This window comes from Podarcis muralis, chromosome 7 (assembly GCF_964188315.1).
Source record: "Podarcis muralis chromosome 7, rPodMur119.hap1.1, whole genome shotgun sequence".
In the NCBI taxonomy this organism is placed as follows: domain Eukaryota; kingdom Metazoa; phylum Chordata; class Lepidosauria; order Squamata; family Lacertidae; genus Podarcis; species Podarcis muralis.
Window position 1 is genome coordinate 18979451 of NC_135661.1, and position 122260 is coordinate 19101710.

Genomic DNA, 122260 nt, shown 5'->3' on the forward strand with positions numbered 1-122260 from the left:
TCAGCCACTGCCAGTCAGAGGAGACAAAGCTGAGCTAGGTGAACCAAAAGATCTGTCTCCACAGGCAATTTCCTAGGAGGAGAGTTGGAGTCCAACATTAGTCAGCAGAGCAGGAGGCTCTTAATCTCAGGCATGTGGGTTTTTGCCCCAGGCTGGGCAAAAGATTCCTGCATTGCATGAAGTTGGACTATTAGGTGACCCTGGTTCTCCCATCCAACTCTACAATTCTATGATCTGGAGGGCTGTAGGTGCAGTTTGCCTGGCAAGTGCTGTAGTCCTTAGAGCAGTGTTTCCCAACCTTGGGCCTCCAGCTGTTTTTGGACTACAACTCCCATCATCCCTAGCTAGCAAGACCAGTGGTCAGGGATGATGGGAATTGTAGTTCAGAAACAGCTGGAGGCCCAAGGTTGGGAAACACTGCCTTAGAGTATCTGAGTAGGACTTGGGAGGCCAAGGTTCAAATACCCATTCTGCCATGAATGAAGCCCACAGGATAACCCCAGGCCAGTCACGATCTCTGAGTCACAGGGTGAAGATAAAATGGAGAGAGGGAGAACCATGTATGCCACCTTTAATTCCTTGGAGAAAATGGTGGGGTATACATGCAACAATAAATAAATAAAAGTTATACAGTGGTACCTCAGGTTAAGTACTTAATTCGTTCCGGAGGTCTGTTCTTAACCTGAAACTGTTCTTAACCTGAAGCACCACTTTAGCTAATGGGGCCTCCTGCTGCCGCCGCGCCACCAGAGCACGATTTCTGTTCTCATCCTGAAGCAAAGTTCTTAACCCGAGGTACTATTTCTGGGTTAGCGGAGTCTGTAACCTGAAGCATATGTAACCTGAAGCATATGTAACCTGAGGTACCACTGTACCTGCTGAAATTTCCCCTTCTGCACAGCTATTTAAGGTGCGGGTGTAACCATTTAAAGTGTCCACTTTTGGCATTTCCCATCACACTTTGCTCTCTGCTGCCCTTCCTTTAAACTGGCCATGTTCCTTTTATAATAGACAATGAACAGCACCATCCCATATTTGTCTATGCTCAAAAGTAAATGCCGTTAAATTACGTGACATTTTATTTATATACTCCTTTGTGGACCAGTACATGAATACAAAGGAAATATGCAATAAAAGTACAAGAGATTAAGTCAGTCAAAATGTTCTTGTCCATCCAGAACCACATTGCCTCTGCTGTCACTCACTTGCCAGAGTTGTGGGTCACTATGACTTTTCTTCAAGTTAGTGCAACAGCCCACACACATAATTCAGCATTTCTATATTGTTTTGCTGTTTTACCAGCTTATAAAATTGCATTTTGATATTGTGTACTGACTTTTCGCTTGTGATCTTATAATTGTCATTGGCTTAGAGATTTTGTTTTATTAAGCAGTACACACTGTAAGTTATTGAAATGAAATGAAATCAGTATACAACCATCAAATCACAAAAACCCATCTCATTGGAGGTATGTTGGGTGGCCATCTGTCAGGGATTATTTAGCTATGATTTGCTGCATTGGAGGAGGTTGGGCTAGATGGCCCTTGTGTTCCCTTCCAACACTACAATTCTATGATTCTATGGATATGTGCCAGGATTAAAGCTTCAGCAAAGCTTCAGTCCTCTTCTAGATGGAATTAGATTTGTCAGAAGAAGATCAGTCCTTCTCCCAACCTCCACCTGCCACAGATAAGCCTTGTTCATTGTGAAACTACAGTTATCCAGCAAGACAGGTTTGTGGGTTTTTTGCTCCTGAAAACTGGTGGTGGTATTTAAAGAGTACTGCTTACCAGGGAGAGCATGCAATTGCTCTTTTTGAGGGGTGGCAAGATCAGCACATGCAAATGAACCTCCCCCCCCCCTAGACCAAGGGTTGTGTTAGCTTCCATGCAAGCTTCTGGGGGACACATGCCAGTTGTGCGGGGGCCAGAGGCAACAGCAGGAGGACCAACTGGTGTAAATTAACCTTCGTACAGTAGGCTAGAAGGACGTGGGTGGCACTGTGGGTTAAACCACAGAGACTAGGACTTGCCAATCAGAAGGTTGGCGGTTCGAATCCCCGTGACGGGGTGAGCTCCCGTTGCTTGGTCCTTGCTCCTGCCAACCTAGCAGTTCAAAAGCATGTCAAAGTGCAATTAGATAAATAGGTACCGCTCCGGCGGGAAGGTAAACGGCGTTTCCGTGCGCTGCTCTGGTTTGCCAGAAGCGGCTTAGTCATGCTGGCCACACGACCCAGAAGCTGTACATCGGCTCCCTCGGCCAATAAAGCGAGATGAGTGCCGCAACCCCAAAGTCGGTCACGACTGGACCTAATGGTCAGGGGTCCCTTTACCTTTTTACAGTAGGCTAGGCCGGGCACTCAAACAACTCCCCTGTTTCCTCCATCCAGATATGGAGGAGGCATTTTCAGTATTTAAGGCCGCATTCCAGCCAGGCAAAAACATGGGATGGCGGTAAGAAGCAGAGCCTTTGTGGGGCGGGGGGTGGCTTGTAGAGAGTTCTAAGGGCCAGACTGATAGGACTAGAGGGCCGCTTTCAGTACCCAAGCCTGATGTTCCCCACCCCTTGCAGCAGAGGGTGGGGTTTGTGGTGTGCCTCATGCTTAAAGCTGGGAGTGGAGGAGTTGCCTTGTCTGCCTGCCTATGCCATGATACTTATTTTTAGTTTCTGATCGCTCGTATTTAAATAGACCCTAGTGGAAAAGAGGATGCAAGATGACAAGCCCCGCAGAAGTCTTGAGTTGGATAATCTCTCAAAATGCTCTTCTCAGAGATGTAAATCTGTTCCTTTAATCCAGGGAAAGATATGTTAAACGCCATTCCCACCCCCCACCCCCACCCCGACAATCCACTCCCTTGCAAAGCCCCAGCAACACAGCCAACTATGGGCTTTCTGAAGGGGTGGGTGGGATACTCGCTCCCTAACACTGCCGCTTAGTTTCTAGAGCAGTCGCCCAGTTAAATAATTCTTTGCGGATGAATCCTATGACTGTGAATCGATGTTAATGGAAATGTATTAAGTTGGGGCTCGGAAGCCCAGGCCCAAGAATTCTCGCAAGCCACACCCCTCTTCTCAGGCCACACCCCTCACTGGCCTTTCTTCACACCTTGGTTGAGTGATTTTGCCTAACTAGGATGTATCCTTGAGCTGTGATGATGTCCCTTGTTTATCTGGAGGGAGAATAGGGAAGGGTGTGTGTGTGTCTAGAAACTAGGTAAAATTAATGCCTGTTGCTCCATCCATGTTTGCATCTGGCCATGCCCACTGCTAGCATATGGCCCCTGGAAGATTGTCAAAAAAGGAATGTGGGGTGGGGTTTTCACCCCTTGGGGTGAAAAACACTCTCGTACAAAAAGAACTTTAGTGTAAATAAAATGACAACTATGAAGGGGGCAGGGAATGCCTGAATTATAAACTCAAAGCAGACGTCATCTTCAGAAAGGCATACCCTCCCTATTCTAAAGGCGGATGCTGCTTCTAAGATGGGCAGTTTTTATTAGTATGTAGATTAAAAATAATTTGCATTCCTTCCCCCACACACAATGTAACGGTCAATTTAATCAGGGGAACCTATTTGGTTGATTGGTTGCATTCATCAATCAAAAACATTTCAATCAGTCAGCTAAACATTGCACCCTTATTTATTTTTAAAATGAAATTAATCAGGAGTTGTCACACAAAAGGTCCTAGGTTCAAACCCCTGGGTAGGACTGGCAAAGAGGTTGAGTCACAACCAATCAGCACAGGCTGTCCTAAGCTACATGGACCATTAGCTGATTCAGTATAAGGCAACTTCCTGTGGATTAGGAAAATGGCCACAGCTCAGTAGTGGAGCATCTGTTTTGCATGCAGAAGGTTCCAGGTTCAATACCTGATATCTTTTAGTAGGTTGGAATATCCCTTGCCTGAAACCCTGGACAGTGACTGCCAGTCAGTGCAGACATGGACAAATGATCTTATTCAGTATAAGGCAACTTATTACACTTTTTCAGAAACACGCTTTTTCAGAGTTTACAAACTACTAATTCCCAGGAGAGTATGCCCCTTGTATTTCGGTATAAATCGGTGATTTGGGCATATCTATTCTATTGGAAGGAGACAACCCAAGTGCCAAGACTCATGCAGAGACATAGAAGTCAACTCCTAGGGGCCAAGGTCCCTTCACCGCCACCCCCTAAAATATTTGAGAGGGCCAGCCCCCGCAGTTGATCAACATTGCCATTCAAATGGTGTGGATGCACCACATCATGTGATCAGTTATGTAGGGTGGGGCTTTATTCAAATTGGCACTCCTGTGCAGAGATGCAACAGGAAGGCTCCTCTGAGGTCAGCTCATTCTCTAGGGGGAGGCTGACTGGAAGAAGGCAGTCCAGAACAGTGACTCTTCCTGAGGTGTGGTGGGCAGCCTTTCCTGAAGGCAGCTCATCTCAGTGCTGGGGTTGTTTCACATGCGTAATGAAGATATTAAATAACCCACAGTGGAGGCTGACTGAAAGGAGGCAAGCTGAGATTGGTACAGTGGTACCTCAGGTTAAGTACTTAATTCGTTCTGGAGGTCCGATCTTAACCTGAAACTGTTCTTAACCTGAAGCACTACTTTAGCTAATGGGGCCTCCTGCTGCCACCACGCCGCCGGAGCCCAATTTCTGTTCTTATCCTGAAGCAAAGTTCTTAACCCGAGGTACTATTTCTGGGTTAGCAGAGTCTGTAACCTGAAGCGTATGTAACCTGAAGCATATGTAACCCGAGGTACCACTGTATATCATACAGAGAAGCATCTTCAGATGTGCATATTCACATGTACAGATTGCTTTGTGTGTGATGAGCAGAAGCTGCTCTGTAACAGATTATATGTAATAAAAGTCAGAGGTGTTGTACAGAAGAGGGAATTTTGACAAATGCCACTTCTCCTGTTACAATTTTGCAGCAGTGAGGAAAAGTGTGCCTGCTAAGGACCTTGCGGGAACATTTGGGAATTCAGCTCAGCGCAGATGTGAGCTTGCAAGAGTAAAGAAATTCATAAGGAAGATGAATTGCATCTGCCAGAAGCTGGAAGTTGTTTGTTTATCCCGGGTGTCTTTTTTGTTTCAGCCAAGTAAACAGAAGTCACACCTCATAAGTCACTTTGTTGGGTCTGGAGCAAAATGTGTTTCAGTTCCTTCTGTTTGAAATCTGTTTTCTTGTAGGAAGATTCTCTTGTCACCTTTTGGGACCAACTTTTGCAAAATACAGGCAGATGGAGTCTGGGGTGTTCTCCTAAGGATGCTGCAGGGCAGGGTTGAGGAACCTCAGACCTAGGTCCCAAATACAGCCTTCCAGGCCTCTCTCCCTAGCCCTTGTGACTCTCTGCAACCACATCCCTTCCCAAGGGCCACTTCCCTCACTGGCCCTGCGTCTCAGTCTCCCTGAGTGTTTTTGCGTGGTTGGGAATGTTATGAGTTTGTGAGTGCCAGACCCAGTCTAACCTCTGGACCCAACAACTGTTAAAATATAAGCCAGGCTAGCTTCCTGTGTTCGGGTAATCACCTGGGTGATGGGCCATTAAGAGAACAAAGGAAAAGTGGCTCTGTGCTGGATAGCAATGGGGTGGGGCCCCTTCTCCAGATATTAGATAGTTAGAGGAACAAAGGCAGAGTCTGAGGGCAAAGTTTTGCTGTGATGTGATCTAGTGGAAACAGCTTCAGGCTGGAAAGGCAGAGAGAAAGTGCCATGGCTTATTTCTGCTTGACTTCAAGGCTATGCCTATAGAAGAAACAAGACTCTTTTGGGGTGTTGATGCTGTGAACCCTGCCAGCATAGGCTCAGTTTGTATATAAGTGTAAATAAACCATATATCATAAAGACACCACTGTCTCTGCTGTGTCACATTCCAACACGCACCTGAAGCCCCTGGAATCTTGCACTGCTCAAAGGTTGGGGTGGAATGTGCTCTTGAACTCTGATAATGCCTTTTGTTTGCCTTGATGGAGAAGAGATGTGCAAGCAAAGGTAAATTTTACATTCATTGCTTCACCCACTTTAGCCTGTTGCCCCACCCACCACTACCATGTGGAATAATTGGTATATTGTGTTTATATTTATGTTTTAAATGTTTTGTAAATCACTCGGAGACCTTCAAATAACAAGCGTCTAATGGGCAACAACAACTAATTGACCCCAGGTACTGATAGGATCATGACCAGCATGGCTGATGTCCATTGGGAATGGTAGCATAGAAGACAGGGAGGCCAATGGAAGGCGGAGTCTGTTTTATCCCCATCCTCCTCTCTGCAAAACTAAGGAAGGGGGGTTCTAATAGCCAGGGTCACTCCCTGGGCTAGCTATAAGTAAATAAGTAAGAAGGCAGGCAGATGGGAGTTGGCTGAGAGCAGACTGAGACTGGCATAATGGACCAGCTTGTTTTCAGGACCTTAGAGCTACAACCTGATCCTTTAATTCTCTGTAAGAGAGCAACATCTTCAAGGGAATGAGGGTGATTTGTGTGCTTTGTTTAGTTGGATCAGTATATTTTTCATCATCATTATTATTATTATTATTATTATTATTATTATTATTATTATTATTATTATTATTCTTTTCAAAAGTTGCACCTGCATTGTTTCAGGTTTTTCTCATGGATCACTTTCAAAGAATGACAGGTGGCTTCATAGCCACCTGTCAGCTGAGCACCGCTAATTGCCTCGTGCAATTTCCAGAGGCAATAAATAAATCAAGTCCATCCCGTCTCCCCTCCCCAAATTCACTACATCCACAATTAGTTTCGCTCTCTCCCACAAGCTCTGCATGAACACCTAAGGAAAGGCGGTTATGTGGCAGCCTCTCCAAACATCTCTGAATATATAATTGCACACTTGTCCCTGTCTTTACAAGCGGAGCTGGAGATATCAATAACAATCTCGCCACAGGAATATTTAGATCTCTTCTGAGTGAGTTTGCCCAGGGATTGCTTCCAGTTCTACAGCTGGTGGGACGAGCACTTGAACAATAGTATATATCACACCCTATACTACTGAACGCAGGTAGTGTGTGCCAACAGGATTGTAGCTAAAACAGGGCCACTGAGAAATGAAGGATGCTCAGCAGGCTCAGTGGGGAGACTCCTGAGGTTTGCAGAAGTACAAAAGAGACTTTAAACAACAAAAACCATAAGCCAGCCACATAACAAAACAAACCCAAAACAGCCCAATGAGAATTGACCATGCTGAATAGCCACTAAGGTAAAGGTAAAGGTACCCCTGCCCGTACGGGCCAGTCTTGCCAGACTCTAGGGTTGTGCGCTCATCTCACTCTATAGGCCGGGAGCCAGCGCTGTCCGCAGACACTTCCGGGTCACGTGGCCAGCGTGACAAGCTGCATCTGGCGAGCCAGCGCAGCACACGGAACGCTGTTTACCTTCCCGCTGGTAAGCGGTCCCTATTTATCTACTTGCACCCGGGGGTGCTTTCGAACTGCTAGGTTGGCAGGCGCTGGGACCGAACGACGGGAGCGCACCCCGCTGCGGGGATTCGAACCGCCGACCATGTGATCGGCAAGTCCTAGGCGCTGAGGTTTTACCCACAGCGCCACCCGCGTCCCAATAGCCACTAGGGACAGGCAAATGTGTCCATTTCTGATTCTCTCGAGTTCCCTGTTTTTGTTTTACCGTAAGTTCAGTTCTCCACATTTCCACATCAGTTTGTAATATTTTTTTTTATTTAAAGTCCTCATGAAAAATTTTCAGCATCTTTGTGCAGATTTCTCTTAATCTACACATATTTGTATGCAATATTGCCTACTATACACCACCTTCCGCTGGCGAGCCTTTGCCCACAGAGGAGGCACCTGGTGACAAATCTGGATTCAAGCTGGAAATCTGCACTGGTCGCCTGTTTGCTACTGGGACAAATTCAAGGTGCTATTATTAGTATATAATGCCCTTTGCTTCATTAGCCATGGCACAAGTTCTTTCCTCATGTTAATTCAGAGGAACAGCCTCTAAATTCTGGTTTTCCAGGTAAACATGCAGAAAGCTAGATAACTAAATTAACTCTTTCTCTATATACAATGGTATTAAGCTGCATTGCACATTTTGTTATATCTTAGTTTCCCCTCCCCTTCTCTTATTTTTCATCTTCTTATGTTTTAGTATCATCGCTCCTGCTGTATTCAGCATTTGCATACATTTGTAACACATTTCTTACGAAAAAATGACAAGAAAGGTCTTTTCTTAAGAGAGAGAGAAAGAGAAGTGGAGATAACATAAAATTTCCCTCTCTGTAAGACAGATAATCAAATTGGCCTACCTCAGAGGGTTGTTCTGAGTGTGATAAAGATCTCAAGCACACTTAAAAATTTAAAAATGCCACATGATAGATATACACTGGAATGAAATACAATAAAGTACAGGGCACTCCTTCTGTGTGATATATATGGTATTGCTGTTTATGGATATAGGTTCGCTTTTCCTTTCCTGCGTTTCCAAGGTGACAGCTACTCATATAAGCTAAAAATTCCCATCACTGCCAGAAAGGAGGGGGTGCAATAAAGAGTCATGTCATCTTTTTTTGCCCCCGGGCTGGGTAATAATAGCAGAGGACAACTTCCTTTGCCATTCACTGTGCAACAGGGCAAAATTGTCTTGAAAACTTTATATTGCTATGGAGTGTGGTCCAGGGAGTTAGGAGACCCAGAGCAGAAAGCAGGGCCTTAAAAAGAAGAAAGCTTGATGTCTTCTTCTTCTTTACTAATTTCTTACAAAAGAGACACATTAGGTGTAGTATTAAGTGTTCCAGTGTGGTTTGCAATTTCAGGAGAGAAAACATATGGATGGATGGATGGATGCATCCTTGTTATAAGACATCGTCCTATATTCCAGTGATGCACACATGGTCACCCTAAGACTGAGCTTCTCCAGTTACAATTGCTTGTAATCTACAAACATTATGCACCTTGTCTCAGGAGGCAGAAAACAACCTTGATAGAGTTTCAATTATTTTCTTTCCACCCCAGCACCAGAATTGCTTTTAATAGTTCCTACACACTTTTAAAGCTCATGGGAAATCTAATACCCTTAAATTCCAACAATAGACCCACAGACTCTTTAAATTTCCCTGTCCTCATGCCAGGTTGTTTACTTGTTTATCATTAGCATTTCACCAGGCAGGGGAGAGTCTGTTTTATTATAAGTGGGGATGCAGGATAAATTTGCCCTAATTTACCCTTTCCAAAATGATATGCATACTGAAAACAGAGCTATCCTTTGAAATTTGCACAACAGTATGTACAGTATATGCGGGGAAAGGGTGTGTAAAAATGCATATCTTAGTGAAAATAATAGTGTTCATCTCAGTACTGCTAATCTATTTTTAATTGTATGTCGTTCATGGAAAACATGTTAAAATGTTTCAGAACAAACCCTCCCTATTTATTTTATTGGTAATATAAGACGTCAAATGTACGGTTGAATATGTCCAAGAGTGGGTGTTTGCAAATCTAGCTGTGTTAATCTTTCCATCCTTCCCACACTCAATTCTGAAATGGCACCTCCGTTGCTATCTTGTCCCTAAGCCAGCTGAACAGAGCTGGGTCAACAGAAAGTACTGTAGTTGATTAATCATCATACAAAACTCATGCTGGAATTTTTGGAACAGCTAGAGAATTAGTTTGGGGTTTGGAAATGGCTACGTTGATGATTCTCAGCTGTGTTTTTGTGTTTGTGAACAATAATAATAATCTATATCCTGCCTTTCCTCCGAAAACCGGGAATCAAGGCAGCTTACACAAATTAAAACAAATGTTACAGGGAGAATACAATGGATGACCCCACAGCTTGCATTTTCTGTGCCATCCTGTGTACACACACTGGGAGTGAAGTCACACTGAACTCTGTGGGACTTACTTCTGCAGGTGGCAGAGCTTCAAGCTCTGGTGGAGGGGGGAGAGCAGGTGTGGGCATGGCTGGCACGCGTCCCAGGGGCATGGTGCGTGTCCTGGGGGTGTGGCACACCGCCTGTGGGGGGGCAGCTGTGATGGCACCCCACTGGGATCGTGCTGCTGGGGGCGGTGCGCTCCCCCCGCACCCCTGTTCCTCCTCCAGTGCTTCTGCATAGATATCTGTTTAGGAGACCCCTATTCCACTAACAGGCCTACAATTCCCAGAACTTCTTGGGAACAGGAATTGATTGTTAACCATTATAGAAATATTATGTTTATTGCATTTATAGCCCACCGTGTCCCAAAGGTGCTCAAGGGTTGCATGTAGTTTTCTCTCCCCTCTTCATCTTAATCCCCTGTGAGTTAGGATAGATTGAGAGGCTGTGACTGGCTCAAGGTCATTCAGTGAGCTTCATGGCTAAGTCAGGATTTGAATCCTGGCTTCCCCTGTCCTAGTCCGACACTAAGCACTATACCACACTGGCTCAGTGTAACTCTGTGAGGGGAACTGAGGTCTTCTAACAACTCTCAGCATCCTTAACAAACTACAGTTCCTAGGGGGAAGCTGTTGACTGTTTAAAGTGGTATGACACTGCTTTCAATATACAGTGCAATGGGGCCTTAGCTGGATGCAACCTATAGCTCAGTATAGGAAAGAGGGAAAATAGCTATACATGCTATTTCTACAACAGTAGCCTTTATGGGGGAGGGCAGTGGGAAGATGAAATACAAATTAAAAATGGTAACAGAGAAGTTGTCACTCAGATGTAGCAGGAGATTTCATTTTATAAGAATTTATGTTCTATCTGCCAGTTCTTAAAAAAGAACAGAGAGAAAAGGAGCCAGAAAGGGCTGGCTTGGAGATATGTATATACAGGAAAACTGGAGAACTCTAAATAAGGATTTAGCTGATTATTTTTGAAATCAATTGTTTTTCCTGTCAGTTGGCAGACAGTTTTTTATTCACAGCCAGTTGGCAAACTCAGTCACTGAGCAGTGTCAGTTTAGTTCAGGAAAACGTATCCGGAGATTAAGTGGTGATCTGGAAGGGACCTGCCACATTGAACATATTTTGCCAGGTTTAAAATATCTCCAGTGGCTTCCAGTTTGTCTTTGGGTGCAATTCAAAGTTATGGTTCTGATCTTGCAAGCAGCCTGGTATTGATTACTAGTGTAGGTGAATAGCTGTCATCTTGCAGGCCTAGGGTCCAAATGTGGCCCTTCAGATCTCACTAACTGGCCCTTAGGACTCTCTATAGGCTACACCCCTCACTGGCCCTGCTCTACAATCCCCTTGAGTGTCTTTGCTTGACTAGAATATTTCCTGGACCTTTGATCATGCTTCCTTGTACAGAAAGGTATGTGAGAGAGTGTGTAGAAACTACCCTACTACACGAGTTAAAAAAGTCATTGTTGTTGCTCTGTCCCCTGTCCACCGCAGAGGTGGCCCAGCAGAGAATGTGGTCCTTGGGCAAAAAATGGTTTCCATCACTAGTGTAGCGGTTAATTAACCAATTAATTAATTAATCAATCTGGGAGAAACAGGTTCAAATCCTCATGAAGAATCTCAGTAGATGTTCTCAGGCCAGGCACACCCTCACAGCCTAACTCTGGACCAGCTTCCTGGTAAAAAAGAATTTCTCTTCACTGCCCAGTAAGGACACTAATGGAGCCCAGTTAGTTTTGCCACAGCCTGATGGCTTGTGGGAACACGTAGTGGAACTTTCCCCCCACGGGTGGCACCAGTGTTCATAGAATCATAGCATTAGAAGGGACTCTGAGAGTAGGTAACCTAGTCCAACCCTCCTGCAATGCAGGAATCTCAACAAGGTCCTACATGACAGATGGCCATCCAACCTATGCTTAAAAACCTCCAAGGAAGTAGCGACTCTTGTGGGAGTCTGTTCTCCCGCTGAAAAATAAAGCATTCATACAATTCATAGAATTGTAGAGTTGCAGGGGACCCCCTAGGATCATCTAGTCCAACCCCTGGAAAGCTGGAATCTTTTTGCCCAGCGGGGCTTGGACCCATGACCCTAAGATTACAAGTCTCATGCTCTACAACTGACTGAGCTGTTCCTTTGACCTGAACTTGTAATAGTATTAACTATCATCATCATCATCATCATTAAAACAAAAAAAATTCCTTCCAGTAGCACCTTAAAGACCAACTAAGTTAGTTCTTGGTATGAGCTTTCGTGTGCATGCACACTTCTTCAGATACACATCATCACTATTATTATATTATTATATTATTTATTATTAAAAATATGTTTCACTTGTTAGGCTTGATTGTAATGCTATCAATGTTTTCACTGGGCGCTACATTTCGTTGAGTTTTGATCGATTCCCATTTTGCCAGTATTGAGGCAGCTGAGGTAATAAGTGTTTGTGCGCGCGCGCGTTTGGCTTCGGCGAGTATACGTTTGTAATTCGTGTTTTCCCAAGAAACAGAATGTCTAGAAAGCGAAGTGGAAAGAATTAGGCTCCTGGGTTTTTAAGATTTAAAACAGAAGTGGGGGGCGGGGGCGGGGGGCACCATTAGGTCAGACGCCACTTCTCCTGCTGTGCCCTCAACAGCTTTTTAAAAAGCTGCCCTTCTGCGCAAGCTTTAAAAGGTGACAGAGCTCACCTAGCCAGCCTAGGCGCTGTTGGGATGTACCATCCCCTCAACTCGAGGCAGGGGAACATTACGCCCACCCGCCTTTGCCTCAGTTCTTTACCAATGGCCAAAAAAAAGAAAAGTATTTTCCGTTAGAGAACGTGCGGGAAAGCGCCATATTTCTCCCCTTTTAATAATAATAATAAAGCAAAACTATGGTCTCCCACCCCCTTTTTTATAACTTGGTTCGCTCCGTTGCCTTAGAAGCCACCCCAAACTTGACGAGTGGTAAGCGCTCCGGAGGTAAGGCGGTCGTGTTCCCTTTTGCGTCCTTCCTTTGGGGCAAGTTCATTTAAAACTCGAGGCGGTTGGGCGATACCAATAGCGGGAAGGGGAGAGATTGAAGGGTGGGGGAAGTTTCCATTGCGGCGCTGTTTCAGATGTAAAAGACGTCCAAAGTTAGTAGAGATTGGTTTGCTACACTTATCTGTCAATCTTAAGTCACTTGCGCTGATAACAATTTTACTCAACAGCGATAAATCCAACAGGGGGTGAAGGAAAGTTGATATTCTGCAGCTGCTACAGGTGTACACAATTAAAACTGTTGGAAGATTGTACCCAGTGCTCGTCCTGCTCAGAGTAGACCCCTTGAAATGAATGGTGACGACTAACTTAGAGACATGGGGGTTGTATCGAACAAAAGTCCTACTCAAGAGTAGACTCATTGCTCCTAGTGGACATAAGTTGGCCATGCTCATTAATGTCACTGTGTCTACTCTGAGTAGGACTAGCGTTGGATACAGGCCACATATTTCAGTGAGTCTACTCTGAATAAAACTTAGTTGGCTGCAACCTTGGGTTGTTTTTAAGCACCCCAGATTTATTTCAGCAGCTTTGAGCATTTTAATAGGAAGGCAGGCTATGCTAAAACGTTTTTTTAAGTATACACTCTTGCGTCAACCTCTAATATACAACTGTTATGTTTTTATTTATTACATGGCAGACCCCAAAGATTGTGGACCTCCAGAAGAGTAGACAGCTTTTGTGCTAGGTTTCGCCTCTGGGTCTAGTTAAAACAGCTGGCCTTTGCTTCCAGATCAAGCCCACCAGTACTAGAATTTTTGTTTTCCTAGAGTTGGGCTGGAATAGGCTATAGGTTTACCTCATTATCTTTTTCTTTATGAAAAAAAGAAAAAAGAAAATTACATTTCTAGGGTGAAGAGTACACACAATATGATGAGTGGGTCTTTCCCTTCATCTCCTGTACTTGTTTTTGTGGTGATCTTGCTCCAAATGCACATTTGAAGGTATCTTTAAGTACTCGTGTCTGAGTTAACTTTCCCCCATGCTCCCTTTTTCCTTGTGTGTCCTGCCTTTTAGACTATAAGCCATGAACCAGGGGCTGTCTTCTTACTGTTTTTTTGTAAATGGTTCTGGGAAGTTTTCTCAGCTATGAAAAGCAGGGTATAAAATTGTTTAAATAAAGAAATGACAGATTTGATGGGTGACATTTAGCAGGAAAATGGCCTGGGTGGGATGGCCATTGTCCCAGTCTGGACTGAGCCTCCCTTCCCTCCCACCCCTGGTCTTCGGTTTCTCTGTTTTTGAAATCAAGCCCAAGAAAGTTTTGTTGTGCTAGGGTGGCAGGGCGCTATAATCCACTTGCACACCCTTATGTTTTTGGTATGAGTGTGAATTCCTCCTGCAAAATACAGTCCGAAAGTGACCTACATATACCTGTTTGCTGGAAAGAAGGGGAAGTTTAAGCACTCCATGTGAAGCTTCCAATAATGTTTTTTCATGAGCTACTGACTCCAGGTTTAGATAATGATTTTTACATAATAAAAGCTTTGATTCAGATTAATTTCTTTTCTTCAGTCATAAGCCAATACAAAAAATAACGAGCATAAAAACGAAGAAGAAAGGACGAATGGTACAAAATGTTCAGCACATTGAAAAGCGACAGGTGTTCTCATACTTGTCCAATAATAATAATAAAATATACAGAGTTTTTACCAGAATTTTTAAAAATTCTCCTAAATTTGTTAGGGAGTAGACTTCTTCTCAAGAATTGCCAGATAAGACCTGCATTGATTCAGCTTACAGTCAAATACAGGGCTAAGAACAAATTAATTTTGACTGGTTTGTTTTTTTAAAAAAAACACACCACTTTTCATATAATTTCTAAGGAAAACATCAAGGGTTGTATCCAATGCTAATCCTACCATTGGATGATTAGGTGAAGGGCCATAGCCCATTGGTAAGGCATCTGCCTTGCATGCAGAAGGTCCTGGATTCAATCCTTTGCATCTACAGGTAGGTAGGTAAAGGTAAAGGACCCATGGATGGTTAAGTCCAGTCAAAGGTGACTATGGGATGTGGCGCTCATCTCAATTTTCAGGCTGAGGGAGCCAGTGTTTGTCCGCAGACAGCTTTCCAGGTCATGTGGCCAGCAGGACTAAACTGCTACTGGTGCACAGAAGACCATGACAAGTGCTAAAGCACACATAAACGCCATTTGCCTTCCGGCCACAGCAGTATCTATTTATCCACTTGCACCGGTTTGCTTTTGAACTGCTAGGTTGGCAGAAGCTGGGACAGAGCAATGAGAATTCACCCCGTTGCATGGATTCAAACTGCTGACCTTCCGATCAGCAAGCCAAGCAGCTCAGTTCTTTAGACCCATGTCCTTTTAGGCATCTCCAAATAGGGCTGGGGTAGAACTCTGTCAAAAGCTCTAGAGAGTCATTGCCAATCAGAGCTAGGTAGACCAATGGTCTATCACAGTTTCCTATGTACTCAAAGTAGACACACAGAAGTTAAATAGTATGACCAGCTTAGGCCTAGAGTAACTTAGTTGGATATAATCTTTTTAAATATTGGACCTATAGTATTTTGGCCACAGAACAGGAAGATATTTATTTAGTACTATTTGTTTTAAATTACATGCTTTGTTTTGGTTGAAAACAGTTTTTGTGCTAACATTTATTGTTTTCTTTGGCAGCTAAGCTCTGTTTGAAAGGAAAAAGATGGACCAAATAAATGACATGGAATCCACTGGCATTTCAGAAGAGAACCTCAGGCCTGAAGAGAATGAAGAGAATGAAGATAATGAAGAAGATGAGATGATATCTGACCAACTTGTGCAAGAGGAGGAAAGCTGTAAAGGTTCATATATAAAATGATGGTGTATATTTTATTGCACTTGTGAGGCTTCTGACACCAATTGGTCAAGCTGAGTGTGAGGACATGGAATATTTGTGAACATTTCAATTGCTCAGGGAAGGACACTGCAAGAATACTTGAAGTCCAGATTCAGTGGGGGAAGGGAGCCGCCAGTTTGGTCAGGAATTTAGAGTTGAGCTGGAAGTGGGAGGGTGGGAATTAGTTACAGAAAAAAATTGTGTCTCCTTAGAAGTACAATTTTCACCATGTCCGTGCATGTGCATTGCAGTGACCCAGAAATGGCTGGAAAAGGAGACAGAATGGGGTCAGAGCAGGCTTTTGCATGGTCTGCTGTTGCATGTGATGACCCGGAAAGCAACCTCCAAGCAAATCAGGGGGAGTCTGTACTCACTTTTCTGGAGAATAGGGACAAATTGTGTCTCTGGTGCCAAGAAACCCAGGATTGCACAGCTCAGTTGCCTTGGCAGTGAGGAAATTTCCTCACCCCTTGCTAATTTAAACCACGGGTGTGATGCTGTGGCATTGGCAGATTCCTTATATGATCCCTGAATGGTCAGGATCACTTGGGAAAGAAGAAGCCTAGGCAAAAAAAAAAAAAAGGCAAATGCTAGAGAAAAGTGTGTTTTTCATGCTCTTCCCATAGCTCCCCTTTTTGTATTTAAATAAACAAAAGGAAACCTTTAGCACATTGCTAATTAAAAATGCACACAGGTCATAGGGGCAGGATTAGCTTTGTGGCGCAGAGTGGTGAGGAAGCCATGTATCATGAAGCCCACAAGCAAAGCAGCTGAAGGAAGCACGAAACACATAGGCAATGAGCTGAGGAAGAGGAACATCAGGGAATGGTAGATATATAACAAAGCGGTGGTCTGCCCCTACCTTAGAGACGTCAGTGTCCTCATAAGAGCAAACCTTCTACTCTGTCTATGAGCTATACTCTGGGTCATCAGAGCTTTGCAACTACAGCAGCTCTGATTTGAAAGGAAGATAATTTTATTCAGGCTAATAACAATACAGGCTCAACAGCATGCATGGAGTTCTGAATGGTAGCATTGAAGTTGTCCCAACAGTTGCTGAATCTTAAAAACAAATTATCCTAGGTAAGGTCTGCCCATCAGAGAGGCAATGTTGCAACTGTCTGAAAATAGAGATTATATGTGACTTTCCCCGTCCACACCCTGGCTGCTGCATTCTGCACTAGGTGCAAATTCTGTATTTCCTTCAAGGTCAGCCCCACATAAAGTGTGTTACAGTAGTCTTTCCTGGTGGTTACTAAAGTCTGGATAACTGTAGCCACCTATCCCTGTGCAGAAAAAGCTCTAGTTAATACATCACCTGACACTGGGCATAAACACCTGGGCTTCAAGTGACAGTGATAGTTCCAGGAGTACTCCCAAACTACCTACCAGGCAGCAATGCTTCTGAATACCAGTTGCTGGAAACTGCAAGAGGGGAGAGTCATCTTGTGTTCTTGTGGTTTTCCTACAGGCATCTAGTTGGCCATTGTTTGAACAGGATGTTGGACTAGATGGGTTATTGGCCTAATCCAGCAGTCTCTTATGTCCTCATGTCCTTCAAGGTGGGCTACCACCCTGTCCAGAACAGTCTGTCCCAGCCAATCTTGGACCTGGGAAGCACAGAAGCTTCACATTGTCTGGATTCAGCTTCAATTTATGGGTCCATATTTATGGGTTCAATTTATTTCCTGCCATTCCTCGTGAAAGGAGCCCAGAGTAGCAACCCCGTCCATTACCACCTCCAGGCACTGACTCAGGACCTTCATTGCGTCTCCTGATAGCAACGGAGCATAGATGTGGAGCTTATGGAAATGGTGGAGACGTATGAACAGAATGCTCAAACAAATGCGTTTTCCTCTGCTGTCTGCTACAGCCTGTCATTGAACTGTAAATTCCATTTTCCCATTTGGCTATTACAGAGTTCCTTTGTGCAGCACTTAGGAAAGATGGCTTGTGACAGCTCTGTCGCCAAGGTGGAGAGCATTTGCCTGCGTTAAGTCCCTGAGTGTAAAATTGTCTTTGTATATATTTTGTGACAAGATCCCCCCCATTATACACAGTAGTAAAGCTTTTAGCTTGTCATCTGTGCAGCCTCTTGTCTTGTGTCGACTTGTCAAGGAAGGGTATCGAAGTCGCAAAGAGCAAAAGTTTCCTTCCTTTCCATCAGGACCTGAACTTGAAGACGATTATGAGGAGGAGGCCCGCACAGACAGTAACGATGCTTTGGAAGGAGGTGAAGAGGAAGGAGAGAAAGGAGAGGATTTGGTTTCTATTGGGTGAGTGCTTTGGCATGAGAAGATACTCTTTTCACTTCAGAATTCAGATAGAGTACCCATAAGAACATAATGTTCTTGCTTGGGGAACGGCCATAGCTCAGTGGTGGAGCATCTGCTTTGCATGCAGAATGTCCCTGGTTCAATCCCTGGTATCTCCAGGCAGAACAGAGGATGCTCCCTGCCTGAAACCCTGGAAAGCCACTGCCAGTCAGGGTGGACAGTACACAGCTAGATGCACCATTGGTTTGACTTGATATAAGGCAGCATCTTGTGTCCCTTGATTTGATGAAGGTCTCTTCTAGGAATGGGGAACCACTGACCCTCCAGATCTGGTTGAACTCCAACCCCCATGAGCACCAGCATGTTGGAAGTTCTAATCCAACAGCTCTACAGTGGGAGTAGGGATTTTTTTCTCGCCAAAGGGCTACATTTCCTCATGGGCCACATGCCAGTGGTGGGTGTGAGAGATGTGGGTGCAGATAGACACACACCACTCTCCCATTCTCCAGTAAGTATTTTCACACTTATGTTCCAGCCAGGTAAATAAATCAGAGCCACTGAGGGGAGTGACTTGGGCAGAATGCTGAGGGCCAGATGGAGACACAGGGAGGGATGCCGTCAGCCCCCACCCTTGATCTAGGGAGGGGCACAGGAAATCCTCAACCTGATTTCATGCAGCATCCCTGTCTTCAGTGCTGGGTGACACTATACCAGACAGAAAGCCCTCAAGAAAAGCAGAAACATGACAACTTTCTTCTTGTTGCTTGTCTCCATCTTTGACACCTTGTAGGGGCAAAGATGTGGAACAGAAATAATTCTAAGATGTTAATTAAATATATAAGTAAACCAAGTAAATATATAAGGCCTATAAGGCCTCTGTTTTTTTATGGCTTTTTGATCTTAAGATCTATGGAAATAGAAATCTATTCTCTCTCCACGCCCAGCCAACCAAGCAGGGAAGGCTCAGAACAACCGAAGACACAGAGAATAAAAAAAACAATGAACTACGCAGACAGAGTTCGTGTTCTCAACTTGCGCAGGAACCTGAACCAACTTGACAATCTAGCCAAGGAAAAGGAGATGATTATTAGGAAAACCAGGTCAGTTCTCCATCCACCCTCCCCACTACACACACATAAGCATTTTTCGCTGTTTCCACAATGTATGGAGTAAAAGTTGTTTTTAGGGTTTAGCCTGTGCTTAAAGACTTGATTTCTCATTATGCTGAAAGGGTCTGTCTGCTGCCATTATTTTAAAGAAAATGTTCTTGCTTAAAATACCCTTGGGTTCCTGGAAGTAGGAGTAAGCAGGCAGGGGAGGAAATGGAGGAACTGAGTAGCATAATATAGTGTCAAGCGACTGAAGGCTGAGCTAGGCAATAGTTAGCTATGTGTCAGTGCCCTTAAGTGCAGGGGTGTGCTTTATATGCAGATTGCTAGCATTCTGGGATCCTAGCACGGTGGGTAAGGGGTCTTTAATGCTTCTCCTATGGGCATAAAAAGGCAGTAATTTCTGCTCTGATCTGTATTCATCATAATCAGTGCTGTTTCTGTTTCACTGCAGTTCACTTTCTGCCAAATATTTCAAGACTTGTCTCACTATTCACTGTTTAACATAGATTATGGAGCTATTTACATAACTTACATTCATTGCAATGTAAAGGAAACGTCAAAACAATGTTTTAAAAAATAGTCATTGATTATGGATCATTTGAGGACTTAAAAAATCAAGAAGGGTAGGAACAAACATGTGAATCGCATGAGTGCAAACATGTGAATTGCAGCAATTTCCACCTCATTTTTTTTGTTTTCATCAGAATTCTCTGACAATCCTATTGCCTGCCCCCTGCTATGGTCTTGATTGGGGTCATGGAAACAAACCTGCAATTTGCATGGAGGGCTGGGGAAAAGAGCTCCCCTTGAATTAGAGGTTGTTTTGCAGCACAAATTGCACACTGTCCAAAAGGGTTTATGCCTCCCTACCCCTCATGCTAGAGCCCTAATACAGATTGCTGCTGTTTCCTTCTTGAGAAATTTATGACATTTTATGTGGTTAAGAGCACAGGTAAGCTTTGGCTACAAACTCAGTTCAAACCTCTCCCTTCCCATGAACTCACTCAGCTGCCCTAAGCAAGCATCCATCTCCCCAACCCTCAACATCTGTATCATTGATTTTAAATAAATGCATATAAATTTCTCAACCATTGATGCTTGCTTTTGATGAACCTGCTTCTGTAATTGTGACGTTTTTACTGTTTCACTGTTGTTGTTTATTTGTTTGTTTGTTTTGTTTATTTATTTATTCAGTTTATATCCTGATCATCCTTTCAAAGAAGCCTATAAACATAAATTAATATTTTTTTATTATTTTTTTCACTATATTTTTTTTATATACTGCTTCAGTATTTATTTATAAATGAAAAGTGGTTTAGAAATTCTTTTCGTAAAAAAATAAATACGAAGGATGGTATTAGCTAAATTTTACTCATAGTAGACCCATTGAAATTACTGGACCTAACTTAGGGCTTGTCCACACTTCTGCTAGTTCTGTGGCTAGAAAGCAAGTGTCCAAGTGGTTTTCCACTTGTCCCACACTTTCTAGGCACTGGCCTGAGTGGTTTTCCCCCTGCCCTGTTCCTTTCCCAGGGAAAACTGCTCTTTAGTGCTAAATTGGAGCAAATCTCAGTTCGGAGAAAACATTAATGCCATTTGCTCCGACTGAGTACTAAAGAGTGGTTTTCCCCAGGTGAAAGCAGCGGGACAAGAGGAAGTGTGGATAAGCCTTCAGTCATCTTCATTAATTCTTGAGGTTCTACTCAGAATAAGTTGAACACTAAGTATTGCTATGGATTGTAGCCAACTAAGTCTTACTCAGAGTAGAGCCACTGGAATTGATGAACATCTGTTGTAAACAACTAAGTCCTATTTGAAGTGCACCTATTAAAATTAATAGATTGAAGTTAGTCAATTAATTTCAGTGGACCCACTTTGAGTAGGGCTAACATTGGATATAACCTGGCATTCTTGGGTTTTTTTTTAATTACAGTATTAAAATATACAGTATTTATAATCTTATAATCATTAATTTGTACACAGATGAATTTTTGACTGTTAATTCTGTGCTGAAATCTGCAGCTTAGTTGCCAGAAATGTCAAAGAAAGAGAAGGGTCTTGAGATTTAGGAAGACCCCCCTCCCTGCCCCCAGTGATTTGTGCCTGCTTTTTTTCAGGGAGGAACTGGATGCCTGTCATTCCCATATCGACAGCCTAACAAACCAACAAAGGGTTGTAGAGAGCGAAATTGAGAGAGAGAAGGAGGCTGGGAACAGGTACGTAGCTGTACCTGCATGTCATAGATTGCTACCCTTTTCAGTGTTCACATGGCTCATTCTGAACTTTGATTACTCTCTCTGGTCTCTTGCTGTTGCTGGAAGTGCTTGAAAGTCCCCATCCGCCACCTCTCCTGATTCTCTTTGTTGAATGGTTCTTAATGAGTCAGTGATTAAAATGTTTGATAAACACAAATGCAGTTATCTCTGAGGACCACAGTGTGCGGTAGGAAACATTAACCTTTTGTTGTGTGCTGGGAAGCAGATGGAGCACTTTGCCTCCTTGCTGATGCCATCTCTCTGTATGTCACACACTGTTCATACCCAGTGGGTGCCTACTACTCAGCAGAGTTAGGTGCATGTAGCAGCTTTGGAAATGCTTGATCTTTTTCTTCTCCACATTCAAGGAGGCGGTAAGATTACAGTCGGGCAATTGTTCACACATGCAAGGCGCCTAATAGCAGATTACTGAACTTTCTTTGTGGCTGAACCATGCAGTGAAGAAAGAAAATGATCAAAGATCATTTGATCTTATCACACAAGACGAGGTGATTGTGGGAGGGGGGATGCACAGGGGAATCAGGCTCAAGCTAAGCCTTCTGTCTTCTCATAATGGAAATGCTTCGTTTCTCATGAACTGATATAGCATAGAGCAGGCTTCCTCAAACGGCCCTCCAGATGTTTTGAGACTACAATTCCCATCATCCCTGACCACTGGTCCTGCTGGCTAGGGATCATGGGAATTGTAGGCCAAAAACATCTGGAGGGCTGAGTTTGGGGAAGCCTGGCATAGAGGGTAAGGCTGCACATACACATACATTTAAAGCACTTCGCTTCCGCCAAAGAATCCTGGAAACTGTAGTTTGTTAAAGATGCTGGGAATTGTAGCTATGTGAGGGGTAAAACGACAGCTCGCATGATTCCTTGTGGTTGTTGTTGTAGACCTCCTTTCATCTGAAGATCACAGGGTGGTTCACAACATGAAAATACAAAATGAGAACCCAAAATGCATAATAGAAACAAACCAATAGCCCTTCCTTTTGTGTGTGTGTCTGTGGGCTGGGTTTTTAATGTGACTTAAATGTACGATGTGTATGACATTTCGGCAATAAATCAGGAGGTCTCCAGTTTTATTCTGGATCTGTAGAACTTGTTCTGCCCTGAACTTACTTGAGGGCTTTAAGCAAGGCTCCCTCAGTCCCCCCCATCTGCAAAATAGAACTGACGTAACCTTACAGCAGAGTTGGGGAGCATGTTAGACCCAAAGTCCCCTCAGCCCCAGCCTGTGTGGCCAGTGGTTAGGATGATGGGTATTGTAGTCCAACAGCATTTGGATGATCACAGGTTTCCCATCCCTGCCTTGCAGGGTTGCTGTCAGAACTGCCACTAGATAACGTATTTGAAGCTCTCAGAACACTAGAAGTGCTATGCAAATCTTAAGTATTATTGTTAGGGGCAAGCTAGGTGAAATACATAAAAGTTTGTAAGACCTTATTTTAGAGAGTTTTGGTTGTAGTTCCACTCAGAGTAGACCTATTGAAGTCAGTGGAACGAAGTTAGTCATGCTCAATAACTTCAGTTGGTCTACTGTGCATTAAAGACAACCACTAGGTACAAAGGTGAAATGAAATCAAGCAAAATGTTCCCTCTTCATGGTTTCATACCATCATTATATCAGATTGTTAAGGAGAATAGGGCAAGATGGCACTGTACTGCTACCAACCCTTTGCTCATGGGACTAATTTAAATTTGACAGTAATTTCTAATGGCTTTGTTCACTGAGGAGAAAGCAATAATAAGGCACACAAATGTGTTTAGCAGCAGGATGGGCTTCTGATTCATTAACCAAATGCAAAGTTATGATCATAATTTTGTTCTGAGATAGAATAGTATAATCCTGAAGGAATTCCAATTATTTCTTGAAACTTATGGCTCCCCCTCCTATTCTAAACAGCACCGTGGTTATGTGAAGTCCTTGTTTGTTTTGTTCTCCTTAACATTTTGATGACACTCTTCTTCTGTTAAAATTATGAACTGCACTTGACTTCATGTTCTGTCCATCTACTAAATTCTACAGTTAAGGATTCTAAGAAGTTGCTACAGAGCAGGGACTGGAGAAACCTGTGGCTCTCTAGATGTTGATGGATTCCAGCTCCCATCAGCCTCAGTCATCAGGGATAACAGGCTCCTATCTATGCTGTAGAGTTAGTACAGATGCCCGATAACTGGAGTAGTCCACACATTGTAATGATCTCTGCAAATGTTTTCAGATCAGAAAAGAATGCACATTTGGAGGATTCTTCATCATAAAAGCAGACATCAAATCAGATTTTCCAAATGTTTATTTCAATGCTAGCCAAAGCACAAAAGGCTGACTTGCTTGTTGTTAGGCTCATACTTGTCAATTCTTTCTAGTTGGTCTCAGTTCTTCACACACTGATACTTTGGTACTTGTTGATACTTTGGTACTTCACACACTGATCTGTGGTACTTGTTTTAAGAAACTAGGTGTTCAAGAATGACCCAAGTGTACTCTCTCCACTTTCACTTTCCAGCAACAGGCATTCAAAGGCACACTACCTCCAATTGTGGAGACCAGGGGTCAGCAAACTTTTTCAGCAGGGGGTCTGACCACTGTCCCTCAGACCTTGTGGGGGGCCAGACTATATTTGGGGGGGGGGGGAATGAAGGAATTCCTATGCCCCACAAATAACCCAGAGATGCATTTTAAATAAAAGCGCACATTCTACTCATGTAAAAACACCAGGCAGGCCCCACAAATAACCCAGAGATGCATTTTAAATAAAAGGACACATTCTACTCATGTAAAAACACACTGATTCCAGGACCTTCCATGAGCCGGATTTAGAAGGTGATTGAGCCGGATCTGGCCCCTGGGCCTTAGTTTGCCTACCCTTGGTGGAGGCAGAACATAGCTATTATGGCTAAAAGCAATTGGTAGTCTTGACCTCCATGAATTTGTTTATTCCTCTTTTAAAGCCATTCATAGCTAGACTGTAAACTAGAAGTTTGCAGGTACATGGGGAGGAGTATGTGACTCATCCCCAGTGATGAGTCGGCTAGCTGGAGTGAAGTCAGGAGATCTATGTGCTTAAATTTCTCTGCCATGCCCAATTGGTCCTTCAGCATCGCCTGACATCCCACATGAGGGGGAATCATGGGCTGCAATGGCAAACACCCAGCTGGGATGGCCTGTAAGTGACTCCTCCAACCAACAGCTCAAGTCTCCTTGTAGACCTGGTTGGCACCATTTTTCAGAGGACGAGGACGAGGCAGGCAGATGTAACCATTCTCCCTTGCTCCTCTTTCTGCCAGCTTACTCAGAGAGGGCAGATGAAAGGCAGAAGTAGCAAGAAGGAAGAACACCAGGAGCAGGGGGAAATAGCAGGGAAACAGGGGCTTCTGCAGGTGCCCAGTGATGTCTGCTACTGGTGCGAGTCCTGGACAGTTAATGTGGCCTTGTTCAGGGCTGTCTTAAGCATATCCAGCACCATGGTGCAAATATCTCTTTGGCGCCCCCCGTTTCTCAGAGTTGTCGACCTTTTTTAAGGGGGGTCTGATTGCAGCCCAGATGGCCTCCCACGCCCTCCTGCGAAGCCTCTCTCTAAGCGCCCGTGCCCCTTACCTGCTCCCGTCTAGGGAAGTCCATGCGACAGGAGGGCCAGCAAGCAGATCAGGTGACTCGCCGGCTGTCCCATCCTTGCTCGGCGCCGGGATTGCACAGGGTGCTTCCCTGCTCCTCCAGCGATGCAGCCAGAGAGGGGCGGGAGAGACACCCCCACCCTGCCCCACCCCCACCCCTACCTCCGATTGCACCCACCAGGCACCCAGGCAGCCCCGGCAGGAGGGGACAAAAAGGGGCTTCCCTGAGCTGAACGCAGTGTGCTCCAATGGGCGGCTGAGAGGAGAGGAGCGGGCTGCCCCAGAGCGGGGAAGGGAGCGTGGCCTGACACTCCTTCCCGGACACTCAGCCTGTGGCGCCTCCAAAATCTGGCGCCCCGGCACCCCACACCACTAACGTCTATGGGTAAGATGCCCCTGGCCTTGTTCACACCTGATAAACCAATCTCCTGTGTTTTAAAATATATTAGTTACAAAATGTTGTAATCGGTTTTCTGTTCCTTTTTCTTTTTTTACTCGCAAACCAGTTTAAAATGGACTGTAAGGTCTGCAAAAATGCTGTCCATGGTTATTGTCATTCAAATTGTGTAGATGTTTTTAAGGAGATTGAACGGGGAATGGACACTTTAGGGACGTAATTGAAAGACATTCTGTTAATATAAACTGGCAGAATTCTGAAAACATAAGCCTTTACCCCTCAAGGCACCATAATTGTTTCTCTTTTTTATGTGCCAGGTTTTAACATTCATTATTTCCATTTTTCTTCTTTTCTCTTTCTCTCTCTTTTCCCCTTTAATGTAATAGTGCCGCCGTGTTCCGCCTACAGGCAATGCATCGACGTGTGTGTGTTGAACTGGGAAATGAAAAGGACCTTGAGTCAAAAATTACTGCAATGCTGAACGAAAGCCTGTAAGTTTAAAGAGCACAAAAGAGACAGAGGCAGGATTGATCATTATGGTTTTCTATTAATGCAACCTAGCAATTTAGCCCTGAGTCCAGAAAAACCTACTTAATGTTTTTTTAAAGTGGAGGAATTAATCAATAAGTATGCAAATGTGTTAAGGCCTAATGCTTGGATGGAAGAAAAATGTGAAAAGACAACCACCCTCTTAAAGAAAGGTTGAATTGCATTGTGGAAACAGTTTTATTTATTTGTTTGTTTGTTTGTTTGTTTGTTTGTTTGTTTGGTCTTGTGGCATCATGGGTAAAACTGAGATGCCTAGAAATAATTTTTCACATCATGTTGATTCTTTCCAACTGTCAGGCACTGGGTAAATCTTCTGGTCCTTCCTTCCCACCCCCCTCCGCAGCAAGAATGTGAGGGGGGGGTGGAAGCAGAAAGTGCCCCATCTCCCGAACCTTATGTTGGCATTTGTGTCCTCAATGCAATCCAGAATAAACTTGCAAAAAGAAATCATGTATTTTTAAAATGCAGCTTTGATTTAGGTTACTAAATGATTCTTTGGATAATTTAAGTGTTCAACATACATATTTGTAGAAAAAGCACTAGTTATTTTCTCTTGCACTCATACAATTAACTGCTTTGTAAATGAAACTTTGATATACAAGCTGAACCAAATGAAAGCAACTGCTAGTATTAAAGACATTTGGAGCAGGAAGGGAGCTTAATGGGGTCATCCCATGCCCCGAAAGAGGACCATTTCTATCTAAACGATTCCCAACAGATGTTTGTCTAACCTACTTCTTCTTCAAACTTTCTATGATGTTTTGATGGAGCTCTGCCAGGCTGCACTGGTTTGGCCTGTTTCTCCTTTTGCAACAGAGGGAGGAAAGTCAATCCTTCCTTTTCACACTTGAGATAGAAATTGCCTGAAAGGGGAGAAGAGGCAGTGTGGTATTCTGGTTAAGAGTGTTGGACTAGGATGAGAGAGGAGTGTTTGGGGGGCCGAATTGTCAAAATAATGGCTAGTTCAGCAATTTATGTTTGAGCTGGCAAAATAGTCAACACTGCATGCTCTTAACTGATGCCTTGCATGTTTGAAATCATTCTTTACAGAAATACAAGGTATTTGTCTTTTGAGGGGGGAAAACCCCAATCCTTTTTATTTTTGTCTCGGAGGTCACACCACTGCTGCAGCCACATCAAAGCGAGTCCAGGATGAAGGGCTTATGGCAGAGCTTGAGCAGCTGATTAACCAGAGAGCAGCCTGACTCCTGCAGCTGAATTATATAAAAAGCTTAAGAAACGGGGGGGAAACCTTCCTTGGCACTTTTTTTAGTAGTGTGATGAGTGGCATTTGCATTTTTTAAAAATATATTTTTTAAAATGGCTGTCAAAAGTGGCCTCAGCTGGCCCAAGCTAATTCAAAGGAGTGGATGAAATTGAGGGTTTTAGTATTTGGTATGCAGAGGACCACCTGTGATTATTTTTTAGGCGTTGCCTTTGGGTTATATTTAGCCAATGGTAGTCCTACTTAGAGTAGACCCAATGACACTAGGAGACATAACCAACTGCAATCTATTAGTTTCAGTAGGTCTACTCATAATAGGACTTGGTTAGATACAACCCACTAAGTCTCTAGAGACTTACTCTTGGGTAAGTGTGTATAGAATTTTCGCATAAAACATTTCTCACGTTATGAAACCAAAATAACCTAAGTTTTGTAATGACGGGAAACAAGGGGCAACTATGAAAAAATGGTCCTGTATCAAGTGCTCCTGTTCAGAGTTCAAAGTAGCTAGTCATGCCTGGTCTACGGATACTCCATTCCGTACTCCTACCCACTTGATGTTTGGTTTTTAAGCCCTGAATAGCTAGTAAGCATTCTGTTCTCATTGGGCTATTGTGTGTGTGTTTGAGAGGGAAAATTCTGGCTAATGAACTGAAGGTGGTTTCTCTGTTCAGTAGCTGAAAAGTGAGTTTTACTTTCATGGTATTTCTATATTGTAATGTTTCATTTTATTTTCCACTGTCAAATATTTTTAATCTGTGACTTGGCAAGCTTTCACTTGATTTGGGGTATTACTGTAAGCTGTGGTCAGTTTGGGGGGGGGAAATGCAGGATGGTTCCCATCCACAAAGTGCTAGCAAATTGCTCAGCGGTCAAGTCAGCAGATGTCCTTAATTATTGCTTGTTCTTCCTTTGTCTGTTTTTATAAGACTCGAGATGTGGAAGATTGAAATTGAGCAGGGCAATTTTTCCGAGCTCCGTAACCAGATCAAACAGGACGAGGAATATTTGGACCAGCAGAACCAAATGCAAGCAGCAGAACGCCTCCAGAACCAGAAGAACCGAACTTTGCAGCTAAACCAGAGGTGGCTGGCCATGGAGAGGTAAGTGAGGTGTGTGCTGCAGTCTTCCTCAACTTATGGCCAGTCCCTCCAGATGCTGCTAGACTAAACTTGGAGTGGGAACCTCGGGCCTGGGGGCAAATATGTCCCTACTTGTTCTTTATCAAACTCAGGAACTCTCCCCAAAGCCATATCCCTTCTTCTCAGACCACACCCCACAGTGGCCATGCTTTGCATCCCCCTTGAGTGCTTTTGCCTGGCTGGAATGTGCCCTTAAACTCTGATAGCACCTCTTGCTTGCTTGCTTGAAAGGAGGATAGAGAGAGGTGTGTTTAGAAACATGCCTACTGTATAGAGGTAAATTTTACAGTCATTGCTCCACTGGCATGTGGTCCTTGGAAGGTCGCCCAGAAGGAAATGTGGCCTTCAACCTGAAAAGGTTCCCTACCCCAGGACTAAACCCTTGACCTTTGGTCATGCTGGTTGGAACTGATGGAGGTTTTATTCCCAACAATATCTGGAAGGTACCAGTGCAGGGGCCACTCTGGAGCTGTTTCCCGAAGTCTCCCCATCCGTATTTCTCCCTGGATTTTGGAGTTCTAAATTACCTGTCCTAGTTCTCAAGTTGCAACCAATGCAATAGAAACCTTCTGTTGGTTTTTCTTTCCTAGTGTTCTTGCCTCAGTATACTGCAATGTAGCTGTCCATTTCTCCAGCTCCTTCATATCTCTTCCCCTTAGCGATACATACTTGTGTACTGATAAATCATTATAAAATAAGAGATCATCCTTGAAATATGTGATGATGGAACAAAGTTTGTTTCTTGTTGTTCCAGAAGGCAGGACCCAAACTAATGCCTGCCCCTTCTTCAGTTTCACATACCCACTTTATACAGCCCACCTTTTTCCTGGTTGGACTGCCCACCTGAATAGGACCTGCTTGCTTCCAGATCACCAGCCTGAGAGCAAACTCAGTTAACTTCTGAAGGTCCTGTCACTGCTGCATCCAGCTTTCTTGTGTGGTGGTTCTTGGGTAACATGTTTTTAGTGGGCGCCAGCTCCTTACTGCTGTTGATGCTGCTGCCACCCATTAACTTGCCTCTTCCTCTGAGTTTCAGTAGCAGCAGCATCCAGGGAGGGAAGGCAAATTGGGCAAAGGTTAGTGCTCCTTCTTGCTCCTCTCTCTGCTTGTAGAGGGCAAGTAAACAGACAGCAGCAGCAGCAATGAAGAGGAGTAGCAGGGCTAGGATTAGTAAAAGGCCCCTTCTGGATTGTGGACCTTGGCAGGTGCCCACAAAAACCAACCCCTAACACCAGCCATGGTCCTACTAACTCAAGAATATAAGCCAGGCATACAATGTTATTTTGTTTTGAAATCTGTGTTTTGCTTCTCTATAGAAAAATACAGAAAGCCAGGGATGATTATGAGCACCGTCTTTCCAAAGCATTGGAAGATGCTCAGAGGAACCATGAAAAAGCAGTCAAGTTTCTGAAGAAAAGTTTGGGAAGGTTTGCCATTTGCACTTCATTAAAATTTTAAGTTTTCAATAACAACACTGGGAATGATAGATGCAGCCATGAACTTGACTGGATTTGCTCCTCCAATAGGATCCGTGACAAAGAAGCAAGCGAGGAACAGAAAAACCAGGAATATATGCAAAAGAGGATGGAAACTGTGTTGTCCCTGAAGAACAACATCTCTTTCAATCGGGTATTAGCTTTATTTTGAAGTTCTTTGATTTTTCTAAGCATGCCTTGGAGTTCTTGGGTAGACCAGCTTCCCCAACTGAGGAGTCTCTTTTAGCACCCCTTGACAGGACTACACAGTGGTTAAAGTGTTGGGCTAGGATTCAGATCAACCATGAAGCTCAGTTGATGACTTGGGGCCAGCTGCTGTGTCTTAGCCTAACCTACCTGTGCAGATTATGTGTATTGCTTCAATTGTGAAGGAAAGGAAGGATATATATGTAATAATTACAATCTCCCTTCTAACGACCACCAGTCTTGCTATTATATGGAAGGTGGAGAGCATTTGAAAAGCTGGAATGCTTGCAACCTGTTTCAAGTCCAGTGGAAGCTCACTGGCATCTTGGTTAGGTTGGAAATGGATTGCACTTTTTGAAACCAGTTTTAACTCTGTGTTGAAATCAATGTATCTTCAGTTGGTTTCGACAGGCAGGGTGCCTCCTTGATAACCGGGGCCAGCAGGGCAAACTTCAGCCCTATGGCAAAGGCCCTCTTGTCCCAAGGGTCTTCAGTTGTAGGTTGATGTCCCTCTGTCTGGCATGTTTAAATATGTAGTGCTCTGCAAATTTATCTTAAGTTTCTTTCTTGTGGAACTGTGAACAAATGAATCTAACCCCTCCCCTGCACCAATATGTAGGAAAAGCTCCGAACTCACCAGGCTCAGAACAAAGCCAACTTTCTTGATGCTCAAGAGCAAGAGCAGGAGATGAAGGAAACCATCGAGGCCCAAGGACACAATGTCACCCGGGAGGCTTTTCTCTATAAAAGACAGGTGGAGTTTGAGAAGCGGAAGAAGTGAGCTGCCACTTTTTTTGGGGGGGGGGGCGGAATGGTAGTACTTTTTAAAAAGGAACAGGAAACTATTTGTGTCTCTTGCAATGAAGATATGAAGTCTCAAACTTAGAGGAAACTACCAAGTGAACACTGGTTTATATAATATCTAACTCTGGAAAGGTGTGGGAGGCATTGCATCACTAAAGACAAAGATTAGATGAAGGTTTTTATGCTTTGCTTGCTGGGTCTATCGAAAAAAAGAAAGGAAGGCATTGGCATTGTGCATTAAGTCATTTATATTTTTAGGTGCTGACTTTCTAGGGATTCTCTGAGAGTCATCTTAGGCTGCATAAAGCTACCTGTAAAAACACATAAGATTGTCACCCCAAAATTTGTTTAGCCTGACTCTCCTCTAATGAGTCCAACGTGACATACAGTATGTGATTCTTGTCCCTACTCTCATAACTTGGCTACACATGCTAGACCACAGCCTAACCCCAGCTGCTGATAGTAAAGGATTTCCAGGGATTGCTTACGCACAACAGACGCCATACTCATGAGGTGTGTGATGACTTTGGGTCTGTAGACACATGTTTCGTTGTTACTCTGCAGCCTGGGCTCAAGGACAGAGCGGTGGCTTCATGGGTCCTTCAGCACATGTCAACCCACAGGGCTCCTCAACAGGATCCTTGGCACTGACTGAAGGAGACCTGGCTTGACCCTCAAGGTCCTCAACTGGTTCGTCCTCTGAGGATGCAGTGTCTAGTACCAGGGAAGAGTAAGTCACAACAGTGGAGTTTATCAAGCTGAAGTTAGATAGGCATCTGTTGGAGCTGATCTAACTATGGGCTTGATGTATTGGGCAGGGAGTTGGACTAGATGCTCTACAGCATGGGTAGGCAAACTCAGGCCCGGGGGCTGGATCTGGCCAGTCGCCTTCTAAGTCCAGCCCACAGACGGTCTGGGAATCAGCGTGTTCTTACATGAGTAGAATGTGCCCTTTTATTTAAAATGCATCTCTGGGTTATTTGTGGGGCATAGGAATTCATTCATCCCCCCAAAAAAAATCCTGCGTGCAGGTTACCCAATGTCATTGGTTGGCTGCTGTGGGAACAGGATGTTGGATCAGATGGGCCTTTGGTCTGATCCAGCAGGCTTTTCTTATCATAGAAACAGAAAATTGTTGATTTGAAAGGGACCCTGAGGTTCATCTAGTCCAACCCCCACAATGCAGGAATCTCAGCTAAAGCATCCATGACAGATGGCCATCCGTTATGTTTTTAACCTTCTCCTGGATTATGTCTAATATATCTTCTAAATTAGAAATGCTTATTTTTATGGGGAAACTTTGCGTAAGTGATATACACACAACCTTTTTCTCTGTGTATTTTTTTAACATCATAACTAAGTAGAGGCATATAATCAATGCTCCTACAGCAGCATAGAGACTCTAAAGTGGGAGCAGGCAGGTAGCCAGATGTAAAGCTACTGCTTCTTCCACCCACAAGCCACCCCAGTAGCAAATCCTTGAAGACTTCCCTGACACCTTCTTGCTAACCATCTGGAGCTTCTGTCTCTTTCACTGGCTAGATGCAAACTGCAGAATAGTTTTTGAGCAGGTGGGGCATTGACACAAATTCTAGTAGCTAACAGGTACTAGATAACACAGGTTTACTTAGCTGGCACAAACTATACAAAAGCCTTGAAAGGGAATACCTTGCCTATGCAAAGAGAATGCTTGCAGCACTGTATGCCCATTCTTTTTTTCTATTCTATATTCTTTTTTTCAAATTATAATAACATTCCAGCTGTTTAGGTGAAGATGAAGCCATCTGACGGTTCATTAGGTCTCTTAGTTTGCACATCTTTGCTTTCAATACAGGGAATTTGTGGAACAGCAGAAAGCAAGGAAAATTGAGATTGTCAGTCAGATTTTGAAAGAAGATGCTCAGATGGAGAAAGTGAAGAAGCAGTCGTGCCCACAGACCCTGAAGAGCCAGGATAAGCTTTCTGACGCTGTAAAATGGCGCATGAAAACATGGCAGTACATCAAGAAAGCATGTGATGATGCAGTGCCCACTATTCCACAGGTAAACAGAAGTGCAGCTAGCCTTTGAAACTAAGGTGGGGAAGTTTTTTCAGCACAAGGGCCACATTCACTTTCTGAGGGCCAGATGCCAGTGGTGGGCAGGGCTAGAGGTAAAAGGGGGTGGAGCAACAAATGCATTTTTTTACCTTTATACATTAATCCAGTTTCTACAGAAAAAATCACTTCTTTATCCTCCTTTCAGCCAGGCAAACATTTGAGGTGCTCAACATGGGCCAATGAGGGCTGTGGTCTGTGGAGAGTTCTGAGGGTCAGACAGATAAACCTGGAGGGCGGCATTCACTCCCAACACCAGGCCTAAGGTTTCCCACTTCTGTCTTTAAGGGCTGATAAATCAGTGGTATGGCTGTCCTAGCTTGAAATGCCTGGAGTTCCTTCCTTTGTCGGGATAGGCGTAGGTAAATAGTACCAGACCTGTAGGCCTCCTGGTTCAGTGTTATTGCCACCTTGGACTCCTTTGGGAGGAAGAGCTCAATAGAAAGTTAATTAATACAGTGGTGCCTCGCAAGACGAAATTAATCCGTTCCGCGAGTCTCTTCGTCTTGCGGTTTTTTCGTCTTGCGAAGCACAGCTATGAGCGGCTTAGTGGCTATTAGCGGCTTAGCGGCTATTAATGGCTTAGCGGCTTTAAGAAAAAGGAAACAAACTCGCAAGAACTCGCAAGACGTTTCGTCTTGCGAAGCAATCCCATAGGGAAATTCGTCTTGCAGAACAACTCAAAAAACGGAAAACCCTTTCGTCTAGCGAGTTTTTCGTCTTGCGAGGCATTCGTCTTGCGGGGCACCACTGTAAATAAGAATCCATGTAGGAATTCACTGACGTAAGGTGTGTTGCTGATGGCCACTAGTTTAGCTCCAAATTATAAAGAATGCAGGATCTGTTTTAATTCTAGAAACAGCAACTATGTCTTGGTAGGGAAGAACAGACCTTATAGATTGGGACTGTGACCTCCACTGTTTCCACCCTAAAAATCAACTCTTCAGAACTACCATTTGCCCCTTAAATTTCTATTTGTTGCAATGACACCTTTGGAGATAAATGATAGGAGGAGGGGGAAGGATCACCCTCCTTCTTATATACCACAATCCCGATCCAAGATCCCTCCCACCACTCACTATTTCTAGAAGAAAAACAAACCCTAGGGAATGCAAAATGTAGCCTGGCTCTTGGCACCTAACTACATGTGATGTTAACAGTGTGATTAGGAACATCAGATGCTGCTTTATCAAGTCAGGCTCATTGGTCCGCCTAGCTCAGTATTGTCTACACTGACTGGAAGCAGCACTCCAGGATTTCAAGCAGAATCTCTCCCAGCCCAAAGTTGTTGGTTGAGCTTTATTCGCAAAATCTATTTTAAAAATGAAGTTTTTGAGCTATTTTTAATAAAACACACCAAAATCAAGACCACTGGCATTGGTTGCAATACGTCTGGATTTTCCTGGACATTTCAGCGATTTCCTTCTGGACACTGCTTCCGACTGCATTATTCTGGCTATGTCCAAGAAATTCTGAACGCATGGCAACCATAGTCAAATTAGAAAAGTTAATAAAAGGTGTATAAATGGCTGGCTGTTGGCATTAATAGCTAAGTAGAACTTCCTGGTTTGGTGATACTATTTCACCAAATGCAATTTGATGCAGGGGTGCTATTGCCTTAGTGCCCATAGTCTGAGTTTCCTGGAAGCTTCTAATTGGTCACTGTGGAAAGCCAGACTCCTGGACTAGTTTGGGCTGCTCTTGCTTAGAAATGCATGATATGTTGTCTTGTAATATTGTCAAGACTTCTAGATCATTTGTCAACGTAAAAAATAAAATATATCTCCAGCATTTTCCCCCTATGTAATTTTAATCAGTAAAAGTTTCAAGGTGGTTTAGTCTGTTTCACCAGGGTAGCCAGTCAGTCACTCGTGTTTTTGTATTGCAATAGAAACATTGGCGTTCTCCTTCACCTTGCACCTCACTTGATGACAGAAACCTCCTTATGGGAACATCTCAAGAGATGATTGCAGAAACCAAATACCGAGAGGAGGAGGAGGAGGAAGAAGATGGGAACACCCGGGATGAGACACTAGCAAAGCCAGAGTTTACGGGAATTTGGAACCAAGAGTGCAGCGTGCCCCAGGTTCATCATGCTTTACTTACTTTTTTGTTTATTTATTTGGTAGGACCACACTAGATCTCCTTCAGCAGAAGAGGTTCTGCTAACATAGGTTACTCCTTTGATGTGGGTGGGTGTGGGTGCCCTATCAGTCCTTGAAGAGTCTTACCCTGTTGTTGTGAGAGACCCCACCCACTGCTAGAGATGGGAGAATTTGTCAATTTTGGTTTCTCTCAGTTTTGCATTTTTACTTTCAGTTCTCCACACTTCCATATCAGTCTGCATTTTTTAAAGTTTTCGTAAGAATTTATCAGCATTTTTGTGTGCATTTCCCTAACTAAGTTCTACTCAGAGTAAACCCATTGAAATTAGCAAACTTTAATCAGTTGTGTCTATTAACTTTAATAGGTCTATTCTGAGTAGGACTGGCATTGGCTATAACCCACACCTCAATTTTGCCTAATGTACTGATTTTTGCAAAACAGTTTCCCCTAATATAATGCATTTTTGTTTGTTATTTTGTATGCACAATATATCCTAGTATAAGCATTTTTCTGCTTATTACTTTGCTGGAGAACTGCATTGAAAAATTCAGAGAACTGTGAATCTCAAAGAATGATTGTGTTTCAGTTTGCTTATTGCTTCAGGAAGTAGAGATTAGATAGCTTTTTTAAGCGTATGGTGCGGATATGACCCTAGTTTGCATGTTGCATTAAACCATAGTTTAATTGAATGGAGCAGGACAGAAATGGTGTCTCTTTACATCTCTGTGAAACTGGCACTCCCAAAGGACCAGTATATCAATGGTTTTCAGCTTCCTAATATTATTGGATTGATGCTTCTCTCAAGCCATTTTCAAACTGGCTCCCCTTCGCCTCAATTCTGCTTGGAGAAGCATTTGGTTTGCCGAAACTCTTGTTAGGATGCTCTGTTTTAAAGGAGCTGAAGTCTGGGACTATTTTCAAAAGCGTTTCTTCTTCTAAGTGGGGTGGGGGGGGTGAGATATCTGGCTTAGTCTTGCCTCAGAGATTTGTGAAGACACATATCACTTCATGTTTGCTGGCTTGTTTGACTGTTGCGACTGAACATGACATTCTGTTGAGTTGGTGATGGAGATGATTTCATGTGGAAAAAAGAAATCCCTTTTCACCCTGCGCTTGAAACAACAGAGCGACTCTTTAGAGCACTGCAGCAGTGTTAAAGGCTTGGAAGACAAATGAATAATGTACATTCACAAAGTGGAAACCTCTGTTTCACTCTGTTGCCAAGAACCTTTGTGTTCTGTTCTCCAGTGGCTTTTGGGAGACAACTGTGGGCCAAACTCTGGCCCAGTTTGCACACTGTGGCAAACCATAGTTATAGTGGTTTACAATGATAGGGCCTTTTGAAAATGTGTCTTCTCAGTAGTGTATGGATGGAACATAGCACAATCCCTGATTTAGGACGGGATTTAGCTAATGAGTACTATCAGCAGAAGCTCATGCAACGGCTTTTGCTTGTGCAACAGGGATCCCCCCTGTGCCCCCCTCCATGATGGAGGGGTTGTAGTAACCACAAAAAGGCTACAGGGGAGGAGGGGAATTGTTCCTCTTCATGGTTTCATTGATGGATCAATCAGAAGGGTACACTGTTGAATTCTGCCCCTAGTGGTATGTCTGAACCAGGGATTGTAGTTTTCTTTCTGTGCTGTACTCTGGTGTGCAAACAAGGCCATTATGTGATCCAGAAGATCAGCCAGGAAGATTTGTCACATTTAATTAAAAATAATAATAATGACAGAAATTCTTCTCACAATTTGAATTCCTAATGCTTTCCACATCATTTTCTCAGTTTACAATCATGGTATTTGAAGCTGGAGTGGGCGAGAGGGTAGGCTCCTGTATGTTTCACCCAATGGGACAATTAGCAACTTTAGGGAATGAGTTTAACCTTCTCTTCTCAGTGCTGTGGGCCTCTCTGCAACTGTTAACTAAAGCCCTGCAAATAATGAATAGCCTTAGCAAAAAAAGGAAAAAAGGAAAAAAATATTCCCCATCTTTGAAATAACCTAGTCATATATCTCCTCCTCCCCGCTATGATTTCACACTGCTCAGGTGCCAGATGTTGGTTTAGACTCCAAACCTGTTGGTGCATCTAAACTGGAAAAGGAGATATTTTCTCAAAACTTGGAGAAGCTGCATAGTGGAATTATTCGCAAACATAAAGTCTGTGGACTTGAATATAAGGGGTGTCCTTTCTATAGCAAGCCAAGCCTCATTCACTTTAAGGTTAGTATGGGGTTTCCGTGGGGGTGGGGGATAGGTCAGGGCCTGGGAGTTGTTTTTTTGTTTTTGTTTTTAAATAAACAACTTTGAGTTTACAGCTCTGGAAAGAATAGAAATGGCCCATTGACTTCTGGTGGCTTTAATTCATACTGTTACAATATGCACAAAACAGGATTTCCTACTCTGGCAAAGTTCAAGTTTCATAAAATGATGATGATTATGTTTCCATCCCACCATTCCTCCATTGATCTCAGAGCAGTGTACACGGTCCATTTTATCCCTGCAACAACCCTTTGAGGTAGGTGAGACTGAAGGCAGGGGGAGAGACAGTGAGACACTGACCCATGGTCAAACAAGAAGCATCATGGTTGAGTGGGTGATTTAGTCCAGCACTGCAACAACTAGACTGTACTTACTCTCCAATTCTTCATCTATTCATCTAAGAAATCATAGCTGATTAATCAATATCACATAGGAATTGCTTTCCATGCTGCATGCATATTTCTTTATTTGTGTGGAGGAATGTCTATATATATCCACACACACACACACACACACACACACACACACACAGCATCGTACTTAAAGAAAGGGGAAACATAAGGCTCTGATATTTCAAAAGGTATGCAACAGATTGACTCAAAGATATTTAAGACACTTACAACATATTGAAACATATTGGGCATTCTTTTTTAGGTTCATTCCAGAGATAGGGAGCATATGCCTCTCCAGATGTTGCTGGACTACATATCCCATGATCCCTGCGTATTGGCCATGCTGGTGGGAATTGCAATCCAACAACACCTGGAAAGTCATAGGTTCCTCCACCCTGACCTATGGCTGTTCATGTATTTAAAAATAAATTTTAAATAGATCTTGAGCCTAACTGATCTTTTTTGCCAATCAGGTTGCTTGTAATTGAGCTATTTCATGGATTAATCAATTGCAGAATGACCCTGTTTAATGGAACTATGAATTTCGGCTGCAATTCCATACCAGGGAGTAAGCACCATTGATTACTATGGGACTTTATTTAAATAAATATTTACAGGTTTGCACTATAACACAAGGATGGTGAACCTGTGGCCTTCTAGGTATTGTTGAACCACCACTTCTATCATCCGTGACCATTGGCTATGCTGGCTAGAGCTGATGGCAGTTAGAGTCTAACAGCACCTGGAGGGCCACAAGTTAGCCACCATTGTAGGCAGTCTTAGAAGGGGTGTTCCCTTGTGTGTGAAAGAAGGGGAATCCTTCTTCTAAGATGGTGCATGCTACCTCCTGTTAGTTAGCTTTTGTATTACAATTGTTTTTAAAAATAAAAGTACACTGCCAAATTAATCCCTGTTGGAATCAAAAGAACAATTTATAAACAACAATACAATCCTTTACATGCCTACTCAGAAGTAAGTTCAATAGAACTCAACCAATGGCAACAAGAAAGCCTTTTGATTGCCCTGACTCTTGTGTGATATGAGGGCAGCTCAGCCAATCACAGTCAATGACATTTCTGTCCACCACAAAATCTCTTAGTGTGATAGAATACCACGTGTTTTAATTCTTTCCAGGACTTTGACATTGGTAAAACCTATAAAAAGAAGATGATTTTGATCAATGCTTTCTATAGCATTAACTACTGCAAGCTGGTGGGAGTCAGTGAACACCTCAAGGATTTTTTCACAGTTCAGTAAGTACATTTGGTTGGATTTTTGCTTCTTCTGGGACTGGGGGTGCAGGGGAGGTGGAAAAGAAAATGAGCAGCGGCACTTGTTAGACCTTACAGCTTCCCAGTTGGATGCTTCAGCCACTGCTAACTTTTCTGAAGGCCAGCAATGCAGCAAATGACCATAGTAGTAAAGAAACAGGATTTTCCACTACTGCAGAAGTGGGGAACCTTTGGTCCTCCAAGTGTTGCTGAACTACATCTCTCATCAGCATGGCCAATAGTCAAGGCTAATGGGATTCAGGAGTGGTAGGCCAACACCATATGGTTGGTCAACGGTTCTCACAGTCTGTGGGTTCCCTGGGTCCTAGCCAAGGTTCCCTGGGTCCTAGCTTCCCCTTGTCATCTCCTGTGACAGAGATGGAAGAAATTTTGGCCCTTCCTCCCCAAGATGTTATTGGACCCAACTCCCATCAGCCTTAGTAGTCCAGTGGCCAGATATGCTGGGAGCTAGAGTCCAGCAACACCTGTAGAGCCACAAGTCCCTGGTCATTGTATGTGAGGAACCTTCGGTCCCCAGATGTTGCTGAACTGCAATTTCAGCAGGCATGGCCAATGGCCAGGGATGGTGAGTCCAGCCACACCTGGAGAGCCACAGGGCCCCCCTGCATTGTTCTACGGAAGAAGCCCAGAATTTACTTCTGAACAAACATGTTTAGGATTGTATTTTAATCAGGGATGCGGAACCCGCAACCCTCCAGAAGTGGTTGGATTATAACTACCATCAATTTCAGCCAGCATGACCAATGAACAGGAATGATGGGCGTTCCAGTCCAACTACAATGGGGTGCATGTTGCCAATCCCTGTTTTACAGGGTACCATTCATGAAGCTAGATTTATTTCCTTTGGTACCTGATACTTAAGAACATAATGTTGATTAGCAAATTCATATGGTGAAAGCACACCTTTATTCCTGTGTCGGCACATATTAAGCAAGCACGTGGGTAGCATTTTCGACTCTACATCCTCTTCTCGACAAAGATTACATGCTGCAGCAGATTTGCTGCTAGGGGTGGCTCTTGGAAAGAAAAGATCTGTGTGGATTGAACTCGGGCTCTCTAATACTCTCATCTCAAGTTGAAAGCTGTAAATTAGCAGCTTATTACAGTGACCGGTTTTAGCCAAGTGTTCAGAAATTATGCTGTAAATCAAATGGCAACTTGACATCTTACTTTCATGTCATCCTTTTAAGAGTCCCAATCAGGGATTGGCTTGCCAGGCTGGATTATTCCCCCCCCACCCTGGAAGCAGGAAACTCTACCTTCGCATGCTTAAAAATAGTTACAGTGGTTATGTGTCATGTGACAGAGCTCTCTCTTCTTATGCTAAAGGTGCACAGCACTGTTACACTGGTGTGTCAATGATCAAATATCAAATTCAGGACAATAATAATGATAAATACTTGAAATGTATAGAATACTTTCAAGAGACCAATGTATGTTGCATACCACCACTGCGTGTGACCCATAGTTAATGGTGTATAAGCTAGTTTTGCCCACTTTGTATCCCCGTCTCAAAAAATCCCAGGAAAAACTAAAAAAAGAACCCTGGTTTAGCGTTATGCTTGAATCAGGGATTATGGTTTGTTTTGTTCCAAAGAAATCATAATTTGTAGCCATGGTTTGTACTTGGCTTACCGCTTTTGGTTTGCTTATTTGTTTACTTAAATTGAACAAGAAAAAAAGAAAAAAGATGAAATAAAATTAAAGAAGGAGAAAAGAAAAAAACATAATAATAATGATACATAAAAATACTATCAAGAATACTACTAATAATAGACCACCATCAGTTCACATCGTGAATAACAGTGATCATCTCATCTGTTCATGAATCTTAAATTAAGCATATAGATTCATATAAGGCTTCCAGATGGCCAGATAGGCATCCATATGAGATTGATACTGATAAGAAAAATATCTGAATGTAGCCAGGATTTTATTGAGAACAACCACCCATGATGTGAAGTAAAACACGTACATCTTTTGAAAATTGCAGAGCAGTTCTTCAGCCCAGTGATGTTTGTAGAAAGGCACATACCAGGGTAAAGTGTGCATAAAATGTATATATTAGGGAAAATAACATGCAAAATACATTCTATTAGGGAAAGTATTTTTGAAAAAATGTTTTTATTAGAAATTTACTGATAATTTTAATGAGAATTTTAAAAATAAATGCAAACAGGTGTTGAAATATGGGGAACTGAATTTGAGATTGGAAAAATGAGAAACTGAAATGGACAGATTCACCTGTCCCTAGCTTATTTTTAATACTATTTCTCTTTTATTTCAATAAGGATTGTAAAAAAACAGCAACATTAAATCTGTTGTTCCCTTTGAACAGTGAATAATAATCTCTCAAAGAGCAAATGTATTAAAGTAGGTCTCGGAAAGGCCTCTGTACTGAAGTTTCAGTAATTTTCAAAATATATGCGAATTTTAAAGACCTGTCAGTTAATTTGGAAAATGACAGCTGATTCATTTCAAAAAAAACCTTGATTGATTAAAATGATTTTAGTCACATATTTTGCTTGCTGCTGTTACAAGAACAGCACAAATAAGTCATTCAAATGGTCATCTAATTCTGTCTTTCATTTCCCACTGCAGCTTTGATCCTCCGGGCCCAATGTCTTCTGGAATGTCTTGCAAAGTAGGGGTGACCTTTAAACCTATGGTAGGCGTGCCATGCAGTCATCCTGATTAAATGGCATTTGCAAATTTCATGATAGCAAAAGGATTAAGTGAAGAGTCAAACAAGGTTGATCTGCTTTTTGCAAACCGTGAAATTCCATCATTCTGTTTTATAACTGTACTAGTCATAGAGAGCTGACATTTTGAAATGCTTCCTTCTTGAACTGAGGAAAAATTAGGAGTGTAGAAAGCTGTTTCCCCCCCAGGGCAGAGTATTTTTTTGCCCCAGTGTTGGCCACTCTGAATGACTGTAGCCCTTCAGGATTCCAGGTACTGCAAGGTCAATCAATGGAATGTTGCTTTATCATTGGTGTGCAGCATTTCTTTAGGTTTAAAATGGAGATTGAGGCAACAAAAGTTTATGTTTGGGGCATACTGGACTCCACAGCACCTCCACAGGAAGGAATTCAGATAGTTCAGACAGGTGTTGCTGATGGAGCACTGAAATTGCTGCAGAGTTTTATTTCTGATCAGAAATTACTGCTCACATCAATGTTGTCTTGGATAAATCCTTGACATTTGTGAATGTTCACAAGCTCTAAAATGATATTCTTGTGGAGTGGGGACTAACAGATGGACAACAGTTCTGAGAATCCTGTAAGGTTGGAAGGAGAAACACCCACCAGTGATTTGAAGATCTCACTGACCATTCTACATTTGATTGTGTGATTCGTAATCATCTGTTTCATTCAGATACTTTTAAGGGCAACCTATATTCATTTATTTGAATCAGGATTGATGGAATATTGTTACTAATGTCAGCTGGCAATGGAATTTATTTTTTAAAATTATTTCTTCTTTTTCTCCTGTTTTGTTTGCAAATAAAAAGTGATATTTTTAAAAATGGGGGGGGGGGGCAAAAGACTGAACCTGAAACTTACTGCATGCAAAGCAGCCCCTGTACCACTGAAGTGCAGTCCCTCCCATAAATGCATCTAAAGAGGGACCGTGGACTTGCTGAAATGCTTTCTGGCTGGTGACAGTCTACAAGAGCAAATGCTTCCCTCCTGTTCGCTTTAATAGACACCTAAGGCAGGGGTGGCTAGACTTTCAGCCATAGCCAACCAGCAGTGGCAGTGTCCTTTCACAATGTTACATGCCCTATTTTCCCATGCACACCTATTGGATGTACCCACAATACTACACAGATTAGCAGATGTAGGAGTCTTGTTTGGGATTAGAACCCTCACATAGAAGTTAGGGGGCTTTAACCCTTTTGTTTTATGCAGATGTTCCAACGTGGGTGGGACAGGGGCGGCATGCCTGCAATTTGCATTAGAAGAAAAACTTCCATTGGCTGGAAAAGTTTCCACTGGTTCTATGCGAACAGCAAGGATTCACTCAGGGCTACTGTGGGGTGATAAAGAGTTTAAATGTGAGTCTAGTTTGACCTTCAGTGTTTTTATTTAAAACGAAGCAAGGAGCAAAGACACGTACCAGCCAGGCATAAACACTAGGGGGCATGAAGCAGGGCCAGAGAGGGGGTGTTGCCCAGGGAAAGGGTGTGTGGCTAGGTGAGACTTTTGAGGGCCAGTTAGGGAGGCTTGAAGGACCACATTCTGCCTCCAGGCCTGAAGTTCTTCACCGTGGCTGTATACCCCTAATTCAGCTTTCAGGTTGACTTGCATAATAGATATAAAACAGTATGAATTAATAGCAATTTTAAAAAACAGCCCAATTAAACAGTGTGTAAGTAAACAATAGCACAGTTGCCAATAAGAAGTGCTGGTGGACAGTTGAGACTAATTATGGTTAAAAGCTTATGCAAATAGGACTGATTTTTTTTTAAAAAAATCACAGTAATAGTGCTGGGTGAATCTGCCTTAATTCCAGAGCTAGGGCTATATATGGAAAGACTGTAATACTTGCTGTAATCCTGCAAAATGTACACTTTTTATTAACCCCTTAAATAGTCTAAAGCAATGCTTAATTTACTGACAGGTATAACTAGCTTCTGAAGAGCAATTTTTGTTTCCTTTTTAGATAAACCAAGATCTTGAAGGAGAAGTCACATTTTTATCTCAGATTGGCTCCTTCTCAATTCCACTCAAGTGTTCAACCAAGAAATGTGTGGTGAGTCCAATACCTATCCTTGAATCTTTGGATGAGACAGCCCTGTTTCAGGAAATAGGAATGAAAGTAAAGATATTAGCAAGTAGAGGGAGGGAAACTGGTTGCATTCTCTCTCCTTTTTAATCCAGCAAATCCAGACACCATTTATTCTGGAGTAAACGCAATTTCTGCATATGTTTTGGTGACTTGTCTGTGGAACTGCAACCCAAGTCACTTGTGACTTGCCTGTTGTGCACAGTTATAAAATGCTGAAGTAGTAAAAGCAATGCTTAACATTTTGTATAGCACTTTACAGGTGTTCCAAGTACCTTAAATTCATTATCAGTTGCAGCAAAGGTTGGTAGCTACTGGTACTGTTATTGCAGAAGACAGCCAACAGTAGGCGGAGCCAGAGTGAAGACTGGCAGAGCCACTTCATTCATTGGCACCTTTCTCCGAGGAGCTGAATGTCCCCTCACAGGACCCCGTCCTGAGGTGCAGGAAGCACAACAAGCAAGAGGCTTTGGGACAGAGGAGGGGTGCCCATCTTCCAACCAGAGTAAGCTAGCCCACTAAGAACCTCAAGTTATCCACAAAGTGGGGGGCAGAGCCCAGGAAAGGTAGTGTGGGGGCATCGTCTTAAAAAGGTTCAATCTGCTGTTAAGCTTTATCGGAGCAAGTTGTTTCCTTGGTGCAAGATTTCATCTAACTTAAGTAGGGAGGAGATATATCTGGCCTTAAGAAGAGTTAGACCAGTCCCAAGCCCTGGCTGTGGCTGAGCTGGTGGTGACCACAGGGTTGTAGAGCACCACCGTCGCTCAGCTTCAGGAGGGGATGAAATGGCCACTGGAACACTTGGGCTGCTCTGTCCGGGGGGTGCCCACCAGTTGCCCACCGTCTCCTGGTGTGATTTCTTGAAGTCTGAGGCTTGCGTTCCAGAATGCTTGGCTCCACCCCCACCCCCTTATTAGCTTCCTTTAAGTAAGCTGCTGCCTTGCAACTCTAATCAGGTCAGCATAGCAGCACTCCAAAGCGGGAACAGCTGTTGTCTCCATAGCTACAATGAGAGGAGCCTTGGCACTCCTACACACACCAGTCTGTTGGTATGGAGAGTGTTCCAAGTGGGAGACCATGGAGTAACAGAGAAGTGCCCATTTTCAGCTGATAGCTTTGGCTCTTTAAGAGTCTATAGTTCTCCAACAAAGAGGATGGAGCATAGGAGAGGTGGACAGGAGACAGAAGCTCAGAAAGCCTCAGTTCACCACCGCCTCTGTTGAAGCAAGTGTTGGTGGCAAGGGGGGGGGGAGCATAAAAGGAGAATTTCCTCGATGCCACGATCCAGGTTTGGGGCAAGTACTCTTTGGTGAGAAAACCCCAGCAGATATTTAAAATCACAAAATATGAAACATAGGAAAGCATGGAAATGTAGGCTGTTAGACCTTTAAAGTATGCTCTTCTCAGTTCCTACCAAAGTTCCCCTCTTGCACTAGCATAGGAAAAGGTCACACGCTTTTAAAATGTTCTACTTATGAACTCTTCAAAGGTCAGATTCATGTGCTTTTCCCATACAGCAATCAGAAAAAGTTGCACAGGCATTAAAACCTGGTTTAGTTACAGTGGTGAAAGTTCTTAAATTATTGGTACAAGAACTCAAGAGAGGCTTGTTAGAGGCATATTGTCAGAGCTTGGAGCAACCAGCTCATACCTCTTTAGGTTCTGAGCTTCTCACGTAGACAGAGGCCTGGCAGGACAGCTTACTATATGGCATTGACCCCTCACTAATCAGACTTAACCGCTCAAGAACCTTGCCCAAGAAGGAGAGACTGGCAACTGGCTAGTAATTACTGTATTTTCCCGTCTATAAGAGGCTCCCATGTATAAGATGCCCCCTGTTTTGGGGGACTTAGGTTTAAGAAAATGAGGGGAGATGGTCCCGTGTATAAGACGCCCCCTATTTTTTGACATTTTTAAGGGAAAAACCTAGTCTTATACACAGAAAAATATGGTACTTAGATTTTCTGAATCCAGGGAGGATTTTCTGAGGAGTGCTTTTACCACTGCTTCCTTCAAGCAGGCTGGTATCACCCGCTCTTGCAAGAAGGCATTAATTACCTCCCTCATCCATCTGGCTGTCCCTTCCCTGCTATTTTTATCAACCAAGAGGGGCAATGGTCCAGAGCGCAAGTGGTTGCTCTGACCGATCCAAGCACCTTGTCCGCATCCTCAAGCCTTATTGTTTAAATTCATCCAACATAACAGGACTAGACTTTGGACATCTCTCAAGAGTCATCTGCTTTAACAGTGGAGTCAAGGTCCAAGCAGATGCAATTGATTTTATCCTCAAAATGCTTAGCAAACAAGTCACAGCAAACTACTGTTGGTTTTGTCACCTCCTTTGGGCCAGACTTTAAAAGGACCCGTACTACCTGGAAAAGCTCTGCTGAACAGCACAGTGAGGATGCAATGGAGGCAGCAAAGTATGCCTTCTTTTCTGCCTTCGCTGCCACTAGGTTGGCTCGATGATGAGTCCTCACCAGCGTTTGACTTCATTCAACTGGAGTTTTCCTCCACTCACATTCAAGCTGTCTCCCTTGAAAAGGGCCTGAAAAGAATTGACTTTAAAGCCTTCAGAGCGGGGGAAACCACCCTTGACCTGGCAGTGAAAGGAGTATGTTGTAAAACCTGACATTCCACACAATTGGTGCCATTACTGAAAGGGACCTGCTTTTCATAGCACCACTTGGAGGAGAGCCTCAGAAAAACTGCAGAGAACAAGGTGGTCCCAAGCACACAGAAGTGCTCTGTTTTAAATTTTAAATAATATGTATTGCTATAGTGTTTTTTCTTTTTAAGACTACAGGTGCCAGTGCTGCAAAAACACATGTAAGTGGTTCCATTTAAAAGTGCACTTGAGTATAATGCTCAAAGACAACAACTTCAGAGAATTTGTTCCTAAAATTAGCTGTGCAGTGGAAAACAACAGCATCTTGAAATCTAACCAACAGCTTGCAATAAAAGTTTATGAACCTTTTGTTTGTTTATTTATTTATTGCTGATACATTGTTGGGAGCCTTTCGAGAATTTTATCAAGCCAGCTATTCGAGGGGAAAAGACGTCAACGCATTATTTTTAGGCATCGGACGCACAGTTCCATCAAGGACAGTCGCTCTTATTAAACATAGATGCTTAAACAAGCTCCTTGTACAACCAAGGACATGATTAGTTCCACGACATGTGCTTGCTATCAAGGCATTGCAAGGTAGCAGCATTTTAATTCTTCAAAGGCAAATTGTGGGAAACCAGCAAAGGGGCAAGGAGCTCAAAGTGGTGCACATGTTTCTACTCCACCCCATTTTAATCTCCGTAACAACCCTGTGAGGTAGGTTAGGCTGAGTCTATGTAGTGCATTGCTGCTTGTTCCTTCCGCAGACACACCTCAATTCTGAGCCTTCCTACTAGTTTTGCTGAGTGGACCTCTGTCCCAAAGACAATCCTGTTAGTGCATCACTGCACCCAAGGCCTCAAGTTGATAGGATCAGTCTGATGTGTATTCCAGTGTAAATGTGTTCTGTGCTACTTTCTGACCACAGAAGGACCTCAGGACTATTCAATAGTTTGCAGTTAGACAGCCATCTCGGAGGACAATGTTAGCAAATGGCCACTGTGAGAAAAGGGTTGTCCTAATCCAGCAGGGCTCTCCTTATGCATTTAGGATTTTGTGGTGTGTGTGTTTCCCTTATCAGGGATGTTTCATAAATAATTTCTTTCCCATCAAATAAACCATGACAAGTATTCAACGCTTGGGCGAGAATCACTTCTTGCTGGCTCTCCATGGCAATCCGTGTTGCCAAGTTTAGAAATGTGCCCCCTGACTTGTCAGCAAATTGGCAGGAAATGAATTGCTTAATAAATCGGTTAGCTGGATCTCTTATTTGTCACTAAATGTCAAAACTGAGCAGCACAACAAACATGCCTAAATACTAAAATAGCTGAATTATGAATATAGTTAATGCCCCATCCCAGAAGGCATATCACTGAGGCAGCAGCTCGGAGGATGAAGTATTGGGGACAAGTAGCAGACCTGATAGCCAAATACAAAGTTGATAAAAAAGCATTATATTTACTGTACCATGGAAGGTGCTGTAATATTCTGTCCTATGCTCACCAAATGGATAGAAACATTTGTATGAATGTACAGTTGTGGAATGTAGAAGTAATTAGTGCAGGATGGGTTCATTATACTAGAGGGGTCCTGTAACCTCGGTGGGTGACAGAGTGTTAATATTCATATTCGATAAATGATTCAGTGAGTTGTTCATTTACATAGAAAAGGCTCCTCTAACTTGATGTACCTAGTAGAAGCATTGATTTAATTTAGAGATTAAACTTGGACTTGTGCTTTTATCAAGATTTAGTATTAACCCAATTGTATATGAGAGATGTTGGGTTGTATCCTCGTACCGGTAAGTCCTTCTCAGAGTAGACTCACTGAATTTAATGGGCCTTAATCCTGGCTCTGAGTAAGATGAAAACTTAGTGCAATCTGTAGTATTTAGATGGGCTTTTTTTTAATGGTTTACATTATTTATAATTTGATTTCATTTTTCTTTTTGTAAAAAAATATATAAAAATTATTGATTTATAAATCTGCTGCAGCTTCCATGCAACAGTCAAGGGGAAAAGATCCCACTGTGACATTGCCTTTTGAAGCGGCAATAAGGATTTTAAGGTCTTGTGCTTGAAATGGTAGCCGTTCATTTAACTGACATTACTGCCTATCTAGGACAGTAGTAATTATGTTTCCTCCCTCTCTCCCTCTCTTTTCAGCTGGCACTAGATAAAGAGCTCATTGACTTTGGCACTCATGTGGTGGGAGAGACAATTTCACGGACCATCACCTTGACGAACTGTGGCGCCTTGGGAACAAGATTCCAGCTCCGCAAAGCAGCTGACACTACACACACTGCAATGGTGCAACATACTGTGACTGCACCACCTTCCATCGACAAAACAGTCTTTGTAAGCCTTCCTCAGTTGAGAGCTCTAAGCGACATAGATCGGCATATCTCAAACTAGTCATTGATAGGTGCTCCTTTCCCAGAGAGATCTGATTGTCATTTCCCTTAAGCCTGCTTGGAAGCAGGAATCTTTTCCTGATGAGTTTGCAATTCAGAGTTTCTTCTCTATTCCTTTTGCTCTGGATTGGCTTCCAAATAGGACCCAAGAGTCTAGCCCAGTGATGTTATTTCTCCCCAGCCTAAAGTTGCTATTAGAAATATGAAAACTTAAAGCAAAATTAATGATTGCTTTTCAGGCAAGACTATTAAGAAAAGAAAGAAAGCATTCTGATAAGATTTCTTGTGGGATGGGGTGGGGTACAGACTGAACATAGGGATAGAGGAGAAACGTATTTCGTTTGCATTTTAATAGAAACATACCAAACTTCCTGAACCATTCATCAAATTGAAATGCAGTTATCGCTTGAAAATTTGCACTGCTTTCAATTATTGGTGCATGTGCCCAAGCAAAAAATGTTTACGAAAAAGCACAAAAATGCTCATATTATGGAAAATGATGTACAAAACCACATTATGTTGAGGGAATTGGTCTGCAAAAAATGTATGTAGCAAATGCATACAAACTTTGTGCGAACTTTGTGCGAACTTAACATTTTTTTTAGCAAACTCAGGAAATGAGAAACTGAAATGAACAAATGTCCCAAACTGCACATGCCTTGTTTGTTACAGTTTTATCAAATCAAGGTGTGTGGTTTTCCCAGGAACCTTTTTTGGGATAAGCCAGTGAACGCTTTGATGACTAGCTTAAATGGAGCAGAGAGCAGGCAGTTACCACAACCATAAACATCCAGCCCCTTGATCATTATGAGCACTATGAGCCCTCTTTCATTTTGGAACAAATGAAAAATTGCTCTAAACTGAGACTCCTATGTTCCCCATTTGTGCCATTCAGAGATTAGGGCAGTTTACTTTACTCTAGTATGGCAGCAACACTGAGGTCAGTGGCTGCTTCTGCTCGTTGACCATATATTCCTCCTGAGTTTCCTGGCTATTATGTTGTTCAAGAGTATTTGTTTCCCCCCTCCCCTCCCAAAAATACCCTGGTATTATGCAATATATGGTGCAGTGTTTGAGGGGAAATGGCCCTGGAACTGATGATACAGAAGGCAAGGTTTTATAGAGCACTGACATTTCCTTTCATATTCTCTGTGGAGGCCGCCCTACCAAGCTCTGTCTTCGTCAGCCAGTCCCCACCTGCCTGCCTCTTTACATAAAGGTAAAGGTACCCCTGCCCGTACGGGCCAGTCTTGACAGACTCTAGGGTTGTGCGCCCATCTCACTCAAGAGGCCCTGCCTCTTATCTCATATATCTCTTATCTTCTATCATAAATAGCTTACATACTTCTTATCTCTCATCTCTCTTATATATTCTTATCTCTTATCTTTTATATTATCATTTCCCTTGCTTATCTGTTATCTATCTCTTGTCTACATTATCTCTTAACTTATCTCTTATCTATTTTTCAATCTCTTATCATGATGACTATGTTTCACCCCCCTCTGTTATAGAGGCAGCCTGTCTCTGGGAATCGCAAGTGGGGAAAGTGCTGCTGTGCTCAAGTCCTGCTTGCATATTTTCCATAAGACAGGCACGTCCAACAGGTAACATCATTGGATGTCTGTGGTAGATCAAAAAGGGAGTAGATCACTGCCAGTCTTCAACTGTGAGTAGATCGCAGTCTCTTGGGAGTTGGCCACTCCTGCCATAAGACGTCTGCTTGGCCAGTGTGAGAACAGGATGTTGGACTAGATGAGTCACTGGCCACTGGCCTGATCAAGCAGGGTTTTTTTGGTGTTCTTATGTGGATGGTCCTGTTCTGTGGCTACTGATAGTTTTTTCCCTTCAGAATCAAAAGGCTGAATAGCTGTCCAGGAAATGGCCCTATATGGAGGCCAGACTGATCAGATACTTTGTTGGGAGTCAGTGTGGTGTAATGGTTAGAGAATCAGACTAGAAGCTGGTGCGACCAGCGTTCAAATCCCTACTCAACCATAAAGCTTACTGATCATTTCTTCATTGTTTTTATTTGATTTATGCTGTATTTGTGATGTTCTATTACGTTACTGTTATTTATTGTTTGTAAGCGGCTTTGAGATTCATCTGAATGAAAAGCAGGATAGAAATATGATAAATCAAATCTTAGTCCATCTGAAAATAATTGGAATTCGTAAACCTGAGAACTTTTTGTATATCTCCCAATTAGGTTTGTGCCCCTGTGGTCGAAACCACAACTGGGAATAAGAAAGACAGCAACTTTAGTATGGGGCACTTCACTGGCGACAAGGAAACGGTTTCTCTTAACCGCTCTGAAGAGGTTATTCACCACACCCCTCTGCCTGACAATTTTGGTAAGGTTTCTGGTTTAAGGGATTTAAGGTAAATTCCAAGAGTATAAGTAAAAGTAGAAGTAGAAAAAAATCTCTTGCAGATACTGTTTGTGCTTGATTTGTTTTTGTTTTAAAAAAGCTTCCTTCAAAACTTGGCTTGTTCAAGAGTTCTGAAGAAATCAAAATCATGCTCGCCATTTTGTGACATTTGGGTTAGCTGCCTAATAACATTATTACCCTACTATGGATTTTGGATTCCCGCCCCTCCCCCCATCTGCATGGACTTGCAAGGAGAGAGAATGATAGCTTGGAAAAGGTGCTAAAACAGTAGTGGGGAGTCCTTTTCAGCCCAAGGACAGCATTCCCAACCTTCTGGGGTCACGTGGTCCTCTAATGCAGTGTTTCCCAACCTTGTGCCTCCAGCTGTTTTTGAACTACAACTCCCATCATCCCTGACTAGCAAGACCAGTGGCAAGGGATGATGGGAATTGTAGTCCAAAAACAGCTGGAGGCACAAGGTTGGGAAACACTGCTCTAATGACAAAGAATTATCCAGGAGCCCCTCAAGGTGCGTATTCCTGCAACCCTGTCCTGAGCAGGCAATGGCAGTTTCCCCTCAAGTACAAAGCCTCCAAGGATTTCTTCCCACGGATACAGAATCCTTATCATTGTTCTCTTTGAAATTATCTGAAACACCCACCTCTCAAAAAGCGAGAACCATGTGACAAGTTTATTTTTACAACCTGCAATTTTATGAACAAGGTGACACAACGATAAATTGCGTAAGTTTCTCTCCCCAGCTTTTAAATGTTTCAAAGGCGTCATCAAGTTTATTTATTTTGGAGAAAATAAAGCCATTCAGTTTGGAAATATTTGCTCCCCCATTTTTTGTCCTTATCAAATGCTGCCTGTGCCACAGTTGCCCTGCTGTGCTGCTTTTCAACAAAACTCTAGCCTGTGGGCTTTGAACTGTACAGCTAAAACAAGTTGCCAGTGCAATACAGCAGTGGCGGCTAGTGCCTGTTGGGACTCATAGGGCAGAAGGCAGGGAGACCCAACAGTAGGCAGAGCCCAATCCATTCACAGACACAGCAAAGACCACTGACAGGCAGAGCCAAGTAATAATTCCAATTGTGTCTTTGGCTTCCTCCCAGCTGAATTCCCTAGGGGAAAACTGTGAGACTAAGAGGAAGGAAGGTGATGGACAATGCCACTCCCATGGGCTGGCTTTAAGAAGGCAGGCACGTGGGGCCTGGCTGAGGGCAGACTGCGATTGGCAGGGCAGTGCCCCATTCACCCTAATGAATCAGTCTCCAGCAACCATCAGGGTCCTGGACTCAGCTGTATTAGAATGCCCAATTCTGACTAGAATCATCTTGTTATGTACTGAGTTGAATAGGATCCAAAAGGCAGCAGACTGATTGGTCCTAGAGCAATAGGATTCAGAATGTAGCAGTCTGATTGGTCCTAGAACAATAGGGTCCAGAATGCAGTAGTCTGATTGGTCCACAGGAGCCACCCAATGCAGCTCCAGGTGGAATTGAATCCGCAACCTGATTGGCCTACAGGTGAATCCCAGAATTAGCCAATCACGTGGGGCTCATTGTGTAAATAATGTATATAAAGCAGACATTCTGGGGGAACTTCCATTCCTCCTCCTCACTACTATGAGCTGAATAAAGAGCATGAAATCCACTCTCGACTCCGAATATATTTCACATCTGCTGCTACAGTTTCTTGCCACCCTTACCTCCCCTGCTTTCACCCTTTGGGCCCAATCCATTTGCAGGCCTGGAGAGGACAAGCAGTACTTTCACACCTTTATAATATATTTTTCATTTGCTCACTATCTCTCATAACTCTTGCGTTGGTGAAAGCAATGGGGGGGGGCGCGCGCGACAGTAACTGCCACCTATCCCAATAGCTCACTCTCATTTATTGTTCATGAATGCTAGAATGTTAACTGAGACATTCTGCAAACACCATGTAACCCCTCTACTGAGAGGGTTTCACTGGTGGCCAATACGCTACCAAAGACAGCGCAGCGTTTTGATGTCAGCCCTACATGACTTGGGACAGGTTGCCAAAGGGACCTCCTTGCCCCATAGATTGCTGCAACTATGCTTTTTGTACATACTAGGAACTGGGCTTTTGGTGTTGCAGCACCAGCCCTTTGGAAGCAGTCTCTAGAAATCAGAAAGGAACAGCTGGAGTATTCTATGATTGCCAAGAGAAATCACTCATCCCATCAACTTCCTCTACAAAACACCAAGAAGGAGCAAACATGCTTTAGATAATTTTGCAGAGCTCAGGAGGCTGTTGGTTCTAGTATCATTGTCTGAAGAGTCATGTTTCGTTTTATAGCAGTGGTGAGGAACCTGTGGCCCACCAGATGTTCGACTCCAGCTCCCACCAGCTCCTGCCACAAATGGCTAATAGGGATGGTGGGAGTTTTAGTCTAGCAGTATCTGGGGGACCACACATGCTATATAAGAGGCATGCAGAACCCCAACCCCGACCAGGAACATAGGGATGATGGGAGTTGTAGTCCAACAGCATCAAGAAAACCACAGGTTCTCCAACTCTGAACCAAGCCTGACACTGCTTTTGTCATCTGAGGCCATTCTCATTTACCCCTTTTCAGTGGTTGCTCCTGTCAGTGGAATTTTCCCTCTAGGGAGGCACAGCTGGCACCATCTGTTTTAGGCAGCAGGCAAAAGCACTCTTTTTCTCCCAGGCATTTGGATCTTCACTTTCTGCTATTCTTTTAGTGAGTTGGGGTTGAGTTGGATCTGCATATTATATAATGCAGTGTTTCCCAACCTTTTTTGGGCAAAGGCACACTTGTTTGATGAAAAAAATCTCGAGGCACACCACCATTACAGCCTCGTGACGTCAGCACGCAGCGTCGCGCCGGGAGGGACGCACGAAAGTGTAAGTTTCAATTTTTTTCCCTCCCCTCCTGTGTAAAGGGGAATGCACTCTGCTAAGTAAAGGCACTTGCCACAGCAGCGTCAACGTCACAGCACCCACCGGCACCCAAGAGAGAAGGGGTCTCAGCAGCCCTTTTGCCAGGAAGAGGAGCAAGAACGAGAGGAGGAGGAGGAAGAGGAAGAGAGTCCCCCCCAAAAAAACATTCTCCTTTTGATCTTCCTTATTTGCAATTCCTCATTGCAAAACAGCGGTTGATATAGAGCTGATTTTTTTGTTATTACAGTCCCCACCCCCTCACCTAGAAAAACACCCCCTGTCAATTTTATTATTATCATTATTATTATTATTATTATTATTATTCCCCGCCACTCTGGGAGGCTGAAGCCCTTTAAGGCTTCCTTCTGTCCACTCTCTGTGAATTACCTGCCCGGAGCGGGTTTCGGGGGGGGGGGGCGCTGCTGCCGGTGTCCTCCCCGTCGAGTCTCGCCTTGCCCGGCGCGTGGCGGCCGCCCTTTCCCACACTCTGCCGGCTGCGCTGCCAAGCCCTGCGGCTCGGCCTGTCAGCGTTACCGGGCTCGGCGGGCGCTAATTCCCGAAGAAAGCCGGCGGTGCTTGAAGAGCTGGCAAGCCCCCATTTGCATGTCTGTTTTCCGCAGCCCTTGGAGAGGATTAAGTTCCCTCCTTCCTGCCGGAGAACCTCCAAGCTTTGGGGGTGGGGGGGGGGAGGAGGCAGCAAAGCGAGGCAGGAAGGAGAGCGCGGCTTGGCTGGGTGAGCTTTGGCAGGGGCAGGGAATGAGAGCCGCGAGGCGGGCGCTGCGGGCGGAAGCGCTGCCCGCCGAGCTCGCAGGCAGCCAGGCAGGCAGACGGCGAGAGCCCCGCGCTGGGCGGCCTCTCCTCGCCGCCCCGCCTCTCGCCGCCCGACTCGCCCGCCTCCCTCCCACGGAGGTAGGCTGGTGTGCCGTGGGAGGGAGGCGGGCGAGTCGGGCGGCGAGCACACGCAGGGCGGCGAGCGAGCTCCCTCCCACATCCCATCGCCGCTCGCTTCGGCCGGCCTACTGGGCTGTTGCAGGCGGAAGGCCTGCGCATGCGCGAGGTTTTCGCGCCTTCCTCCAGTAGGCCGGCCGAAGCGAGCGGCGATGGGATGTGGGAGGGAGCTCGCTTGCCGCCCCGCGTGTGCTCGCCGCCCCGCCTCTCGCCGCCCGACTCGCCCGCCTCCCTCCCACGGAACACAAGGCAACGTTCCGCGGCACACTAGTGTGCCGCGGAACACCGGTTGGGAAACACTGATATAATGTTATTGGTGAACAGTTCAGGGTTTTTGTTTCCCCCCCTTGTTTTTCCAATTGTTTTCAATGTCTGATTTTAACAAGCCACTTTGAGTTCGATATTAGAGGCAGGAGGTGGAGACAAATAAATAAATATGGTTAATAATATTACAGGGTTTCCTCATTTGTCTACCTTTTAGGGCAACTTGATAATCTGGCTTCCGACACGGACATCATTGGGGAAAGCCTACAAGTCCCTTCAGCTGAGAGACCTCCGGGACAGCAGTCTAGGGAAGAAGTACTTGAGATCACAGTGGGCAAGGTAATGCATTGAAAGAGAAACTGTAGTTGTAGCTTAACAAAGTCCTACCCAGAGTAGACCATTTTGAATTAATGGACCTAATTAAAAGTAAAGGTAAAGGTACCCTTGCCCGTACGGGCCAGTCTTGACAGACTCTAGGGTTGTGCGCCCATCTCACTCAAGAGGCCGGGGGCCAGCGCTGTCCGGAGACACTTCCGGGTCACGTGGCCAGCATGACAAAGCTGCATCTGGCGAGCCAGAGCCGCACACGGAAACGCCGTTTACCTTCCCGCTGGTAAGCGGTCCCTATTTATCTACTTGCACCCGGGGGTGCTTTCGAACTGCTAGGTTGGCAGGCGCTGGGACCGAGCAACGGGAGCGCACCCCACCGCGGGGATTCGAACCGCCGACCTTTCGATCGGCAAGCCCTAGGCGCTGAGGCTTTTACCCACAGTGCCACCTGTTAATCACACCTGTTAACTTCAGTGAGTCTACTCTGGGTTGGACTAACATGGGATATAACCCTGTGAGCTTATTGGTGAATGTAAAGGCTCTCCAATACCTTAGGTGAGATATCTTCATGTAGTTTATTTTATTTTAGTGGCACTTTCCCATAGTGGACTGTGCCAATAAGCAGCTCACAATAAGAAAGGTTATCTCAACAACTTGACCAAGGAAAAACATTTTAAAAGCAGTTACAGTCAAAATACATTCTTATATCCAGTAATTTTGGGGATGCCAGAAACCGTGTCCTTCAGCCAAATTCCTCCTGAAGCTTGATAATGATGGAGACAGACACATTTCACTAGGGAGAGTATTTACTCCCCAACACAAGAACCCTGGGAATGGTAGCTTGTAAAGGGTACTGGGAATTGTTGCTCTGTGGGGGTAAACCAGCATTCCTAGGATTCTTTGGGAAGGTGGGAAATATGCTTTAAAGGTATGGTGTGTATGCAACTTAAACATGGATGAGAAAAGATGCAGAGTGAAGATAAAAAGGAAGTGAAAGTAAGCAATAGCCACAAACCATTTTTAGAAAGTTGAGCTGTCGTTACTCTTCATTTTTGCTTATTATCCAGGTTTCTGAAGGTGATATTGGACCCTTCAGCTCTGTCAAACTTCAGATTATGTTCACCCCAGCAGTTCCTGGGGCTGTGCAGGCTGATTTCAAGATTACCTTTGACAACCCAGACTGCAAACCAGTGAGTAGTTATTGCTCTGAGTCTTATGTTTGCTTTTTGTGCTGCTTCTAAGATGTGCTGTGGAATGGATGGAGGGCTTTTCAGCACAAGGGCCACATTTTCTCATGGGGAACTTTGCTGAGTCCACATTCCCAGAGTGGGTTTGGCCAGACACACACTAGGCAAACAAAAAGTATTATCACACTTCAAAGAAACATTCCTGCCACGGAATGCCAATCACTAGGGGAGGGTGCAGAGCAAGGCTGGTGAGAGATGTGACCAGGGTAGGCATGGCTCTAGAAGCATTTGCTCAGGACAAAATGGGTTTGAAACCCTCTTCTGGAAGGTCCAGAAGTATACACCTGACAGGCCCACATATGCACCTAGCAGGTATGGGAAGCTGGGTTGCTGCCAAACAGCAGTAAAACGTGGTTAGCAGTAGGGAAGTGGGAGGTGAAAAGAGCAGTATAGGAAGCTGTCTTACATCAAGCCAGGGCATATAGTGTCACATTGTCAACACTGACTGGCAGGAGCTCTCCATGGAGGATTCTTTCCCAGCCCTCCCTGGAGATGCCCAGGAGTCAAAATGGGACCTTCTGCCACAAAAGGTGCTTAACTTGTCCCCCACTGCCCACCATCCCCCCCCACATCCTTGCAACATCGTCTTCTAGTCCCCACAGCTGTTCTTTTCCCCTGATGTGGCAAAGGCACATTCAGAATCCTGAGCAAGGAAAGGGGTTTTCAAGGAGTAAGCGTTAAGCACCCAGCCACCTCTTTTCCAGGGCAAACAGCTACAGTATTGTAGCTGTTTGGCAGAGGCCTGGGGCCTCAGATTAGGGCACTTTCAGACTGTTACTATTTTCAAGTGGGGTTCAACCTCGTACTAGTAAATCACATTGTGCAATTACAGTTTACTGGGAGGTCTTGCACAACAAACCAAGTTTTCCCACAAAGATCAGACTTTTGTGACAGATTTTGATGGGGAAATGCACTGAAAAGTGTAGGGCAACACTTGCTTTGATGCAACATCATCTAAGCTCCCTGCCTACAAATAGGAATGAACGTGCAATAAACAGGCAATTTGGAAGTGCGCTTGGTCACCTGAGTTGCCTCCAAACATCATCCTAAGATCTGCAGACAATTCTGAGTAGTGCCCCTTCTTAGGATGATGGTGCTTTTTCGGAGAGTTTAGCGTAAAAACATAAAAAGAGCCTGCTGGATCAGAACAACAGCCTGTCTAGTGCAGCATTCTGTACTCACAGTGCCCAGCCAGATGCCTTTGGTAAATCCGCAAGCAAGATTCAAGCACAATGGCACTCTGCTCTCCCGCAGTTTTCAGTAACTGGTATTCAGAAGCATTACTGCTTCTAACCATAGAGGCAGTGGCTAATAGCCGCTGATAGCCTTGTCCTCCATCCTCTTTTCAAGCCATCCAAGTTGGTGGCCATCACTGCCTCCTGTGAGAGCAAAGTGATACAATATTCATTCATTCCTTCATTTATCACACGCACACACCCCCCCACACTTTTCAGATAAATGAGAGAGCTGGCATCAACAGCAAAACTGGAAAGAAATTGTCACTCCCTTGGGCTTAGGAACTAAAAAGACACACAAGAGAAGGAGAGTGAAGAGAAAAGGTAGAAGAGGGCAGCCCTATCCAGGTTCCTATTGAAGTGAGTGCTTTTTGAAACAAGGTGGTTCCTCCCTAAGCTGATTAGAGTTTCAAAGCACTCTACCGGCTGCTTGGGAAACTGTAGCTTTCCAAATGTTGTTGCACTTTAGCTCCCATTAGCCCCAGCCAGTGTTGCCAAAGGTCAGGTAAGGAAGATATCTGGAGGGCCACAAACATTCCCCATCCCTAGACTAAGCAAACATATCTTCCACTCTCGTCTGTAATTTGGGCTTCCAAGAGTTTGGGGAAAGAGTTTGAACCTGAACACTTGGGGCAGCAATTGTTTTTTCAGCATACAAGACCGTGTTGCCCCTGAAACTTTGCATCTGTTTGTGTTCAGTTGTCCTTCAGTGTCACTGCTGTTTCTGTGGCTGTACCGGTGTGGGTGCCCAATCCAAATGTTGACCTCAAAATCTGCATGTATGACAGGCTGTATCAGGACTGCATCATCATCCAAAGCAGGTGTGTGGCCCAGGAATTCATCTACTTCCAGGTTCTTCTGCAGGTTGACTGATTCTTAAATTTGCCCTCATTTATTAGCATTTGCTGCAATCATATTCACATTTACTTGGGAGGAAGTCTAAATTAACTCAGTGGAACTTAGTTTGAGCAGACATGAGTAGGATTGCACTGTTGGTTTTGTTAATCTGCCATTATTTATTTAAAGCTGGAAACTCGATTGTGTTCCCAAGTACACTTTTATTCTGCTGGGATGAAGGTCCATCACAATGGGTATTGGCGCTACCTGTCATCCGATGCACACAAAGCTGTAGTAAGTAGGCAGGGCTTAGTCCTCCTCAACCGCAGTCTGTCTCCTGCCTTCCTCAGAGGTGGTCACCTTGGGTGGCCAGGCTTGCCTTTGGGTGGCCAGCCTTCAACCCTACAGCCTCCCAGCCCTCTTCTGCACACCTTATCATTATTCTCCTCAAATGCAGGCAAAGGCCTGCTGACCCTTTCCTTCCCAATGTAAACAGCAGCAGAGCTTTGGGCAGGCAGCTCATTTACATTAACCTTCCTTGGGTCGTTCACATGTGTCAGAAGCAACTCGGGTCCATATTAAAGGAAGTGATGGGGAAGCTGTGCTGGTTGCTGATCATCATTAACTTCAATGGATCTATTCTGAATAGGGTTGTATCCATTGCTAATCCTATTCAGAGTAGATCCATTTAAGTTAATGATGATGACTAATTTAGGTACATTACTTTCAGTGGACCTACTCTGATTAGGATTTGGCTACAACCAAGTTCTTTAATTTTGTAGAAATTAAGCAGGTTTTGTTGTTGTTGTCAAGGGATTGGGCTTCTTATCCCTCTCTCTTTTTCATTTTTCTGTATATATTAAAACTATTAAAAGTAAAAGTAAATTATTAAAAGTAAATTATTATTTTTTTAAAAAGCAGGGCAGGTGGTCCAGAATTAGACTGGCTCTGGATATTTGTATTCTATTTAGCTGTCTATGAATACTGGTTATCAACGGTAACAAAGTAATTAATTGATTAGCTGATATATGCCCTTGGCCCATATTTTTATATTGTAGTTTTATAGGGATATAAGATTCCCATTTATCTCCTCAGGACTTTTACATATGGAAATTTTAAAAGAAAAAAGTTTAGGTTTTTGTTTCTTGGCAGACAAGCACCATCCCACGTGTAGGCCATGGAAGCTCAATTTTTGCTTCTTAGAAATGGTTCTGTCATCTCCCCTGACCAGCCATTTTGAATCCATGGATTTTGCTAGCTAGATGTTGAGTCTTGCTATTTTTAACTTGCTCCTCTTTATCACTATTTCACATTCTAGTTAAATGCAAGCGAATACAATTGAATGGTATTTATTTTTCTCTTTTTTCTTTTCTTTTCCTTTCCTTTTTTTACTATTTTTGTTGGAAAGGGATACATCTTAAACTCCTTACTAGAATTAGACCCCACTGAGATTCTTCACAGTTGGAAGGAAATGAATAAAGCTGCTATCTCAGAAATTCAGCTTACAAGTGTGACAAACGTCAAGTTATGTAAGAGACTTTCCTGGGTCTAGATAACACTCACTACCAGGAAAGGGATTATAAGTATAGTGGCAGAGTATCTTTGCTATCAGATCCATTTGCTTCATCCTCACAATGCAAATCCAAGGTTTTGAGGTGTTCCCGATAGAAAACTGTCAAGTTGCTTAGCCCCAAACCTAAGCTCATTTTCATATTTTTTTTAAACCAAATATCAATCATTTTTTGTTTTCTTTGTATGGTGTCCAGGATCCTGCATGGGACGAATCCTCTCCTGCTAATTGCTCCTCAAATGAGATGTTTTTGCTGTCTTAAAATATAGGCTATTTAATTTCTGAGCTCATCCCCTTTCCAACATTAAAACACTCTGGAAATTGTAGCTCTATGAGGAGAAGCCGGGTCTCCTAACAACTCTCAGAACCCATAATAATAATAATAATAATAATAATACCCTGCCCATCTGGCCGAGTTTCCCCAGCCACTCTGGGCAGCTCCCAATCGAGTGTTAAAAACAATACAGCATTAAATATTAAAAACTTTTCTAAACAGGGCTGCCTTCAGATGTCTTTTAAAGATAAGATAGCTGCTTATTTCCTTCACATCTGATGGAAGGGCGTTCCACAGGGTAGGCGCCACTACCGAGAAGGCCCTCTGTCTGGTTCCCTGTAACCTTACTTCTTGCAATGAGGGAACCGCCAGAATGCCCTCGGCGCTGGATCTCAGTGTCCGGACTGAACTACAGCTCCCAGAATTCTTTGGGGGGAGAAACCATGACTGTTGAAAGTGGTATCATAGTAGTGCTTTAAATGCAGCGTGTGAATGTGGCCTGAGAGGAGCCAAAATTAACATATTCAGCTATCATTGTGTATTTGTGCAATGCGAGAAGAAATGGTAGCTCATATAGTCAGATCTGTCAGTAGAGGTGGCCACAGCATCCAATATCATGCCAACTCAGATGTTCCTCTTCTCTTTGCAGAGCAAAAAGTGCCTTGCGGTTGAAGTTTGAAGTTTGCAAGGAACTTGCCAACCACATGGAGCTGCTTCCAAAGACGGGCTACATTCAAGCTCATTCATCCTTTAGTGTGCAGCTGAAGTTTCTGCCAAGGTAGACCTCAGCCATCCATGGCCAAGTGTCTCAATTCTATTTAACTGCTAATCTTTATTATTTTTATATTTATTAACTTTACATACCACCCTTTGTTCATACATAGCATACTATCTATACAACATAAAATTCTGAATGGTTATATAAATACAACTATGACAATAAGAAATACATTATGAAATGCACATTCTTATAACAGCAGCAAGATAAAAAATAAAGAAGAAAATCCACAGCAGGGTATCTAAAATACAAAGCAGTACACAAATACAATTCTTATCCTGCCCCCACCTTCCCCACAAATCACCCTGGGAGCTTTCATTTCCTCCTCTAGTCTCCCATCCTGGGAGATCTTTATTTCCCTGCTCTGCCTGGGATCCTTCCATCATCTATTTGCCGTTTGCATGTGGGTGCAGTCATTGGCCCCTAATGACATCCCACTTCTACAGCTCCCAAAGCATCCTACAAAAATTTCAGAACAATGCAGACCCAAGAGATCCCAATGCAGACCATGGAAATGGGAGCAGAAGGTAGCAGCAAGACAATTTCATATTGGGTCACCCAGGGTATGAGAGAATAAAACCATCCTGAGATGTTATTGAAAGGAGAAGAGAGATGGCGTCAAGTGGAAATCTCTTGGGATGGCGTTACCTAGCCATGACATCACTATGGGGCCTCTGGAGATATCTCTGTGCACTGGTAGGTCCATACCAGAGATGGTGGCCCTTCAGATATCCTGGTCCCAAACTGTTGTTCTAGATCAGTGGTCCTAGATCAGTGGTAGAGCATCTATTTGCATACAGAAGATCCTGTGTTCAATCCTCAACATCTCCAGGGAGGGCTGGGAATATTCCTAGTCTGAAACCCTGGAGAGCTACTGCTGCTCAGTGTAGACAATACAGTGGTACCTCTGGTTGCGAATGGGATCCATTCCGGAGGCCCGTTCGCAACATGAAAAGAGTGCAACCCGCAGCGGCGCATCTGCGCACGTGCGGATTGCGATTTGCTGCTTCTGTGCATGCATGTGACGTCATTTTACGCTTCTGCACATGCGCGAGCGGCGAAACTCGGAAGTAACCCTTTCCGGTACTTCCGGGTCGCCATGGGACATAACCTGAAAGAACGTAACATGAAGCAAACGTAACATGAGGTATGACTATACTAAGCTAGATAGGCCAAGTATAAGACAACTTCCAGTGCCTTAAGGTTGTTGTTACTATATTTCATTTCTATCTTACCTTTCCTCCAAGGAGCTCAATGTAACATATATTATACTTTCTCCACTTTTAGCCTCACAACAACCTGGTGAGGCAGGTTAGGTTGAGTGGCAGTGAGAGGACCAAGATTACACAGTGGTAGGGAAATGCTTTGATGAGTATGGGCTGAATGAGTATGGAAGATGTGTAAACACCCTGTAAACAAATCAGAATGAATGCAGGACTACTAGCCATGATGGCTTTGTTCTCCCTCCCCTGTCAGAGGAAGTAAGACCTCTGAATACCATTTGCTGGGAATTACAAGACGGGAGAGGGCTCTTCCACTCAGTTCCTGCTTGCAGACTTCCCACTGAGACATCTGGTTGACCACTGTGAGAACAGGATGTGGGATTTGATGGACCTTCGGCCTGATTCAGCAGGGCTCTACTTCTGTTCTTACAACATACAGATTTAGTGTAAGGCCTCTTTTTCATACTATGCATGGAAAAGGTCTTTCTATCTGCAGTTTTCCAGTCCCTGGGCTAGAGACCATCAGGTCACAGGGTTGGGAAGGATCCTGCCTGAGACTTTAGAGAACCATGGAACTACCTAGACCAAGATGAAAGCAGCATCAGCATCTGTTATTTGCATTCTGGTGGAATAAATTACCAGAGCACTTTTTTGCAGTAGAGCCTTAAGAAATGCAAACACTGCATGTCTCTGTGCAGAATTAAATTCCTATCCCATTATAGAAAGAGAGTTACCATTATTATGACAGTTTCCAGTCCCTAAACTTCAAATGTTGTGAAACACTGCTATAGTTTTGTCAAGTGGATAGAGGCGACACAGCTTGGATTTAAAATGTTAATCTGCATTTTGGGAGGGGGGGACTGGGGGAAAGCTTCAAAGGAGATTTGATGAGATTAAGGAGGTTCTGACTCATGAAATAAGGCCCTGACTGGTTCACCAAGCAGAGATCGGATAAAAGGGGATGGGGTGCATGGAAGGCAGAGCGGGGTTGCAGGGAGGGTTTACTAAAGTTTGGTGTTGAAAATGTTAAGCCACAAGGCCATTTTAATGGAAATGCTAGACTGGCTCTCATGGCTCATACTTTGCATGAAAAAGGTCTCAGGTTCAGATGAACTACAACACCCATAATCCCCAACCACTTCCCAACCATTGGCCTTGCTTGCTAGACCTGATAGGCATTGTGATTCAGCAACATTAAGAGGGTCAAAGTTCCCCCACACCTGCTGTATGAGATGGTTTTCCATGTCCCTGTGTCCATCACACCACACCACCTAAGAGTCATCCATTTGAAGATACTTTTTATCACTGCCCTGCCTCGCTGAATTTCTGATTGGGTGTTAATGTGTGCAGTTGTAAACACCTGCTTCCCTTTGTGTTTATGTGTCTATAAGTATCAATGTGCAATTTGTATATGGTCTTTGTATCCATCCATTTTCTGAGCAGATGCCAAACCTGTGGTTGCAGCTGACCACCTGTTGGCTCTGCCATCACTCCATGTCAACTAAACGTGTGATCTAGAAACACGCCTGGCACTCCCCACATGGCTGCCCATTGCAATAGGGCTTGGAGAAACTTATCTGCCATCAATAATTTTCTCATAAAGGAAACCCTGAGAAGCTTCTGAGGGGTTCCAAAAGAGGGGCTTTTGTTCACGGGGGTTGTTTGGGAGGACAAATTCTAGCAGAAGCCTGAGTTTCATGAATGGATCCTTGCTCTCTTCTGAAAACAAAACATACAATGGCTTTTGTGACAATGCTTGACTACAAAAGAGGACAACTTGATATAATTGTTGCAGGTTTCTAATCTAAAAGATGCCCTTTTGATATGCAAAATTTGTCTTTTTTCTCAAGAATATTGCATAATTCGCTAGCTGAAGGTGTTCGTTTAATGGCTGGCTTGAAAATAGGTTGTCATAAACTATTATATTCTAAGCGTTGTCTCCAACTAAGTGTTGCTCAGAGCAAGTTAGTCATGGCCATGAATTTCAGTGGGTCTGCTCTGAGTAGGAGAAAATCATAAATCCGTTGCCAATCATTTCTTCAAAAAAGGATTTCAAATGTATTCACATGACTCAGTATGGCAATTTTGTATTGTATACTGATTGTTTACTCAGGTCCTCTCCCTCTCTTTTATAAATATTGTTTTATCATCTTACAGAATATTGTTTTCCCTGATTTGATTTTGATAGTCTAACAATATTACAGTTGCTCCAGACAAAGATTTTGTCAACATATACTGGGCAACTCATTAAATAATTTTTCCCTTTGGAATCTATTTTGAGGTTACCTCCTCCTTTTTAAATTTGAAAACCATACATCTACAACATTTTCACAGCATTGCCTCCACTTTTTATGATATTATAAAAGGAGGGAAACCAAATCTATATGACCTTGTACCGTCTCACTAGCGACCCATTTTTTCAAAGCAAAGACTCCAAGACAGAACACTGTCTCCCTGGAGACAAAATGGGAAAAACCACTCTGTGTTATAGGACCCAGAGATTATAAATAGGATGGGGGTTCTAAAAATGATACATTGTTTGTACTAATTTGGCTCAAAATTGCAAACAAGGCTTGCGCTAGGCAAGAAGCTCTGGCAAGCGAAACCCTACACATCCCCTCTCCGTGGTGGGTAATCAGACAGACGGAGATGGTCTTTAAGACTCTCCTTGCAGCCTGTTCTTATTTCAGTATCTGTGTGGTATTGCCTTCCTATTGATACTGACTCAGAAGAGCTGGTAATTAATTAACGTCAATGTCAAAAGGAACAGATTGCCCAAGATGGGTGTCTCATCTGTGCTCCTGACTACAGCTGGGGCCGAGGAAGCTTGCATACTGATTACCGAGCAAGTTTCTAAAGTCCTATTTATAGTCGTCAATATTTTGCTAGGAAAAGAGCAATATATCAGTTAATACTTTCTTAAAACGCTGGTAAATACAACATGGCCCCATAATCAGCTCCCTTTAGTAATGCAAGCCGAAAACACTTATGAGAGCATTAATGGGAATTACACGCAAAGAAACAGAGGCCAAGACCCTTTCATGTGCTTTGCAGTTCCCACATGGAATTGGTACTTAAAAATACACTGTCGCACGAAACAAGCCTGGATTTTACACTATCTACATTGCAGGAATCAGTTGTTATTCAGCGATTTGATGCAGTATTGGGTGGGGGAAGTTGTTGTTTAAGGTTTTGAAAGAGCTAGGCAATTATTAACATCATTTGCATGATCTAAACACTTAATGTGAAACTTTTCTATGAGCATTTGTATCTGGGTGAAATACGTTTCAAGCCTGTACTGTAGGGCTAGGGAACCTTTGACCCTCCAGATGTAGCTGGACTCCAATTCCAATCAGCCCCAGCCAGCACACCTAATGGTTGGGAATGATGAGAGTTGTAGTCCAGCATCTGGAGGGCCAAAGTTTCCACTGGAAGCATATTTCCAGATAGCATTACTTGCAGAGGTTCAGCAGACATTCTTCAAGCACAATGTACCTCATTTTGTTTGAGCTGAAAAAGCCCCAAACAGCTTCTCAAGGACTGTCCCCATCTTCTTGTAAGGTTTGGCTACATGCTAACAGGACAAAAGTCAGTCATGTTAAAAGGCTTTCATAATGATTTCCACCAGAACAAGAGCACTACATTGTACAAGAAATCAGCAGGTGGAAGCTGCCGTAAGGAAGCCCTTATCACTCATGTTTTCATTAATCACTGAATACTTAGGTTATAATTGGATACCTTGAATAGTTTTCAATCTGGATTTCCCCCCAAATGCCTAAAAACCATTAGACAATATTAGACACCTCTCTTTAGGGCTCCATACTCAGATACTTCAAGAAGAAAATCTATGTTGTGGAAATGAAGGACATCTTCAATCCCTCAAAGCAAATATTCCTCTGCTTTTCCTTCCTCTTGTTCACGCCATCAAAGTCTGTCCAAGGTTTCTCATTGGCTCTCTCAGCAACGAAGAGTTTAACCTATCCTTAGTGTCTGATTCCTTCTGCTTGGCTCTTTAAAGAGTATGTGATACTTTGCTGTTTCAGGCACTCTCTTCGAGAAGATGCAAGGAAGTACTTTGATGTAAAAACAGGAGTTCTGGAAGTCCCAATGATGGTCATGGTTTCAGATCAGGTTGGTGCAAGATTCAGCTGCTTGTTGTTAGACAACAAGGGAAGATTGTGTCCTGCTCAGGCAGGATGAGAGCCTGCTGGGTGTGGTCCAGGTCTGAGGGAAATGGTTTGAGTAGCATAATATCCATCAGTGGTAGGAAACAGAGAACCAAGTACAGCTGAGGTGGGGAGCCTCAGATCTGGAAACCAAATGTGCCCACCCTATGATGGGGGCTTCTCTATCTGACCCTCAAGACTTTAGGCTATACTCACTGTCCCCAGAGCATCCCTCTTTGCTGACCTAGCTCTGTACCCTTCTTCAAGGGCATGGCTGGAAGGTGTCCTTGAGATATAATAATGTTTCTTGCTTGACTGGATGTTGCATGGAAAACTGTGTATGCAGGAACTTCTGAGTTTGGCATGACTTGAATGTAGCCTACTGTAGGAAGGTGAGAGGCACATCAGTTTGCCCTGCCTCTAGCCCCACCCACTTTGGCACTGACCCCCGCCCACCCCTTGAAGGTTACCCATAAATGAATGTAGCTCCTCAGCTAAAAAAATGTTCCTCACCCATGAAGTACAGGGATTGGGTCAGAATGGTTTTCTTCAGGACCTAGGAGAGCTCCCAAGGCCAGCAGGAGTTGCCTTGAAGGGATACAAAGTCTAGGACTGTAACCTAAAGCATAGCGTTCAGTTTTATTTTTTTTATATGATATTTATTAAACTTTCCATTTTAACAATCCAATCAAACCACATCATATATTCTGAATTATACATATTATTCAATAATCAAACAGTCCAAATATTATGCCAAATTATAATTTTTTCGGGGGGACTTCACCATGCTCCGAGGTCGGGGGAGATCTGATGATCTCATACTTCTACTGCTTTTCATGATCATTCCTGATAGTTCCCATAAGTCATTCTGACGTTTTCAGTTTTAATTTTTTAATGTATATGTTTCTCTTGATTCATCTCTCTTAGACCATATCTACAAGGTGGACACATTGTTTTAATGGTAATTCTTTCTGTCTAGGGATCTCTAGGAATTGCACTTAAGATAGCAAGGATGGGAAGAGATCTCTTAACAAAATTATTGGAACAATAAACTTGAGTTGACTCAATGTCACCCAGTGCTCTCTATATTTGAATTGAGATTTGGATCTGAATCTCTTCTGCCCTAATTCAGTCATTACACCACAACACAACTTGTGTTCTTGTTTCAGAGTAAGCCAGTTGAATTTACGGTCCATGCAATCGTTACAACCTCAGATTTGGAGATCAGACCAACTGAAGTGGATTTTGGATTTTGCTCTATCTATGAAGCTGTCCAAACAACAATCACACTAACAAACAAAGCCATCCTTCCCCAGGAATTTGGATTTGTGAAACTCCCAGAGGTAAATACCTTCTCAGTTTCTAACACAATAAATATTCCATGAAGTTTTGTAATGAAGAAGAGAACCACCCAAATGATTACTATCAGAGCTGTGTATATCTCATTTTGAATAAAATCTGTCCCATGAACAGCTCAGTTCTGCAATGTGCATAAATTATCAAACTAAGCAAATGTATATCATTTAGTGTGTGTTGCATAATATATTCTAACATGTTAATTCATTCTGGGTTTGCACATTATGGAAAAGTGGCAAGGAGCTATGTTCGTTTCACCCACACTTTCAAAGTATACCATTTTATAGCCATGAGGGTTAGGAACTTGCCTTTTTTAAAATGGAGATTTTCAGCATAATTGTGTTCCCAGTACTGCACTCTAGGGTCTTCTGTACTCCACTCAGAATATATGCAAACACACAGCCCTGATCATCACAATATGCATGGGCTAGGACCAAATGAATATCTGTTCCTGATAAGTGCATTATTAGGCAACATTTATTTTTCTCTTTTACTCCCTTTCTTTTAAAAAATGTTTTTATTGAAAGATTTTTCCATAAGTAACAAAAGTACATGCAGTGTCTTTGTTTTTATATCGTGAGAAGATGAATGAGTGTGATTTTTCCCCCCTACCACTTACAGAATTGGGTTGGGGGCGGATCCAAATTGGGAGGATTTAGAATAGGTAGGTTATTTTTGGGAGGGTTATCATTTGGATTATGGCTAGTTTGTCTGAGAGAGTGATGCTTTTTTGCCTCCTTCTGAAAGTTTGTAGAAATTCAGCCCAATGATGGATTTGGAATGCTCCTGCCTCTTGAACAGTTGCAGCTGGACATAATCTTCAAAGCCCAGCGGGCAAAGGAATACAGTTTTGAGCTCACTTGCAAGACTGAAATCAACAGGTGCGCACAGAGTTTCAAGCCATCAAGGGTTCTGCCAATGAGGCAGGATAACCAGGTTTGATCCCCCAGTCTGATTCAGGTTTGCCCCAAATGGCCAAAACACATTGGAGAGAAGCAATTAGTGGGAAGGAGGTGATGGTCAACCTATACCTGTTTACTGCTTTGGGGGCGGGGTGCTTGCATTCTTGCATTCTGCATGCATATGCACACAGAGGCCACTTTCCTTTGCTTAGCCAGGACCCTCAGAATGCTTCCAAATGACCTGTTCGTTGAGCATTCATCCTGATTTGTTTGCTGAGAGATCAGATGATATGGGCTATTTAATGAGCATGCAATCTGATTTCCTCACAAGGAGATTAGATGATGTGGCATGAAAGTGCTACCCCACACTTTCAAACTGCATTTCCCTGCCACTTTTCAACCTTTGGGGGAAAGAAGGCTTGTTGCACAAGACCCGACCCCTCCCTCCCATCAACTATAATTGTGCAGTCTGGAATTGCTGGTGTGTGATTGAATCCTACATGAAAACAATGACAGGGTGGAAGAACTGCATAGGGAAATTAGCAGCTGTGGGACTGGGTTAAACATGCATTGCTACCTGCCGCTTCTTCGCAGCAAAGCTTCCCCCGCTCCGGAGCTTTGCATGTTAGAACCAAACCCAAAACTTAAAAGTGAATATTTGCAGTTCCTCTACTTGTAATAAACCACCAGGGAACTTTCCAACTTCTTTCAGCATTTCTGCAGTCATGTTTCAGCATCAGCAGCATCTTTTCAGTGAAAATTAAGTATTCCAAAAGTGGGACTTAGAGCAAAATGTTGCAGCATGAAGTGCTCCTGTGCAGTGTGTTCATCCAGGATGCATGTTTTTGTAGGGCTGTTTGGGGAATGTTTCCCCTTTAGGCTTTTTGTTAAGAAAGATTTTGAGTTTTATACATCTTCAGGTCTATTCGGGGTGGACTCGTTGAAAATAAAAGACATAGCAAACTTAGGTCCATTAATTGCAATTGATTGTATCCATTTAAATTTTACTAATAGTACATTAGCCATGCCCATTAATTTCAGTGGGTTTACTTTGCATAGGGCTAACATTGGAGACCAACCCAGTGGATCTACTCTAAGAATAACTTGGTTGGTGCAACCTTTTTTGTCCTCTGCTGAAAACTCTTTCTTCTGCATGGGTATGGAGCCATTTTGCCTACTTAAGCAACCACACTCACACCTGAACATTGGGATTAGAGGGGCTGTTTCCATCTTGTGCATCATGGTTTGATTTCCATATAGTCTTGAGCCATAGGGGTGCCACAGGACCTGGAATGGGCAGCGAAATATCTTTTTACTTGAAAGCAATGAGATACTTGTCATAGGGCTTATTTAAAGTCTTGGCAACAGGCTGCGTATTGTGCTGTGACCGGATTTTTTCAGATGTGTTTCCATTTTTAGAGAATTCAAGCTGTCATGCAAGGCAGTCGGAGTCCACCCTCCTCTTGAGCTCTCTCATACCTTGGTCCAGTTTTCTGCCACTGCTCTCAACGACGTGTCAACAGCAAATATCTTCGTGATCAACAATCACGTCAGTGTCAATCAGTTCACTCACAGTGTCCCAAGAGTTGGCAAGGGAGAAGTGGCCCCCGTTGGGCCAACTTCCTTCCAGTTCCTTGTTCCAGAAGACTCTCCTATTACGATCATGCCATGTGTCGGAACTGTCCTGCCTGGAAAGGTAAACACACACTCTCAGCCTATTAAAGATCTGGATAAAAAAAGAACCTTCATGCTTATGGAGTACTACAGTCTATGTATCTGGCCTGAAAGCAAAATAAAGTGTTGAGAGCACATGTAGTTTTAATTCACATTTTTAAAGAAGAAATGTAACCAGAGTCCTTTTTTTTGTTCTTCACTAGATATAGTTCAGGCTTCTTAATAAGGAGAGCTTATGCTGCAAGCGTAAAACCCCAGATTTAGGAAGTAACATGGACATGAACTGGATTGTGTTCATTTGCTATACAATGTATATTTTGTGAGCCCAGAGGGAGGCATGGAATTGACAGGCCTTGTGGGGGGACCATACAGTGTAAGGGCAGAAAAGGGCAACCAGAATGATCAAGGGACTGGAGTAACTCCCCTTTGAGGAACGGTTACAATGCCTTGGAGAGTTTTCGTTTAGAAAGCAAGTTGAGTAATGGGGGACATGATAGAGGCGTATAAGATTATGCACAGTTTGGAGAAAGTGGATAGGCCTCTTTCACAATACTGTAACCTCATGGGGTCTTACAGTGCTGCTGAATGGTGGAAGATTCACAACAGGCAAAGGGAGATACATCTTCACACAGCTGCCACAAACTATAATTCTGGCTACCAATTTGGATGACTTTGAAGGGGGATTTGACAAATCCATGAAGGCTACCAGTCATAATATCTATATTACCTCCAGTATGCCTCTGAATAACAGTTGCTAGGTATCATGTGTGCTAGAGTGCTGTTCTACTCATTTCTTGCTATGGGATTTCCATTGGAGCTCAAAGGGGCATCTATGGTTTTCTTCTTCCACATTTTATCCTCATAGCATTGAGGTAGATAACAGTGAGAACAGGATGCTTTGGCCAGATCCAGCAGGCCTCCTGCTTTGTTCTCTATTACAGTGTTTCCCAACCTTGTGCCTCCAGCTGTTTTTGAACTACAACTCCCATCATCCCTGACTAGCAAGACCAGTGGCAAGGGATGATGGGAATTGTAGTCCAAAAACAGCTGGAGGCACAAGGTTGGGAAACACTGCTCTATTATGGATTGGATTGTCTGTTAAATGGAGCATAAGTCTGAACTCCATTTAGCTACCCAAGTTCATTCTGCATGTTCTCTTTCTTTCCGGCCTCCTCTCTCCTCCCCCCCATGCCAGAAATGCATGCTGGAAGTGTCCTTCCGTCCAGTGTTGTGTGATCAGCTTATCAGGCTGGAGGCAGTCCACCTGCTATGCCAGGCTGCTGAAGCAAAGGCTCAGCTGGAGAGGAAGGCTCGGGAGTTGGAACTGCAGGTAAGTGTGGGAGGGATCTATGACGCCTGCGTGTTGCTCATTGCAAAGAACATCTGCCGTACTCGACTTCCGGGATAGCGCGAACGGGTAATGGCGGATTCCCTCCGAGCTCTGGAGGGAATCGGCTCCGCTAAGGACGGGTCTTGCCGTGCCGGCGACACGGGGACCCTTAGAAACCGCAGGCGCGGAAGCCTGCGGACATGGTGACTCGGTGGGCACCTTAATCGCCCTCTCTGACCCGCGAAGAGCCTTTTTAAAGGCTACGGAGTGGACCGGAGAGTGGCGTGGTGCTGAGAGTCGATCGCTGCCTTGGCGGAGCGAAGCCGCGAGCCATGACCGGAGAGCGCTATCTTTCTTCCTGAAATTTGGACTGAAACAAATAACCCGTGAGTAGAAGGGAATTTTGGCATTAAAAGTTTTTATACCTAAAATTGAGTACGATCGGGGGTGTGTTAAAAGGAAGTCCGCACCCCCCCCCCCACAGAAAGATTCAAAGCAAAGAGAGGAGTACTAAGGCGGAAAGACTTTGGCTTTAAAAAGATAACTCTCACGAATTGGATGACAAAGTTATTGTGCTGGAGTGGAAAAGAGAGAATTTTGAAAGTTTCCTTTTCTCCTGGTAATCCCCCCCCTTGGACCCGGGAGCGCCCTGTGTGAGAGCCCGAGGAAAAAGAATAAAGAGTTTGACAGCTGTCAAAAGAGCTGTCAAACGGGAGGCAAAGACTTGGGACTGTGTTATAGGTATTTTTTCGGACTAAAAAAGCTACATTAAAATTGACCTTTTTGAAACAAAGTGACTGGGAATAATAAAGTGGCTGGGAGCTACAAAGAAACGGATTGTTGGAATAGAATCATGATGGAAATCCCCCTGGAGGGAACTAAAGACATTGCAATGGCTGCAGAAGGGAAACTATGGGCAGAGATTGAAAGGATGTTTTTTCTCGTGGGAACTTTACAAGAGCAAAGTATCACAATAAGTAAACAACTGGAGACTTTCGGTTTGGAACTGAGCAACTCTGCCAATGATACAAAGTTGATGGAAAGAAATTCTGCAGCTGCAGAGAAGGAGATAACTTTGGAGCGGGGGGAAAAAGAAGAAGAAGAAGGAGAGGAACTTCAGGTGGAAAAAACCAACCAAAAGCCTGCAACCTCTGGGAACAAAGGAAACAAAGAAAACGACAAGTGGATTACAAATCTGCAAAAGGAGAGAAAGACAAAGGAAGAAGTCCCCAGAATAACTGGAATATTGGACTATATAAGAGTAAGCAAGTATGATTGGGGCTTTTTCATCAAGCAGGAGTATGAGAGACTGAGTGGTCCTGAGCAGAAACTGAAACTTATTGAATTGGAAGGAGGAAAAAATGAGAGGCTGGTGACAGAACCTCTTCAAGAAGAGAGGGCCAACAAAATGGACTACCAACAAAATTGGTGGAGAGAGACTAACTGGGGCTTAAGAGCCTCTGATGTGAGAAACCCGGGCTAAAGCAGCCAATCTATTGGGACATTGGTTTGGGAAGGGACAGAAACCGGGGCAGGGCAGGAGGGGAGAGGAGAATAGTTAAAATCTGAGATTTAGAACTGCTATATTATGATTTTTTGATGCAATATGTGAAGGAAGGAATTCATGGGAGAAGAATTTAGGCCGTCCTTAGAGAAAAGATTTATTGTGTAAAACTGGATAAGTTTAAATTGGGTCAAGCATAAGTGACAAATTTTAAGAAAGGATGAGACATTTAAGGGAGGAGAGCAAATAATTTGCTGAGATAATTAATGAAACTGGAATGTGGGAAGGAGGGTGCGGGGAAGTCAATTTTATGCAATTATGTATGTTTTTGTTTTGTTTTTATAAGTTTGTCTGTCCTTTAAAAATTTGAAAACTCAATAAAAATTTATTGAAAAAAAAAAAAAGAACATCTGCCGTACTCATGTCACACTGTGTGGAGAGGCAGGTGCAGCTTTAGGAATTGCCAAGCCCCGCAGTGGTGGCTGATGCCCATTGAAACTGGTGGAGTGGAAGGCAAGGGAGCCCAAGAAGTTGTTGTTGTTGCTTAGTCGTTTAGTCGTGTCCGACTCTTCGTGACCCCATGGACCAGAGCACGCCAGGCACTCCTGTCTTCCACTGCCTCCCGCAGTTTGGTCAAACTCATGCTGGTAGCTTCGAGAACACTGTCCAACCATCTCGTCCTCGGTCGTCCCCTTCTCCTTGTGCCCTCCATCTTTCCCAACATCAGGGTCTTTTCCAGGGAGTCTTCTCTTCTCATGAGGTGGCCAAAGTATTGGAGCCTCAGCTTCAAAGTATTGGAGCCTCAGCCCAAGAAGTAGGGAGGGTAAAAGCCATTGACAGTGAAAGCCAACCAATTCTAGTTTTGTCCCCATCCTTTAATGGTGACACTAAGGAGGAGGATGCTAGCAGGCAGTGGTTGTAAGGTAGAAGACAGGGGGGGCGGGACCTGTCTGCAGGCAGACTGAGGTTGGTGGGGCAGTGCCCCATTTGCCCTTATGAATCAGTCTCTACTACCCATTCTTCAGCAACTGATATTCAAAGGCACATTGCCTCTGGTATTGGAGATAGTGATGGTCTTTCCTCATCAACCTCCTGTTAACATTTTGCTCTCCAGACATGCCTATTTCTACCGTATCCCTGCTCTTGCCCACAAATCAGCCCCTATCGACAAGCAGTCCATTACGAGAAGGGCTCACAGAGCCAGAAGCAACTTGTTGGGTGGGGAGGAGCCACTACAATCACTTCCCAGAATGTAGATTGCTGTTGCTTTCCAGGAGGGGTGAGGCAATGGGGAGGTCAGTGTGGGGCAAAGGCATCAGCAGGAGCACTGGATTGGCTCTGTGAGTGCATTTACACCATGCAGACCTTCCTGACACCTTGCCAATCCCCACCGTAACCAAGCGTTCCACCTGCCAGAAAGCAAGCATAGTGACTCCTTCACACCTGGTGATCCACTTCTACACAAGGTCCTCATTGGAAGTGGAGTCCATGTCTTGCCCCCATAGCACAACAGATTCCTTCCCCATAATTCTCCTCTCTACTCAGCTCTGTTCTCATCTTCCTTTCCCCTCCCATTAGGCACCTGCTTTCAGCAAGGGGAGGTTTGCTCTGACTCCCCCCATTCCAGCAGTTAACCAAAAGGCTTTGCTTCCCTGCTTCTCTCTCTCTCTCTCTCTCTCTCTCTCTCTCTCTCTCTCTCTCTGGCAGAGAAGGAAAGAGGAAGCCCTTCTTACCCGGAAAGATGGAAAGAGGCCATCAAGCATATTATCCATGAGTCAAATCTCAAAGCACACCCGACCATTTCAGCCGCCCAACCCAGAGGACATCTCTCCAGAGTGCGTGAAAAAAGGCATTTTTCATTTCCCTCATCCACAGCTGACCAAGTACACCTCTCCATGACTGTCAGGGTGCATGCCAGGGTGTGGACAGCTAATTCAGGCTCGCATCAGGCTTGGGAAATCTTTAGCACAATGCCCTCAGTGGGCCATCCTCCTACACTAGCACCCTTCCCCCCATTATGGATTTATCTAATGGTAAAAGTGAGTAGCCAAGAGCTGCTGTTTCCCACAAACCCCAGAGTGATGCTTTGTCAAACTTCAGCATTATGGGATTTTTTTTAATAGTGGCTCATAGCCACCCAGCATGAGAGTAGGCAGGATAGGCTTCAGAGATGGTAGATTCTGCTAGGGCATTGGGACCCCAGAATAACTGAAGACTTAAGAACAAACAAGCAGGAAACAGGCAAGCAGAGCTGGTGCAACTCATTTGCAGAGCACCACAATGGCTGCTCCCACACCTAATCAATAATCTACAATTTAGGATAGATTCCTAATGGATTAGCCAGCAGTCTCCCTTACAAAAGATGTGGCCAGCAACCTTGCCATTTGATGGAACTCTCTCCAGCAGTCATCCTGGCTTCTTTTTAATAATAATAATTTTTATTTATACCCCGCCCTCCCCAGCCAAGGCCGGGCTCAGAGCGGCTTACAAGCAATAATAAAAACAAATTAAATGATTACAACTTAAAAACAAAATTAAAAATACAACATTAAAATATTGAAACATTAAAATATTAAAATGTAGCCTCATTGCAGGAGGAGAAGGAAAAGAAAAAAGAAAGAGAGGGAGGGAGGGAATCAAATTGGCTCCAAGCCAAAGGCCAGGCGGAACAACTTTGTCTTACAGGCCCTGCAGAAAGAAATCAGATCCTGCAGGGCCCTGGTCTCATGAGGCAGAGCTTCTAAGCAGGTAGGGCTGTAACTCAGTAGCAGAGCATCATTTATGGGAGTAGCAGAATTAACCTTTACTTGTGTAATTTGGTCAGCGGTTCGAATCCCTGCAACGGAGTGAGCTCCTGTTGCTCAGTCTCTGCTCCTGCAAACCTAGCAGTTCGAAAGCACGCCAGCACAAGCAGATAAATAGGTACCGCTGTGGCAGGAAGGTAAACGGCTGATTTGTTTTGCTTTTCTTTTTTCCTTGCCATCAATGTTCTCTTTTCCTCCTCTCTAGTTCCGAAGAGTATATCGCAGCTCATTTATCTCTGATCCGGAGCTTCGCCAACCACTTCGACAAATATGTTATCCCTTGCCTGATAGCATGTGGAGATATAGACGAGAAGAAAGGAACTGAAAACCTACACTACAAGTACAGTGATGAATGTGGAACTAAATATATACAGAGCCGCCTGCCAGGCCATTGATTCAGCTAGCCCAGTATTGTCTGCCATTGAAAGGGAGAGCCTTATTATTATTATTATTATTATTATTATTATTATTATTATTATTTGTACCCCACCCATCTGTCTGGGTTGCCCTAGCCATTCTGGGTGGCTAGTTTTGGTTGAACTCCAACTCCTATCATCCCAAAGGATTGGCCATGCTGGCTGGAGCTGTTGGGAGGCAGGGTCCAGCTACATCCAGAGGGCCACAGGTTTCCCATCTGCATTGTAACCAGCCTTGATAAAAGACAGTGCAGCTACTCCTACAGAGACACAGAAGGCAGCCTTCTTTTTTGGATGGTGCTCCCAGCTCCCAAGAGCCTTCTGTCCAGGGAAGGGAAACCTGTGGGCCTCTGAGATGATGTTGAGAGAAAGATATATACAGTTAGTCAGATCAAAATATCCATTCTTATGGAGTTGAATGGTGCTGCAGTCTTGTTAGGGTGGCTCTGAATTCTCTTGATCCGAATCAGGGGTGGGGAACCTGTGGACCTCTGTGATGTTGTTGGACTACAGCCCCCATCGTCCCTGATATTGGCCCTGCTGGCTAGGACTGATGGGAGCTGGAGTCCAACAACATCTAGAGGGCTGCTGGCTTCCCATTCTTGGTCTGTTAACTGAAAGCGGCTCTCCAGGGTCAATTGCAGAGAGTGAGAGATCTTTCCCATCTCCTTCCCCTTCTAACTGTGGAGACGCTGGGGATTAAAGCCAAGGCCTCCTGCATGCCGAGCAGGTGCGTTATCTGGGAGCTGCGATCCCCCATACAGTTCATGTGGCGGGGGTGTTGTTGTTGTGGTTGCTTTGGCTACATCTGTAGCTGCTAAAATTAGCAAGTAGTCTGTGTGCCTGTTGCAACAGACACAGACTTCTTTGCGTCACAGGATAATTAAAGGCTAGACTTGCTCAAGCATACTTTTGTCAGACTTGTACCCTGGCCATATAGTTTTAAATGCCTTGAGCATAGATGTAGATGGGAATTGGAGTGTGGGTGTGTGAGAGAGAGTGCACTGCTTCCCCCGCCACATGGCAGTGTATCAGGGGTCACTTTTAAAGTAGCTATTTTGTTCTATTAAATATGAAAATGGAAAAGGAAAAGGAAAAGGGAAAAAACACTTGTTGTAATTTACCACTGCACTGATGGATTATTTGCAGTAGGGGTTGAGTGGATAGGTAAACCAGTTAAGAAGCTTACTACACAAAGCCAGCTGGAACAAGTGCTGCTGTGGTGTAGTTATTAGAGTGCTGGACTGGGACCCAAGAGGCCAGAGTTGAAATCCCCACTCGACCATTAAGCTTTCTCGGTGTGACCTTGGGCCAGTCGCAGTCTCTCAGCCTCGCCTACTTCACAGCGTTTTTGTGAGGATAGAATGGGGTGAGGCTGATCCGTGTCCATCACCCTTTGTTCCTTGGAGAACAGGCGAGATATAAATGTAATAATAATGATTAATAAAACAGTAATAAATAATAAATTGGTTAGTGTAGCACAGTGGGGAAAATGACTAAAATGTAACCTAGGCAGTTCTGGTTCCAATCTTGCTTCTCTCATGAACTAACTTCATGGCTTTGGGCCAGGGCTGGAGAAGCTTTGGCCCTCCAGAGGTTATTGCACTCCAGTTCCCATCAGTCCCAGCCAGTGCTCAGGGATGGTGGGAGTTGTGGTCCAGCAACCTCTGGAGGGTCAAAAGTTCCCCAACCCACCCTTAGGCCAACCATTCTTTCTCATCCTCTGCCCCCTTGTGCAGCATAGGGAAAATGTATGTCTCTCCTACTTTTCAAGGAGTGTGGTTGTTGTTCATGAATTTATTTATAAAGTTCCTAGTTTCCTCAGCACCATACAAAGATTAAGAAAGGAATCTCTGTCCCCGGCCGCAGGCTAATAAATACGATGCAGAAAGAGAAAGAAAATAGGAAAGCACATAAATTTGGGCACCATGTTTTTGTTGTTGTCAGGATTAACTGAGGACCAAAGTAGTCATGATTCTCAATCCATAATTAAGAACCAGTCAGAGTAGATCCATTGAAATTAATGGACCTTACTTAGCCATGAGGGAGGAGGAGAGGTTTAGCCCTTTCTCCCCTCCCACTATTGTCCCAGCAAAAATCCCCTCCCTTTACTCTATACTACCATTAGCCCAAAGGAAAACGTTCTTTTTTCATACCTTCTAGACTCTTAATTCTACTGCTGATTCAAAATCCATATTAGGGCAATATCATTTTTAGCCCAATCCAAATATCAGATATTGGTGCACAAGCCTTCAAGTTCAAGAAAACTGTATTTCCAATGCCTCCCATTTTCAAGCCATGTTTGCACATACTGTACTTGAGACCTTGAATAAAACACTAGGGTGACTTGCAGTCCATATATTGGAACAACCAGATACCTTATATATTCTGAGAGCAATCATCATTTTTCTTTATTTTTGTGTGTGTTTGTAGCCCTTATTTTACCTTGTACCTAGAGCTGCATTGTCCTTCCGTAGCACCTGCTCTTATGGTGATTTCGAATAATGGGAGAACAGTCTTCAACTTTGGGGATGTTGCCGTAGGTATGGAACCAAGCCTCCTCACACCCTATTGCTAGAACGGTGTTAAAGCAGCAAAAATATGTCATGAGTCTTAAGATGGAGTGTAGAAGGGTGCAGTAGACCTTGGAAGATGCTGAACTCTTTCACGGGGGGTTTTTAAAGGGAGGTTGCATGGGCATCTATCAAGGAATCTTTAGCTCTGATTTCTGCATTGCAGGGGGTTGGGAAACACATGGGGTGATCTCCAGGCTGTAAACATTTTGCAGGAGGGACTGGAACACTTAACTGGAACTGTAGGTTTGTGCAGTTAAAGTGAATTAAAGGACCTGGCACAACAATTCCACTTAAAAAAAACAAAAGTGGTTTGGAAAGTGACAGGGAAATGCATTGAGAATTGTGGAGTGAACAAATGATTAGTGGGCCGATGGGTAAGTACCCCGCAAAGCAAATCAGGATGAATATCAGACGAGCGGTCATTTTCATATAACTTCTCCTTAAACAAACCAGACCAAATGCTCAGTAAAGAGCTGAGTTGGTTTAATCGCTACACAAGCTGCTCCCCCACTTTTTAAAACATAAAATCCACCCATTAGCCAGATCTGTCTTGAGCCTTGTAGAGAGTTAGGAATGTTTAAAGCGACATGATAGTGCTATAAATGTATACCACAGATGGGGCTGTAGTGCTGAATCAGGAGGGACTCCCTTGTTTGAGTCTTTGCCTTTACTGTGAACTCACTAGATAACTTTAGAACACACACAGTCTGATTCTTGACATGGCTCAAACCATATATTGTCCCTAAAAGGGCATTGGCAGCCACACTGTATTTATTTAACAAGGCTTATGCCATTGCCTAATCACCAAAAGCCTCTAAGACTTTCCCATAAAAAATGCAAATAATAATAATTTAAAATGCTAATACGTAGTTGGGGTTGTTATGGGGAGGGAGCAGGGGGAAACTGTAACTGATTGTATGTTTGTTCTTATATTCAAAATTAATAAACATTTTTGTAGGTGCCAATAAAATCATATGTTAAAAAACTCAATTGACATAAACATTGATCAACATTGATCAAAATATAAATTAAAGCAGTTTTGCAACAAATGCATGTCATGAACATTACATGCTAAAAATTGCATGTGTTGGTAGACTTGCCTAAACAAAAAAAGTTTTAGCAGGTGCTGAAAACTAAACAGTCAATGGACAAGGAGTTCCAAAGAGTAGGTGCTGCAACACTAAAGGGTCAGTTCCTTGCATGTACCAAATAAACATTGTGTGGCACTTGTAAAAAGTGTCCGAGTTCTACACATGGAACAGCTGGACCTCTGTCTTCCCTACTGAAACATCTGAAAGCATCTTAAGAATAATTCTTTGATTTTTTTATTTTGATTTTTTTGGGGGGGGTGTTTTGTTTTCTGGAATAATATGAGAATGGCTTCCGGGTGGATTTTTAAAACAGACTTCCACTGGCTTGATTTCCTGGTTTGTTTGTTTGTTTTTATTTGTATGGCCGTCCAATAAAGATGCTTTCTGGGTGGCTCACCTTTGTAAATGCAAGGTTCTCTTGTTTATTAGGGCACACAGTTAAGAAAGAAGTGAAGCTACATAACATCTCTCAAGAACAGCTGGTTGTATCCTTTGCTTTGAATCATCCCCTCTCTGTTCCCCAAAATCTGTGGCTGCTCAGTAGAAGACATCAACTGGACTCACCTTCTGCTGTTTGGGGTGAAATATTCCAAATATTCCAAAATAAACACAATAGGATACTCACATATACTTCCATCTTCAAAGTCACAGGTTAGAATATTATATTATGGAGATACCTGTGCTACTAATTTAAGTTGGGTACCCATTGAATTGGCATGATTGCAACCAGAGGATCCTGAAAATTATGGTTTGGTGAGAGAGTTGAGAATCACTAGAGGTTTCCTCCACCACTTTGGAGAACTACTGTTCCCAGGGGTTTCCTGAGGAGCAGGAACAGTTTGTATCTGTAGTGGAGACAATGGAATAGTAGGTGCATCTTATAAGAGCACATCTCAGTTACTGAATTTCCTGTGCTGAGTGGGCAAGGATTGAAAGGGGCTATATTATCTATTTGTTTGAACCCAACACAATCTGGAACCCTGAAAAGGCAGCGTTCCCTGTCATCTGGATATAGGAGGCCCCTTCAGACCTTCTGCACTCAGCAATGGAATGGGTTGGAAGCCGAGCAGGTGGGGTCCTGTGCCCACTACCTGAACAAGGCCTTTGTGTTGGGATATTGCGGGTAAATTAAAATGCCAGGGATCTCGGAGTCATCAGCTATAGATCACATTCTTGTTTGTCACTGCCAGCAGCAATAGTGGGTAAGCCCGCTTGAGGTAAGGAACATAAAGTAAGATGATATTTTATATATACTGTACCATATTTTTCCGTGTATAACACACACCCTAATTTTGGGGACTCAAAATTAAGAAAATGGGGGGAGATTGCCCCCGTGTATAAGACTACCCCCCTTTTAACATTATTTTTTAGTAAAAAATACCCTAGTCTTATACACAGAAAAGTATGGTATATTTTTACTGTTTGTTAACTTCCTGTTGTGAAGCGTTTTTATAAATCTGCAAATAAATGAAATAGATGAGGCACTTTGCTACAACCTGCATATCAGCTGTCCACCATCTGATATTGTTCTTGGCATGCAATCTGAGGTGTTAGGGCGTGGCCTGGTGGAGGGGCAGCCAGCCCCATGTCATTTATGCTGGTCTGTCGATCTCTTGCTCCTTCCACTTTTATTTTATTATTTTTAATGTATACATCATTTACATGCCAAAATGGCTTCTAAGAAGTTTACATGTGTAAAATCAATTATAAAATCTATACGTAATTAAAATACACAGTGAAACAATTTCATGAAAACGTACATCCATAGCTAATATCTGCAATGAAACAAGCCAGAACAAAAGCATAGCAATTAAAAAAACAGTTAAAACTATTCGATCATGAAGTTAAAGTTCAGGAAAATGCTTGAACCCTAAACAGGTATGCATGTATTCAGGAGCCAGCAGAATGCTAATATTGATGGGGCCTCTCTTATTTCTGCAAGGAAGGCATTCCATACCACTGGTGCCATCAGTGAAAAAACCCACCTCCATGTAACCACAAGCTGATAATAATTAGGCCTCTTCCTTTGCTTACAAGGTTTTTCAACATAGTGCAAAGCAGAGTGCTGGTGAAACACCGATTCACCCCTCCATCTTAAGTTGCTCAGAAACCAGTGTTTGCATCTGCAGATCTAGATTAGCAGCTGAAGATTTTATGCAAGTGTACATCATAAGCCTGTGCCCAGAGTCTTTTATGTAGCCGGAAGTGCCCCTGTATGTAGTTAGGCAACACATGGCAACCCAACCAGGCTATGGTAGATCAATTCAGTCCTCTGGCAAATACTAATTACCGTATTTTTTGCTCTATAGGACGCACCCGGCCATAAGACGCACCTAGTTTTAGAGAGGGAGAACAAGGGGAAAAAAACTCTCCCTCTCTGTGCAGCGCCCCTTCAGTGAAGCGGGAGGAGAAATGGAGCCCCTTCCATTTCTCCTCCCGCTTCACTGAAGGGGTGCTGCGCAGCGCCTCTCCAGCAAAGTGAAGCCTCTGGAGCACAGCGGGAGCGCTCCCACTGCGCTCTGGAGGCTTCGCGTTGCTTTCGCTGAAGCCATGGAGCCTGCACTCACTCCATAAGATGCACACACATTTCCCCTTAATTTTTGGAGGGGAAAAAGTGCGTCTTATAGAGCGAAAAATACGGTAATATCTGAAGGGAAGTCTCCATGCTTGCTAATTCTTGTAATAGTCCCTAGGTAACAGATTGCCATGGCTGTCTCCATTTCTTTTCTTTTTTGGGGGGTGGAGTGGTTGCTTTGGTTACCACTAAACTTGTATTTCCTTGAGCTGTCATTTTCAGCTGGGATATTCCTTCTTGAATCCCTTTGGATCCTTCACGGTGCTAAATCCTTTCTGGACACTGGAGGAAGGCGAATCCCGCAATCTTCTCATCTCATTCTGCCCAGAGGAGAACACACCAGTGAGTCTCTAAACAAGGAATTGGTTTAGTTTATTTCATTGGTGTCCCACCTTTCCTCCAAGGGGATCGTACTGCAAGGGTGGAGAACCTCAAGCCCAGGAATCAACTGCGGTCCTCCAGGCTTCATTATTTGACCCTCAGAACTCTCCACAGGCCACAACCCCTTCCACACCATTCCCTGGGCCTGCTGAAATTCTTTGAGGATGTGTCCTTGAACTAGGATAGCTTGGATAAATGTATGGGTTATGAACTATGCTAATGCCTCTTCCTTACCTGGATGAAAGATGGAGGTAGGGTTGTGTGTGTGAGTGTAGAACATCTGACTTTTCAGTGGTTGAAATGTTGCCTATGTACAAAGGTAAGAGGCACATCCATTGCTCCCCCCCCTTTTTTTTTTACCTCTGGCTTTGCCCACCACTGGAATGTGGCCCCTGGAAAGTTCTCCACAAGGAAATGTGGCCCTCTGGCTGAAAAAGGTTCTGCAGCCCTGGCATACTCTCCTCTGTACCCATTTTATCTTAAGGTCCGGTTTATATGTGACGCAGACTTCATGACAGGTGGTTAATCGTGCATGAGTTCTGCATGCCCCCACCATGCTTAAATATACCTGTCACATGCGCTGTCCCACAATACATGCTGTGTTAGCATGCCAGCAGAGTCTGTGCTCAGATCATGTATGCCTGGCTTGTTAACGCTGGGCAGACATGTTAAGTGCACAGGGAAGGGCCAAAAAATTTTGCCGCCTGAGGCAGTGCAGCCGGCAGACACGGTTCCCCTCAAAGTCCGGCTACAAGGCCAGCTAGGTTATTTTGGCACCTGAGGGATGAAATCTCACAGGCACATCTTCCACCTCTCTGATGACAGTAATACAAAAAAAAATTCAGTTCAATTAACTATAAGTACAAACAGACAGACATATTAAAACAAAGAATGAATATGCATATATAAATAGAAATGTGTATGTACATTTAAGTATATCACACATTCAAATGAAAGCCAGGTGGAGCCAGAGCCAATAACAGGCAGAGCCACATCCTGACTGGTTGTAAGAAGGCAGGCAAGTGGTAGCTAGCTGAGAGGAGACTGAGGTTGGTGGGTCAGTGCCCCCATTTGCTCATTAGTCCAAGTGTACAGAAAACAAACATGGCTGTCCCTAGTGGTTTTCTTCTGTACAATTTGCCCTGAGAATGATGTAATGTTATCAAGTGCCAATGCTCCCACTGGGACTTAGTCCCTTCCCCTTTGAGACAAATGGGTCTAGCCATCCGTAGTGGACACTTTACTACCAATAGCCCCTAAATATCAGGAAGGTGACACTGACACTCAGCTTTTATTGAGCCCCTTAGGTGGCTCATGCCACCTAAAATAATACTATCTTTACTGACCAGTAATGTTTTATCCCACAGTACTTTGAAATGCTGGAGATCCGTAGTGGGAAATTTACTCTAACCCTTACCCTGACAGGCCAGGGTGTCATCCCTTCAATTTCTTGCTCAGTGGAAGGAGACGTATTCGACATGGGATATGTTCTTGCTAAGGAAACAGCCACTGCCACTTTCAAGGTAAATCACAACTGCACTGTGAATAGGGATGTTGAAGGATTCCATCAGAAATGGAAAGAGATGGTCCGTCTGAGTTCAGGAACAGAAATTACGCACGTATATAAAAGCAGTACAGTTTTACCTTGGATCCCAAACATGGCAAACCCAGAAGTGGGTGTTCTGGTTTGCAAACATTCTTTGGAACCCAAACATCTGACTACAATTCCCATCATCCCTGACCACTGGTCCTGCTAGCTAGGGATCATGGAAGTTGTAAGCCAAAATATCTGAAGGGCCGAGGCTTGGAATAAACAATACTGTAAAAAGCCAGGAGAAAGTATCCTCCAAATCCCAAGTGATGACCAGAACGAGTGTATTTATATGATTGTTTTTTACAGGGACAAAGCAAACAATGCCTTGAATTAGTGGCTAAGACACTGGGCTATGAATCAAGAAACCCCCAGTTTGAATCCCACCTCTGCTTCACAACTCCCTAGCTGGCCTTAGGCAAACCACAGCCTCTGTCCCCTCATCTGCAGCCTGTGGGATAATAATACTTACTTACCTCACAGGAAGGGTGGGGAACTAGTGGACCTCCAGCTGTTGCTGGACTGCAGCTCCCATCATCCTTGGCCCAAGCTGCCTGGGGCTGATGGGAGCTGGAGTCTAGCAACACTCAGAAAGTACAGGTTCTCCATCACTTCTGTACAGAGTAAGGATTACAACTAGATCACACACGCAAAGCATTTAGAATACTTGAAGGTGGTATACTTGAAGGTGGTATAAGGTTGCTGCAGCTGATTGCTATTATTGTTAATCAAGATTCCTTGTTAATATAAATGTGCCCATGCATGGATATAGCAGAAAGACAACCACAGAAAAAGGTTGAAGTCAGTTTGCAGGAACACAGCTTTTGACTCTGCTGTTGGTTGATTGGTCTCTTGCAGATAGAGAACACTTCAAATCTGACCCTGAAATACAATATTCTTCTTGACTCGCTCTCACCAAGCAGAGAGAGAGAACAGCCAAAGATTCCCCCTTTCCTCGCATCTCCAGGGAAAGCAGACGTAGTTGGTAAATAATTGCTCTTAATGCTTTTGAATATTAATTGATGGAAGTGATGGAGATAATTGTGGACTTACTCAAAGCAATCCTGTGTTGATCAGGATCTGTATATATTCTGTGAAAGTAATTCTAAGAGTAGGCGCAGTTGCTGTTTATAATTCCAGCCACACGGTGTAAGTAGGGATGTTGGAGAATTCTTTCGGAACCAGGAGTGGAAATTGCCGCAATCCACACATTCGTCCGAGGTCAGGAACAGAAATCACACAATCACCCGCCATCCTTTTTTAGTTCATGAACATAACATAAATAATTACATTATTTTCTGCATCATTTTTGACATTCCTTTTCCACTGAAATTAATTTAAGGAATAACTGTTTTCATTTTGGTCAGAGCAGGTAGTGAGATGTATAGCATAAGTTTTAGCAAAAGCCAAACTGTAGCAGTTTGCAGCAGTTCCTGCCCTCAGATTTACAATCTGGAAGGTGCAGCGTGAAAGGGAAATGGGCTGGCCCTGCTTTTCTTCTCTGCAGCAGACGAATGGAATAGCTGCTGCTGGATGGCAGATGAAGGAGAGGAAAAAGCCTATAGAGTTGGAGTTAACAAAATGTAGGCTACAGTGTTTAAATGGCCCTGGTCAACTAAGCAGCAGATTTTTAGATGGTTACTTTTAATACAACTATTTACAAGCACCATCTTCATTCCTACCTGCATAGGAAAGAATGAGGATCTCTCCTCTAAGATGAAGACTGCTATGACTGCTGAAATCTTAAGTAATCTTTTCTCACATGCATAGTTATGCGGCTTTACTTAATAAACTAAAAACAGATAGGGCTTCCTTGGCCAGGTGACAAGCCTTGTGTTCAATATTTGCTTTGAATTGTTCTAATCTGTGGTACTTTAGTTCCCTAAGCCGTGTGTATGTGTGTTGTGTGTTTCTCTTTTATACCTTTTTACAAGCTTGACAGCAGGCTCCAGCTTAATACTTTTAATCATCCAGATTTTTTCCAGCTTTGCTGCTGGGTTTTTTACCTCTCCTGTAGAACAGAGTGCTGAAAATATTGGCCAAGGAGATGTGGCTCTCCAGCTGCTTTTCTCCTACCAGTTTGTGTTTCCATCTTTTCCCAGGTACACAAAATTACAATGGCTTGAGTGTGTTCAGCGTCTCTCCCGTGGAAGGCACCATCACTTTCAAGAAGTGTCAGGAGTTCACCATCACCTTCAGCCCTGATCATGAGAGCCTGTATTATTCCGATTGCATCCACATTTTAATCTTTGGCAAGGTGAGATTGGCTCAGGTAGGGCTCTGAACATCAGTTGCTGGAAACTGCAGGAGGGGAGAGTTCTGCTCAGGTCCTGCTAGTGTCCTGGAATCCCCAGCATCTCCAGGTAGGGCTAGGAGTGTCTGCAGTCTGAAACCCTGGAGAACTGCTGCCAGCCAGTATTGGCGTCACTGAGCTAGGTGGACCCAATATGGTCTAGCTATATAAGGCAGCTTCCTTTGTTCCTGTATCTTAAAGACAGGGCTGAGTGGTGTGGCATTTGTTTTGCATGCAGAGGATTCCAGGTTCAACCCCCAGCATTTCCAGGTAGCAAGTGCCAGGGAAGACTCCTTCTTGAAAGCCTGGAGACTCACCTCCAATCGGTGTTGAGAGTCCGATGCAGTGTAAAACAGCTTCCTATGTTCCTAAGGCTCTTGTAAATTTGGTTCTTGGTACACTATGTGTGGCACAATCCAAACAGAAGTGACTGGCCTCAAGGACTGAGTTGTGAAAGTGTCTTCCCTACTTTAAGATGAACCGGTGAATGAAGGAACATTGGTGATGAATGAGGAGTGCCATCTAGTGTTAACTAGGCCAAAGGGCAAAGCACTCTCAAACACCCTGGAAAAGCAACGAGAACAACTCTTCCCTTTGCAAAGCCACTAAAAAACCCCAACAAAGCCCAAACTTCATTTGGATTTCTACGAAGTTTCTGAACTTTGGTGGAGAGCTTTGAATGGTTGCCCAAAAGCAACCACTTAATTTCCAGACCACTTAATTGTTTAAAGAAAAAAAACCTCAAAGCTGTTTGCAAAGAGAATTGCTGCCGAAACTACTGAGGACTGCTGCAGTAAAGTGGAATAAACATTAGGCTGCGATAATCTTCTTTTTAGGAAACCATCCGTGTGATCCAGCTGAAAGGGGCAGCACGGAACCACATAATGTATGTGGAAGGAGGTGACCCGCTGGATGTGCCCATTGAGTCACTGGCCGTAACTACGTCTATGGCTGAAGAAGCAACCAAAGCAGGTAGCCCACCTTAAACCCATCCATATTGATGGATGAATCTCTGTTTCATTTTTAGAAGCATGTTTAGATTAACTTACCTCACCATGTAGAATGCTGATGTATGTTTTAATCTGTTTTTGTTTATTGCTGATTTATATGTTTTTAATTAGTTGTTTTTACTGATAATTTCATTGTCTTTTTTGGTAAACCGCTTTGAGAATTTTTTTATTAAACCAAGCAGTGTATAAATTTTATGAAACAAACAAACAAACAAACAAACAAACAAACAAACAAACAAACAAACAAACTGAAATTGGCATATTTGTCTATCCCTACCAGTTACAGTAGTTATGGTCCCTGTACAATCCCAATTAATACTGTTTGGGAGTGTATATGTATGTGTTTTTACCAACCTCTTGCCCCACCAACAATTACAACTGGATTTGTTTCTCCTGCAGAGAGCGGCAAGTCTACAAACTCCATTCTTCTGAACCTGGAATGTGTACAGTCAGAGACTTTTGTTATCCCAGCCACTCGGGAGCTGAGAGTTGGCGCGATACGAAGCACTCAGTTTGCATCAAAGAAGGTGCAGGAGCCATAGGGACCAGGCATATGTCAGTGGCTCCCAACACCCTCACCCTTAGAGGACCCAGCACAGTGGTTTTCTGGGAAACATGGGCCATATTCCAAGGAGTGTGTTAACACTGTTTGGAAGGGATGGGACTCAAGTTGTAGGAAAAAGCCAATCATCTCCCTCAGTCGTTTTCTACCCTTGCAAGTCTCTCTGCAGTTTTTGGCCTTCCTTCTCATGAGCCATTTTGCTAGCATAGGTAAAAGAGGCACATTGAGAAAGGGAGCGACAATACCCTGGGATGTGTCACCTGGGGAAAACTCCCACCACCGTTTCCCTGCAGGAGAATTGCAAAGAAGAAAAAGGGAAATGGAGGTATAGGTCAGGTCTGATGTCAGATGCAGTGGCAGAGACCCCATCGTTCTCTTACAGACCTTGGCAAACCAGCATGTAGAGTCCAGCTCTGCACATCTTTGTGTCTAGGGATGTCAGAGAATTCAATCACAAACAAAAATGGGAGCAGAAATTGCTGGTGTTCATTTTTTTTTACACCAGCACAAATCAGTGCTATAGATTCACCTTACTATGGGATACTTGGAAAAATTGAGATGGTCTCTTGCCTTCCTTAAAAAAAAAAAAAATCCCAGTTTGAATTAGTTCTACAAAGGAGGAGCAGGTCTTAGGGCATGTTAGCTTATTCACCCAGGCATGTTTTGTGCCATGAGGTTTCATCAGCCATAGTGTCTGACAGCGTGTTGTGAACCTTTCGTTTCTGCAGAATGTAGAATTCAACTGGGAAAACATGCAACTTCTTCAGCTAAAAGGATTCACAGTCGATCCTGTGAAAGGAAGCGTTGAGCGTGGACAAACCAAACCCATCAATGTTTCTTGGGTGCCCCCTGCTGGATCAAATGTATGTTGCAAGTTTTAAAATGTGCCATTTATTGCTATTGTATTATACTTCCCCAAGCAGCAGGATAGGAGGAGGGGAGTTTTTTATAAGGTCAGTTTCCCTGTTAAGCAAAGGAGGCTTAGGTAAAACACCAGCATAGCTGACAGAATATTCCATGTTCAACATCTGGCATCTGCAGTTAAAAGGATCTTGCATAGCCAGGCTTGAAACATCTCTGCCTGACATCCTTCAGAGACACTGCCAGTTAGATGTCTGGCCTAGATGGGCCAATGGTCAGACTCTGTAAAATGCATCTTCATATGTCCATGTGAAGCATGAGAGTCATTTTATAGGAGACACTCAGGGCTTTGTATATAAGGTGCAATTTTTATTTTTAATGCAAGTAGCAACTGATGTGGGGGCTGATAATTCTCCAGACTGCAGCAGGTGGTATGGGGAGAATTTAACTCTTTCCTTCCCTCTTGATCCTATTGGTGCCAATGGGGAATTCCCCTACCCCTTGCCTTAAAAGAAGCAAAGGAGGAATCTTCCTCAAGACCAGTGCTGATGGATGGTTGAAGTTGTATTTCAGCAACATCTGGAGGGTCACAAGTCTCCCATTCCTGCTCTTGATGAATCTATTTGGTTGTGGGGAGGGGGTGAGTGACATTTATGCACCCTTTATAACAGTACTGGAGCACCTGTGGCCCTCCAGGCAGTCTGTCAGCCCCAGCCAGCATGGCCAGTGGTCAGGGGTGACGGGAGCTGTAGTTCAGAAAACATAAATAAGTCAATGGGGAGGCAGGGCTAGCATTTCTGTCCACTGGGCTGCCTGCAATTTCTGCCTAGCACTTCCCTCCATCTTGTCTCTGCAGCCCAACCAGCCTGTGACTGGATCAGCCATATTGAATGTGAAGGGAGACATCAAGGAGGTGTACAGTGTCTACTTCATGGGCAGGATCGTGACCAAGTGAACTGCCACTGAGCAGAGGCTCCAAACTGCCCTTTCTGAAGAAAGATGGAGAAACATCGCTGGGGGTGTTGGATCATCCTCATGAATCTCCCAGAGCACCCAGAACTGAAGCAAAAGATAACAGATCAAAAAGAAGATGAGGAAAAGTCTGCAATCTGAAATGGCGCAATCCAGTTCCCTTAAAGTTGCTTAAATTGGGGGTCCTTTGTATCCTTTCATAACCAGCTCTACTGAAACTAGGAAGATTCCTTCAGAATATATGGGCCAAGGTGGGATCCTTTTAGCAGTCTCAGCTTTCAGTGACGGAAGGCACATGAAAGTCTTACTTTCCTTTTAAGCTCTGTGACTGTATCACCTGATTTCTTCCTTTTTTTGTTTTCTTTTTACTTTAAAGTTGCATTTGCGGAATCCAATTTTTATGGGAGCTGTGACACTTCCTCCCCCACCCCACCCACCCCCGCCTTTTGGATCTAAATCCTTTCCCTTTTGAAGCTGTAAATTACTCTAACAATCAGAATAATACAGGTAACCAAACACCAGCAAGGCTAATTGCAGTTTCAGAGCTATATAGATCTGGAAAGCAGGATGGGGAAGGGGGTCAAACTCCTCCTTCCACAGAGCCGCTGCTCTGATTTTTCTTTTACGTGATCCCTTATGGTTTTCTAGTAATGGTGATCCCAACTTATCTTCTGAAACTAGGAGGGATGTAGGTGGGGCGTTGAATTTGGCAAATAAGGTGGAGAATGAGACTCCACGGATGGATGGTTAGCAGCCAAATCTGCCATATTTCAAGGAACCCACTGATGACTTTAATTTGAGTCAATGCTGCACTGTTGTTTTGAATAAAGTCCTCTGAATACAAATATGTTTTTAAGTAGCTTACATTGTGTATTCAGCTGATTCAAACTTTTTAAAAAAGAAGAAGAAGAAAGGAGGTCTGGTATACTTTCTGGTATACTTTGGCAGGGGCCAAAGCGGCAAAAACTTATTATTTCCCCGTGGTGCCGGGACTGTCTCAATTTTGAACTCACACAGCCTCCAGTTGTTCAAGAAGCAATGTGTAGCCTGAAATGATGGAAGTTTGTGGGGGTTTTGAGCCCCAGATCCACACCCATCCACCATCCATCTTTGTAATCACACTGTGTGTTTCTTCCTTAGAAGTTCGCTTGACTGAAGTTTTTCCAGGCCTTTTGCAAACATATGTCAATCACTGTGAAGGGCAGCTAATAGCTGTTTATCCTCACAGTCTGATCAGCTGGCAGAACATTCCATCCTGGCCTCTGAGCCAATGAGGTCTGTTCCAGGGTGATAATTGCACACCACGGGTGGTGCTATAAATGACAATAATTATACTGTAGGAGCTTGCACTGCCCAGTATGTGGCTTCTGCATGCAAATGCTTGTTCCACAACCAGTTATTACAATAAATGTGTGCTACGTGGAATATTTGGTAATGTAAAGACTTGCAGACATCGCATGCTGTTGCATCAGTGTCAAGGCCTACCCAATCATACAAATCTCTTTGATTGATTGGTTGTGTGCCTGCGAAGATAGATGCAGCTTTAGATAACCTTTCGGAGCCAGGGGTTGTGAAACCTGTGGCCTTCTAGATGCCATTGGACTCCAACTCCCATCAGTCTCAGCACTGTCAGGGATGATGGGAGTTGTAGTCCAGCAACATCTGGAGGGCTGGAGGTTCCCCATCCCTGTTTTAGATCGCCCTGGTTGTTGTCAGAAATTGAGATACAGTATCCAATAAAGTTTTAGGGCGCAGAGATTTTGGAAGAAATCATGCTTTTGCTAGTTTATACCAAAATTGGATTAAGACGCACCCTCAGAGCCTCAGGCAGTGGTGGCTGATGCCCATTGGGACTGGTGGAACAGAAGGCAGCAAGACCAATAGTAGCTGGCACCAGAGTCAACGAAAGGCAGAGCCAACCCCATGAGTGGTTGCAAGTAAGGGCGCAGGTAGGTGAGGCTGACTGCCAGGAGGCTGAGGGTTGGTGGGGCTTTGCCCCACTGGACTGCACTTTTTAATGCATCTCTAGCCCCACCTTGAGTTGATTGAAATGAGTCCACTCTCAATCACTGGCTGAGTTACAGATGTGTTCATGACACATGTTTTGAAACACCCTCAGCTGTTCAGATTACAGCCTTCCCATCCTGGTGCCCTCTAGATATTTTGGATTGCAAACTCCCACCAGCCCTGTGCCCCTGGCCATGCTGGTTGGGGCTGATAGGAGACAATCTCCTGGAGGGCACCAGGTTGGGGAACTTGGATTCAGAAGGTGAAACAAACTGAATAGGGGCTCAGTGGTGGAGGTGGGAAGGGATCCTTTGGAGAAGGGGGTAGGTAGCATTATCAAAGTGTTGCTCAACTGCCTGGTGGGGTAAGAGTAATATGTGAAAAGCATTTGGAAGAAGGGGTTCCACATTGGTTTTCCATGCCTTCATAAGTCTGTTCCATCCAATTTCCACATTTATTATTATATTTATATTCTCTGAAGAGCTTGAAGTGGTGAACGTGGTTCTCCTTTCCCCCATTTTATCTTCACTACAACCCTCGAGGTGGGTAATGCTGAGAGACTAAGTGAGCAGCCCTAATCCTCACTGATCAATAGTCATTGCCTACCACTGAGCCCTCATCCTTCTAGTCCTACCAAAAGCATCCCCAGCAGATGACTCTCCAAACAATGCTTGAAGACCTCCATTGAGGGCAGAGCCCACCACCCCTCTGAGGCATTGGCTCCACTGTCAAATTGCTCTTTAGAAGTACAGTTGATGAGTCTTCATTTTTAATGGAGTGGGAGAACATTAAGCATTTCAGCTGTCAGTAACCAGGTGCTTTTAGCCTTTCTTCTTAAGGAAAGGGCTCCAGACTATTAATAGTTCCAATGACCTTTTCCTGGCCCTCTCCCACCCCCACCCCACCCTCTGTCTCATAGTTCCTACAGAAGGAGTGCAGTCTTGCACGTTTGCAGATAATAAAAGAATTTAGGGTGGTGTTTTCGTGCTTTTTAAAAGATTAAGTGAGCAGCATGGACTAGGATCCCAAGAACCTTAAGGTTGATCTAGTCTGGTTTCTTCAACTATAGCCCCCAGGCCCCGCAGAAAATTTCTTTGGGACGTGGGGAGCTTTCAAAAGCAAATTGTGATGAGGGAATCCAAAATCCCCACAGGGCATGTTGCTTTAGGGCCCATGTTAAGTACATCTTGGGTTCATGGTCCTTGTTGTTTTTTCTGGATTCAATCCCTCAGAAGCAATTGTTCTAGAGGAAAACTACATTGACAAGTGTGGGATCATATAAAGAGTTCCTCCTTTAAGCATAAACCCTTACATAGCCAACACGGCAGTACTCATGCAGAATATGAAGGTATATTTAGGCTTTGGAGGAACATCAGAATTTGTAGAAGTAATATATACATACAAACAAGGGGGTAATTCCCCCCTCTCTCACCCCCACCCCAATGAACCATGATCTCCAGATCCACAGTGTTATTGCATTATTGCCATCTGGAGGGGTGCTCTTGCAAGAAAAGCAGGACAAAAAAACCCCCAGAACACTTGTGGCAGGAAGTTTCAGCAGGAAGTCACGGGACCCACACTGATTGGAAATGAAGCTATAAAATGAAATGAATCTATGGATGCAAACAGGATTGTGTGTAAACCGCCCCAATACTGTCATGAGCACAAATAATTATGAATAAAAGTGAAGTCTGGAGAGCCCCTGAATGGGATATCCTGGAAGAAGGCATCACTAAGATACTGAACAGGAAGGCGCCACTGGCAACATTTTGCTTCATTCCCCCTTCTCTAACATAATGTGGTGTCCTTAAGACTTGGTCCAAATGTTATTTATTGCATCAGAAGAGCAGCTACCGAAAAGGCCAAAAAGGAACAGGTGCAAGGGAGAAATTAATCTTAGGCAATAAGCCCTAGCCAGATAAATCACAATGTGTAAGTAATTTTCAGGTGAATGAAAAACCGTGTCCCTTGACGTAGGCAGTGTCCAGTCAGGTTTAAACCCATTCAAGTAGTCTGAGTGGGGAACAGGAGAGTTTTGTGTTTATATAAGAGCCCTTGGCTCTCCTCTATCTTAAGATCACAATGGAAAAACCCCTGCAGGGCTTGGCCAGCTCAGGATGAGAGGTCATTGTTCCTACAGCCTCTTTGCTGCCTCCAGATCCTGATGGTATCTCTTCTTGTTTACTCCAGATACACAGGATGGAGCTGTAACATGATTTGTAACCATAAAACTAAATAAACATTTGGGGTCAAGCAGAGGGTTCTCATGAAGTCCACCCAGACCATAATACTTGAATAATTCTGTATTATCGATCGATCAATCTATGGGATGAGTGAATCTATCGATTTGGATTTCCCATGTTTTCAATCTTAAATTAATACAGCTTGTCCACATCAGCTGACTGCAGAAGTCAAAACAGATCCCACAACACATCACTGGTTGGTTGGTTGGTTACTTCATCTGCAACTGCAGCAGCTTCAGAGTCAAGGTCACTCCAAAAGCAAGCAGTTTATCCTCAAAGCGTGTAGCCAGTTGGTCAGGGTAGGTCCCCTGTTGTTCCAGAGGGACTCCACCTGCCCGTCCCCCGAAGGAGTCAGTAACCTCCAGACCTACCCAAAAAATTCTGCCAGCCATCTACTAGAAGATGTAACACAAGTTGCAAAGTGAGCCTTCTTCACAGCTCACATTGCCACATAGTGGACTCAGAGGTATTTGTTAACCAGTGTTCTGTTAGTTTTGGTGCGAGACCACTTCACACTCTAGACTCTGTCCAGCTTGCTTCATAGTTTGGCCAGTGCTGGAGAAGATGCTTGGGTCATGTCAACTGCCTGTTTTATCTTTCTATAGCAAGGCCAGGGGATTGTCAACAAGATTGTCAAATTTCTTCACTGGAAAATGCCCCAGAGCATTCAGGAACACATCAGGTTCCACCAAGTGTCTGAGAATAGGCTGTCTGAATGGGCTCACCACCCTTATTTGAAGAAAATAAGAAAACCTGATGGATCAGAGCCAGGGGTCAGCAAACTTACCGCGCCTCGGGCCGGTGTCTCCAGTGCCGATTGCGCAGCGGGCCAGAGGGCGGGGGAGCGCGTGCGCATGCACACACACTATTTCTGCCGCACTTCCAGGTCGGAGAAGCACCGGAAATAGCTTGTGTGCATGTGCACAGGCATCCTCCGACCCGGATGTGCACCAGAAATAACGCTTGCGCATGTGCACAAGCTATGTCCGGTGCTCCTCTGACCTGGAAGTGGGCAGCCGCGCAGCGCAGCGCTGGTAAGAGTGGGTGGCGGGGGTTGTCGCAGGCTGGATAAATGAGTCCCTCGGGCCTTATCCACCGGCCTTAGTTTGGGGACCCCTGGATCAGACCAAAGGCCTATCTGGTCCAGCATTCTGTTCTCATAGTGGCCAACCAAGTGGTTATGAGAAGCTCACAGACAGGAAATGAGTGCAACAGCACTCATGCTTTCATAGTGCTTTGTATAGTACCACCTCATGTTGCTTACAGTGCTAGCAAATGGTACTTTTGGTCTATTCATTTGACAAGTTTTGTGTACTAGTATGGGGAGTTATCTTAACAGTTTCAATAGTTCGCAAAGCTGCTTAACATGGAGGTTTGGGTAATATTGTCACGTGCATTCTGCATTTCCCCAAGCAGTGAGACATACCAGATGCAGAGCTACAGGGTTTTGTTTGCTTTAGATAAGACAGCCTGTGAGTGTCTCGGCAATATTTGCTTTGTATACAAACAGCAGATTGGAGGCAAATACCTTTCATTCTGAAAATAAATTTCTAGAAGCAGATAGCACATCTACAAGCCCTGCATCAGATCTCTCCTCCCCTGAAAGAGTAACTTTGTGCCTCTGGAATCATGTCCCAAAATGGCTTATAAAACTGGAAACTGGCTCCAAAGCCCCAAAGGGCAGAATCTACATCCAGAGGAATATGATTTTCTATACCTGCAGAGGGACTTTACGTTTTAGACTTACCTTCCTTCCAGTCACAATATATATTGCACAATAGGGCTTCAGTTCACTTGTTTACCTGGTACACCACCCAGAATTAATCTCTTGCTATGCTCATGTAAGTGGGACGCGGGTGGTGCTGTGGTCTAAACCACTGAGCCTAGGGCTTGCCGATTAGAAGGTCAGCGGTTCGAATCCCCGCAATGGGGTGAGCTCCCGTTGCTCGGTCCCAGCTCCTGCCAACCTAGCAATTCGAAAACACATCAAAGTGCAAGTAGATAAATAGGTACCGCTCCGGCGGGAAGGTAAACCGTGTTTCTGTGAGTTGCTCTGGTTTCACCAGGAGCGGCTTAGTCATGCTGGCCACATGACCCAGAAAAACTGCCTGCGGACAAATGTCGGCTCCCTCGGCCAGTAAAGTGAGATGAGCGCCGCAACCCCAGAACCGTTCACGGCTGGACTTAACTGTCAGGGATCCTTTACCTTTACCTTTATGCTCATGTAAAGAGTGCCATCCTTATTATTTCTACACTCTAATCAGGAACGTGTGTGTTTTCCATAAGACGTGAGTCAGCTCTGGGTAACAGCTGTGTTTTGTGTTTTTAAAAACGGGGATCAGATACTACTTATCACCCATTCCGGGATGCTGAGTGGAGCACCATTTTTCACTGGCTGCCAACCAGCTACTGAGCCATATTCTTGTTAACATCTAAAGCTCTGAACAACATGGGACCAGGTTATCTGAGGGACCACCTGCCCCTGTAGAGACTGGTACAATAGTTTGTTATCATCTGGATAAATGCTACCCATGACACTGCGCCCTACAGAATAGCACCATTGCCTCTGAACTCCGGAATGTCCTTCTCTCTGCCATACATGAAGCACTATCCATCACTTCCCTCAGACATCTTGCAAAGACTGTATATCTTTTTGCTTAGTTCCGGGCTCCCCTCACCACCCCCACCCCCAGACCTTTAAGCTCAGACCCTGTCATTACTGAATTCCTGCTTTCAGTCTGTTTTTATAATCTCATTTTACTTTTATTGTTGTTGCATTTCTGTTTTCGACCTTTTGCGTGGACAGGTAGAGTACCCCAAACCCTGGGCAGCCTCCATGTGGAATAACGACTCAAGACAATGTGCTATGGGATTAAAAATTGGCCACAACTTTATTATGTTTCAGATGTGGGTAGAACTTGGCTCAGGCATTGGGTGTTTATCCCTCCCAGTCCCCCGCCAGGGATCTGGGGAACATCAAGGTTATCCAGAGTGTGTGGGGGGATGGGCTGGCTCTGGATAACATATGTTCAAGCAGAGAGAGCCCACCCACGTTATACCGTCATCACAGGGGAGAGCAATGACAACCTCTAGGCGTACGGCCAAAGCCTCCCCTCAAAACAACCCCTTTAATGGGGAACCCTGGGATCACTGCCACAAAGAGAAGGGTGTGGGTCACCGCTACACGCCCCCCCCCCATTCAGGGAAGATAGACTGAAGGATTCTGCCCAAGGCGTGATACCGCCAAAGTTGTGACGTTTTGCTACAGGAAAGGCAAACCTGCCAATGCAGGAGAATTCCTTTCCAGTCCTTCAACAGTGACCTTGACATAGCAGCGCCTGCGTACCTGTGGAGAAAAGTTTAACCTACAAAAGAAGTCTTAACTTAGGGTGGGTAGGGTGGGAGAAGCTCTGAAGCCAACTGATGATTCCCAGGTAAGATCCTCCCCCTATTGTGTGGGCAGGGTGGTCCCTCCCCCTACCTGGCCTGATCACCGTGGCAACGCCTCCCCAGGTGGGATTGGGCAACTGGCTGAGGTAGGCGGAGACCTCCAGGTATCCCACCTGGGGAAGGCGAAGCCAAGCCTGTGCTAATGGTGCTGCATAGGGTCCAGGGGGTTGCGCGCGACCATGCAAAGGGCACCCTCCATTTAATGTGTGGAGTGGTCATTATTGTATTTTCTTTTCTCAGTGCCCACCACATCTGGTTCATGTTACAGCAAGCCTGGTTATGAGTTCTGGAGAATTCTAAAGTTCTGCTCACTGTTTTTGACAGTGTGGTTGAGTCAAACAAACGTATCGCCCAATTATGGCTTTTTGCTCCGAACTGTTTCTCTGCCTTCTCCCTAGGGAATGGGAGAGAAATTCAGTTCAGGTCATATTATTATTTATTTATTGGATACACACACACACACACACACACACACACACACCCCACACCACACACCACACCTTTTGGTGGTTCTCTGTAGACTCCTGGTCTCCTTTGCATTTAAAAGCAAGCCTATCCAATTCACCCTTTTCAGAAGAACAGAAGAACAGAAGCACAGCTATTGCTCAAACTTCACACTGCTTCAAAATTTTGCAATACAATTCTCCAGCCAATAATTTTTTTACAAAAATGCATACAAATGGGCAAAACGTGCATTAAAAGGCATATATCAATTTTAAAAACACACAAAATGACATTACAGTACAGGGGAAATTGCTTTGCAAAACTGTAAATCAGGCAAGGTTGGATTAAAAATGTGGTTTTATTAGGATAAAATAGCACCAAAATGCTGGTGAATTTTCATGAGGACTTTTTAAAGTGGGGAGTGAATTACAATCTGATGTGGAATGTGGAGAACTGGGTTGAAGAGTGGAGAAATGAGAAACCAGAAGAATTTGAATTTGGCAGATTCATAAACACAACTTCTCCCACTAGTTGAAGGGGGTCATCTTTCCAAACTTTGATGGGTATTGCCTTCCAAGGCTGGCAAGAGAGTCTCAGCTATGAAGGAACAGTGACATCTTTCTTTAATTCCCAAGATGGTTGAGGCAAAACTGTAACAATAGACTTCCTTCACACTCCTAAAGATTTCCAAAACTCACAGCAGTTTGTAAATGTAATCAGTGAATTAACCAACAAGTTACTTCTCTTTTTGCCAGTCTGTCCACAAACAACTATTGGAATTTGGTAATGATGGTGGAATTAAATGCCCAATAAGTGTATAATTCAGTCTCTGGCTGCACAAAGCAGCATTCACACCTAAATGTACGATGTTGGAGGTCAAGGATAATAATAATAATAATAATAATAATAATAATAATAATAATAATAATAATAATTTATTATTTGTACCCCGCCCATCTGGCTGGGTTTCCCCAGCCACTCTGGGTGGCTTCCATAAAAACCAAAGATACAGTAAAATATCACAGATTAAAAACTTCCCTGAACAGGGCTGCCTTAAGATGCCTTCTGAATGTCAGGTAGTTATTTATCGCTTTGACATCTGATGGGAGGGCGTTCCACAGGGCGGGCGCCACTACCGAGAAGGCCCTCTGCCTGGTTCCCTGTAACTTGGCTTCTCGCAATGAGGGAACCGCCAGAAGGCCCTCGGAGCTGGACCTCAGTGTCCGGGCAGAACGATGGGGGAGGAGATGCTTAGTTTGCAAAAGGAGAGTATTTCTCAAACATTAGACCTGTTCCTCCCTCTGCCCTGCCACACAGGAGAAGAGGGGGGAAATATTCTATTCAAAAGAGTTGCTGATAGGGATCTTTTTTCCGTTTACTCAGTAGGGCAGAGATCTCCTGCCTCGTGGAAATTTATGAAAGAAGAGAAAAATTGCACAGAAGAGGGTCAAAATATTTGAAACATTTAGGAAAAGGCCAGTCTGTCACCCTTCCCTTCCTTAAAGAACTGTAGCAAATAACAAGCAAATAGCAAAGTAACGTTACAGGCATTTCCCCATCTTCTCACAACAACACTCCTTCCCCAATCCAGTACAATTCCTCCAGAGCTATTCCCAAGTATATCCACACATCTTCGTTGCTGCATGTCTTGAAGATATCCATCCAGAATCAATCAAAATGTTTCTTGAAAAGACAAGTACAGATCATTTTTTAAATTTAATTGCACATTTATTCCCATTTTCAAAGCAAGATGAAGAACTAGCAAGTACAGTAGTAGGTCCTCTTTGTGGAGAAGGGGAAATGCTAACAGGTGGCAGAAAGAAGGCAGGACTGCTCAACACCTACTTTGCCTCTGTCTTCACCCAAAAGGAAAGCAGTGTCCAACCTCCAAAAATAAATGATGTCAGGAGGGAGCTGCAGCCCATTATAGGAAAAGAGGTAGTAAGGGAACACCTGGCTACTTTAAATGAATTCAAATCTCCAGGGCCTGATGAGCTGCACCCAAGGGTACCAAAGGAGCTTGTGGATGTAATCCCAGAGCCTCTCTCTATAATCTTTGAGAATTCTTGGAGAACAAGTGAGGTCCCTGCAGACTGGAGGCGGGCAAATGTTGTCCTCGTCTTCAAAAAGAAAAGAAAAAAGAAGATCTAGGTTAACTACCAACTAGTTAGCTTGAATGGAGAAGACTCTTTGGAAAAGACCCTGATGTTGGGAAAGATTGAGGGCATAAGGAGAAGGGGACGACAGAGGACGAGATGGTTGGACAGTGTTCTCGAAGCTACCAACATGAGTTTGACCAAACTGCGGGAGGCAGTGGAAGACAGGAGTGTCTGGCGTGCTCTGGTCCATGGGGTCACAAAGAGTCGGACACAACTAAACAACAGTCAGCTTGACGTCAATAACAATTAACAAATCAGATTGTTTAATTAGCCAAAGGCCTGGGAGGAGAAGACTTTTGCCTTGCACCTAAAGATATATAGAGAAGGTGCCGAGCGAGCCTCCCTGGGGAGAGTATTGCAAAAGCAGGATAGACCAGGTTTCCAGGTTGCATGGGGCTTTGTACACCAGAACCAGCACCTTGTTGTTAGCCTGGTAGCTAATTGGTAGCCCGGTTTCAGCCATGGCATGCGGTGGCAGCGACAGTCTATCCCAGGGAGCAATGAAGCCAATGAACGCCTGTGCTTCCCTTCTCCATGAAGGGTAAAGCAGATGTTTCCAAGGGAAGGTCCCTTCTGGCTGCAGTTTTCCAGCAGGACTTGATGAACCCAGAATTGTCATACAGTTAATGAGTAAGGGGTCTACTTTTGAGTAGGCGTCCATTGAGGCTCCTTTGCTGTCAGCAGCTGTGGTCAGGGTGTGGTCTGGGAAGCCAGAATATATAAGGTCTCAGTCTTGAGCCTTCTGGCACCTAGAAACAACAGTGGCTTGGAGTTTATTTTTTGCAGGTCTTGTGCCTTGCTGAGCACCTAGTGATATTGACGACGGGCTGTTTCCTGACCTGACTTCTGGATTATGACTGGTTCTTACCTGAAAATCTATGCTTGACCTTGGTTTGCTTAAGCTGTGCCAGCAATTCTCCGTGTGTTGGTGAGTGGCTTATAGCAACTGGGACTCTAGCTCCTGAGGACACCTACCGGCATGCGGGAATGTGCTTCAGTAGGGTGGCCAGTCACTTAAACATTGCAGAGAAAAGGGAATGTATCCCGAAAAGGGATGTTTCTGATTTTGTTTTGCTTATGTATTTTTATTGTTGTGATTTTATTCTGTGAACCGTCCCTAGACCTGCGGATACAGGACAGTATGCAAATTCAATAACTAATAATAAATAATAATAAAAGGAGATCACAGAGTTGGAAGAGACCCCAAGAGTAATCTGGTCCAACCTCCTCCAATGCAGGAATCTCAACTCGTGGCCCCCCACCCAATTTGAAACCATACCAGCCCCTTCTTAGTTTTGCAACTTTGCTAGCAGTTTTATTGCTGGAGGTCATTTGTACTTGACAACAAGAGGCTGTTGATTTGTGTTAATTCTGCATGTGTTGGGTAATATGTATAGACGAGCATTTACAAATAACAATTCTAATTTAAACATAAGTCTTTGAAATTTAGCAGCTGTGGGTAAGACTGTAATCAGGACCTGTGTGATAAACCTGCTGTGTAGGTGCTAATTGTTGGACGGTTTCAAGGCTCCTCCTCCTCTCTTTAAATGCCTTTAAATAGAGGACTGTCTGCTGTAAAGTAGGATACAGAAACCACTCTTCAATTATGTGGTGAAGAATAAACTAGTGGCTCTCCTTTTGAGTGGGAAGCAGAGACAATTTAGCTAATAGACGTGATCCTGGATGATGTGAGCACTCTGTTTCATAAGGCCCCACCCCAGGGTGTCTTAGTTAACTTTGGATAACTCCCAGAATTGACGTCGATGGCTGCTCTGCTATTTTGAAGCAAGACTGATTTCTGGTATCTTGGCATCTGGTACAAAACAAAACCCAGTTGCCATCTCTTGCACTTGGTTCTTTTGTGGGAATTAGTGTTATACATACTAATTATTCTGGCAATGTTTTTTGTTTTAAGCTTATTTTGTAATCTACTTCTGGTATGCGCATTTTAACTTCTGATCTTTCAGCCTTTTTCATCAGGTGCATGATTAAACTATGGCATTTGCTCCTTTCAAAGGTCGTGAGGGCCAGGGTGGGCTTCAAAAGAAGTTCAGGCCAATTCATGGCAGGGAAGATGGCCAGTGGCTACTAGCCCCGATGGCTATGTTCTGCCTCCACAGCTGGAAGCATTGATGCTTCTGAATTCCAGGAGGGGAGAGGTGCTGTTGCACTCAGGTCCTGCTGGTGGGCTTCCCACAGGCATCTGGTCGGCCACTGTGAGAACAGGATGCTGGACTAGATGAGCCATTGGCCTGGTCCAGAAGGCTATTCATACCTGCTGATTCATCATACTCATCTTGGATGGCTTTAAAGAGGAATTAGCCATTATGGCTCTACAGTGGTCAGCAGGGGGCTGGTCCACAGTCCCTCAGACCTTGTGGGGGGCCGGACTATATTTTTTTTTGGGGGGGGGGGGAATGAATTTCTATGCCCCACAAATAACCCAGAGATGCATTTCAAATACAGTGGTACCTCGGGTTAAGTACTTAATTCGTTCCAGAGGTCCTTTCTTAACCTGAAACTGTTCTTAACCTGAAGCACCACTTTAGCTAATGGGGCCTCCTGCTGCTGCTGCGCCACTGGAGCACGATTTCTGTTCTTATCCTGAAGCAAAGTTCTTAACCTGAAGCACTATTTCTGGGTTAGCGGAGGTGTGTAACAAGAAGCGTATGTAACCCGAGGTACCACTGTAAAAGCAAGCATTCTGCTCATGTAAAAACATGCTGATTCCCAGACCTATGTGTCTAATCCTCTTTTCAAGCCATCCAACTTGTCCTGCGCAGGAAATTTTCAGGAGCCACGCAAGGACATTAAATGTGCTCTTTGCTTCAATGGGCCTCATGCAAAATGACTTTTTAGAGCTTGAGGGAGCACTGTAGCCCAGGGGTCAGCAAATTATTTCAGCAAGGGGCCGGTCCACTGTCCCTCAGACCTTGTGGGGGGCAGGATTATATTTTGGGGGGGGGATGAACGAACAAATTCCTATGCCCCACAAATAACCCAGAGGTGCATTTTAAATAAAAGCACGCGTTCTACTCATGTAAAAACACGCTGATTCCCAGACCGCCCACGGGCTGGATTTAGAAGGCGATTGGGCTGGATCCGGCCCCCGGGCCTTAGTTTTCCTACCCATGCTCTAGCCTATGTTCTTCCTCCGCTATTGGAGGCAGTACACCTCTGAATGCCAGCTGCTGGGAACTGCAAGTAGGGAGAGTGCCGCTGATGCACTCGTGTTCTGCTTTGGGGTTTCGCAAGAAGCCTCTGGGTGGCCCCTCTGAGAACAGTAATTAGACGGACCTTTGGCCTGATCCAACCAGGCTCTTAGGTTTATAGTTGTTGGCTGTTGTGGGAGGTTTTTAAGCTCTTGCATTTTGATGCCTTTCTTGCGTCCATCATACTGCTATGTTAGTTTGGTTTGTATTTCCATTCCCCACCCCCACCCATAGCTGTCAACGTTTCCCTTTTTTAAAGGGAAATTCCCTTATTCCGAATTGGATTCCTCGCAAGAAAAGGGAAAAGTTGACAGCTATGCCCCTACCCCCGTGTTCAGCTCTCTCCCTGGAAAGCTAACAGACAATTCAGATGCCCTGTTTTACAGTCTGCCGATAAAGAACAGGGTCCCTTTACCTTTTAAGGGATGCGGGTGGCGCTGTGGGTTAAACCACAGAGCCTAGGGCTTGCCGATCAGAAGGTTGGCGGTTCACGTACCCGCGATGGGGTGAGCTCCTGTTGCTCGGTCCCTGCTCCTGCCAACCTAGCAATTCGAAACCATGTCAAAGTGCAAGTAGATAAATAGGTACCGCTCCGGCGGGAAGGTAAACGGAGTTTCCGTGTGCTGCTCTGGTTTGCCAGAAGCGGCTTAGTCATGCTGGCCACATGACCAGGAAGCTGTACGCTGGCTCCCTCGGCCAATAAGGCAAGATGAGCGCCGCAACCCCAGAGTCGGTCACAACTGGACCTAATGGTCAGGAGTCCCTTTACCTTTACCTATAAAGAACAGGTGGGGCGCTCACTTTCAGGGTGCAACAGAGGGAGAGCAGGTCAGGAGCAAATCCCACCCTCCTCTTACTTTCTCTTCCTGCATGTTGTTGTCTGAAGTTGTCTGTCCCCAGCTTGGCTCAGTTACTAGAAGTGATCATGGTTTAGGAAGAGCTTTTTGAGAGCTGGGTAGGCTGCCTTGAAAGGTGGGGGGCCCTCAGTCGTGAGTACTTTTCAAGCTGAGGCATGAATCAGGGGTGACGTAGCAGCAGTACCCGATTTACGTTTAAGCTAAACAAGATATAGCTTAGGGCCCCACTCTGTTGGGGCCCCCCAAAAATATACTTCTTCTTAGTTGTATTTCAGTTCAACAATTATTTCGATAAAATCCATATTTTGTTATGTGCAAATACCTATTAGGTCCATAAATTACCATATAGCATATATTCGACACAAAAAAAGCAACAATTTGTTGTTGACAAAGGACAGCTGGACATATAAAGGGCCCCTTTACCTTCAGTAGCTTAGGGCCTCATCAAACCTAAATCCGGCCCTGCAAAGCAGTGGCTTTTTTGTTTTGAGTTCCATTCCAACTCTGATTTATGGGAAGAAATCATTTCAAACAGCAGTCTGTGGTGAGAGAACGGATTTTGCTCCTGTCCTCTCCCCACGCTGTTGTTAATATAAAGAATAAAATCAGTAATAACCAAGTCGAGTTGTCTGGGTCAGTGAAAGCCAAGCAAACAAACAAATGTCATCACAATACATCTGAAGTGATGGTTGTGTGCTGCTCCCGGTATGGTAGAGGGAAGGGCATTCCAGAGTGCAGGGACAATGTTTGGAAACGCCTGATTTGAGGCCACTGCCAGTGATATTCTCTAGGGGTGCGGTGCCAGGAGCAAAATGTTCCCAGATGATCTTTCACATAAGCTAGTCCTGAGTTCTTCAGGGCTTTATGCATTCATATCCCAGACCTTTGATATGAAATGCATTGCAGCTGCTGAGCTTTGTTTGGCCCTCTTAAACAGAACGTGGGACACTTGCGGTCCTTCACCAAGGAGTGAATGACCTCTGCTTTTTAATCCGCAAAGGCCAGGCATGTAAGGAAGAATGAATGTTGTCTTCACAGAAATAATATTGGTGTTATCTGATTATCAAGCACAATTCTGTATTTACCAGGCTTGTGACGTGTGTTCTCTTTGAAATGGATAGGTTTTGAGTAAACAAATCCAAGGTATGGAGTTTGGACTGAGACAGATCCCCCAGTTAAATCTGACCTGACATTTTTAAGCCCCCTACGAATGTTTCTGAGGTGCCAAGGAGATTCAACGTCCCCCGTGGCTGCAACAATTGGCAAGGAAAGAAAGTTGGTGAAATTCAGTGTTTCTACATAACTCTTAAAGGGACAGGAATCCCTTCGGGCCTCAGTGCAGGTCAGTAGTAGAGGACACACTTTGTGTGCAGGTAGTCTTGGCATCTCCAGGTAGAGTATCAGGTGCGAACCGGCAGTAAATCACACTGTTCAAATTGAAGTAAACTCTGTATTAGCAAGAACACATTCTGCACAGACTTGGTGGAGTGTTAGGCCTAATGAGCAAAGCAGCTCATCCCCAGTAGGTCTTGCCCCAACCTTCCCCACAGCTGTCTAAGTTCCCTCCTCCTCTCCAGGGCTTTTCCAAGCAACCGGAGACTGCGCCTGCCTGCAACCAACCTCTCCTCCACCCTTTTCATGCCTCTTCTGATTCTGGGAGACCATGAGGGAGGGGAGCTTGTCACAGCAGGAGGGGGAGACACCCATGATTCTTCACCAGCCTGACTCATCTCTGCCTTTTGGCCTCCCTCTTCTCCCGCTTCAGCTTCTGCCTCTAATACTGGACTTCTCCCTGTCAAAGACTCTCCCAGTTCCCTAAACCCTGATACGCCTTCAGCTTCTGACACCTTCTCCTCCCCAATCTTCTCCCTCTGGCCACTCATTGTCATCCAAACCACCAATCCCAGGGCTCTGAGCTTCTTCCCCTGCGAGTTCCCCAGCTGGTTCCTCCCACCATTCCTCTGTGTCCAGCCAGTCCATGACATTGAGTTGGAAAGGATCCCTGTCTGTGACATTCTGGAGAGGCAGGGCCAGTCAGCATAAACTTAAGTTTTATTCAGAGTGGATCCACTGAAATAAATGGACCTAAGTAAGCCATGGGCATTAACTCCAATAGGTCTGTTCTGAGTGAAAACATCTCTCTTGTGGTGACCAAAAACAGTCCTCCACCACCCAACCCAATTGATATTTTCACCAGGTTTTTCCACATTTCCCTTCATCCTGGAAATCTTGAGGATCTATACTTTTTTTTTTAATAAGCAAAAGCATAAATTCTCAGAACAAATGGATGGCTTTTGCCTTATCCTGGTTCCACTCCCTTGTGCAAATAAAGGTATAAACATAGAGTGCCATTAAATGCATTTATTTGCCAGTTTTACAGCAGAGATGTGTTGATGTAAGGAGAAAACATACAAGGCGATAGCAATACTACAGCTGAATTATGTTGTCACAGTGCTATGGTTGTGGTATATTGAAGAATGGCCTTGCCAATTATACAGCTGGCAACTATTCACCTTGGCACACCTTGGCTCTTTAGCTCTGAATTGCAGGCAATATGATTTAACAGCTCTGCACCTACCCATTTTATTCCTTACTGCGTTATTTGCTTGGGACAAGAAAGCAATACGTCTGAATTTCTGCCCCTTTATTCCCACCCACCCCCATCCCTGCATCCAAATCATGTCTGAAAACTAGTGCCAAATACCCTGGGAGGCAGGGGTACCCTGTTGCCCTTTGCTGCCTGTGGCGAAATGAAAAAGTGCTGCAATGTGCGCATGCCACCTGCCCCTCCCTCTTGCTGCCCCTGCTCAAACCCTTGCTTACTGGGGTTGTGTGGCTGCAACTTCTAGTGAAATCTTGTGGGAGCCCCCAAACGATTGCACAGAGGACTCCAAATCTCACAGGGTTCTTGTGTGATCTCTCCAGGATCCAGGAACCACCACTGCCACTTCTCCAGTAGTAGGGCTCCTACCTGCGGAGGCACCCCTTGGATTACGTCACCTGAGGCAGGTCCCTCAGCCTGCCTCATGGATGAGCCGGCACAGCTGGGTAGTCGATCTGGGATGTAGGGGCTTTGCCCAAATCCAGCTAGTGAGATGCAGAAGATTAACCTGGGAATCTGCCCCAGTCGCAGGCAGGGAAGGGAGAGAAATGGGGTTCGCTTTGCATTTCAGTGCCAACATACCTGGTTCTCACTTTGCTAAACAAAATACGGACTGAAACACTGCCATATTTCAAAAGCTGGACTTCTCTGAATTTGTCTTTTTATCTTGTATTTTGATGCAGCGAACCACCCTGAAATCTATGGATAAAGGACTGTGTACAATATTAATATTATTACGATGAAATGCAGTTCTGCAGCCAAGGATTGCTCACAAAAACGTGTGGGTGTGTTAGGGCAAAATATACATAAAAATGCTTATAACGGCGCAAGTAACATACAATTGCATCGTGTTAGGGGAAATTGTTCACAAATATATACATTAAGAGAAAAGGACCCCTGAACATTAGGTCCAGTCGTGACCGACTGGGGTTGTGGCACTCATCTCGCTTTATTGGCCAAGGGAGCCGGCATACAGCTTCCGGGTCATGTGGCCAGCATGACTAAGACGCTTCTGGCAAATCAGAGCAGCGCACGGAAACACCGTTGACCTTCCCGCTGGAGCGGTACCTAGTTATCTACTTGCACTTTGACGTGCTTTCGAACTGCTGGGTTGGCAGGAGCAGGGACCGAGCAACGGGAGCTCACCCCGTCGCGGGGATTCGAACTGCCAACCTTCTGATTGGCGAGCCCTAGGCTCTGTGGTTTAACCCACAGCGCCACCCGCATCCCTTACATTAAGAGAAATGCCCACTAAAAAGGTTGGTGGTTTTTGGGGAGGCCTTATGAAATATATCAAACTGACAAGGAAATGTGGCAAACTGAAATTTTGGGGAAATCGGAAACGGACATGGATTGGCGGATTGGCTCATCCAAAGATCTCTGACGAACAGCATCAGCTGGGGGCCCTGGCAGTTACCCAAGTATGGCAGGAGCTGGTGCCAACCCTGAGTGAGCCTCTCTGTGCAATCTAGAGTGGTACAGTTCAGGCACACATCTACCATCTCCTCTGCTGCTTGTTTGAGCAGTAAACAAAGCAAATTGTGAGGTCTGGAGAATGTACAGCAGGGGCACGGGAGCATTGTTTTAGCCTGAGGGCCGCATTCCCTTCTGGGCAACCTTCCGAGGGCCACATGCCAGAGGCGTCTTCCCTTTGCACAGTAGGCTAGCATCTACACCCAGAGAGACCTCTCTTTTCTCCCTCCGGTCAAGCAAGAGGCATGCTCAGAGTTCAAGGACAAATTCCAGCCAGGCTGAGACACTCAAGGAGGGTATGAAAGAGGGCCAGTGAGACGTGTGACCTGGGGAGACTCCTGAGGGCCAAGGAGAGAGACTTGGAGGGCCACAATCTACTGAAGTTTCTCCACCCCTGATGTCCATTCCAAACGCCATCTCCTTTCTACTGCCATGCCTTGGTTTCAACAGGCCTCCTAATGGCGGCTTATAATGTCCTTGTTTGCCCCCTGAGATTCCATAACCCGCCTTGTTTCATTGATGTGAACTTCCTCCAGATGAGATTCTAGCCATAAATTTCCTATGATGGTTATAACATTGCTCTGTTTTGCCCAGCCAGTTCGCACTGGCTGCCCTGTTAGGTTCATCTTGGCCTGGCCTTTTCTGCTCCCTGAATCCCCAACAATTTCCTAGTTGGCACAGTCCTGAGATCAGCAGTGCCTAGAAAGCAGCTATAGGCACACAATGGATGCCGTTTGCCAAACCTGGCTGCCAGCTGCCCCCTAGCCAGTGTTCGAAACTCCCATTGTTCTAGGCGCATCTTGTGACAGGGAATTTCATTAGCGCGAGCAGTTTCTGAGCTCTGGGTGCAGTTCTGTGCCTAAGGTTTCAGATTAAGAAGAGTTTGGATTTGATATCCCGCTTTATCACTACCCGAAGGAGTCTCAAGGCGGCTAACAATCTCATTTCCCTTCCTCCCCCACAACAAACACTCTGTGAGGTGAGTGGGGCTGAGAGACTTCAAAGAAGTGTGACTGGCCCAAGGTCACCCAGCAGCTGCATGTGGAGGAGCGGGGAAGCAAACCCGGTTCCCCAGATTACGAGTCCACCGCTCTGAACCACTACACCACACTGGCCTTCCATTAAAACTGCAGAGTGGAAGGAAAGGAGGAGCTTTTTCTGTCTCCCCACTTACAGCCACTCTCTGTTTTTGTTTGTTTTTTAAATAATATTTATTACTTTTACGACAATTTAAACACTACAGGGGGGAAAACGGGAAAAAACCAATACAGTACAAAGACAAAACAAGACAAAACAAAAACAATTTAAAAAACACATAAAAAAGAAAAAAATTCAATATCCTATCTTTCTTTCACATATTTCCACGACCTCCTCACACCTCCCTTTTTGTATTCCACTTCTATTAATTATTTCAGCAATTCCTTTCCATCTTCCCCTGTTTTCTATCCTATAATTATCTTAACACATTTTAACCTTATTTTTTCCTTTAATATTCTATTAATCTATTTATACTTAATTCCTTATAACATTTCTACTAAAGCCATATAACTTCATTCCAACATTCTTCTAACATTCATTAATTTTACAATGTTTCTGTAAATAGTCTTTAAACTTTTTCCAGTCTTCTTCCACCGACTCTTCTCCCTGGTCTCGGATTCTGCCAGTCATTTCCGCCAGTTCCTGAAGAAACCTGAGGCCTTTCTCCTGGGCATGGTCGGCCAATTGGTGCCAAAGAAGGATAGAACTTTCTTTATGTATGCTACAACAGCAGCAAGAATACTTATCGCAAAGCACTGGAAGACACAAGATCTACCCACCCGGGAAGAATGGCAGATGAAGCTGATGGACTATATGGAATTGGCGGAAATGACTGGCAGAATCCAAGACCGGGGAGAAGAGTCGGTGGAAGAAGATTGGGAAAAATTCAAAGTTTATTTACAGAAATATTGCAAAATTAATGAATGCTAGAAGGATGCTGGAATGAAGTTATATGGCCTTAGCAGAAATGTTATAAAGGATTAAGTAAAAATAGATTGTTAATGGGCCAAAGTGGAAAATTTAAGGTTAGATTGTGTTAAGATAAATTATAGAACAAAAATTGAGAAAGATGGAAAGGATTTGCTGAAATAGCTAATTTGAACTAGAATACAAAAAAGGGAGGTGTGAGGAGGTCGATGAAACAAGTAAATGAAAGGTAAAGATATGGAATATTGGATGTGTTTTTAAATGTTTTTGTTTTTCTTGTTGTTTTGTTGTATTGCTTTTTCTTTTTGATGTATTGTAAGGTATTGTTTTGTTTTGTTTAACTTTTTATTCTCTTTTCTTTTTTCTGTAACTATTAAACCTCTAATAAATATCATTTTTTTAAAAAAATAACACTGCCCTTAGCTCAGGTGTGCCATTCATAAAGTGATACCTATTGGATCAGGGCAAAGCCATGTCAAGCCCAGCAGTCTGCTCTCACAGTACTATTTATATGAACATTTTATATACCACTTAACCACAATAGTCTCTAAGCGGTTTTGAACAGTGCAATACAAAAAGGTAAAAATCAGTTAACACTTCCCCAGCAGCGAGACTTCTATATGCACAAAGATAGAAAAATTTGTCATTACCTACCATGGAGGACTGGTTGCTCTATTTAAAGGACTTAGCTGAGATGGCAAAGTTGACATGTTTAATTAGAGAAGAATCATTATTGATATTTACTAGAGATTGAAAAGCCTTTGTGGACTTTTTGCCTGAAAAATAAAAAAACTTGTGATATCTGGGTTTGAGGATTGAAGAAATTATTAGTTTATAGAAAGAATAGTTGGGTGTTGCCTTGGTGTGTATGTTTTGAAAAAAATTCTATATATAGTTGACAGACGAATAATAAGTTTTACCTTTTTTTCCTCTTTACCTTTGTGTTTTTATTAAGATTAGTTTTTCTCTTTGATATTTTAAAAAGAGATTGGGCATATGATATTAACTTTTGTGTATCTTTTTCAAACTTTAATAACATCTAATAACTGATTTTTACTTTTCTATTTTTCAAAACTTTTTTTTAAAAAATTACATTTGTATTCTAGCTTTCCTCCAAGGAGCTCGAGGTGGCATACATGGTTCTCAACCCATAATATCCTCACAGCAACCCTGCAAGGCAGGAACAGGTTCAAGCTCATTCGGGGAGCTTCATGGCCAAGTGCAGGATCTGGACCCTGGTCTCCCAGGTCCTGGTCCAACACTCCAAGCACTATATTGGTTCCAACTTATGTTAAAATGCCTACTGGAATAATAATAATAATAATAATAATAATAATAATAATAATAATAATAATAATAATAATAATAGAGTATTTGCTGGAAGTTCAGCTGGGAGGGAACCTGCCTGATCTCAACAGAGAGTTACATAAAATTGGCCCACAGAAAGCAGCATCCCATTGATCTGCCAGTTAAACTGGAAATTAAGGCTGCATTAAGCTGCAGTGAACTCTGCAGGGCTTATCTCTGAACTGGCCTTGCAATTTGGTCTGCAAGGTGCATTTTTTGCAGAACTGCCAATGATCTCAGTTCAGTTGTTTCCTAGCACAGGTCACGGGGAGAGATGTACTGGAGGATTAACATATTTTGTTCCATCTCTCGGGGCTGTGCAAAGACAGCCTGGATTGGGCGACTTACTCTGCTGATAACAGGTGTGAAAAACAAGGCAGCTGTAGATCTCACCGGAGCAATAAAGCTTTTGGGTAACAATGGAGGATAGCCAGAAAAGGGCCTCTGGAAATCGCACTGGTGTACAATACATCAAGAGCAGTGGAGGCCAGTCTATTAGGGCAAACAGGCCAGTTACCCACCAACTTTAGTTTGCCCTCAGACAGCCCCCTACCTGCCTGCCTGAGGAATATTAAGCTATGTTCATATTCCCATTTACTGTGTGTCCATTGCATTTCCATTGCTTTTAAGCTGTGTTCTTGTGAAGTTATCCAAAACACACATGCATCCTGTTCTATTTAAATAAAATACTGCTGTTGAATTCATTGTTTCTCAATCCAGTTGCCCACTGATAGGCTGTCCCTAATTTGCCAAGGTATGAATACCTTTGCATAGGGTAAAGGCATCCCTGTCAGTGTTCCCTGGTGTTTATACAGTCAGAAATGAATCTGACACTAATGAAGCAGTGCTGATGTGAACAGCGGGGAAGGGTAGGAGAGCTGTGAAACACACCGGAAAACTCCTAGCTTTTAAGGTGGTAATGCTCAGGGGATGGCCCTGTCTGTCAGCTTCCTCCTCCTTCCAAGCATTACCTTTGTCAAAAATCTGCCAGGAGACAAGACTAGAATTAGTTGACTCCACCTGTCATTGGTTCTGGCTCCCTCGGCTGTTGGGGTTGCTTTTCTTCTGCCCTATCAGTACCAACGGGCACTAGCCAACACTAGTCAATGGTAGTTCTTAACTACCAATGCTTCCATCCACAGGTTCTACAACAGTGGTGGTTGGCGCCCATTGGAACTGGTAGGGTGGAAGGCTGGGAGATGAACAGTAGGGGGAGCCAGAGCCAATGATGGGTATGACCAACCAATTCTAGCTTTGCAAAAGAGGGCAGAGCAATGGAGGTAGATATTATCTTTGTACAGTAGGCTTTTTTCTACACACTCGACCTCTCTATCCTCTATCCAGACAGGCAAGAGGCAGCATGAGAATTCAAGGTCACATCCCAGCCAGATGAAAATGTGCAGGTGCAAAGCAAGACCAGAGGGATAGTGCCTGGGAAGAGGGGGTGTGACCTGGGGTGGTGGGGAGATCTGAGAGTCAACTATGTCCTGAATCTGACACTCTCCAGCCCTGATCTACCTACATATCTAGCCTGACCTTGGTATAAGACAGATTCCTAAGCAGCTGTTTTAGTCTGTTGTAGCTAAAACAATGAAAGAATTTGTTGATAACGGCTTTGAGAGAACTAGATGACATGTTGTGATCACATGTTCTCCTAAGTTAACATGTTATCCTCAGTTGACACACTATATATATATATATATATATGCGCGCAGATTCGCATTTTCTATGCAAAGTTCAGGCTTGCACAAGGCACAACCAGTGACCATTTGTGACCATTATGATTGCTCTTATCTTGCAACTGTTTTAATATGCAGTGACCCTTTCACCAGTTCCTGCTGTTGTAAATGGTCACCGCTCTTATCTTCTAGTTATTTGCACAGAAATGGGACAGACTGTACCTCTTGCATTTCATTGGTATGGTTTTTTGTTTTTGTTTTCAATCCTTGCAAGTTAATCTGATAAAACAGTTGGTTTGGTTTACCTATTATTTACTTGAAAAAACTGCTCTAGGGTGTACGGAGGATGCTTTGTGACGTCATGAGCGCTGGCCAATTGGCACTGTGCACAATCGGCTTCTGACGGAAACTAGCAGAGCCAGTTGTCCAAAGTGGGGTAGCTTTGGTTCCACAGTGGCTCGGGCCAACATATGTGTGTGTCTTAAGGCACCGTTCTCTAGCCTCTCAGTTTCCTAGCCCTCAAATAGGAGTTAGTGGAGCCCTTCATAACCAACTGTGATGGTTTTGTAATGCTTTTAGCAAAGGAAGCTGATGGCTGAGTCTTGTGGAGCAGTGCATTTGAACACAGTTTGGTTTCAAACCATGAGGGTGAAAAGAGTTGCCTCACATCATTGTGATGTTGGGTGATGGACAGGCTGGTGACCCCACCCACTAGTGAGACTTGGCCCATGGGCTGTGTGCAGGGAGATAATGATCTGGCCTACTGGAGTTCCTCATTCCTGAGTTAAAGCATGAATGTGTTGCACCATGGAGCCTTCTAGCTTATCTTTTCTGGTTCACTAATGTTTAAAGGCCAAGGAGCCAGATTTGTGTGCTTGAAACATAAGCTAACTTTCCCACCACCACCCTGATTCCTTTTCCTAGTAGGGCGGTGGTAGACAATTTGGTTGCATACACTGAGCGTAGGACTTCCATGCAGCATCGGTTTCATAGGGTCGCGTGTAAAACATTAACTTACTTATTGTGAGGTTTAAATAACTGAGCCTAACCTGAGCTTGGCGGATTGTTCATTATGGGGCTGGATTGTGAATCAGCCCAGTTAAGTGACACAATCTAATAACATTTGCCTGTTTGTAGGTTTCTGATTGCTTTCTCTTAACTGAGTTTCTGTTTATTGAGCGCTTCATTCGCAGTGGAACTCCTCGTGACTTTAATTCGGTATTTCCTCCAAACTCTCAAAAGGACACGTCCGTGTGAGGTTTTGGAACATTTAATCCCCACGAACTCATCAGTGAATGGGTTTCTGTGTGTGTGTGTGTGTGTGTGTGTGCACGCGCACACAAAATATTAATACAATAATATTTGAACATTATTAGTTTAAGATATTAAGATAGAAACATTAGTTTTAAACCTTTACATTAGGAAAAGTAAGTATAAGAGGGAAAATTAGTAAAGTTAAAACATTAGTAAAATTTTAAAAAGTCATTACCTCGGCAAGCTAGTTTAAGGCAACGTGAGGAAAAGCAAATAGGTGATCCTTTGTGGCAGAGTGGTTAGGGTATCAGACTAAGGCTAGCGAGACCCCGGTTCAAATATCTGCTTGGTCATGAGGTTCAGGAATGCTGCATTGTTCAGGAGATAAATTACTACACTCAGTCTCCCTTGTTCTGATGATGGACTGAAAGGACTTAGGTCTGCTGGAAAGTATCTATCTACAGTATCTATCTATCTATCTATCTATCTATCTATCTATCTATCTATCTATCTATTGAAAACGTGCAGTTATCTATATCTATCTATCTATCTATCATCTATCTATCTATCTATCATCTATCTATCTATCTATCTATCTATTTATCTATCTATCTATCTGGGGAGGAAGGCCCCCAAGGAACTGTTCTACATTTTACATGCTTCATTTTAGACCCACAAACAATTCCTGTCTTCTCACCTCTGCCTGGATACACCTCATTAATATTTCCTGTGTACCTTTCCATAACCCATTAACTTTTGCACCAGCCTACAAAAGGAGCAAAATATACTCCCGGTATATCTTATGATCTAACGGCTGCCAGTTCTTCAAAGGAACCTCCCCAGCAGTATCTTGCCGCCACCTGCAGAACCAGAGAGAGGCAAGCCCAATATCTTAACCCAACCTTTCTCAACCTTGGGGACCCCAGATGTTGTTGGACTACGACTCCTATCATCCTTGACCACTGGGTTCTGCTAGCTAGGGATGATGGGAGTTGTCACTGCTGCTGCTGCTGCTCTGCGGAGTGTTTGGTGGGCCGCTCCCTTTTCTGCCAACTCCATCTGGCCTAGGGGGCGGAGCCTGCACTCACCGCCACAGCATAAGAGGCCGGAGAGAGGCCTCCGGGACATCGCTGCTGCTGCTGCTCTGCGGAGTGTTTGGTGGGCCGCTCCCTTTTCTGCCAACTCCATCTGGCCTAGGGGGCGGAGCCTGCACTCACCGCCACAGCATAAGAGGCCGGAGAGAGGCCTCCGGGACATCGCTGCTGCTGCTGCTCTGCTGAGTGTCTGGTGGGCCGCTCCCTTTTCTGCCAACTCCATCTGGCCTAGGGGGCGGAGCCTGCACTCATCGCCACAGCTTGAGGGCCTCCATCAAGGCCTCTGAGACACTGCTGCTGTTGCTGCCTGCTTGAGTGTTGGGAGGACCGCTCCCTCTCCTGCCAATTCCATCTGGCCTAGGGGGCGGGGCCTGCACTCACCACTACAGTTTAGAGGCCTGAGCAGCTACCTGCAGCAAGTGACAAAATGGTTTTAAATGCTTTAACTGCTTTTAATTTGCTGCACCTTAAATGGTGGTGGTTGTTTTTTATAATGTTCTATAATTTTATAATTTTATTTCTGTTTGCGGTTGGTTAAGTATTTAGTTAGGGTGGGGAACAGTTTAATTTTAGCACTATTGTTTTTTGCTGTGCTTCTATTTTTATTATTCTGTTAAGTTATTATATAGTTTGTATTTTGCCTTTTAAGGGGAAGGGTCAGGGCTGCCTGGGAGTGGGCCTCAGCCAATAGAATGGCTGGGGCAGGTTCCACAGGAGGGAATGTATTGGGACACCCGATCTCAGTGATCACGGGCCGGAGGAGGAATTACGCTAAGACCAGACCATGTCATTACCGAGGAGGCAGGTTTAGTCGTTGGTTGAGGACTATCCCTGCCTCCAGGTCTGGTCCTGACCGGAAGGATACTGGAATCAGCAAGGGAAACCCACATGACCTGAAAGTGTTGCTGTGCAATGCCAGGTCAATGATGAATAAAACTACTGCCATCCACGACCTGATTGTGGATGGAGGATTTGACCTGGCATGTGTGACAGAGACCTGGTTGGATGAGGCAGATGGGCCTGCCCTTGCCGCTGCTTGCCCACCAGGTTTCTCTTACGCACAGCAACCCAGGTCATGTGGGCGGGGAGGGGGGGTTGCAGTGATTTTTAGGAAGTCATTAGTCTGCACCAGGCGTCCTATTGGGAAGACCCAATTTTCTGAGTGCATGTTCTGGAAGTTGGGCAATAGGGGCAGTACAGGATTCCTTTTGGTGTACCGACCTCCCCGCTGCACCAAGGATTCCCTGTCCGAGCTGCTTCAGGTCGTGGCGGATATGCTCCTGGAGACACCTAGCTTGGTTGTCCTGGGGGATTTTAACATCCATGCCGACACGACCTTACAAGGGGCCGCTCGGGACTTCGTGGAAAGCATGGCCTCCATGGGGCTGTCCCTGAATAAGTTTGGCCCAACCCATAGCCGCGGACATGCCTTAGACTTGGTGTTTACCTCTACAGATGTTGGTGATCTGACATTATCTAAAAGCGAAACAAAAGAAGTGCCATGGTCAGATCACTTCCTGGTGCAACTGGACTTCTCCGCGACCCTTCCCCTCTGCAGGGAGGTGGGACCGATTCGGATGGTCCGCCCCCGCCACTTAATGGATCCAATTGGTTTCCAGAGAGTGGTAGGGGATGTTTTATCCCAAGTTGATGGCCTTTCAGCTGATTCCCTGGTGGCCCGCTGGAATGCGGAGTTAACCAGGGCTATTGACTGTCTGGCTCCGAAGCGCCCTCTCCGATTGCATGGAGCCCGGACAGCCCCGTGGTTTTCCCCGGAGCTGAGGGTGATGAAACAATCGTTGAGACGGCTAGAGCGCCGGTGGCGGAAAACTCATTCTGAATCAGACCGGACACGGGCTAGAGCTCAACGTCGAGCCTACCAAGTGGCAATGGCAACGGCGAAGAGGGCCTTCTTCACCGCCTCCATTGCATCTGCAGAAAACAGCAGCAGGAGACTTTTTCAGGTAGTTCGCAATCTGTCGGAACCACCTGCACCACCGGGGCCTGGTAGGGACCCCAAGATCTCCTGCAATGCTTTTGCAAAGTTTTTTGCAGATAAAGTCGCTCAGATTCAGAAGGAGGTAGACTCCACCGTGGGAGCAGGGCCAGGGTGGGAGAGTGCTAGAGTTCTGTCTGGTCCTGTTACATGGGATCAATTCCAATCTGTTACCTCCGAGGATGTGGACAGGCTGCTTGGACAAGTGAAACCGACCACCTGTCTCCTGGATCCTTGCCCATCCTGGCTGATAAAAGCGAGCCGGGAAGGACTGGGCGATGGGCTCTGCGGGGTGGTGAATGCTTCCCTCTATGAGGGAGCCTTCCCAGACCCGCTGAAAGAGGCGGTCATTAAACCGCTTCTTAAAAAAACATCTTTAGACCCAGCCAATTTGGCCAACTATCGCCCAGTCTCAAATTTACCATTCTTGGGCAAGGTGATTGAGCGGGTGGTTGCCAGACAACTCCAAGCACGCCTGGAGGATGCGGACCATTTGGATCCCTTCCAATCGGGATTCAGGCCTCACCATGGGACTGAAACTGCCTTGGTCGCGCTGGTTGATGATCTCCGGCGGGCTAGGGACAAAGGTGAGAGCTGTTTCCTAGTTCTGCTGGATCTCTCAGCGGCCTTTGACACCATCGACCATAACATCCTTCTGGACCGTCTAGAGGGGCTGGGAGCTGGGGGCACTGTTATACGGTGGTTCCGCTCCTTTCTCCTGGGCCGTGTCCAGAAAGTGGTGGTGGGGGATGAGTGTTCAGACCCCTGGGCTCTCACTTGTGGGGTGCCTCAGGGTTCCGTCCTCTCCCCCATGCTTTTTAATATCTATATGAAGCCGCTGGGAGAGATCATCAGGGGGTTTGGGCTGGGTGTTCATCAGTATGCAGATGACACCCAGCTCTACCTCTCCTTTAAATCAGAACCAGTGAAGGCGGTGAAGGTCCTGTGTGAGTGCCTGGAGGCGGTTGGAGGATGGATGGCGGCTAACAGATTGAGGCTGAATCCTGACAAGACAGAAGTACTGTTTTTGGGGGACAGGGGGCGGGCAGGTGTGGGGGATTCCCTGGTCCTGAATGGGGTAACTGTGCCCCTGAAGGACCAGGTGCGCAGCCTGGGAGTCATTTTGGACTCACAGCTGTCCATGGAGGCACAGGTTAATTCTGTGTCCAGGGCAGCTGTCTACCAGCTCCACCTGGTACGCAGGCTAAGACCCTACCTGCCCGCAGACTGTCTTGCCAGAGTGGTGCATGCTCTAGTTATCTCCCGCTTGGACTACTGCAACGCGCTCTACGTGGGGCTACCTTTGAAGGTGACCCGGAAACTGCAATTAATCCAGAATGCGGCCGCTAGACTGGTGACTGGGAGTGGCCGCCGGGACCACATAACACCAGTTCTGAGAGATCTGCATTGGCTCCCAGTACGTTTCCGAGCACAATTCAAAGTGTTGGTGCTGACCTTTAAAGCCCTAAACGGCCTCGGTCCAGTATATCTGAAGGAGCGTCTCCACCCCCATCGTTCAGCCCGGACACTGAGATCCAGCGCCGAGGGCCTTCTGGCGGTTCCCTCATTGCGAGAAGTAAGGTTACAGGGAACCAGGCAGAGGGCCTTCTCGGTAGTGGCTCCTGCCCTGTGGAACGCCCTCCCAGCAGATGTCAAAGCAATAAACAACTATTTTACTTTTAGAAGTCATCTGAAGGCAGCCCTCTTTAGGGAAGTTTTTAATGTTTGATGCTGTACTGTTTTTAATATTCAGTTGGAAGCCGCCCAGAGTGGCTGGGGAAACCCAGCCAGATGGGCGGGGTATAAATAATAAATTATTATTATTATTATTATTATTATTGTAGTCCCACATTTTGGGTCCACAAGGTTGAGAGAGGCTGTCGTAACTATTAGGACAGATGCCATTGTTTGTTTGTTTATATTGCACTTACAGTGGTACCTTGGGTTAAGAACTTAATTCGTTCTGGAGGTCCGTTCTTAACCTGAAATTGTTTAGCTAATGGGGTCTCCCACTGCCGCCGCACAATTTCTGTTCTCATCCTGAAGCAAAGTTCTTAACCCGAGGTACTATTTCTGGGTTAGCAGAGTCTGTAACCTGAAGCGTCTGTAACCTGAAGCATCTGTAACCCGAGGTACCACTGTATATAGCTTGAGGTGGCATAGCTGGTTCTCTCCCTCCTCATTTAATTCCCACAACAACCCTTTGAGGTAGGTAAAGCTAAGAGGCAGTGACTGGCCCAAGGTCACCCAATGAGCTTCATGGCCAAGTGGGGGGATTTGTTAGCCCTGTGAGGAGTAAACTGCAGTCCCCAGGCACTTTAAATGCTCTTGAAAAGTATGGTGCAGATGTGAGATGGGGGGAGATGGAAGTGGCCCCATACAAAGGAGCTAGATGGAAGAATGGTCTGGATCCCTAAGGCAGTTTCCTAAAGTTCTCGGATGGGGTGGCAAGATTGTGAAGTAGGGAGCATGCTACCAGTTCAGAGACCATGAGTTGTGTTGAACCTGAGTCGTCGGTCACTGCAAATCCAATCCATCTACTTTGGGTCTTAAAAACTAGTTTTCACCAGCCTTGGGGTTGTCGGTGTAGGTGTGGCAGCTTGGCAAAATGGTTAGCAGCTAGTAAATTACATTGTAGGGGGCTTCTAAATTTTCTGGATTAATTTTAATTTTGTTGGCATCTACGAACCTCCAGCCTGAGGATATTGTTGTTCTTAGTTCATCGCTTTTTACATGGCGTCTCATGGCGACTTACAAAATGTTAAAATATAGAACAACTTCTTGGGCTTTCAAAATCTAATAATGCAGAATAAAACAATATTAAAAATACATTTTTGTGTGGCATGCATCCATGTTCCACACAACATCGCCATCATGTTGCATATGACAAATTTATTTATTTGTTTTTTCCCCTAAACATTTTGTGAATCTAAATTTGGCTTCATTGAGGGGCACTATTTCAATATGAGTAGGAAAATGAGAGTACTCCTAAACATTTTTTTTTAGGAAAAAAAGCACTGGTTTTATTGTTTTTAGAGTTTGCTGGGTGGATTTTCTTCAGACTTGTGTTTTTAGTCTGCTTTACCTTGTACACCGCTTTGATGGCTTGATGCTGTAGCCTATACATTTGTTTGAGGATGATGTTGATGATTATTACAATGGTGGAAGTGCTTTGGGGCTTATGTCCAATATTCCACTAGATGAAATATGTGATGGGGGACAGAAGGACGTTGTAACTGAGCTGGTGTCCTCTATTTTGAATAAGTGTGGTAATACCTGTTGCCATCTAAAGAGCTCCTTTAAGCCCGGAGTCTAAAATTACCCAACTGTTTCACAGTTTCCCTGTGGCAAGACAACTACTGAAAATAGTTGGGAGAAAGATGGGATCGGTGGTTCTGCCCAAATCCGGTACATGCCCAACACCCAGACTCCATCTCCAGTTCTTTACGCTTTCAAAAACAACACCTTTAGACAAATCGGCCAAGAGACAAGAATCCAAGTAGCAGAACAGGTTCGGGGGAAACTGAGCAAGGAAGACGTTTTATTGCGGGTATTTTCCACTAGCTTGCTCAGTTCCTTCCTCCCTTTGCCCTCTGGGCTGATGTTAACCCCTGTACAAAACCCAGGGTTGTAGCTAACTAAGTTCTCCTCAGAGTAGGCCCATT

At 44.3% G+C, this 122260-nt stretch overlaps 1 protein-coding gene across 2 annotated transcripts; it reads left to right on the top strand.

Annotated features, from left to right (window-relative positions):
* The first annotated feature begins 12886 nt into the window (after nt 1-12886).
* On the top strand, nt 12887-91654 carry CFAP74 (cilia and flagella associated protein 74). Of its 2 annotated transcripts, XM_028740918.2 has the most exons (39): nt 12887-12972; nt 15519-15682; nt 17885-17993; nt 18938-19093; nt 21223-21321; nt 25768-25872; nt 28085-28258; nt 29614-29724; nt 29824-29926; nt 30599-30756; nt 32618-32825; nt 34770-34964; nt 37034-37207; nt 38773-38891; nt 41532-41598; nt 43599-43688; nt 48495-48686; nt 50950-51094; nt 55473-55594; nt 56653-56775; nt 58767-58888; nt 61398-61526; nt 66793-66880; nt 68085-68258; nt 69019-69152; nt 70593-70869; nt 72043-72177; nt 75389-75516; nt 76691-76825; nt 79335-79444; nt 80998-81053; nt 83366-83485; nt 84892-85047; nt 85974-86100; nt 87218-87372; nt 88245-88380; nt 88818-88945; nt 89709-89843; nt 90698-91654. In XM_028740918.2, exons 2-39 carry the CDS (start codon nt 15544-15546, stop codon nt 90794-90796), a joined length of 5133 nt encoding a protein of 1710 aa, XP_028596751.2. In that variant the 5' UTR covers nt 12887-12972; nt 15519-15543; the 3' UTR covers nt 90797-91654. The 2 variants fall into 2 exon arrangements, with proteins under 2 accessions (XP_028596751.2, XP_077787455.1); XM_077931329.1 differs by lacking the exons at nt 87218-87372; nt 88245-88380; nt 88818-88945; nt 89709-89843; nt 90698-91654 and having other exon boundaries at nt 84950-85047; nt 85974-86099.
* Nucleotides 91655-122260: the final 30606 nt, after the last annotated feature.

Coding starts and splice junctions, on each gene's coding strand:
- CFAP74 (XM_028740918.2), top strand. CDS start 15,544: ATGGACCAAATAAATGACATGGAATCCACTGGCATTTCAGAAGAGAAC. Junction 61,527..66,792: donor CAGCTGAAGTTTCTGCCAAG/GTAGACCTCAGC, acceptor TTGCTGTTTCAG/GCACTCTCTTCGAGAAGATG. Junction 66,881..68,084: donor TGGTCATGGTTTCAGATCAG/GTTGGTGCAAGA, acceptor TTCTTGTTTCAG/AGTAAGCCAGTTGAATTTAC.